We start from the raw sequence: 118,420 nt of genomic DNA on the forward strand, positions 1-118,420 counted from the left end.
CTCTGATACTGCAAGACCAGCTGGCCTCTGAGCTGCAGGGTCTTCCTGTCACTCCTCAGTGTGAGGGCTACAGGTAGGCCCCACTGCAGTGGCCAGGGATCTCACACTTCTCCTCGGTCCAGCTAGATGGTACGTCTGAGAATCCGCTTTGCAGAATCGTTCAGAAGTCTGCTTAGTGGGCTGGAGAGATGGCTCAGCGGTTAAGAGCATTGCCTGCTCTTCCAAAGGTTCTGAGTTCAATTCCCGGCAACCACATGGTGGCTCACAACCATCTGTAATGAGGTCTGGTGGCCTCTTCTGGCCTTCAGGCATACACACAGACTGTTTGTATACAGAATAAACAAATATTAAAAAAAAAAAAAAAGAAGTCTGCTTAGTGCTGGAGGAAAGCGCTGCTAATTCCACGTGGTTCCTTGAGCTCTCATGTGTAAAACGGGGACAGCTTCCTCCGGGTTCTTGGACCAGATCAAATGGGGTGATGCGGAGTAAACAGTCAATTCTGCATCCCACAGAATCAGAGTAATTAGTCTGGGTCACCTGAGACCAGCTTGAGCACCACAGCCGGAAACCCATCCTTCAAGAGAGTGAGGGCTCTATTTTTACGTATGCCTTCATGACAGATCCCACTATAGATGGTTGTCAGCTACCACGTGGTGGCTGGGAGTTGAACCTGGGTCCTCTGGAAGAGCATCCAGTACTTTTAACAGCTGAGCCATCTCCTCAGGCCCCATAAATCTCTCTGTTTTTTGTTTATTTGTTTTTGTTTTTTGAGGCAGGTTTCTCTGGTTGTCCTGGAACTCATGCTGGAGACCAGGCTAGCTTCGAATTCACAGAGATCCACGTGCCTCTGCCTCCAGAGTACTGGGATTTGTGCTCGGTTCAGCAGTCACTCTTATAGTGGACCGAATAATTCTTTAATACCTACGAGGCTAAGGCTCTCAAGACTCGGAAGGTTCACTTAAAGAGGACTAGAGCTGAAGAGACTCGGCCTTCAAAAATAAAACCTGTGGAAAGAGCGCCGGGGTTGCGCGGGCAGAAATCCAGTACTTGGAGGTGGGAGAAGGGAGGGAGGATGAGTGAAGTATTTAGGACCCAGTGGCGGCAAGATTAGGAAACAAGATCGTCTTCAGGTGCCGCACCCGTGCAGCTGTAAGGCGGCTACGGCGGCCGCTAACGTCAGCTCCGCCCCTCCCACTGTGCCGTCAAATAAACTGGGCGTTTCCATCCTGGGCCCCCAAGGCTGTCGCAGTCACCACCCTGCCCGCGGCCGCTGTAGTCCGGGTCGGCTCGCCGGCTCACTCTTCCGGACTCCGCAGGGCTGGGTGGAGCGACCGGCTGCGGTCCTGGCCACCCCCTCTACCTGCACAAAGATCTCCCTGTCCTTCAACGTCCAATCGCCTTCCCTACGCCGCCCCACCTGGCCCCTGGAGCGACCCTACACGTCTCCACCCCTTCTCCTCCTTTCCAACTCCGTCTACAGAGTTTGGTTTGAACTTTCGAACTCGCCAATCATCGCCCTCGGTGCGGCCCGGGGCGGGGTCTGGTGTCCGCCCTCTCGACGCCGGATCTGGGCCAGGGTATATAAGACCTCTCCCGGAGGCGGACCTCTCACTGCTGCTCCCCCGGACTCCTTGGTAGTCGGCTAGTGGGAGGTCCTAATCACCCTCTCCGACTCTGTTTTCGCGGATCACTTCAAGGACTAAATATGGTGAGTGTCGCTGTGGGGCCGGGATGGGAACGTCTAAAGGGACCGCAGGAACTGCGGGCTGCCCGGGGATCTGTGCCTGCGACAGCCCCCCGACGGCCGCCTCCAGTTCGGCTGGTTTCTGACGACCGGGGTGGGAAAGCCTAGTCCACCAGACTGAATCGCTTTGGTCTGGAATCGCGTACTTCCCTCTTGACGGCACTGGGAGGAGAACATCCCGTCTGTTACGCTGGCCGCCCCTGGAAAGGCAGGGAGCTTTCACATTGACCATGAGAGTGGAGAGACTAAAGGGTCTCTTTTTTTCTCAAATGATGTCCCTTTCCCAGCTGGGGTACCCCGGAGGACCTCGTGCGCTCCGGACGGACTGAGCAAACACTTCCGGGCACCGTCCCCACGCCCTGTGACTCGCTGCTGAGTCACCTGTGGCCAATCCCGGGACCTACCAGCTGCAGCTGTGCACCTGGGAAGGCGAGCTCCTCCGTGAAAGGGACCAATCAGCCGTCCAATATCCCCTAATCCAGCCTATTTCTAGCTCAGGGGTATATTAAGCTAAATTAGTTTTTTTTTTATAAAGATAGAGCAAAGTATTTATTTGTTTGGTTTTTCGAGACAGGGTTTCTTTGTAGTTTTGGAGCCTGTCCTGGAAGTAGCTCTTGTAGTTTAGGTTGGCCTCGAACTCAGATCCGCCTGCTTCTGCCTCTCGAGTGCTGAGATTAAAGGCATGCGCCACCACCGTCTGGCTGGAACTAGCTCTTGTAGACCAGGTTGGCCCCGAACTCATAGAGACCTGCCTGCCTCTGCCTCCTGAGTACTGGGTTAAAGGCGTGTGCCACCACCGCCCTGCTCAACAAATAGTTTTTGATTTCTAAACTTAAGAGTTGAGGCAGGAAGATGCTGAATTCAAGACCAGTTTTGGCTAAACAATTATCAAACCACCCATGGGCCGTGTTCAGTTTTAAAGAAACAGGAACTCAGGATGGGGGACTGGTAACCTTTAATCTCTGGGCTCTGGAGGTAGGGGCAGGTGGGTATTAATTAAGTTTAGGTCAGCCAGTGAGACCCTGGGTGGGTAGTTTCTGTTAACACTTGGGGAGCTGAGGCAGGGGGATTGTTCAGTTTGGGGCTTCTCAGGCTCCCTAAGTAGTCCCAGGCTAGTGTGGGCTGCAGTAACTAATCTTGGAAAAGGGAACCTTCCTGCTAGGTAAGTTTAAGTATTTTAGGAGAGCATTTGCCTAGCCTGGAAGCCGCCGAGTTCATATTCAGTACCTCAGAAGAGAAGGGAACGATGTAAAACTCCATACCGGTACTGCTTTTGAAGGGCGCAGTTTCATAATATTCATGATGACAACTCCATTAACCACTTTTTGTCCTAGCTCCTTCCCACGTTTCTCAAAGCTGGTTAAGGTCAAAAATGGTGGCACATGCCTTTAACCCCAGCATTCAGGAGGCAGAGGGAGGCAGATCTCTGGTCTACTTCATTTGCAGGACAAATCCTGTTGAAACAAACCTGTCCAAGGCCGTGCGATGGTGGCACAATGCCTTTAATCCAAGGACAGGCTCCAAAAGCTATGGAAAAACCCTGTCTCGAAAAAACAAACAAAATGTCAAGGGCCCCACCACTCCATCAGGGGCATCAGGTTCTCTTGTTTTCTTTTTGTTTGTTTTTTCGAGTTAGGGTTTCCTGTGTAGCTTTGGAGCATGTCCTGGAACTTGTTCTTGCAAACAAGGCTGGCCTTGAACTCAGGTCTGTCTGTCTCTGCCACTTGAGTGCCGAGATTAAAGGTGTGCCACCACCACCCTGCAAGCATTCCAGGGATAATAAAAATTATAGAAGTGGTTTTTGAAGGTCTATGGAAGTTTTTGGTGGGAGGGAGAGATCACCCTAGGGCTGGAATTACAGGCTTGTGCCACCATGGCAGTCTAGGTTTTGCAGAGCTGGAACAACAGAGGCAAGACCTCTTCCAACTGCGTTAAATCCCAAGCCCAAAAACTTGTGGTTTGTTTCACTTAACTCGCTTGTGTGGCTCTGATTTCAGAATCCTCCGTAAGCTTTTGGGCCAGGAGTGGGCGGCTTTCCCTGGGGTTGAGGTTCCGTTGTAAACACCCTTTACCAAATGAGCCAGCTCCTCTTCACATCCGAAGAATCTTTAAAAATTGTATCCTGAAAGGGGGATTCAGGAAGTAACTGGGTGCTGTAGTCACAAAAGTATGTAACGCCTGGCTTGAATGCTTCTGACCAAGCTAGTCCAAAAGATGCAACTCGGAAAAGCCTGGGGCTCACCTGTTGGGCAAGCACTGAAAGGCGAGCTAGCTGCTCATCCAGTTGAGGCTGGACTAGACCAAGTGACTCATCTGACTTCCTAGTCCAAGTGGCCGGTGACGTTGCCTTTTTAGCTTCAAGGAGACAGGTTTGTTTTCTAAAGATTTTTTTTTTTTAAATTTTTTTCCAGACAATTTCTCTGTAGCTTTGGAGCCTGTCCTGGAACTACCTCTTTTTTTTTTTTTTTTTTTTTTTTTTTTTTTTTTGGTTTTTCGAGACAGGGTTTCTCTGTGGTTTTGGAGCCTGTCCTGGAACTAGCTCTTGTAGACCAGGCTGGTCTCGAACTCACAGAGATCCGCCTGCCTCTGCCTCCCGAGTGCTGGGATTAAAGGCGTGCGCCACCACCGCCCGGCTGGAACTACCTCTTGTAGACCAAGCTGGTCTCAAACTCGCAGAGATCCTCCTGCCTCTGCCTCCCCAGTGCTGGAATTAAAGGCATGTGCCACCACCCACTGTCTGGCTGTTTTCTAAAGATTTTTTGCATTTATCTGTGGATGTATGTGTGCCACAGCTTGCCTGTGGAGTTGATGGACCACATGGGAAAGCTGGTTCCCTTGTTCCACTACTAAGTAGGTCCCAGAGATTGAACTCAGATTGGCAGTTAAACTCCTCCAAGTCATCCTGGCAGCCGAAAGAGGCAGTACAGACTGACTTGGGGACCAAAAGACTCCTGCATTATAGGAACGAGGTGGCTTCCTGGACCTGTAGGCAGTTTCTCTAGCTTCCTGGACCTGTAGGCAGTTCTCTGGCTTCCGGGACTGTTGGAGGTTCCAAAAGTCCAGGTGAAGGTCATTTGAACAAGAGTTGCACCTCCTCCACAGTCCTCAGGGCAGGAGACACTGAACTCACTGTGGTCAGAACCCTTGATTATTTTATGGGAAGCACAGAAGGAAAGGCCAGGTCAAAGGTTGTTGGTCCTGTCTTATTTCACTATCCTGGGCTGTGAAACTTATCGTTTCCTGCCCGGGAGCTGACACAGGTGCTTTGCATGTTTTTTTTATTTAATTTGGAATTTAGCTCTTAGAACAGGGCTACCCACCCAGGGTGGCCTTCCGGAGAGGCCTGGCAGTGGTGGTGCACACCTTTAAATAATCCCAGCATCCGGGGGCAGAGTCCCACGGATCTGAGTTCAAGGGCAGCCTGGCCTACAGAACAAGTTCCAGGACAGGAAAAGCTACACAAGCCCTGTCTCTAAAGAACCAAGATAAATAAATGCAAGCACGAAAGTAGGAACGATGAGGCTTTCTGCCAGATTCTAAGTCTCCTCTGTTGGGAATTATGAACATGGGTTCCTCCTTCTCAGGGCTGCTTCACTAAATCGAACATGGGTTTGGTAGCTTCAGAATTACTGTGATCAGGAAGGAATGAAAAATATTCCCCCAAGCCAGGCGGTGGTGGCGCACGCCTTTAATCCCAGCACTCGGGAGGCAAGAGTGAACTCTGTGAGTTCGAGACCAGCCTGGTCTACAAGAGCTAGTTCCAGGACAGGCTCCAAAACCACAGAGAAACCCTGTCTCGAAAAACCAAAAAAATAAAAATAAAAAAATGAAAGATATTCCCCCACTGTTAAATACTCTCAATTTTTCATAGTGCCAGAAACGTACAATATCATCTCCTGGGGAACGACTAATTTCTCCTTTCCCCACTCTCCAGCCTCATTTCTTAGTGTGGTGAAGTTTCGGGAGCCGTCTGGCCCTTACAACATCCTTTCCTCCCAGCAGATGGGTTGACAGTGGAGGGAAAATGCTTTCCTTACAGATTAGAGTCTTCACTGTTGGAAAGGCTGCCTCTGGCCACACTAGAGTCAACTACTTACCTAGCATTTTCTCTGAGTCATGGGGCTGGCTTAGGCTGGTTTTACAGGGGAGAGGAAGTTTTGTCTCCTAAAGAACTGGATTAAAGAGGAACCACAATGAGCTCAGAGTGACTAGTCAAGTGACTCAGCCCTGGAAGGGAGGATTTTGTCTAGGTTAAGGACTCAGCAGCCTGCTTCAGGAGCTGGGGATTCTAGCATCATCTTGTGTGCCATTTTACAGTAGCGGGAACTGAGCCTGAACTATTAGGGATCCAGTCGGTGGACGGGCCTGGCCTTGCTTAGTAGGTCAATAGCATTAATGCCTACCTGAAAGCATTTTCCCCTGAGTTAGATCTTTTGATTGTGAAATGTTCTATACAGGGGCGATGATGTCTTTGAAGGTTTGTCATTTAGATGTGAGCCATTCCTAATTCCTCACTTGTCCTGTTCTGACATTTTCTTTCCCCTTTCCACAGCGTGAGTGCATCTCCATCCACGTTGGCCAGGCTGGTGTCCAGATCGGCAATGCCTGCTGGGAACTCTACTGCCTGGAACATGGCATCCAGCCTGACGGCCAGATGCCAAGTGACAAGACCATTGGGGGAGGAGACGACTCCTTCAACACCTTCTTCAGTGAGACAGGCGCTGGCAAGCACGTGCCCCGGGCAGTGTTCGTAGACCTGGAGCCCACGGTTATTGGTGAGTGGACCAGGGGCTTCCCTGAGGCATTCTGCTGGGGTCACATCCTCAGACCTCTCTTCAGACGCTGAAGGATGAGTGAGCCAGTGTTGGTGGTGGGTGGCTGACTTGTCCTTCTTTTCCAGATGAAGTTCGCACTGGTACCTACCGCCAGCTCTTCCACCCTGAGCAGCTCATCACAGGCAAGGAAGATGCTGCCAATAACTATGCCCGTGGCCACTACACCATTGGCAAGGAGATCATCGACCTCGTCTTGGACAGAGTTCGCAAGCTGGTAAGTGCAGTGTTATGGGGAAGAAGTTCTATGGATGGTTTTACCAAAATTTTGGGCATTATGGTAATTCAACGAGGACACTCAGCTGTCCAGGTGAAAACCAGCAAGTTTCTCATCCCCCCGACAGTGAAGACTATGTTAAGCTTCTGTTTCCAGCTCAGACGTTCACACCCCTCTTTTGATCCTCTTAGTCACAGTGAGTAGGTGGCTGATACTTCATGTGACTAATTGATAAAGCTCATTTGGAAATCTGTAGGCTCTCATGTTAGCTAGCAGTGAAGGCTCAGCCGTGGCTGCGGCTCTTTCATAGTGTGGTCACCCAGCATTTACAGGGCCCTGGTTTCAGTCCTCATCACAAAAGGAACAAGGTTTCAGGTCCAAGAAGCCCACGTGAGCCACTTAGAAACAGCTGGAGAGATGGCGTAACAGTTAAGCAAAAAGCACTAGCTTGCTTGTCCAGAGGATCTAGGTTTGATTCCCAGCACCCACATAGTGGCTCACAGTTGTCTAACTCGAGTCCGGTGCGCTCTTGTCTCTGTGGGTACCACACACATGAAGTAAAATTAGAGCTTGCAGAAGAGTCTTCCAACAAAGCTCGAGGTGGAGTCAAGAGATTCCTTATTGGGGAAGCAGGTAATTGTTGGAACTTGAAGGTCCAAGATCAGAAATCCCAGAGAAGTAATTGCCTAGCATTCAGGGCAGCCAACTGGCTCCGGCTGAAAGGACCCAAGCAACTCTGGTCCTATCGGGAAAGCTGGTAAATGTGTTTTATTGAGCCACCGAATCAGATGACCACCCTTTGCCAGGCTTGTCAGTGATTAACATGCAGGCCCATAGGCCAGTAAGCTGTTTACTGGGAAAATCACATGCTAAGTCCAACCACAGCTGGTCTCCTAAAGCCAGGGCTTGCCTCATAAACTTCACGCTTTTCTTGACTTCCCTTTGGGATTGGGTTAATTGTTCTAATGCAAATGAAGTTTGAGCTACACTGACTGTTCAGGGGCACAGAAACCTACTAAGCTACTACCCTGCTGAGATGATCACTACTAGCATTGCCTTTGACCTTGGTGCCTCTGTCTGCAGGATGGGCATGATGTTAGACCATAGGATGCGTGAACTCTGGATCAGTAAAGTCTGCAAACTTAGAGTTTCAGTGGCCTGCTCTATCTGCAAGGTCACAGGGAGGGAGCCAAGCACCAGAATACTTGTCTAGTATGTACCAGGTTCTGTCTCCACGACCAGAAAAAAGCACGCGGAGGTCAGATTTGGCCTGCTCTTGTGTAACGATTTGCTAGTAGGTAGACCAGTTGAGTGGAGCGGGGAGCCCTGGTGACCTGAGGTATCTAGTGGAGTGCTGATAGAAAGGGACTCACCTTGCCCGGAATGAATAGACACCCCGACATACTGAGTGTCTACTGTGCCAAGCATTAGTCCAGGTACTCATTTAATTTGCAACCTGAGCTAGGTCACTATTTTAATAAGTGAGATAGAGAAATTAATTTGTCCCACGTGAGGTGGGACCCACCCACCTATGGCCTGACACTACCCTGGGTAGTGAAACTTGGCCGTCCTGTGCTTCAGCTTAGATGTTTCACTCACAGATTTGGCAACACTTGAGAGGTCTGAATCCAGCCCTCTGGAAATTCCAGCTGATTTCAAGGTGCCCTTGTGGTCTGACCCACAGCTTGGTCACCAGAGCCTGGTTTCCCAGCAACTAAAGTCGGCTGTGTGTTAAGATCTGATGTCCTAATGAAGATGGAAGTAGTTGATTTTAAAATCAGTTAGGAAATGTCCTCAGCCCCCAGAAGTCCCTCTGAGTCACTGAGCAGTTCCTTACTGCTCTGGCCGGCTACTCTTGATTCCAGAACTTTATCAGTAGTTAGTCACAGACTCTTAAACACCCATCGCAACTTTCACAAGCTGTCTCTCAACATTAAATGAACTTTTCTCTTTCTTACAGGCCGACCAGTGCACAGGTCTTCAGGGCTTCTTGGTCTTCCACAGCTTTGGCGGGGGAACTGGCTCTGGGTTCACCTCCCTGCTGATGGAGAGGCTCTCTGTTGATTACGGAAAGAAGTCCAAGCTGGAGTTCTCCATCTACCCCGCCCCCCAGGTTTCCACTGCTGTGGTTGAGCCCTACAACTCCATCCTCACCACCCACACCACCCTGGAGCACTCTGATTGTGCCTTCATGGTGGACAACGAGGCCATCTATGACATCTGTCGTAGGAACCTCGACATTGAGCGCCCCACCTACACTAACCTTAACCGCCTCATTAGCCAGATTGTGTCCTCCATCACTGCTTCCCTCAGATTTGATGGAGCCCTGAATGTTGACCTGACAGAATTCCAGACCAACCTGGTGCCCTACCCTCGCATCCACTTCCCTCTGGCCACATATGCCCCTGTCATCTCTGCTGAGAAAGCCTACCATGAGCAGCTTTCTGTAGCAGAGATCACCAATGCCTGCTTCGAGCCAGCCAACCAGATGGTGAAATGTGACCCTCGCCACGGTAAATACATGGCTTGCTGCCTGCTGTACCGTGGTGATGTGGTTCCCAAAGATGTCAATGCTGCCATTGCCACCATCAAGACCAAGCGTACCATCCAGTTTGTGGACTGGTGCCCCACTGGCTTCAAGGTTGGCATTAATTACCAGCCTCCCACTGTGGTACCTGGTGGAGACCTGGCCAAGGTCCAGAGAGCTGTGTGCATGCTGAGCAACACCACAGCCATCGCTGAGGCCTGGGCTCGCCTAGATCACAAGTTTGATCTGATGTATGCCAAGCGTGCCTTTGTGCACTGGTATGTGGGTGAGGGCATGGAGGAGGGGGAGTTCTCTGAGGCCCGTGAAGACATGGCTGCCCTGGAGAAGGATTATGAAGAAGTTGGGGCCGATAGTGCTGAAGGAGATGATGAGGGTGAAGAATATTAGCCCCGTGGTGCATTGTCTACCCTTCATTGTCTTTTCTTTGTTGTTGTCTGTGTGTAACTGTCCTAAATTGTCAATAAAAATGTTTGCAGTGAAAGTGGGAAACTGGCTTTTGCTTCAGTTTCTTCTCCCTCCCCCTTGATAGCATCTTGCTAGATAGTCCAAGTTGGCTTGCTTCTCTGCCTCCACGAGTGACACCTTTAGTGGGTCCATTTGAGGTTAGCAATTCGCCGATTGTTTTTATATTTACCTAGTGTTCTGTGCTTAACATAAATCTGATTTTAGGTAGAAGGTCAGAGTCTCTGCCACTTGAACTCAAGGGCAGCTATAGTATCACAGATATTAATGTGCAGAATGACTGGCTCTGGAGTGGGGCTATGTTTTACTAGTTTGTTTGGTTTTGGGAGTTCAAGACAGGATTTCTCTCTTTAGATAGAGCCTGCTGCCTTTGCTTCACAAGTGCTAAGATTAAAGGCTTGCGCCACCACGATCCATTTTTTTTTTTTGACAGGTTTTTATTCCATGTGCCAGAACCCAGGAGTACAAATGTACTGAGTATAATTGCTGGCTGGGGGAAGTAGGCTTGGCTGAGATCTTTAGGGGTTGGTGGGGTGTGGTGCTTGACCTTCATAATAGATTGTGGATGTTTGAAGGGCATCGGGAATGTTTGTGAAGAGTTATAATTTAAACTCTCTAACTCAAGCCCCTGTAGCAAGAAGAAAAATGTTAGTAGAGGTCAGATGGTGGCACGTGCCTTTAATTCTAGCACCCAACAGGCAGAGGTAGTGTTCTGGACTCCAGGACTACAGGAACCCTGTCTTGGAAAGGTGGTTGCTAGAAACCACACCCTGGACCCAGACAATGTAGGCTCAGCTGGAAGTCCTGCTATACCAGTTAATATGGTTGGGGTCAGACAGTATGCAGAGCCCCAGGTCGGCCTGTAACCCAGCACTGTGGAGGTGGAGGCCGGGCAATAAGTTCAAGGTCATTCGAAGCCAGCTTAGATGCAGGAGATCTTGCCTTAGAAGATGACTAGTCAAAACATTCAATGTGCTGACATTGGGAAGAGGAGCTCAGTGATGGCTGAGCCCCTGGGGTTAGGCTTAAATAGAAGGCATTACTAACTGGTTTACCCATCATAATAATTATGGTGTTTTTCGAGACAGGGTTTCTCTGTAGCTTTGGAGCCTGTCCTGGAACTAGCTCTTGTAGACCAGGCTAGCTTCAAACTCAAAGATCCACCTGCCTCTGCCTCCAGAGTGCTGGGATTAAAAGTGTGTGCCACCACCGCCCTGCCAATAACTGATTGACCCATTATTGACTGGTCAACATTGTTCCAGCTCTCATCTGCTATCAAGGTGGTCCTATAAGTTGTGAGAAATGCATCAGGGCATCAGATTAGCCCTTTTCATAGTATGGCAGGAATTTAATTCTTTGGGGTTCGTTGTTTGAAAAGTCTGATAGTCTAGAAACACATGCCCAGCATGAAGAGGGTATGGGTCCTATGACCTGGTTATAATTCAGGGACCAGTCATGTTGGTATGTTTTGAATTAAGCAATTGTCAAATTCCTTGTTTGTTTGTTTTTTTAAAGCTCTTATTATGTATACGATATTCTGTCTGTGTGTATGCCTGCAGGCCAGAGAGGGCACCAGACCCCATTACAGATGTTATGAGCCACCATGTGGTTGCTGGGAATTGAACTCAAGACCTTTGAAGAACAGGCAATGCTCTTTACCTCTGAGCCATCTCTCTAGCCCTGCCTGAGCTATTTTTTTTGTTTTTTTGTTTGTTTGTTTTTTTCGAGACAGGGTTTCTCTGTGGTTTTTGGAGCCTGTCCTGGAACTAGCTCTTGTAGACCAGGCTGGTTTCGAACTCACAGAGATCCGCCTGCCTCTGCCTCCCAAGTGCTGGGATTAAAGGCGTGCGCCACCACCGCCCGGCTTGCCTGAGCTATTTTTGCAATGACCCTATGAGCAGCATCTGTGGTTTGTGTGCCTGCTGCTGAGCTGAGCATCACCTATCAGACTGAAACTTGGGGCACAGGTGAGTGAGCTAGCTACGATGACAGCCAGTTGTTTGTACTGGAGAGAATGGGAGAGTCAGTAAGAGGAGCAGATAAATCAATTTTAGGGTAGCCCCAGCCTACCTAAAAGGTTCATTATCCAAGTCTGCCTTTCCCATTAAAAGTGCCTGGAGGAAATTCTGAAAGGCCCTTCTGTGGTCCCCTCAGCATTAGGAAGGACCTGGTGGAGCCTGAAGCCCCCACCCTCACCCCCAGCAGTGACCCCTAGCCAGAAGCAGCCTTTGCTAGTTCCCTCAGTAAGCCTTTGGATGAGTTTTATACATGAGCCAAGATGTAAGGACCTGGGAAACTTTTCAGCTGCCAGAGGCCGTGGGGTGAAGAAAGGTGAGGGAAAGATAGCTTTGCTGAGGAAAAAATGTCTCAGAGGAGGGCCTGGGGAATTGAAGAGCAAAGTGCTGTGGTTGGGGAGGATTCTGTCCTTGTAATGATAATTTCCCCCCCTGTGCTGGTGGGAAAGTGCCCAGAAGTTAGCCTGCAGCAAGAACAAATATACCCCAAGGTCTGCCACACTGCTTTGTGGCGAACTGTCACATGATCTGCCCTTGAGCACAAATAGAAAGTCTGGTCTCAGCATTGGAGGTCTGATGGGATAAATGGACAGATGAATGGCTTCTGAGGTGGGCTGTGCTCACATCCTCACTGTCTGGACCAGGGTTTTCATGATGGCTCCAAGGGGCAAGTGGGCCGAGACAAAACTCTGTGAGAAGAAGCAGAGGAAGGGTGGGGAGAGCCTGCCTGTGCACTTGTGCACTCAAGTGTGCGGGAAGCTGCTAGCTAACGTCTGTACACCAATGCAAATCTGTTAAAGACACTTCCTGTTCCTGAAGAGGACCAGGGTTTGGTTCCCTGCACAGTCATGGCAGCTCACAATCATTTCTAAGTCCAGTTCCAGAGGTGGCTCCTGGCCACCGTGGGCTCCAGACACACAAACACTCATACAAGCAAAATTCAAATTAAAAATTCAGCCTGAAGAGTCTAGTCTTCAGACCTCTGCCTTGTTTTCTTAGTCTCTGAATCTTTGTAAATTCTCAGATCTCGGGGAGAGATGGTGTTCTCGAGAGAGGATTCTGACACCCACCTGAACGCCTGCTGCTGAAATAGCGGCAGACACCCTGAGGTGACACTCAGGTCTGGAATATCGCCCTAACCGGGGTCACCAGATGGGGCACGTCCAGGAGACCTGGCAGCGGAAGCTGAAGACCTTGTTTGCTTGTGGGCAGCAAGTGGAGAAGGTTGGTCCCTTTTGCTGGCATCTCAATCTGTCACCACCCCGTTCATTTCGGGAACTTGTGTTCAGAGTTGGTCAATCCTGTGCAGGTTTGGGGAAAATGGTTCATTCCTCCTCCCGTGCTCTGGAAATCTGCAGCTGGAGAGAAGTGTCACAAGCAGAACTGGACAAGTCTCTTTTTGGTGAGGCAGGGAATCTACCATCTTACAGCATCTCTTTAAAGAATTATTTATGTGTATGCGTGTGTGTGTGTGTGGGGGGGGGAGTTTCTGTGTATGCCCATGGGGGCCAGAAAAGGGCGGATGGTCTCCTGGTGCTGGAGTAACAAGTGGTTGTGGACCACCCTGTGTGGGTGCTGGGAACCGAACTCGGATGCTCTAGGAAATCTCGAATGAGTCAATCACTGAGCCATCTCTCTGGCCCTTGGACACATCTCATTAAGACAGACGGAAAGTACTTCGAGAGACTTATTCCACTACCAGTTTCTTTCCTTCCTTCCTCCCCATCCCCACTGCCCTCCTCTCCCCCTTTTTTCTTGTTTTTATAGTGCTGGATGTAGAACTCCAGGTCTCACACACACAACTAGACAATCATTTTAGTACTAACCATACCCCTAGCCCGGCTGTTTCTTTTAATTATGTGTATGGTTGCATGATGTAAGTGTGTGGGCACCTGTGCCGATGGCAAATATGTGGCAGTCAGGACAACTGGTTCCTGGGAGCCACCTCACATGCCTCCAGAAGATTTCTTCTTAAAACTGGGACAGACAGCAAGCAAGGTGGCTCACACACTTGGAAGACTGAAGCAGGAGGATTGCTGTGAACTTCAGGCCAGCCTGGACTAGAATAACATTCTATCTTATAAGAAATTAAATAAACTTGAGGGCCAGAAGTGGTGCCATGGGGGCTGGGGAGGTGACTCCGCAGTTAAGAGCACTGGCTGCTCTTCCAGAGGTCCTGAGTTCAATTCCCAGCGACCACATGACAGCTCACAATAACCTATAATGGGATCTGATGCCCTCTTCTGGCATTTTGCAGACAGTGCACTCATACCTAAAAAAAAAAAAGCACAAATAAGTAAAATTAATTTTATTTTATTTATTTATTTTTATTTATTTATTTTTTCGAGACAGGGTTTCTCTGTGGCTTTTGAGCCTGTCCTGGAACTAGCTCTGTAGACCAGGCTGGTCTCGAACTCACAGAGATCCGCCTGCCTCTGCCTCCCCAGTGCTGGGATTAAAGGCGTGCCCCACCATCGCCCGCCCGGCCGTAAAATTAATTTTAAAAAGTTCAAAAAAGAAGTGGTGCCATATGCCTGCAGCCCAAGCCCTCTGGAAACAGGGCACTGGACTGTTGTACATAGAAAGTCGAGGGCAGCCAGGCCGGGTGGCTCACAGCTTTGATCCCAGCACTTGGGAGGCAGAGGCAGGCGGATCTTGGTGAGTTCGAGGCCAGCCTGGTCTACAGAGGAAGTTCCAGGACATCCAGGACTACACAGAGAAATCCTGTCTCGAAAAGCAATGACAAAGCCCCAAACATTACACACTGTGTAGCGGAATCCACTACAGAAGTGTGAGAACACACACTTGAGTGTGCACACACACAGTTTGGTTTTAGGTTTAGATAGAGTATCACACTAGACTAGGCTGGCCTTGAATTCACAGCAATCCTTCTGCCTCAGTCTCTGGAGTGCCTGGATTATAGACCTGGGCTAACTGGCCCGGCTCCAGGGCATTGCTCTTACTAACACAACTGGTTCTGTTAAGGTTCTATTTGTTTAAACCAATCAAGGTAATTTTAGTCCCGTTGCCAGGGATTGGTTAAGGAACCAGCAAGAGACATCATTATGGAAATGAGAGATGAGGTAATGTCTACTGGTGTGGGGGAGGGGCGGGGGAATCTTGTTCTTGGAAAGGAGCCAGGGGAAGGGTTCTCTTGCGCGCACCTTTGGACAGTGCCTGGGTGTACGATACTTGTGCAAACTGCTTGCTGCTGCTGCAACTATCTTGTGACCAAAAGGGAACAAACGGAAGCTAACATCTTAACCATGACACAGCAGAAAAATAAAAAGGTAATTGATTCCTGGTAGTATTTCGAACCCCTGACTCCCCGGGTCCTGTAACACTTTGCCTCTGATTTCTTGTTGAAGGAGATTCTCTTTCTGGCCAAAGGTATTCCCACATAAAAATCCTATATGACCATTCATAGAAATTTTTACCTTTTTTTAAATACTTATTTATGTGTGAGTTGGTATGAAGGTCAGAGAGAGGTCAACTTGTGGGAGTTGGTTTTCCTCCACCAAATGGGTCTCAGAGATTGAACTCAGGTCAAGTTATCTGCCCAGTTGTGTGTGTGTGTGTGTGTTTTGTGAGACTGGTGCTGGGGCATGTACCAACCACACCCTACCCTCCACTCCAGGGGCTAGAGGCCCTTGCAAACACAAACCCGTCTTGCTTCTAACATGATCCCGTTGTCAGCTTCCCTTCCTCTCGTTTTAGGTGCCTTCAACTATGGTTTCTGGTAAGACAGACTGACCTGTTCCTTCCAGTCTTCCTGTGAGTCTTGGTCCAACTCAAACTATAAATCAAAGAACACAGAGAACATCTGGAATGTGCTACCTTCTTCCTCTTCCCTGATACCAAAGTACATAGCCCAGCTCTAAGACCAAGGTGCATAGTAAACCAAGAAGGCCTGGTCCAAAGGAACTGCTTCCTCTTACCAAAGTGAGCTTGAGCCCAGGGTGGTCCCAAATCTTCCTGAGCTGAGCGTCCCATTTTCTCAGCTCTCAGACTCCGCTGAGTTCTCCTTTAGACTAGAGGTGATGCAGGGGGACTTACAGGCCAGGAGCTGAGAGCCTGGGATAAGAATCCTCAGTGGGAGGGCACTGAGCTGAACAGAGAATTCTCAACAGAAGAAGTTCAAATGGCCAAAAGACACTTAAGGTCATGCTCAACTTCCTTAGCGATCAGGGAAATGCAAATCAAGACAACTTTAAGATACCATCTTACACCTGTCAGAATGGCTAAAATAAAAAACACCAATGATAGCCTTTGCTGGAGAGGTTGTGGAGAAAGGGGTACACTCATCCATTGCTGGTGGGAATGCAAACTTGTGCAACCACTTTGGAAAGCAGTGTGGCGGTTTCTCAGGAAATTCAGGATCAACCTACCCCTGGACCCAGCAATACCACTCTTGGGAATATACCCAAGAGAGGCCTTATCGTACAACAAAAGTATATGCTCTACTATGTTTATAGCAGCATTGTTTGTAATAGCCAGAACCTGGAAACAACCTAGATGCCCTTCAATGGAAGAATGGATGAAGAAAGTATGGAATATATACACATATTAGAGTACTACTCAGCAGTAAAAAACAAGAACTTCTTGAATTTTGCATGCAAATGGATGGAAATAGAAAACACTATCCTGGGGCTGGAGAGATGGCTCAGTGGTTAAGAGCATTGCCTGCTCTTCCAAAGGTCCTGAGTTCAATTCCCAGCAACCACATGGTGGCTCACAACCATCTGTAATGAGGTCTGGTGCCCTCTTCTGGCTGGCCTGCAGACATACACACAGACAGAATATTGTATACATAATAAATAAATATTAAAAAAAAAAAAAAAAGAAAACACTATCCTGAGTGAGGTAAGCCAGACCCAAAAAGTGGAACATGGGATGTACTCACTCATATTTGGTTTCTAGCCATAAACAAAAGACATTGAGCCTATAATTAGTGATCCTAGAGAAGCTAAATAAGGAGAACCCAAAGAAAAACATATAGGCATCCTCCTGAATATTAACCTTCATCAGGCGATGAAAGGAGACAGAGACAGAGACCCACATTGAAGCACCGGACAGAAATCTCAAGGTCCAAATCAGAAGCAGAAGGAGAGAGAGCACGAGCAAGGAACTCAGGACCGTGAGGGGTGCACCCACACACTGAGAGAATGGGGATGTTCTATCGGGAACTCACCCAGGCCAGCTGGTCTGGGTCTGAAAAAGCCTGGGATAAAACTGGACTCGCTGAACATAGCAAACAATGAGGACTACTGAGAACTCAAGATCAATGGCAATGGGTTTTTGATCCTACTGCACATACTGGCTTTGTGGGAGCCTAGGCAGTTTGGATGCTCACCTTACTAGACCTGGATGGAGGTGGGTGGTCCTTGGACTTCCCACAGGGCAGGGAACCCTGATCCCTCTTTGGCCTGAAGAGGGAGGAAAACTTGATTGGGGGAGAGGGAGGGAAATGGGAGGTGGTGGCGGGGAAGAGGCAGAAATCTTTTTTTTTTTTTTTTTTTGCTTTTTTGAGACAGGGTTTCTCTGTAGCTTTGGAGCCTGTCCTGGAACTCTGTAGACCAGGCTGGTCTCGAACTCACAGAGATCCACCTGGCTCTGCCTCCCGAGTGCTGGGATTAAAGGCGTGCGCCACCATTGCCCGGCCAGAAATCTTTAATAAATAAATAAATTTAAAAAAAAAAGAATCCTCAGTGGGGTGTACCTTCATTTGGGGACTGTGGGCTCTTGAGAGGGACAGGCTGGTGTCATCTCACTTGGCACATCTGTTTCCTGTAGTCTGTCTTTACCAACTTCACCTCCTCCCATTCCATTTCTCTCTCCCCTCTCTTCCCCATCCTCCTCTTAGGCTTCTGGAAGTCAAACAATAGAGAGAAGCCTGGGAGCAAGATCTTCCCTCAGATAGGTCTTCAAGTGACCTACTTCCTGGAGACCCTCCACTCCCTCCTCCCTCTTAAAGAGTAAAATACAAATGTGTGTGTGTGTGTGTGGGGGGGGGGATGTGCAACAAGAGTGCGGTGTCCTTGGAGACCAGAGGTGTTGGGTCTCTGGAGCTACATTTACAGACAGCTGCAAGCTCCTCAACATGGGTGCTGGGCATCAAACTCAAATGTTCAATATCAGCACGAGCTATTAACCACTGAGCCATCTCTCTCTAGGCCCTAGGCCTTGCCTCCTAAAGTTCCTCTTGCCTCCAGCTAGAGGCTAAGAGTTCAACACAGGAGACTCTGGAGGACGGTCTTGATCCAAACTTGAACACACTGACAATCAGACCCCTCTACCTGGGAGATGTCAAGATTCCTGAAATGGCCTCCAGCTGTCGGCAGGCTCTGCCGCTGGCAAAGGGCAGGGTGGGGGGACTGGGCTGGGGGGCACGAACTCCTGCCCTGCCTATTCTCAGGCAGGGCCAGTGCAGGGCTTCCATTTCAACGTCCCCTGTAGGGCCCTGGTCTCCCTTATTCCTGTGGTGCATTCATGGGGACAGTTTATGATCAACTAACTAAGCTTCCTGTGTGTTTCTGTGCTATGCCTGCCCCACCTGGTGGTTAGCTGCAGGGCATTTACTCCATTGTTAATATGGTAATTTCCCACCTGCCTGGGCGGAGATCCTTGTGCTGCAGTCAGGTAGATAAGGACTCCCCCAATGCTGAATAAAGTGGCATTCAGCTGATCTCCTTTCGAATGACCCTGGTCTCTCTGTGTCTTCTTTTCAATCTCCAGGCCCTTGCCCGACTCGCGTTCGGTACAGTGGCGCGCGAACTGTACCGAGGGTGTAACACCAAATCGGGTGTTACAATTGGAGGCCCCAGCGAGATGATCATCGGCAACTAGACCCATCTGCGAGATCGGGAAGTAGGGATCCCTGAGAGGTCGCCCTCGGGAAGGCTGGCCAGCAGGTAAGAAATTGTGCGGCGAGGGTGAATTGGTTATGGGTGCAAGTTATTCTGTTCCTGTGTTAAAGGGCCGGTTAACAGGCCAGTTGTTAGGTCTTTTGGAAAATAAAGGCACCGGTATTAAAGTTGAGACAGCACAAGAGATCATTAAGACAGTTTTAGAGTTTAGTCCCTGGTTCCTACATGCAGGGGGTTTTAATATTACTGATTGGGAGCAGGTAAAGGCTGATCTTCAAAATGCACTGAAAGAGCGAGGGCCACAAGAATTCCCCATGGCGATATTTTCACTATGGCGCTTGGTCAGAGATGCTCTTCTCAGTGATGATGTTAAAGTGAAGGAGCAATTAGAGAGTTTAAACAAAACCCTTGAGGAGATTCAGGAAGTAGAATCTGTGAGTTCTATTAAGAGTTTTGAGGAACAGGAAGTTTTAGGAACAGGAAGTAATAGAAAGGATATAGAAGAAGAAATTTTAGAAAAGGAGATCGCACTGATAAGAAAGAAGTTAGAAAAAGAGGAAAGGAAGGAAGCAAACGGAGATGTCTCCATGAGACCTCCTCCGCATAATCCTTGCACTACTGCTTCTGCCCCTATGGACTTAGAGGCAGAGATCCGAGAGATCCGGGACAGATTAAATAATTTAGTTGGAGAGAAGCAGATTTATCCTGTTGTGGAAAAGATTGATCAACAGGGACAGAGGGCCAGGCAACATAACCCTCTGGCCTTTAAGGATATCAAGCAGTTAAAAGAAGCAGTTGTAGACTATGGAGCTCATGCTCCTTTCACTGTAGCTTTATTGGAATCTTTTGCAGAACTCAACCTTATACCCAATGACTGGATGCAGCTTTGCAGGGCTTGTCTTTCAGGGGGAGATTATTTGTTATGCAGAGGTGAAATGCAGGAAAATTGCAAAAAGACTGCAGGCAAAAATGCTGAAGCAGGTTTCCCCCAGAATAACCTCGACATGTTAACTGGTGAAGGACAATATGCTAGCTTAGAAGCACAGATTGCTTATGATCCTGCAATTTATGCTCAGATAGCTGCAGCAGCCGTTAAAGCTTGGAAAACTTTACCTAACAAAGGATCACGAGAACAGCTTTCTAAGATCCTTCAAGGATCTTCAGAACCTTCTGAGTTCATTGACCGCCTTCTACAGGTGGGAAGCCGCATTTTTGGGGATGTGGATTCAGCTATGCCAGTCGTCAAACATTTGGCCTTTGAAAATGCAAACAAGTTCTGTCAGCAAGTTTTATGCCCCCATAGAGATGGAGATTTGAATGACTTTATCTGATTATGCAGAGACATTGATGGCACCCACGTGATGGGCCAGGTCATTGTTTCTGCCCTCAAGGAAGGCCAAGGTGGAGCTAGGCCTAGGAATTGTTTTCAATGCGGAAGGTCAGGACACCTCAAAAGGAACTGCCCTGCTGGTAAAGGAGCTATTAATCAGCCTAGAGGAAATCCAGGCATTTGCCCAAAATGCCAAAAGGGAGTTCACTGGGCCAACGACTGTCACTCTAAGAGGGACAGTAAAGGAAATCTTATCCCCAGGTCAAAAAACGGGGGGAGGGGCCTGCCCCGGGCCCCCAAAACACAAGTGTACGGGGCCATGAGCAGAGCAGCAGCTCCCATCAGATTCATTCCTCAGAGAAATGCCTCACTATCAACGACCTTGTACGAGGCACCTCAGGAAGTGCAGGACTAGATCTCTGTACCTCCGCCCGAGTAGTATTGACCCCACAAATGGGTTTGCAAGCCTTGGGGACTGGAGTATTTGGACCTATCCCAGAGGGTTCAGTAGGTATAGTTTTGGGTAGAAGTAGTTCTGCGCTCAAGGGAATCAAAATTTTACCAGGAATTATAGACTGTAATTTTACTGGAGAAATTAAAATTATGATTGAAGCTGGTATGGGAGTCCTTGTCATCCCTCAAGGAGCAAGAATAGCTCAATTAGTGCTTTTGCCCATGTTTCGCTCTACTAATCCTTTCTTTAAACAAGAACGAGGAGTCAAGGGATTTGGCTCCACAGGATCCCCTGGAGCTTTTTGGGTTTCTAGTTTAGAGAATCGCCCCACCCTTACTTTAACAGTCAATGGGAAAAGGTTCCAAGGCCTTCCTGATACAGGGGCTGATTCTTCAGTGATTGCTAAAAGGCACTGGCCTGTAGCCTGGCCTCTACAGCCAGCCTCTACAACCTTGCAGGGAGTAGGAACGGCCAGTTCTCCAGAGTGCAGTACTCAATATTTAAATTGGGAGGACGAAGAAGGCCATAAGGGCATTTTTAAACCATTTGTCCTGGAACACCTTCCTCTTAATTTGTGGGGAAGAGACGTTTTGCAAGCTATGGGAGCAGTTCTGACCACTGAACCTGTGCAGCGTATGCTATCGAGGCAGGGCTTTGTCCCTGGTCAGGGTTTGGGCAAAAATCTGCAGGGGGATGTGCAGATTTTAGCAGACAAGAAAATTATACAACAGTCACCTGGACAGCGTGCAGGGTTAGGAAATTTTTCCTAGGGGCCATTGCAGAGCAGCCAGAATACATTCCTATAAAATGAAAAACTGAAAAACCTGTTTGGATAGAGCAGTGGCCCCTGAGTAAAGAGAAATTACAGGCTGCTCGTACTCTAGTCCAGAAACAGCTAGAAGCAGGACACATAGTGCCATCCACTTCTCCCTGGAATACCCCTATCTTTGTTATTAAGAAAAAGTCTGGTAAATGGAGGTTATTAGAGCTGTAAATGATTGCATGGAAATTATGGGGACAACTCAACCTGAGTTGCCTCAGCCTGTAGGTATTCCTGCAAGATATCATCTTTTAATTATTGACCTGAAGGATTGTTTTTTCACCATTCCCTTGCATCCAAAAGACTCTGATAAATTTGCTTTCAGTGTACCGTCTGTAAATTTCACAGAACCATACAAGCGCTACCAATGGGTAACATTGCCCCAGGGTATGGCCAATAGTTCTGTAATTTGCCAAATGTTTGTGGCACGGGTCATTGCCCCTATTAGGTATAAATATTCTCAACTGTATATAAGTCATTATTTGGATGACATCCTATTAGCTGGACAGGACCCAGAAATAGTCCTTGAGGCTTTTGCTGACTTGCAAGAATGCCTAGCACATGCTGGGTTAGTTATTGCTTCTGAAAAAGTACAACAACAGTTTCCATATCAATACTTGGGGCATCAGCTGTTGCAGACAGGAGTAAAACCGCAGAAAGTTACTCTTCGCCTAGATAAACTACAAACTTTAAATGATTTTCAAAAGTTGCTTGGAGACCTAAATTGGGTCCGGCCAAGTCTGGGAATTCCTACTGGAGACTTAAAACCACTTTTTGACATTCTGCAGGGGAATCCAGACCCAACCTCCTTTCGTGAGTTAACACCTCAAGCAAGGCAATGTATTACTTTAATTGAAGAAAAGCTTGCCTCTGCTCATATTAATTATATTGACTATAGTCAGCCACTGCTGTTAATAATTTTCCCCTCCAAGCCGGGCGGTGGTGGCGCACGCCTTTAATCCCAGCACTTGGGAGGCAGAGGCAGGTGGATCTCTGTGAGTTCGAGACCAGCCTGGTCTACAAAAGCTAGTTCCAGGACAGGCTCCAAAACCACAGAGAAACCCTGTCTCGAAAAACCAAAAAATAAAAAAAATAAAAAAATAATTTTCCCCTCCAAGCATAGTCCTACTGGAGTTTTTTTGGCAGCAAGGACCCATCCTGTGGGTACATGAACATGTGTCACCTGTAAAAATTGTTATCTCATATCCATCAGCTGTGCTACGTGTTATTCAGAAAGGATATAAGCTTAGTTTACAAACTTTTGGAATGTTACCTGATGAGGTTATTACACCTTATACTCAGGCAGAAATAACTTGGTTACAAAATTTTGCTGAAGATTGGACTTTATTTTTATGCACTAATCCCTGCAAGTTAGACAATCATTATCCTTCTGATAAGTTAGTCACCTTCTTTAAAAATCATCCGATATGTTTCCCTAAAATTATTTGTTTGCAGCCCCTGGCAGGGGCACGAAATGTGTTTACTGATGGATCTTCCACCGGGAGAGCTGTAGTAGCCTCCCCTCCTGATTTTGATATTCAGTCTGTTAATACTAACTCTGCTCAGGTGGCTGAATTGGTTGCTGTCCAGATGGCCCTAGAGAAATATGCTGATATTCCATTTAACCTTTTTACTGACAGTCAGTATATAAGCAAAATTCTTGCACCGTTGGAAACTGCAGCTTATATTGCCTCTGTATCTCGAGTCCAGATGCAGTTATTGGCTATTCAAACTTTGCTTTGGGCCCGATCTGTACCCATTTACGTAGGGCATTTGCGGGCTCATACTGACCTCCCTGGTCCTTTGAGTGAGGGAAATGCTTTGGCTGATCAGCTTACTCGTCAAATTTATGTAGTTAGTCAGGAATCTTATGAAGCTGCAGAAAAAGCTCATAATCGTTTTCATCTCAATGCTGGATCTTTAAGATTTCATTTTAAGATATCTCAAGAGCAAGCCACTAAGATTGTTAAAAAGTGCTCTCTGTGTACAGAACTTTTAACTGTTCCCCATTTGGGAGTTAATCCTCGTGGGCTTGCCCCTAATCATTTATGGCAAATGGATGTCACCCATATTCCTTCTTTTGGGCGCATGCAATATGTTCACGTAACCGTGGATACATATTCTCATCTCATTTTTGCCTCAGCTCACACAGGAGAAAGATTACGAGATGTTAAAAGTCATTGTCTCCAGGCTTTTGCCTACATGGGAGTTCCTAAAACTGTAAAAACTGATAATGGACCAGCCTATACTAGCACTGGCTTTGCTAAATTTTGTTCTGAGTTTTCAATTTCTCACAAAACGGGTATACCTTATAATCCTCAAGGACAAGCTATAGTGGAACGAGCTCATCGTACGCTCAAAGCCTATTTGCATAAAACTAAAAAGGGGGAATATGGTTCCACCCCCAGAGATCATTTATCTTTTATTTTATACATTTTAAATTTTTTGACTGTTGATGCTCAATTTCATACTGCCGCTGACAGACATTGGCGGCCAGATTCTTCCGGGATGCCTCATGTCAAATGGAAGAATCTATCAGATGGCACCTGGCATGGTCCAGATCCTGTACTGGTGTGGGGAAGAGGGGCTGTTTGTGTTTCCCGCAGGATGCTTACAATCCAATATGGGTACCTGAGCGGCTGGTGCGTGCTGTGGATTTTCCTGTCCAGAAGCCTGAAGACAGGACAGAGCCGAGAGATCAAAGAGATTCTGGCTTGTCAACTGAAGAGTTGCGGGATTCCTGAGGAGCTGGCTGCGGTGGTCCAAGTGCCAAGGATTATTCCTCGCCTGTCTACCCATCTACCCATCCCATGATATCGGCAGCCACAGCTGTTGCTGCCACAGCAGCTAAGCTGCTGGATTTTTCATTAGTCAGTCAGTTGCTTCCTGCTAGCACAAAGGATACCTTCTCAGGACAGGTTGCAAATGCCGTAGCCATTCAAATTGAGCTAAATTTACAAATGAATATTGCAGTTAATTTTGCTCTTGGTTGTGGTTAAAGACCACTGCTAGATGTTACAGTGATAAGCTTATTGCTGTTATTCACAGACCCTGAGCTGTACAATTTACAAATTGGCTCTTTAAATTATTCTAGTTAGCTTTGCCAGGGTTATTTTCACCAGCGCTGAGACCTTACTTATAGGGCTCCATTTTGGGCAGAATTATTAAGGATTGAGCAAGCACAGTCTCCTTAAGGGATGCTTACATGTGCTGGAGCATCATCTTCATGGTTATGATGCCAGAGCCAAAGGCAAGCTCAGGTCAATATTGCCACGTGGCAAGTCCTCTTAGCTATTGCCCCAGAGAATCTCAGCACAAATCTGGCTGAACTCGGTGATGGATGACTAGTGAGCCAAAGACGGGAAAGGCTTTTGGGGGGCTGCCTCAACCTAAGACAGGAAATGTGTTTTGACCTGGATACTTTCCCATGATGGGTAAGGGGTATTGCCTGACGTCCAATGCCACCCAAGACAGGCCTAGTCATAATTTATACAAAAGGGGGACCTGTAGGGCCCTGGTCTCCCTTATTCCTGTGGTGCATTCATGGGGACAGTTTATGATCAACTAACTAAGCTTCCTGTGTGTTTCTGTGCTATGCCTGCCCCACCTGGTGGTTAGCTGCAGGGCATTTACTCCATTGTTAATATGGTAATTTCCCACCTGCCTGGGCGGAGATCCTTGTGCTGCAGTCAGGTAGATAAGGACTCCCCCAATGCTGAATAAAGTGGCATTCAGCTGATCTCCTTTCGAATGACCCTGGTCTCTCTGTGTCTTCTTTTCAATCTCCAGGCCCTTGCCCGACTCGCGTTCGGTACAGTGGCGCGCGAACTGTACCGAGGGTGTAACACCAAACTTCAGGAAACAGGCCTGGGTGAGTTCCGAGTCCCCTCCCATTTTAGCCTGGAGTTCTAGGCAGAAGAGCTCAGCGGAGCTGTGTGAGGAAGGGAGGGAGACTGCCAGTGGACACACAGCCTGCACTTCTCGACAGTCCTACTCGACTCTTGAGAGTTAAGAGTGTGGGGCAGAGCCGGGCGGTGGTGGCACACGCCTTGAATCCCAAGCACTCAGGAGGCAGAAACAGGCGGATCTCTGTGAGTTTTCTGGGGTTCAAGGGGGTCGCGCAAAGATGGAGATAAACCACCAAAGTCTAGTAAACCAGAAGAAAACATTATTCCATGAAAAAAATTAAGAAAATAAATCTCCATGGGACACAAAAAGCTTATCAGCTAGCTGAAACCACAGCCAGAGTTGCCTTGCAAGGCTGCAAAGGCCAGTTTCCCAGCTCCTCCTTTTATAGCAAGCGTTAGGCAATAACAAAAGAATTTTTATTTTATTTTCTTCCATAGGATTGTCTGTGGTTTACTTTATTTATATATTTATTTACTTTACATGCTCATTTATTTATTTATTTATTTAGTTTTTCGAGACAGGGTTTCTCTGTGGCTTTGGAGCCTGTCCTGGAACTAGCTCTGTAGACCAGGCTGGTCTCGAACTCACAGAGATCCGCCTGCCTCTGCCTCCCGAGTGCTGGGATTAAAGGCGTGCGCCACCACCGCCCGCCTTATTTATTTATTTATGCACCATTCTACCTCCATGTATGCCTGCAGGCCAGAAGAGGGCACCAGATCTCATTACAGATGGTTGTGAGCCACCATGTGGTTGCTGGGAATTGAACTCATGACCTCTGGAAGAGCAGCTAGTGCTCTTATCCTCTGAGCCATCTTTTCAGCCCCCTCCAAAATTTCTATAATCTCAAGGTAAAACTCAGATACAAATTGCCCTTTCTTTTGCAACTTCCATTAACAGAGTTTTCTAGTTAAACTAGTGTTTGTATTTAGTTGTTTTTATTTAGTGTTTGCATTTAGCCCATTGTTTTCCCCTGGCATTTCTTGATAGAGTTTACCAAGGCTCTGCACCTCCCCTGACACTGCCAGCTTCATATAGCAGGCAAGGGTATGGGAAAATATAAAACAAAAAAGTCAAAAGTCATGCCCATCCCATCGTTTAAAGTTACCTCAGCTCACATCAGTTGCTGGTCATGAGTGGCCAGGGGGTTGTCTAAAAGCTGATCCTCTGTTTGCAGAGTGACCCTAAGTTTGCAGAGGGCAGCTTCAGCCTCCAAACAGAGCTCTGGGTTGTAAAGCAGAGTAACCCACTGTTAATAGTTAACCCTTAAGCTGCTGACAGCCTGCTCTCATTCTCCTAGGCTTACAACTTTATATTTCTTTATTTCTTCATTTTTATTTCTGGAATCTACATTTCTATATTCTTATTTTTGGACTCTTCATTTGAGACCAGCCTGGTCTACAAAGCTAGTTCCAGGACAGGCTCCAAAACCACAGAGAAACCCTGTCTCAAAAAAACCAAAAAAAAAAAACCAAAAAAAAAAAAAAAGAAAAAAGAAAGAAAAGAAGAAAGAAAGAAAAGGGTTTCACTATGTAGCTCTGGCTGTCCCAGAATTCTGAAGCTTTCTATGTAGAGCAGACTTGTCTTGAACTCATTGCTATAGATATACCTCCCAAGTGCTGAGATTAAAGCTCTCACTGCATCTACCCTGCCCTTTGCTTCTTAAGAATAAGTAGTGGCCAGAACCCAGGGAAGAATGGAGCCAGGGCTAAAAGCTCCTAAATCTAATACTGTTATGACTCCGTTTTATACTTCCCTGGGCAATTCTTCTGTGAAAGGAGCTTTTGAAGTAACCTCAATCCCACAATCCCAAAGGATTAACAAACTCAGACTGTAGACATGCCATTCTGACTTCTGACCAGATGGTGGCAGCAACACCTTAATTTTTCAGAACAACCAAACAATTGGGCCGAGAGGAGAGGAAAGGAAAGAGGGGAAGGAGAGAATCTCAAGAACCTTATAGGCATTCTGTTGACCTATAGGTCCGAAGCTAGACAACCCAAACACAAAGGAAAGTCTGACATATGCTCTCAGGATGGATCTCGGCATGAGGGAGTCAGACCTAAAATACACGAGTTTTGTAGCTGCGTGGCATGAGCAAGTCGCTTTATCTGTTTATCTTCATGTTATTTAATTTTTTGAAATTTTATTCATTTTTTACTTTATGTGCTAGTGTTTTGCCCGCATGTTATGTCTGTGGACCACATGCATGCAGTGACCACAGACACCAGAAGAGGGCATTGGATTCTCTTGAGTTAGATGTGAGCCACTGTATGGGTGCTGGGAAGAGAACAGGTCTTCCTGAAGAGCAGCCAGCGCTCTTAACTGCTGAGCCTTCTCATCAGCCCCACCCACATTTTATTCATTTAATCTTTTAAAGATTTATTTATTATGTATGCAGGGTTCTGCCTGCAGACCAGAGAGAGATTCAGACTTCATTACAGATGGCTGGGAGCCACCATGTGGGTGCTGGGAATTGAACTCAGGACGAGCAGCCAGTGCTCTTAACCTCTGAGCCATCTCTCCAGCCCCCTACACACATTTTATTTTGTAACCTGAGAACAATAACTACAGCTATCCGGTAGGATATTGTGATGATAGGATGGGATGGAATGTGTCAAATGCTTGTCAAAGACCAGATGTTAGTGCTAATAAAGCATGCAGAGAGAAGTAGCGGGGGTGGGGGTGGGTGGGAGGATGACTTGGGATATTCCCTAGCTGGAGGGGTGGAGCCCTGGAGCAGAGATACAGAGGGAAGAGTTCAGTCTTGGGGGAACTGTGTAGATGGGAACCCTGTAGTCTGTTTTTTTTTTTTTTTTTTTTTTTTCGAGACAGGGTTTCTCTGTAGCTTTGGAGCCTGTCCTGGAACTAGCTCACTAGCTCTGTAGACCAGGCTGGCCTCGAACTCACAGAGATTCGCCTGCCTCTGCCTCCCGAGTGATGGGATTACAGGCGTGTGCCACCACCGCCCAGTTTGGAACCCTGTAGTCTGACTGGCGGAGACTCCCCTGGAAAGTGGGATCATGGATCCCATTTCTATTTGAGGTCTCTTTGGTCCCAGATGCCAGAGCCCAGAGCACCAGCAGGACCTTGTAAGTCCTGCCTGTGCCCGCCCACACACAGACATGGCTCCTACTACATCTGCAGATTCTTGGTCCGGCTGAGCTTCAGGTCCTACCTAAGCCATGAGGAAAGGACGCCTTTGGAGTCATGTGACCTGAATAGTAAGGGAAGCAGGCACTTGGGGACTTGAGGAGAGGAAGCGTGAAGGCGGGGTACCCACATGTGTAGCCTGACCCTAATTAGGCTTTTTTTAAAAAACTTGTTAAAGATTTAAAAAATTTTTTTTTTAAAAGAAAACGGGCTGGAGAGATGGCTCAGTGGTTAAGAGCACTGGCTGCTCTTCCAGAGGTCCTGAGTTCAATTCCCAGCAACCACATGGTGGCTCACAGCCATCTATAATGAGATCTGGTGCCCTCTTCTGGCCTGCAGGCACACACAGAAGGAATGTTGTATATATAATAAATAAATAAATCTAAAAAAAAAAAAGAAAGAAAACAAACTATCCTTTTCCATTTTACATACCAATCCCAGTTCCCACTCCTTCCCCTCCTCCCATTCCTTCCACCTTCCCTCCCACCCCACCGCCATCCACTCCTCAGAGAGGGTAAGGCTGAGCAAGGTATCCCTCCAAAGAGAATGGGTTCCAAAAAGCTAGTACAAACAGCGGGGACAAATCCTAGTGCCACTGCCAGGGACCCTGCAGTCTGCCCCAGCCATACAACTGTCACCCACAGAGGGTCTAGCTTTGTCGTGTGATGGTTCCTTCCCTGCCCAGCAGGAGTTGGTGAGCTCCCATTAGCTCAGGTAAGCTGTTTCAGTGGGTCTTGACCTTTTTGATCATGTTCTCACTCTTCCCATTCTTCAACCTAGAAACAACCTAGATGCCCCTCAACCAAAGAATGGACAAAGGAAATGTGGTACATTTACACAATGGAGTACTACTCGGTGACAAAAAAAAAAATGACATCTTAAAATTTGCATGCAAATGAATGGAACTAGGAAAAAAATCATCCTGAACTCATGATCTTCCTGCTTCCTCTTCCCAAATGCTAGGGTTAAAGGTATGTGCCACCACTGCCTGGCCTCTATGGTTGCCTAGTGACTAGCTATGCCCTCTGATCTCCAGGCAAGCTTTATTTGTCAGAACACGAGCAAAATATCACACAACCTGCTTTTCCAAGTTGACTTTGAATCTCTAAGATCAACTGTTCCGCCCTCTTCAACTGCTGCTGGGACCTTAGATGTGAGCCAAGGAACCTGACTAGCAGAGGCTCACTAAGGACCCTGGCCTGTCTTGGGGACATGGAATGAAGATGTGCCCCAGCCCTGGATCTGCGCCGGAAAGGCCTCCAGCTAATACTTGGTTACTAGGAATTAGACATATGCCATTGCTCCTGTGTTTCTGTTCATCTGCCCTGTGGCCGAGGAATGTGAGCAACATTGTTGAACACCTGCTCTGGTGCCACCAGAGACTGTCACCAGCTCTGTCCTCCAGAGGAGAGCATGGCAGCTGGTCGATGTCCATGCTGGTGGCCTGAACTCTTCTGCAGGACCACTCCCTTAACCCCACCTTAGCCTCGGCAATTCCTTGGTGCGCCACCTACCGCCTGGTCTCGCCAGGGTCCAGCAGCAGACTCTCCCATCATCTACTTTCCACCTTCACTTGCCTCACACTCCTCCCCTAACCCAGGACAGGGTCCACAGCACAGAGCTGGCTGATACTCTCGTGGGTACGTACGCGTCGATACTCACCTTTTGTGTGATTCTGTGTGTGCATCCAGCCATTTCTCTATAAACCGGCAGGTCAGCCACAGCAGCAGAGAAGGTAATAAAGACACGGGCCAAGCACTAAGTGCTTCGCATTTTATAGCTCACCGAATCCACCCAATGATATGAATTAGCTGCTATTATTAGCATTCCTATTTGTGGAATAAAGAAAATGGGGTGAACCCTTCAAGAAACCCCAAAGCAGACTGCACGTTAGATTGAACAGCCATATACTGAGCCCCAACACACTAAGGAAGGACGTGTTCACCTTCCCCTCCATCCATCGGTTAAGGGGTACTTGGCTCCTTCTTTTGGGGTCCAGCACTGCTCTTAGCCACCAGTAAGGGCAATCCAAAGGCAGCCCAGATCCTTCTGACCCTGGAGGCTGACAACAGGAGAGTAGCAACAAAAACAGTAAAACCAACTTACTTTCTCAGCTTTTACAGTGTACGTGTTAAGTGTGTACGTATATTTATTTATTCATTTAGTCCAGTGGTTGTGTATCAGATATTTATGTTCCAATTTATAACAGTAACAAAATTACAATTAGCCTGGCGGTGGTGGTGCACACCCTTAATCCCAGCACTCGGGAGGCAAAGGCAGGTGGATCTCTGTGAGTTTGAGGCCAGCCTGATCTACAAGAGCTAGTTCCAGGGTAGGCTCCAAAGCTACAGAGAAACCCTGTCTCGAAAAACAAAAACAAACAAAAAACCAAAACAAAACCCCAAAAATTACAGTTATGAAGTGGCCACAAAATCATTTTATGGTTGGGGTCACCACAACACGAGGAGTCCTATCAAAGGGTCGCAGCGTTAGGACGGTTGAGAACCACTGATTTAGTCCTCCAGCGCTTTGAGGCTGTATTTCCCGTTTTACTGAGAGCAAAGGAAGGTCCGCGAGGGGGCTGACTTTCTACGGTAGGGGTGGGAAGGATGGCAGCTAGAGTAATCGTACCTGTGGCTTTTTATCCTCAGTCTTTCTCTTCCAAGAGCGCCCAGGCCTGGCTGCTTGCCACTAGGCATGAATCCTTCTCTGCCTTTTCTTTACTGTGTCCCCCACATGGGCCGGGCATTCCGCACCCTACCGTAGCACAGCCCTTCTGGGAGGTTTTCTGGTCCCTCTCCTCTGAGTAGTGAGCTGGAGATGTACGCAAGGGAGGGGCAGAGCTGAACAAAACTCCATCTGCAGCTCCCTGGGCCCAGCCTCTGCCCAGCCTGCCTCTGCTTTGCTCAGCCTCTACTTCAGGAACTCTAGTCTCAAAGGCACAGGCCTACCATGGGCTCCCAATGCAGACAGGGCAGTTCTGGTCCTCCAGTGGCCTGGCTTGACCTCTCTGTGTCTCCAGGACTCATCATTTGCTATTGGAGTCTGGGTCGGATGGAGCTCCGCACCAATGGCAGCAATTGCTCAGAGCCCAGGACTGCAATAGAAAATGCCAAGGCACCAGGTTCCCACAACTTCATCTCTGACCTGCCAACCCTTTTACCCTAGCCCAGACGGGACCTTACCTCTCTCCACCCCAGGAACTGGGGTGGGCAGGCCCTGGTTTATTCACCCTGCTCATCTTTCCCGACATCCTTTTTCTCATTTCCTTAGCAACCAAACTAGATCCATCAGGGAGCAGGGCCTGGCAGCTGAGCGGAGAGAGACTAATAGCCCGGAAGGAAGGAGGGGCCTGGAGAGAAGAGGATGGCTAGGGATGTAAGCCAGCGCTCAGACTGGGTGTTGGCTCTGGCTCATCTCAGAGGACACACAGAGGGTGGGGGAGTTCTCTGCCCTGCAGTATGAAGGAGCTGGCCAGCAAGGAGCCGCCCTCCTTATCCCAGCCCGGCATCTAGCCTTGAGTCCCAAACCTGCTTCTTCCACCTCACACCTGTTTCGTTCTCAGGGCATCGGAGGTGGACCTGTCCTGCTTGAGAGTCCAGAATCCCTGAGTCCCCAGCAGACACAGGGCTCCAAATAAACCCGAGAGACTTCAGCATCCTTTCTCCTGCAGAGCACCCAGACTGCCGCTGTCCACTCCTGGACAGCCTGTGTCTGCACTCTGCAAGCTGGGTTACACACAAAGGCCAGTTAGATTCCTGCTACCTGGTGTGTGTGTGTGTGTGTGTGTGTGTGTGTGTGTGTGTGTGTGTTAAGGGGTGTAGTTGTGTGTTTGTGTAAAGTCTGTGCACACAGGTATCTGGAGCAGGCTACACAATACATGTTGGAAGGATCTACAAGATGGCTCAGTGGGGAAAAGGCATCTGTCTGTGGACCTGCCCTAGGAGTTGGGTGGGTAGCTTTTCCATCATTTCTCCCTTCTGGGCACCTGCACCTCCTCAGCCCTGGAGATTGGTTCCTGCCAGTCTGTCTGTCTTTCAGCCCTGGCAGCTGCTACCCTTCAGCCCCCTCCCCTTCCTACTTCAAGAAATTCTTCTAGTTCCCGTACGGCTGGTGACTGAGCAGCAGTCAGTGTGGAGGGGGAGAGAATCCAGTAAAGGCCAGACAGTACACTACAGGCCATGGCATACACCTTGGAGTCTGACACCTTCAACCCCCTGTGAAGTGCCCACCTTGCTGAAAGTGTTAAATCCAAATTTGGGGGCTGTGTCTTTAAGGTGGAAACATCAGCAGGCAACTTCTGCCCGACAAGAGCAGGGGGAGGGGAGCTGGTCAGTCAGTCCATTAGCCGCAGAGCTGGCGCCAACCACTAGCCCTTTACCGTGCCCTGGGGAGCAGGAGATAAGCCCTGCCCCAGCCCCCTCGGCCCCAGCCCTTCTGTCCCCTATTTCTCTTGGTTGTAGTGGGGGCAGCTGACAACAGGTGAAAAAAGAACCCTAGCTTCAGGAGGCAGGGGGAGGCGCAAACTCCCCGGTTTAGGCCAAGTTAGCTCTCCCTCCACCTACCTCCCTTCTCATAGTCAAAAGTTTGCCCTTTAACCTCAGTTCCCTCCTATTCCCTAATTCTTACCTCCTCTTCTGAGGGGGCATCCCGGGGCAAATCATGTCCTCCCACCCTAGGCTCCGGCGTTGGAGTCATGCTCAGAAGCTCTGACCCCTAGCCTATCTCCATCCCGCTGTCGCATCCCTGATCTCTGTCAGCAACAAGGGGGAAGCAGGTAGGCAGGGTGCCAGGAACCGGGAGAGGGAAGGGGTGGTGTCCTCGCTCTGCAGGGTGGGGCATCCCCCTCCCCACACAGCCCGTCTGTAGTCAGGCCAGTGGGAGGAGCTGTCGTGCCCCCCTACCCCCGACACCCCTGAGACCGCAGGACTATAAAGCTGCCCCGCATCGGTCTGCAGCTCCTTCCCGCCCGGCCTAGCTCTGCCAAGCGCTGAATGCCATCTTCCGCCACCATGAGCCATCACTCGTCGGGCCTCCGGTCCGGCATCAGCTCCACCTCGTACCGCCGTACCTTCGGACCACCGCCCTCGCTGTCCCCCGGGGCCTATTCCTACTCTTCCAGCTCTCGCTTCTCCAGCAGCCGCCTGCTGGGCTCGGCGTCCCCGAGCTCGTCTGCGCGACTGGGTAGCTTCCGTGCCCCTCGAGCGGGGGCCCTGCGCTTGCCCTCGGAGCGCCTCGACTTCTCCATGGCCGAAGCCCTCAACCAGGAGTTCCTGGCTACAAGGAGCAACGAGAAGCAAGAGCTACAGGAGCTCAACGACCGCTTCGCCAACTTCATCGAGAAGGTGCGCTTCCTGGAGCAGCAGAACGCAGCCCTGCGCGGAGAGCTGAGCCAGGCCCGGGGCCAGGAGCCGGCGCGCGCCGACCAGCTGTGCCAGCAGGAGCTGCGGGAGCTGCGGCGCGAACTGGAGCTGCTGGGCCGGGAGCGCGACCAGGTGCAGGTGGAGCGCAACGCGCTGGCGGAGGACCTGGCGGCGCTCAAGCAGAGGTCAGAGGGCCTGCCAGTTGCTCCCTCCGCTTCTCCCTTTCTTCCCCTCGGATCCAACAGCCCTAGGGCGTGGCTCCGCTGGTCAACCCCAGCCGGTACCTGTAACATCCTGGTCGGCCCCCTCCCAGCACTATGCCTCGAGCACCTAGTGGAACTGGCAGATTATTAAGGGGACTCCCCCCCCACACCCCGCTCTGTTTCCAGCCCGTTAGACGGGCAGGCTGAATTCCTCGCTTTGGACCCAGGACAGATGCAAGAGCAGATGGGGGCGGGGTGCTAGATGTGGCGGGAGGGCTGGGAGGTGACTGGGCAGCTCAGTGTCTCCCCACTCTGCCTGTTAGGTTAGAAGAAGAATCCCGCAAGCGGGAGGATGCGGAGCACAACCTGGTGCTCTTCCGTAAGGTGAGTGGGGGCCACGTCGAGTCCCACCAGCCCGTCTGCACCCCTAGCAGCGTCTTCAGGGTGGCATCGGTGGGTTAGGGGAGGCAACTTCATAGCTCAGAGGCTGAAAGGGAAGGCCTGGCCCTTCCTCTGCCTGAAGAGCTCTCCTTTCTCTTGCACACCCATTCCCGTTCACAAAGGATGTGGACGACGCCACCCTGTCCCGCCTAGAACTAGAGCGCAAGATTGAGTCTCTGATGGATGAAATTGAGTTCCTCAAGAAGCTACACGAAGAGGTGAGTGGTCGGGGTGTCTGGGAAGGCTTGGGAGAAGGCCTCGCTGAAGCTGCGGAGACGACAGGGATGCTGCGTGATGACAACCCCACCCTTTACCCGGGCTACAGGTGGCTTGACTCCCACCCATGCGCCACCTGTTGGCGGTCGAGGTATCTACACCCTGAACCTGACAAGCGGCCTAAGAGCATCCTAGGCTCAGATCTCAGAATCCGGTGCGCGTGCACTCCCTAGCGCCCCTTCTGTTCATGCAAGTGTCTAGTGCCTCCCACCTTCTCCCTCCCTCCCTCCCTCCCTCCCTCCCTCCCTCCCTCTCCCTCTCCCTCTCCCTCTTTCTTTCTCTTTCTTTCCTCTCTCTCTCTCTCTCTCTCTCTCTCTCTCTCTCTCTCTCTCTCTCTTTAGAGACAGGGTTTCAAAGCCCAGACAGGTCTTGAACTAGTGAGTTTTCTGTCTCAACCTCTCAAAAGCTGGGATTACAAGCTAGGCATTCTTTTCTATTCACAACCTTCTTCTTTCCTGGCCTGTAGGAACTTCGGGATCTGCAGGTGAGCATGGAGAGCCAGCAGGTTCAGCAGGTGGAGGTGGAGGCGACAGTGAAGCCAGAGCTGACTGCGGCGCTGAGGGACATCCGTATGCAGTATGAGAACATCGCAGCGAAGAATCTGCAGGAGGCAGAGGAGTGGTATAAGTCCAAAGTGCGAGAGTGGGGGAGGACTCTGGGGGCTCCTGGGGTGGGAGGCTCTGGGAATGGCTCGCATCCCAGCTGGACCCGTCTGCCAATCAGCAGTATGCTGACCTGTCCGACGCCGCCAACCGCAACCACGAGGCCCTACGCCAGGCCAAGCAGGAGATGAACGAGTCCCGACGTCAAATCCAGAGTCTGACATGTGAGGTGGACGGGTTGCGTGGCACGGTGAGTACTCCGCTGCTGCCTGGGCCGGTGGGCGAATGCTGAAGGGCTTCCCGACTATCCCTTTCTTCCTCTCCTACTCCAGAACGAGGCGCTGCTCAGACAGCTGCGGGAGCTGGAGGAGCAGTTCGCCCTGGAGGCTGGAGGCTACCAAGCTGGCGCAGCGCGTCTGGAGGAAGAACTCCGACAACTGAAGGAAGAGATGGCGCGGCATCTGCGAGAATACCAGGAGCTCCTCAATGTCAAGATGGCCCTGGATATCGAGATCGCAACCTACAGGAAGCTGCTGGAAGGGGAGGAGAGCCGGTGAATGGAGAGACTATTGGGATAGGGCAGGGATGGTAGGGTAGGGCATTGGGCCCAGCGAAGGGAATAATCAGGCTGTGTGCCTTGCCCACAGGATCTCAGTGCCAGTTCATTCCTTTGCTTCCCTAAGTTTAAAGACCACTGGTGAGTCCTCCACGTCTGGCTTCCAGCCTGCAACTTCTCTCTACCTTCTGCCCTGATTACCCTGGCCACGCTCATCCTAGACTGACTCCTATTCCTCATGCAGTGAGATTTCTGGCCATCAGGGGTGGGAGTGGGAGCCTGAAAGGGGAGAATCCTAACCATGTCCTCTCTCCTGCTTTCTCCAGTGCCTGAGGTGGAGGCTCCCCAGGACAGCCACAGCCATAAGATGGTTCTGATTAGGACTATTGAGACCCGGGATGGGGAGGTGAGTTAAAACCCTTGATCCGGAACCCCACATTTTTAATGTTTCTGAGCCCTGATCTGGATGGGCTACAGATCTTAGGATGCTGAGAGTACATGGTTCTTGTGAGGGACAGGAGATAGAAGGTGTGCGTGTGTGCGTGTCTGGGTGTGTGTGTGCAGGCACACCTGTGTCATATGCTCATGTGGAGATCAGACGGTGTTTTCAGGAGTTAGTTCTCTCCCTTTACTGTGAGATTTAGGGATCAAACTCAGGTGGTAAGGTTTTCATGCCAAGTTCCTCTATCTGCTGAGTCAGGGAGGGACACCAGACAGAAGATGAGTAGATACCCAGGTGGTGGTGGTGGCACACACATTTGGTCCCAACCCTTGGGAGGCAGAGGGGAGGTAAGCAGATCTCTGAGTTCAAGGGCAGCTTGCTCTACAGAGTGAGTTTTAGGACAGCCAGGGACACACAGAAACCCTGTCTGGAAAAGTCAAGAAGAGGAAGAGGAGGAGGAGGAGGAGGAGATAAACTGTAACCTCAGCAAGCTGATCCCAAGGAAGGTGCTGCTGAATTTCCCCCTTGCATGCTTTGCCCCCAGCAGGTGGTGACAGAGTCCCAGAAGGAACAGCATAGTGAACTGGATAAGTCTTCTGTTCACAGCTACTGAGCCCTTATCCAGAGCGCTGACCCTGACCTAAGTCTACTCTTAAGCTCAAGCCCCAGAACTGGTCCTTATCCAGCCCCTCTCTGCATGTGGCATGTTTCCCTCCTAGCCAAACTGCAGCCTGACACAGTGTCTGGGTTCTCCCTGCCCTGACACACATGATGTGATCCATAGCTTTCTTGTCCTTGTAAGAGGCAGAAGAAGAATCCCACGACAATAGATCTGTTTGAGAATGATCCCATGGCCAGTGAGGTGGGCCAGCGAGTCTCGAAACCAAATAAAATTGCTACCGAGAGAGAAACTTCTTATTGTGTTTGTCTGGGGTCCTTTCTTCTCTGACTCATTTTCTTGGCACTCATGACTCCAGAGGACCCTGTTGGGTTTTCTCAAACCTCTCTGCTTCTTTTCAACTTAAAACAAACAAAACCTTAGTATGTATCCCAGGCTAGCCTTAAACTAACTCTTTCTTTCTTTCTTTCTTTTTTTTTTTTTTTGGTTTTTTGAGACAGGGTTTCTCTGTAGCTTTGGAGCCAGTCCTGGAACTAGCTCTTGTAGACCAGGCTGGCCTTGAACTCAGAGAGCCTCCTGCCTCTGCCTCCGGAGTGCTGGGATTAAAGGCGTGCGCCACCATCACCCGGCTCTGGGTCCTTTTTTTAGAAGGGCAATGCTAAAAAAGTCTGGTGAAAACTGAATGAAAGAGGTTGAGGGCTGGCTGGGCTGCAGCAAGGACTGGATGGGAAACCTTGTCTCAAAAAAAACAAAACAAAACATAAGACAGCTCAGGTGTCCTGTCTCTGGGACCATGAGACATGATTTGTTTAGAGACAGGACTTCTCACTGGCCTGGTCACCAGGGGTGGGTGGGTTGCCACCAAATGCCAGGGGTCTGTTATCTCCACTTCTCCAGCATGGGATTATAAACGTGCCACCATGACCAGCTTTCTGAACACCGGGTTCCCTGAATTGTACTCAGATCCCTGTGGGGTTTTTTGTTTTTGTTTTTTTTTTAATGATTGCTCTCTCTTTTTTTAAAAATATTTATTTATTTGTTTATTTATTATGTATACAGTATTCAGTCTGCATGCTAGAAGAGGGATCCTGATTGAATTACAGATGGTTGTGAGCCACCATATGGTTGCTGTGAGTTGAACTCAGGACCTCTGGAAGAGTAGCCCGTGCTCTTAACCTCTGAGCCATCTCTCCAGCCCCAGATCCCTGTGCTTGTAAGGGAAGCACTTTATGGACTGAGCTCCCAAGATCCCAGCCTTGGTGTTTGTTTTTAATGCTAATAAGATCAGCAATTCTACATAACAATATAAGAAAAAATCCGGGTGGTGGTGGCACAAGCCTTTAATCCCAGCACTTGGAAGGCAGAGACAGGCAGATAGATCTCTGAGATCCAGGCCAGCCTGGTCTATCAAGTGAGTTCTAGGACAGCCAAGGCTACAACAGAGAAACCCAACCTTGAAACCCTCCCCCTAAAAATAATAACATGAGAAAAAAAACCCAACAAAATCAAGTAAAAATATTGGTGGCAATGTTACTGTCAGAGAAGAAGAACACATTTTAGTGAGTATAGTTAACAAAATATTTCTTTTTGCTGTTCTCGAGACAAAGTCTGCTATGTAGATCTGGCTGGCCTGGAACGCACAGAGATCTGCTGGTGCCTCCACAGTGCTGGTGGGGCTCAAGGTGTGCCCCGCTAAGCACTCTTTAGAAACTTTTAATGGCTTCTTTATTTTTTATTTGCATGCATAATTATACACTACCTACATGCCGGGTGCCTGGGAGATGAGCAGAGGACATCAGAGCCCCTGGAACCTGACTTACAGGTGGTTGTGAGTCATCATGACTGCTAGGTCCTCCCACAAAAGCAAAAAGTACTCTTAAGTGCTGAACCACCTCTCTAGCACCATAAAGCATGGAATATGTTAGGACATGTGTAGTACACCCTGAACATCAGCACTCTGGAAGAATAAACAGACAGATGTCTGTGGGTTTCAGGCCAGCCAGAGCTACGAAGTGAGACCTCATTTAAAAAAAAAGGTGTGGGGGGGTGCTGGAGAGATAGCTCAGAGGATAAGAGCACCGGCTGCTCTTCCAGAGGTCCTGAGTTCAATTCCCAGCAACCATATGGTGGCTCTCAACCATCTGTAATGAGATCTGTCATCCTCTTCGGGCCTGCAGGCATACATGTAGGCAGAATGTTGTATACATAATAAATAAATCTTTTTTTTTTTTTTTGTTTTTTCGAGACAGGGTTTCTCTGTGGTTTTGGAGCCTGTCCTGGAACTAGCTCTTGTAGACCAGGCTGGTCTCGAACTCACAGAGATCCGCCTGCCTCTGCCTCCCGAGTGCTGGGATTAAAGGCGTGCGCCACCACCGCCCGGCATAAATAAATCTTTATATATATATATACACATATTTCAAAATGGTTACAAGATTTTGAATGGTCTTATTCCAAATGAATATTTAATGGATATGCTAATTAATTAAATTGCCACACAGTTTATACTCATAAAAAAGCACCAAATATGCCCCATAAATATGTGTAATTATTATGTGTCAATCAAACATAAAATTGGGCCTGTTTTTTACTTTAATTAATTTATATAATTTTTAAAAGATTTATTTATTTATTATGTATACAGTATTCTGCCTACATATATCCTATAGGCCAGTAGAAAACACTAGATCTCATTACAGATGGCTGTGAGCCACCATGTGGTTGCTGGGAATCGAACTCAGGACCTCTGGAAGAGCAGTCAGTGTTCTTATCCTCTGAGCCACCTCTCCAGCCCCAATTTATATAAATGCTTTTACATTTATGTTTGGGGGGGGTCAAGTGACCCGCCCAGCAGGTCCTAAGTTACTCCAGGGTCTTGAAGAGGCACTATCTGAAAGACATGGCTGGGGGGAGAAACGGACGCCAAGCAGTATTCCTTGTCAAGGCATCTCGTTTATTGAAGCAAGTTTTATGTCTTATATACTCCTCAGTGAGGAGCTCAGGGCAGGGGGAACTGAGGAAGGGGGAAGGGGGAAAGGGAAGGAGGGGCTCGGTAGCTAGGCTCCTAAGTGGGGCAGTTTGAAAGCTAAGCAGGGCAGTTGCAAGGTCAGTGGCTAGAACACCTGCTGTTAGTGATAAGCAGCAAGCCTTGAAGATGCTCTGTGGTGCTTTCCAGAGCTTGAGTCTCCACAGTCAGCACGATCAGCACGTAATGTTTTCGCTAACTTTAAGTTTTCTTGTCTCAAGATTTTTACTTCAAGGCCCTGTGAGATGTGAGAAAGGGGAAGCCTGAAATGGGTCCTGACATATGCTCCTTTTTTTTTTTTGTAACTTCTCAGCAAGACCAAGGTAAGCAGGTTTTTGACTTTAGACCACAGGGTCCCTGGCTTAGGATATGTGGAGGGCAATCCTTGTTCACCTGACATCATGCCATGTTGAGCCGGCCTGTACGGCCTCTGTATGATGTGCTGTTCAGGGGAGGGCTCCACAATATTCCCGTCATTGGGCCTCTGCGTGAATCATCAATGAAAAAACTGCGAGGAGCTCTTTTAGGAGGGAGGGCCAGAGAGTCATGAGACATGTTTTAACCTATTTTTTTCTACCAAAGATCCTGCTCCAAGGGTTCCAGGGTTGAGGAAGTGGGTTAGTAAGGTTAGAGAAGGGGTCAAAATCTAAAATTTTTAACATATGCATTAAACCCAAACACTTTACAGGGTGTGTCAAACTTTTTCCAACATCTATAAGCAGTTACAAATATCATTAGGTCGGGGCTGGAGAGATGGCTCAGAGGTTAAGAGCACTGACTGCTCTTCCAGAGGTCCTGAGCTCAATTCCCAGCAACCCACATGGTGGTTCACAGCCATCTATAATGAGATCTGGCGCCCTCTTCTGGCCTGCAGGCATACATGGAGGCTGAACACTGTGTATATAATAAATAAATAGATCTTTAAAACAAAAACAAAAACAAAAAAAACCCAAATATCATTAGGTCAATTCCAATAAGAGTACAATGACAGACATTGTTGTTATCAAACATCACCAGTTCCAGTCTCTGAGCAACAGTTAAAACCCCAATTTTCCCCCTTCTTAAGTGAAGAGGGGTTAATATTTTAATCAAAATGAGTTTTGTGTCCCAAAGATTAAAACAGTCAAATGTTTAGTCTGCATCTTAGCTCCAGAGTGCCTCAGGGCAGGTGGGACTCCTGGGCGAGGCAAGCCGAACCCAGCCACCGGAAGCACTTCTTGGCAACCATCCCAGCAGGGTCTCTTTGGACTCTTTGGAGGCTGAAGGACACCCTCAGAGCGGTGTAGCAGGCCCCGCCAACAGGCATTTCTCTCTGCGGGGACAGGGAAGATGGATCAAGGACTCCTCCCCAACTCGTTTCTGGAACTCCTTTATGGGGTGTTTGCAGCTATGACATCATTCAGGTTTAGCTTTTATTTTCCTTCTGTGAAAGAAAAAAGCACAAACATATCCTCGACCCCAAATATATATAGGTCGGTCTTTTCATTAATGCATTGCAAGGGCTTTTTTACCTTGTCTTAGTAAAGCTTGGTGTCATCATGTCAGATCTGTTTGCATCAGGGTCTGTTTGTAACTTTTATAAGTTGCTTTAAAGGAGCCTTGGTACGCTCCACAAATATATTTTTTAAATTATTATTATTAACCATATATGCAGTTCTTCCATTGGAAGAGCCATTTGTAAAATTTAGCATAAAATCCTTTAAGGGATTTTTAGCTACAACATTAGCAAAATACAGTTGTGTGAATTGTAGCACTGATCATCTGGGAAAAGATTATTGTTTTGGCCTTTGAATTGAGCAAACACAATTGTCCAGGAATCAATCCTAAAATTATCAATGAATTTATTGTTTAGTATAAGAAACATTGATCATAATCAATATTTTGTTAAACCATCTCCCAGATTTTATCCTGCCCTTTTGTACCAGACAGGCTACTGTTTTAAATTAAGAGCTTAAAAAATTTTTTTAAACTTTTATTTATTTATTTATTTAACTTTATTATGTTCGTTGGTGTGAAGGTGTCAGATCTCGTGGAACTACATTTTCAGACAGTTGTGAGCTGCCATGTGGGTGCTGGGAATCGAACCTGGGTCCTCTGGAAGAGCAGTCAGTGCTCTTAACCGCTGAGCCATCATCTCTCCAGCTCCCAAGAGTTTAAAATCTTAATTGGCGAAACTGGGAAGGTTTAGCCATAAACAGCATTTTGCTTTTTCATAAAACTGTTGTAGAATAAGTTTTACATTTAATATATACATTTGCCATAGTTGAATCATAATTAATCTATTATACTTGTTGATTATTGTATACTTTACCTGTGATTTATACTTTACCTGCTTGAGTACCTGTTAAGCAGCTTTTTTAAGCTCTCTATTGGAAATTGGCTCATTGTTTTTTGTAAGAATTTTACCTAGTGGCCCAAGTCTCCCATAAGAATATTATAACTAGGGCTTTAACCATTGTATATTTAATTAAAAGTTTATAAACTATCCTCCTCTTAAGTTCCAAGTCTGCCTTGCAGATAGAAAAATGGGGAAAGGAAGCATTTTAACTAATGATTTAGACCACATTAGACATCAACACGTAGAAGAATAAAAATAGATCCACATCCATCTCCATGTACAAAACTCAAGTTTAAATAAGTCAAAGGCCTCAGCATATAAAAATTACATTGAACCTCACAGATAAAAAATTAGAAGTACACTTTGCCACATCTCAAACATAGCCTCAGTGGCACAAACATTGGGAGAAACAATTAGATCTCCTAAACTGAGAAACTTTTGTATAACAAGACTATAGAGTGGGAAAAAATCTTTATCATAAACCCATTTTAAAAACATATGAAGAACTCAGGAAATTAGTATCAAAAAATTAATCTAATAAAAATATTTGTTACAGACATAAACTGAAAACTCTTATCAGACAAACTCAAAAATGACTGAGAGACATTTTTAAATGTTCAAACATAACATCCTTTAGCCATCAGAGAAATGCAAATCAAAACTCTGAGGTTTTATCTTATCCTTGTAAAAATGACCAAGATTAAAAATTACTATTAACAACTTATGCTTAAAAAAATGTGGGTAAGGGAAAAAACTTCATTGCTGCAAGTGCAAACTGGCACAGCCACTTTTGGATCATAATATGGTCATTTTTTAAAATTAGGCAAATATCTACCTTAAAACTCAGCAATACCCCTTTTGGGCCTAAATACAAAAGTTGTTTAACCATACCATAAGGACCTGTGCTCAGCTATGCTTATAGCAGAATAACTTTATCATAGCCAGATTCTGAAAACAACCCAAATGTGTCTCTTTTACACCTAGGATAAAAGAGACATCCTCCTTTTAAACAGCCATGAATACCACAAAATATCTTGGAGTAACTCTAAGCAAGCAGGACAAAAGTTTGGGTCCTATCATCTTTGCTTATGAAGGGGGAACTGTTTTTTATTTTTAACTATTATCCCTTGTTAGAGTATAACTCTGGCCCTTGATAAATTTAGTAAGAGGTCTGAGTCTCAGCAATCCACCCTGAAGCAACACCTGGCAGCAGGAAAGGAGTTTAAGCTGAGACAACTCGACTCCCACACAGGAGCAGACCATACAAATGGAAAAACTTGTATGATAAGAACTTTAACTCTTTTAAGAAGAAAAAATTTAAGACATTAGAAAATAAAAAGATCTCCTATTTTCTTGGGAAAATAGAAGAAACAAAGCAAAAATGACAATCTCACTGAAAGCAATCTACAGATTCATGGTAAATGTCCATTAAAAATTATAGCAACATTTCTCATAGAACTCGAAAGAACAATCCTCAACTTTATAAGGAAAAGACAAGAACTCAGGATAGCCTAAACAATTTTTAAAATTCTCTGAATGTATTACAATCTTTGATTTTAAAACTTTCCCATAGAACCATAGTATTGAAATTAACCTACCTTGGGTAAAAATTTATATGCCTACAACTAAAGATTTTTTACCAAGAAGCAAAATTTTAAAATGGAAAAGAAGCATATTTACCTTCCTTTTACTGTCTTGAAGCCGTAGTTTTTTTGAGGCTAGTTCCTTTTTGCAAACCTGTCTGGCAGTTACTGCTCCGTATGGCAGGGGGTTGTTCTTTAACTATTATGATTGGCTTATTCAAAAAGGCTATTACCAATAATTATCTGGAGAGTGGATGTCAGATCAGATGAGGTAAAGGAAAACTTCTGAGGGTCACTTTGCCTCTTCCCAGGGACTAAGTCATAACATCAGTAACTGAGTCAACACCTAAGGGCTATCTTGCCCCTATTCAGGGATGGAAAGTTCCCAACATCTCAGTATGTGCATGCATAGCTGTTATGTCCTTGGTTCCCAGGGGAGGAGGGGAAGTACAGAGAGTCGTCAGAAATGGCTTCAGATTTTTCTTAAAGTTCTACATTTCCTCCTCTTATTTGGCCTAATATCCCAATCCTGGGATATTAGTAAATTTGGGGGACTAATTGGATCAGTACACAGAAATTAGCAGTATCATCAGAGATACAGGGGTTAAACCAATGTTGTAGGCTCATCATAGATCAATAGAGGGCACCAGGTACCAGTTTCCTGTCCTCTTGGGATTTGGGAGAGTTAGGTTACACAGGTACCGATATTGAGGGGTTGGAGTCCCCAAACATACTTTTGTTAAGGTTAACTTTTTCTGTTGCCCCCATCTACAGGACGTATGAGTGTTGAAACTGCCAGATGAGGCTATTTTCTCATAATAGGGAGATCCTGCTGACAGGCATAGCCAGCAAGATTGTGTCAAGCTGGGGTCAGTACTATTTAGCAAGAAAAAGGCTCCCTGCACAAGGTTGAATAGTTCTTGGCTGGTGGTGGGAGGTGCCAGCAGAGAAGCAGGGAGAGTAGCTTAGTCCAGCCGGCAGCAGCAGGCTCTGGTCAGATAGTACTTGGTTCTCTACCTTAGCATAATTGTGAAGGTGGCACCTAAATCTTGCTGCTGTATCCTGTTTGGGAAATACCATCGCATGCCCCAAGTCCTTCCTGACACCCATGGAGACAGTCCTGCTGCTTGCCCCTGGGAGACAAGTGTGGGAGATGTCACAGGTTCCTGTGCTCCACATGGAGCTTTGCTTTGGAAGTATAATTTTAGTCCCAAGAAGAACTAGGTTTTCGATAAGCATCCCCAGTAGTTTTACATTTTCAGGCACCACAGTATAAAAATCTATCTATCTAGCTTTCCCAGGTAACGATGTAGGGAACCTGGTCTGGGTGGCCATGTGGGCAGGTTTTTTCCTTGACCTGTAAGATAGTATCCAGGTATCTAAAGGGACAGAGTGGGACAGATATTTATGTCTGCCTTCAGGTCAGGGAAATCATGAAACTGTTGAAGTCGCTGTGTGGTATACAGAAAAGGGCTTTTCAGTTCTCAGGAAGAAAAGAGTATTGATATGTATGTATCCCAGACAAGCTTCAAAGCGGCCATTCTTCTGCCTCTGCTTCTCGAGCACTGCTGTGGTTATAAGCACGCTCCCAAGCCTGGCCTGAAGGCACCTTAAGATGGAAATCTCTATTGTTGACTGTTAGAGGCATGGGATGAAGGGGTCTGTCCACAGAGGGGACAGACAGCAGTGCCGCATGCTTGAGGACTGGGAAGGTGCAGCCTTACAGACTTGTGGGGCTTTTGTTTGTTTTTAGGCAGAGTCTTGCTCCCCATCCAGCCTAGCTTTAAATGTCTGCTGCAGCCTGAACTGGCCTCAGACTCGCCGTCGCTCCTCGGCCTCCCGAATTCTACCATCTCAGGACTGTGCCACCTAACTGGGTTGTTTTGTTGTTTACTTTGCTTCTAGGAATGCTACATTTTTGACTAGTAATCTTTGGAGTTTATATGCACATCCCAGTATAATTCTCCAGGTTCTCAAATATTTTCCTTTAGAAGAAAAATACTATTTTGCTTAGTCACTGTTGTTATTTTTAAACTGATTGAGGAATGGGTGCAGTGACCTGCCTCAGTCTTGGCTCTTGGTCACCACGACCTCTGCCTGTTCTCTGGCACAGGGTGGAAAGAGTGCTCCACAGTTCATTAGGGAATTCCTATGATTCTTCAGTGCAGCCTGAGCAGGGTTTTAAGGGCTGAGCGGAAGTGAATAGGCCTCTCTTGCTGTTGATATTAGCGTCCACGACACACTGTGCTGTCCGTTGCTCAAACTGACAAACAGGAGTTTAATTTCAGTTAAGTACTGTGCTTTTCAAAGCCACACTATGAGGAAGGGCTGGATCTGGGGCCAAGAATACAAAAGGAACAGTTATGCAATATTTGTTCCCCCTTTTAACTCGGAGGACACAGAACATTCGAGAACCTGGGAATAAATATCAGACATTTGAATGTTTGCAGGGCTGTGAATCCAAAACTGCCCACCCTTCAGGCTCTGGCACCTTGCCCAGCTCCACTGTTTTGTTTTGAGCCTCACTATGTAGCCCTGGCTGACGGTATTGCTTCTGCCCCTGAGTGCCGGGATTACAGGTGGTGCCACTATACCGAGATGACCTCGCTTTCTTAGTTCCCTATGTGTGGGCATGCATCTGTTGTGTAGAGGTCAGAGGACAATTTCTGGGAGTTGGCTCTTTCCTTCCACTATGGGCGAAGGGGACCGACTCTTGTTGGGCTCGGCAGCAAGTACCTTTGCCCACTCGGACTCCTTGCCTAGTTTACCTTCACTTTCTTAAGCAAGAGTTTCTTTTTTCGTTCAACTGTGGCCCATGCTGCACATGCCCCTGTTCTCTGGAATTCGGCTAAAGAATCCTTGCTCACCCCTGGGGTGATGGGGTAGCATTCTCTGGCATCTGTGTGTTGTCTTAGAGATGGCTTAGAGGTCCATAGCTTATTCAAGAGTAGAGCACACAGTAGGTACTCAGTATTCTTACTCAGTTAAGTAAGAAATAAGCCAGGAGTATAGCTCAATCAAGAGTGTTTGGCTCATTCACTAGGCTTAGGGTTCAACACCATCACCACAAGAAATAATAAGGGGTGTGTGCATGTGCGTGAGTGCTGGGAAGGATGAGGCAGACCAGGGATCTCACACCCAGATGGTTACAACAAGAAGATCAAGAGTTTCAGGCCAGCCTGTACTACATAGTAAGACCCTGTCTCAAACAAGACCTCAGCATGTATGAAACGTATCATTACTTCATTGTTTTGTTTTTGTTTTTCTTTCGAGAAAGGAAAACTTAATGTAGACTCGGCTGGCCTCAAATACAGAGATCTGCTTCCCAAGCACTGGGATTAAATGTGTGCACCAACCACCCACCTGGCCTTTCCTTGGTCTTTTTGTTCTCTTTCTTTCTTTCTTTCTTTCTTTTTTTTTTTTGAGACAGGGTTTCTCTGTAGCTTTGGAGCCTGTCCTGGAACTAGCTCTTACAGACGAGGCTGACCTCGAACTCACAGAGATCCGCCTGCCTCTGCCTCCTGAGTGCTGGGATTAAAGGCGTGTGCCACCACCTCCTGGCATCATTCTTTTTTTTTCATTTTTTATTACTTTATAAATAATATCAATCAAAATTCCCACTTCGTCCTCTCCTCCCACTTCCCTCCCGAGTTCTTTCATTCTTTCGTTCTTTTTTAATATTGTTTTTTTTGGGTTTTTTTTTTTTTTTGAGACAGGGTTTCTCTGTGGTTTTGGAGCCTGTCCTGGAACTCTTGTAGACCAGGCTGGTCTCGAACTCACAGAGATCCGCCTGCCTCTGCCTCCCGAGTGCTGGGATTAAAGGCGTGCGCCATCACCGCCCGGCTCTTTCGTTCTTTTTTAATATTGGCTTCATGTTAATATTTTGCATAGCCTGCAGTTCTGACAGGGTCTCCACAGATGTGCTGAGGAGCACTGAACATTAAAACATTAGGTAAATACAATATAAATAGACAAAATAGAAGTGAGCGCTGAAGCATATTTTCAAATTTTCCAACAATTTAAGAATGTGTCAGAATTAATGACATGAAGAAAAAATGTTTGAAATTTTTTTTAAGTTAAAAACTTTCCTGGTGTTCTGAGGAGAGGGGACGACGAGGACGTCTCCAGGACTCTGAGGAGAGGGGACAATGAGGTCACACCAGGACTCTGAAGAGAGAGGACCATGAGGATGTCTCCAGGGCTCTGAGGAGAGAAGATACAGACATCTCCAGGGTCCGGAAGAGACAAGACAATGAGGACATCACCAAAGGAGATGTCTGCCCTGATCTTGCTGTCTGGTCTCCACGTGGTGGCACCTGAATCTTGTTCTCCAGGACATGAAGTATCTTCCGCTGTGCTGGACCTGCTTTCAAGGTATCTGAAAATATTACTTTATCAACATGTCAGGTCAACATTCAGGGCTCCATCAAATCTGAGGGAAGCAATGATGGAGGACACAATCTGGCTAATGAAGCGGTTAAGGTTGGTGTAGGTGGGGCGCTCAATGTCGAGGTTCCTACGACAGATGTCATAGATGGCCTCGTTGTCCACCATGAAGGCACAATCAGAGTGCTCCAGGGTGGTGTGGGTGGTGAGGATGGAGTTGTAGGGCTCAACCACAGCAGTGGAAACCTGGGGGACTGGGTAGATGGAGAACTCCAGCTTGGATTCTTTCCGTAATCAACAGAGAGTCTCTCCATCAGCAGGGAGGTGAACCCAGAGCCAGTTCCCCCGCCAAAGCTGTGGAAGACCAAGAAGCCCTGAAGACCTGTGCACTGGTCAGCCCATTTGCAAATGCTGTCCAAGGCAAGGCAATTCCTTGCCAATGGTGTAGTGGCCACGGGCATAGTTATTGCAGCATCTTCCTTGCCTGTGATGAGCTGCTCAGGGTGGAAGAGCTGGCGGTAGGAACCAGTGCGAACTTCATCAATAACTGTGGGTTCCAGGTCTACGAACACTTCATAGATGACAGGATGCCACTGGAAGGGAGACACCTTGATAACATACATGCGGTGTCGCTCCAGAAAATGTCAGTACCAAAACGAATTGATAGTAGGACTCTTCTTCAAGCAACACCACGTCAAGCCACCTGTGGAGTCTGCATGGTCTCTCACAAGCTTCAAGGAAGAGTGCCTGCAGAGAAGGTGTCTACCTGAAGATGGTATTGAAGGAGTCATCTCTTCCCCCAATGGTCTTATCACTTGGTACTGACTGCCGGGCTGAATGCCATGTTCTAGAATTCCCAGCAGGCATTGCTGATCTGGACACCAGCCTGGCCAATGTGGAAGGAGATGCATGGTTGCTGCTTTTCGCGGCTTCCTGGAAGATGGTAGAGGCGAGGAGGAAGTGTTGCTTCTTACAGAGCAATTCTTAGGTGGTTGATGTAAGAGAAACTGCAGTCCAATTTTCTTTTCAGAAGTTTGTTTGGGGCCAGATTGTGTTGCTACGGACCAGCTCAGCTGGAGCACTGGGACCAACAGGACAGGGTCTCAGGGATAGGTGAGTAAGGAGTCGCCGAATGCCAGACACAAGACTCAAAGGAATTGCATCTGAATATATCTTTATTAGGCATGAGACTCATCCTTTATACAGAAAAGATGCTTAATAGCATGTGTTTTTTTTCATGTGGTACAGATTATTCCTAGAATCATATCAGATACATGAGAACAGATTTGCATCAGACATATGTCCCCGGTGTGAGTCTGCAGTTGGTTATGCTAGACATGGATTGACATTAGTTTCTATATAAATCTTTAACTAGGCTATGAGTTCATGGCATTTTGAGCTAAGGGCAAGTGGTTGTGGTTAACATTCACACAATCTACAATCTTATATATGAAGCTGAAGGCCTTGTCCATTCACTTACCTTGTCTGTTTTCCTCTGAGATGACTTCCCTTGAGCAGTGTTGTTTCTAATCATTTCAGTGCGTCAATCTTTCTGACTGACAAAAGGTGATACGGTCATCTCTTCCAGATTCTAGTTTTTCACTGGAGGAGGTCAGGACAGGAATTTAAGCAGGGCAGGAACCAAGAGTCAGGAACCATGGAAGAGTGTTGCTAATGACTTGCTCCCTATACCTTGTTCAGCCTGCTTGCTTTCTTGTCTGTCTGTCTGTCTATCTATCTATCTATCTATCTATCTATCTATCTATCCATCCATCCATTCCAGTTCACCTTCCCTTCTCTCCTCCTGATCTCCCCACCTGCCACCCACCTCACATCTGCTCTTCAGAGATGGTAAGGTCTCCCATGGGAAGTCAAATCTGTCCCATCACCTTTTTGAGGCAGGATCAATGTTTTCCCCCTGTCTCTCACAGTGCCCAGGCTGAGCAAGGTATTCCTCCATAGAAAATGATATCCACAACGTCAGTTCATGCATTAGGGTTAGATCCTGGTTCTACTGCCAGTGGCCCCACTTACTTTCCATCTGTAAGGGGTTATAAGTTGTATAGGGTTGGGGTAGAATATAAAGTTTAGGCTCAGGAATCTTTTTGGGGGAAAAAGGGGGAATGGGTGGTATGGGATAATAGGTAGATTAATGTATCTACTTGTGAATTATTCATTATAGACAATTTACATTGGTATAGATTCTTTGTATATTGATACATATGTAAAATTATCTTTGTATTCCTGTCTCAGACAATTTGTATATTATATAAATTATTTACACTTGTAATAAATTAAATTATATTTGTAATATTGTATGTTATTTATATTTACATTTGTGTACATATTGTAAAGTTATTTTGTTATACTGTGTGTTCCTACCTCTGAGGAGATGGAATAGCATTCTCTGGCATCTGTGTATTGTCTTAGAGGTAGCTTAGAGGTCCACAGCTTATTCAAGAGTAGAACACACAGTAAGTACTCAGTATTCTTACTCAGTTAAGTAAGAAATAAGCCAGGAGTATAGCTCAATCAAAAGTGTTGGCCTCATTCACTAGGCCTGGGTTCAACACCAGCACCACAAGAAATAGCAAGGGTGTGTGCTTAAGATATTTTTGCATATTGGTGTGATTTAGGATATTTTTATCATATTGCACTATACATTTCTACATCTGATAAAGATATTTTTATATTGATACAATTTTGAGGTCATTGGCCTTTTGCTCACATCTGCTTAAAGACTGTTATATGAAGCTTTAGTCTTTCAGCTTTACAGGTTAATAGTCACCCATGTTTGTTATACTAGTACTGTTAGGGTCTTGATGTGTAGAGATGTACTCTGCATAGACAGGTAATCTTCAAACACTTCAAAGACCTGTAGAACATGGCACTTAAATAACTCAGGATTGTGTTAATGAGACATGGTTGCTCCTGGCAGCACAGATTTATTCTTGAGAATGTTGAACACCAAAGACACTCCACTTGGAGCTTGTTTTCTATGCCACTTATTTGCAAAACTGGCCTTTGGGCAAAGAACTGCTCTTGTCTCAACTGCTGACAATATGTGCACTGTTCAAACTGGAAAAAAACAGGATACAATGTTGTAAAAGAAGTGGTGGGCCACTTCCCACTTAGCTCCCAGCCACATGGCTAGCTTATACCTGAAATAATTACACAGAAACTGTTCATTTAAACACTGCCTAGCCCATTAGTTCTAATCTCTTATTGGCTAACTCTCACATATTAGTTTAACCCATCTCCATTAATGTGTATCGCCACTTGACTGTGGCTTACCAGCATGAGTCTAACCAGCATCCATCTCGGAGAGGAGAGCCATGGCATTTGCCACACTGCCTTCTTCCTCCCAGAATTCTGTTCTGTCTTCCCCGCCTACCTGAGTTCACCCTACCAACTAGGCCAAGGCAGTCTCTTTATTTAACTAATGAAAGTAACACCTAGACAGAAGACCCTCCTACACCAATACAAGCAAAAGCGACTGCTGAACTTTGCCAAGACAGGGTAGGACAGTCTTTCAAATCTTGCTGCTTTTAAAAATGGTCTGTCTGATACTCTAGGCCTCAGTGAAAGCTGGTTGCCCCAACACTGCAAATGAGACTTTGGATGACTGCCCAGGTAGCCAGCCAGTTGTTTCTATCATTTTTTTCTGTGCCTTTTGGAATTTGATTGCTTACTCAGGTAACATTATTTTCCTCTTCAAGTCTTTGATGGGGTTGAAAACTAGACAGTCATGGCTAATATCCTCTCATAACATAGCTAAGGCATTTTAGGTACAAGACTCCAGGATAGGACAACTATTGAAATCTGTTATTTGCTAATTACCTTAGATTGGACATTTAGCATGTGTTTCTTGCCTGATGTTTATGATGGTTGTAGCTCTATTTTTGTGTATATTTTTGCCTTTTCTTTTTCCTGAATAATACTTGATCTTTGTTCTTATTGGATATAGTTTTGTATTAGGTTTAGAGCCCTCTTATTTAGACAAAAGGGGGAGGTGTTTGGGGAATTCATTCCACTAATATGTTTTGGGGTGCTGGCCCATTAGGGTGTTGCCTGAGGTACTACATATGGACTGATAAGCCCAGACAGGAAGCATGCTCACTCTCTCGTGTGGTAGTTGGAGATTTGACCACAGCTTCCTGTATCCCTAGGGTAGAAGATCACACCTGCTCTCTACCTTTATTGTGTGAGTGTTCCAAAATAAATATTTATCCTTTATTCCAGTCTATTGTGACTTCCTTACTTACACCTATAATAGGGGTTGAAAATTCTACCTTCATCATCCTACCATCCCAGAGGAGGTGCAGAATTAAACTGAAGTGACATAGAAAAGTATAATTCAGGCTTTATTTGAAATGGAAGGAGCCTACATATATGTTGACCAGGGCTAGAGATGGCTCAGTGTGCAAGAGTGGGGAGCCAAGTTTTCACTTCTAGCATCCGTGTAATGCATCAGGCATGGCTGTGGGCACATGTTAGCCACGGGACTGTGGCGGAGCGGAAGCATGGAAGCATCAGAGACTTGCAGCCTGAGTTCTATGTGGTTGTGAGTCACCCCATATGAGTTCTGGGACCTAAATGCAGGTCCTCTGTTAGAGCAGCCAGTGCTCTTAACTGCTGACCCATCTCTCCAGCCCTGTTCATAGTGGCTTTAAATGTGTTTTCTTTGATGAAGGAGACAATCTGTAATATGCAGACAGGATTGTGCAGTCTGAGGGCTTCTGGAACCACCTCTGTCATGGGTGGCAGCTGTAATAAACTTCTGTGTTAATTTCTCTAGCCCTAGCTTCTATAACAGGAGTGGGGCTGTTGGCCATGCCATTCAGACAAGGACTTAGCTAGTCCTCTGCACTGGGCTGTTACCTTCTGTGGTAGTTTGAATATAATTGGCCCCCATAATCTCATAGGGGGTGGCACTATTAGGTGTGGCTTTATTGGAATGGGTATGGCCTTGTTGGAGGAAGCGGGTCACTGTGGGGTGTGGACTTCAAGGGGAATGTGGTAGTTTAAATGTAATTGCCCCTCATACTCTAATAAGGAGTGACACTATTAGGTGTGACTTTGTTGAAGTGGGTATGGCCTTGTTGGAAGAAGTGTGCCACTTTGAGGCTTTGAGGTTTGCTATGCTTAGGATACTGCCCAGTATATCAGTTGACTTCCTGTTGCCTGCAAGATATAGGACTCTCAGCTCCTTCTCCAGCACCATGTCTGCTGCACGCTGCCATGATCCCTGTCATGATGATAATGGACTGAACCTCTGAAACTAAGCAAACCACCCTCCATTAAATGTTTTCCTTCTAAGAGTTGCCATGGTCACCACGTCTCTTCACAGCCCTGGAAACCCTGCCACACCTTCCAATGCGCTGATGTATACGTGTGCCCTTGCAAACCTCCCAGAACTGAAGAGGGAGCTATCCAGGTCCTGACAACAGAGGTGGAACCATGAGCTGCCTTTCTTCACGCTCTGCTTTCACAAACGGGATCCCTGCACTGAAGCTTTTCAAAACTCATTCAGAGTGGCTGTGGAGGCACGTGGCTTTGATTGGCACTCAGGCAGCAGAGGCAGGTGGATCCTTGAGTCTGAGGCTGGCCAATGATCCATAGTGAGACCCTGTATTAAAACCCCCAACACACAATTCTTATTCTAGGACAGGGACCTGGTTCAATGGTATAGCCTTGTCTAGCATGCCCACAGCCCTTGGTTCAGTCCCTACTACAACACCACAACCAAAAACAAGCAACCACATGCCCACACCAAAATGGCTGAAGGCTAGCTGTGTGTGGTCATTTGAATGCTAAATGTCCCCACAGGCTTTTGGGCCTGAGCACTTGGTCCCCAGTCAGTGGGCTGCTTTGGAAGACTGTGAAACCTTTAGTTGTCTTGCTGAAGAAAATGAATCACTTGAATTTTTACGGTCTGGTCCTAGTTCTCTCCACTCTCAGGTTCCTGACTGTGATACAATGTGAAAAAGCTGCCTATGCTCCTGCCAAGATGCCTCCCCCTCGCCCCTCAGTCACCTCTGGGCTGATCTGGCCCCAGCATCAAGGCCCATCCCTTGTATGTTGTGCATCATACCTGGATGCAGAAAAACACATCTGTGCGTTCAAATGCCTTCCCTGTCTAAGGTGATGTTTCCTTCTCAGACGCTAAGACACAAATGAAGACAAGCCAGCCAAGGATAGACTATTTCCATTTCTTAAAGGAATATGAATTTATTGATTTGATGTTCAAAATAGGACTTCTGCATCTCAGAAAATATATTTGTTTACATACATACAAACTGTAGCTGAGACCCTCGAGTGGCCCACCCAGACTCGTTCTTAGTGCATACACAATGATATCCGTGCTTTCCTTCCAGGACCAGTGGGCTTTTTCCTCCACCGCCTCCCCCAAGATTTTCTTGTGTCTCTCTGGCTGTTCTAGAACTCACTCTGTAGACCAGGCTGGCCCAGAGATCAGAGATCTACTGAAATCTGCCTCTTAGGTGCTGGGATTAAAGGCGTGCACCACCTCGCCCAGTTCAGTGCCAGGGGAATTTGGTCAGAAGAATCCCCCAGGCCCTGCCCACTACATTTACGGGTTGCACTTAGAGTCCCCCGCACGGTGTGCCCATTTTCCCCAATGCAGGGGCCGCCCTTTCGCTGCCTAGAGTCTCTTATGTTCAACAAAGCATGTGCCGGATAATTGACCCCAGAATGCCAGTGGCCGGGTGCAGTCCTGCGGTGACGCCGGAGCATCGGTGCGGTGCACGCATACAAACCGTGTGGTGCAGCAGGATTTGGTGAAACACTGAACCAAAAGACAGAAAGCTGCTGGCCTGAGCACACAGGGCAGCGAAAGCCGGAGCAGAGACACCAGAGCAGCAAGTGGGTTCAGATTTCATTTTCTGTTAGTCAGACGTGGATTTTCAGTTAGCTGGAGTTGATTTGTTCGGTTTGCCAGCTATTGGTTGCCTTATTATCAAAGGCTTAGAGACCATTGGTCGCTTTGAAGGAGGTTCAAAGCCACTTTGATTTGGTTTTGAGAGAGAATGTAGAAAGGGTTAAACAGAATGAAGTGGACTTCGCCTCCCCCAGGTGGAAGTTTGCATCTAAACTGAAGCCTTGAGCTCTGGCAGGAATTCGGCCTTGTGCCCCTCCCACTATTTTACAGCGTACCCGTAGATGTGGGGTCGCACCAAAACCCAGGACAGCGGAGCCTGGATGTGCTGCAGCTTGAGCTTCGAGAAGCTGGCCTGCTCCAGAGTCTTCCAGCTCTCTCTCGTTAGGTTACATCCGTCAAACAGAAGGAACCAGGTAGGATCCAGAACCTGCTGCCAGAAGTAATTCCAGGTGGACCGCTCATCTGCCACGTGCTCCATGAAGTAGAAAGCGCCTCCCTAAGAAAGAACACACACACACACACACACACACACACACACACATTTTAAAGATACTGGTTCTGGGAAAACAGCTTTAAAAGATGCGTGAAGCATAAAATTTCAGTGCCTGAGGCCAACTTTGAGAATTCACCGGTAAATTATAATGGAGTTAGGTAATGGGTAATGTAGTTTGAATTTCGGTCACATTTTATACAGCACTATCTGGGCAAGATAGTCCATGCCTGGAGTCTCCACACAAGAGAGGCTGAGGCGGGATGATCACAGTGGGACCACATCTTCAGGCCTGGAACAGGCAATTTTTCCCAACATTACATCTGGACCACACGTTGTTTATAATCTTTATTTTACTTCTTATCTGTTAGGTTTTTCCCAGTTTTTCACTATAACCAGCATTAATGTCTACCAATCTTGAGAGCACTTGTAATTTCCAAACAGCTACATTGTTTACAAGTGGGGGCTGAGTCCGTGGTGGGTGCCTTTTAAAACACCTTGGTAGTTTTCAAATTGCCCTTTGGGAAAATTCACTCACCTTTACCCTGGAGCTAGCATGCCCATGAAGGGTGTGCCTTAGTGTTTCCACGGCTACAAAGAGAGCCCTGCCTGCTTCCCCCCCTCTCCCTCTAAGCCTGGCACTGCACACAGGAGGCGCCTCCTCCTGCAGCACCTAAAGACCCTTTGTACTGGCCAACCTTGATCCTCCTGCCTCTGCAGGCCCTGGGGCTGGGGCTGTAGGTGTGAGTCAGGCATCTAGCTAATATAATCGCACTGTAATAGAGTGACGGCTCCTTAAGAGAAAAAAGCAGTTGTTTCCATGAGCAAGCAAGGATGGATATCAACAGGCAGACTTAAAAGGAACCCAAGTACACAAGCTTTCTAGTAAAAAGATTTTTCTACCTACTAAGAACCCTAAAGATAAGTGTATTTTTACCTGAGTGTTCATGTGTGAGTGCCCATGTGTAGGGCTTTGTGTGGAGGTCAGAGGACAACTTCCGGTATATGGCTTCTCAGGGGCAGTCCCCACTTTTGACCCAGCATCTCACTGGCTGGATTTCACCACCTTGACTTGGCCTCAGAGAGCTGCCGGTTTCTGACTCCCCTATTCTAGAATTGGTGTGTGGGCGCGTGAATGTGCACACACACACGTGTGTGGACAACAACAGCCGTTAAACTCAGGCAGCTTTCTCAAAAGGAGAGTCTACGCAAGGAAACTTGCCAGGGTTCTCTTATTTTTATATCTGTCGCTGCTCCTTCACAATCTTGCTTTTTACTGTTGTGCTTTGGTGCTCAGGGTTCTGACTCTCTCTCATGTTTGCTACACAAATGCTTCATGAATGCATTAACACCGAGTCCCTCTTTTTGTTTAAAATTTTTATTACATTATTAGTCTGAGTGTAAAAGCACAAGTGCGTGTGTAAGTGTGTGCACACGTGTTCTCTGCTCCCACCACGTGGACCTCAGGGCAGCAGACTTGACCGCAGTGCCTTTGCCGGCTGCGCTCTCTTACTGGCCGCCTCCCCCTTTCTGTCTTTTTGTTGTTGTTGTTCCTTAACTTTCGAAACAGTCTCACTTCACCCAGGTTGGTCTCGAGCTCACTACACAGCAAACTCATCCTGGCACTAGCTGGTCTTGAACTCCCAGTCCTCCTGCCTCAAGCTGGCATTGCAGGTGTGTTCCACCACATCTGACTTCTACTTAAAAACAAAACAAAAAATCTTTCAATTCATTAGCAAAGTGTTCCAAGGCACTGACTGTAAGTGCTGGAAACACAGGAGCTGTCGAAGGAGAGCAGGAACCTACTTACAGGTGCTGTGTAGACTAGACTGTGTTATTTCATTCATAATGCAAATGACAGCCAGGGTGGCATTCCATCCTTCGGTTTTACTCAGCCAGGGATAGTAAGTGATATTGCCTTTAGGGGAGAAACTGTACTTTGATTTTTCACCTGCAGCCCACGTAGGGCATGGACATGCTACCTAAGCAGCCCTGCAGCCCACGTAGGGCATGGACATGCTACCTAAGCAGTCCTGTGCGTTTCCAAGAGGGGAAAGAAACACATCTCCCTTTTGCTGGCCTTTGTTAAGCTACTCTGGTCCTGGACACCCAAAGGCAGAGTTCCAGATAGATTTCAGTTTAGAGATGTAGTTATCCCAAATTATACAGACAAGAAAAAAAAGCATATGTTTAAGAATAGAAAACCGAATTTCCATCTCTGTGAGTTCGAGGCCAGCCTGGTCTACAAGAGCTAGTTTTAGGACAGGAACCAAAAGCTACGGAGAAACCCTGTCTCGAAAAAATCAAAAAAAAAAAAAGAAAAGAAAACCGAATTTCCTAGTAAAAACGAAAAACCAAATATGTCATTTCCTCAGGCTAGGGCAGGAGACAGGAAGGCAAAGCAGAGATGGGCTTTGCTGTGTCTGTGAATGATTGTCCTGGAGCTTAGCAGGGCAGGGCGGGGCGGGGTGGAGCAAACTCTGCACGGGTGTTGAGATTCGGAAATCTGAGCAGGCATGTAGCTGAAAACACTCGGGACACGTGAGACTGTTGGGGAGGGTATATATGTGGAAGGAGAGCTGAGGGAGAGCTTCAGCTGAGGGACAGCAAAGGGGCAGAAATGCCGAAATCCAGAAGATGACAGTGATATTCTCACTGAAGAGCTGGACCTGGGCAGGGTGTAGTGGTGCATGTCTTTAATCCAGTACGTGGGAGGCAGAGCTCTGTGAGTTCACAGCCAGCCTGGTCTACTTACAGAGTTTCAGGCTAGCCTGGTCTAACTACAGAGTTTCAGGCCAGCCTGGTCTACTTAGAGTTTCAGGCCAGCCTGGTCTACTTACAGAGTTTCAGGCCAGCCTGGTCTACTTACAGAGTTTCAGGCCAGCCTAGCACAATTCAGTGAGAACGAGACCTGGATTCACAAGCATTGCTATATAACGTGGGTGTACTCCTTAAACCTCTTTTCTGAAAGGATCAGCATAAGAACCTGCCTCAGAGGGTTATGGTCAGGGTAAACTGAGGCTGTCATGATGATCTGGGCTCGATTAAGCAACCACAGACGCTAAGGAAGACAACCGAGGCCATGTCTGGTGTGTGTCAGGTGTGGCTACCTGCTAGTTTGATCGCTGCGCACCTGTCCTTGTGCCAGAGAGACTATGCTGAGCCCTCAGCCTCCCAGACACTGACTTTTGCCAGGTTTATGTGTGTTCCTGACTATGTGACAATCTCCATCCGCAGACAGGTTTTCTCCCGTTTCCACTAATGCCAATGCTCCGTTAATGACTATCCTTGTGATGGACAAGGTTTCGCACATGAGTAGCTGTAGATAAATTTCTAGTAGATAAAGTTGCTGTATGAGGGCCCCTTCCCAGATCCACCCCAGTACCTAGACTATGCCTCAGACAGTGTCACGGTTAAAAACGGCCTCTAGGTTTTTCTCATACAATGACTACTTTAATTTGTGTTCCTGATCTTGCCCAGTTGCTCATCTTGTTTGTTTTGTTTTGTTTTGTTTTTAACTCTGACCAGTTTTAAGAAACCCGTTGTCCTTAGTGGCTTGCCAATTGTTGTTTGGTTTGTTTTTTGAGACCGGGTTTCAGTGTGTAGCCTTGGCTGGCCTCAAACTCATAGACATCAGCCTGCCTCTGCCTCCTCAGTGTTGGCACTTGTAATGTTTTTTAACTCGGGGGTGGGGGGCATGAACCCTTCAGCTGTTCTGGGAGCTGCTGTTAGCAAGTCCGACATTTGAGCTGTCCTGCAGGCCCTTGCCTCTGCAGCTATTTAGAACTTTTTAAATTTTGATTTGTCAGTACTTACCTTTGCCGTTCTCCGCCACTCTTTAAAAAAAAAAAATCCTTCCCTGATTTTTTTTTTAAAGTGTACCTTTTAGATTAGAATACACCTGAAATTGACAGGACCACCCTTGGGGTTAGGGTCAGGGTTAGTACTCATCTATCACTCACCGGCCTCAGCACTCGGCACACCTCGCGCAGAATCTTCTCCTGGTTCTTCACCGAGCACAGCACGAGGGTGCAGACCACCACGTCCATGGAGCCATCAGCTACCTGGCTCATGTTCTCCCCGGCCGCCACCACGAAGCTCTCGAACTGCAGCTGCCGGTTCTCTGAGACGCTCTTGAACAGGAACTTCTCGAAGCTAGGATTAGGGTCGACACAGGTCACCCTGCACCCGGGGGGATAGAACTTAAAGTTGGCCCCGGTGCCGCAGCCCACCTCCAGCAGCGACAGCTTCCCCGAGGGGCCCGCGAACTCCTGCAGGTTGCTGAAAAGCTCCTTCTTTTTGCTCGCCATCTGCTCGTTGTACGTCACCGTGAACCGCGACAGAAAGTAGGGAAACCACTTTTTGCATATCCAGTTCCACATGCCTAAAAGGTTCAGCAGATACATGGGAAACGCCAGGATGCCGACAACCAGCCGGAGGACCAGGATGGCGAGCGACATCGCGGCGACTGGAGGAGAAAGGGCCACAGCCCGGAGCAGTCCTCTGGAGGAGGAGCAGGGCGCAGGCTCCGGGCCGCGTTCCAGAGCCAACCAGGAAGGAGGTGGCGCCGCTGAGCAGAAAAACAAAACCCAAGATTCCCTCCCCACCCCACCCAGGAGATGAGGCCGAAGTTGGCACAGCTGCGTGCGCAGCGGCCCAGGGCTGTCCCTCGTGGTTCCTCAGGAGAGTTGCAGCCAGAACTGCGATCTGGTCCTGCCTGGCCTTGTTTGGGTCTGGAGGCAGCGGCAAGGTTCTGCTGCGGTTTGTTATAAGCAAGGCCCTTTCACCTCACCCACCCAGCCAGTCGGCAAGTCCGTCCTGAGGAGAGTCCCCGCGTGGATTAGAGCCCCCACGGGATGTTTGACTGAGACCCCTCTCTCATAATTTAGTCCCCTCCTTTCTCCTCTCCCCAGGGCACCCCACCCAGGTCCTTTTTTTTTTCTTTTTCTTTTAAATAAAGAAGTGAAAGGGCTCTCCGCCTAGCCTCAGTCAACAGTTTCCCAAGTTCCTTTCTCAACAGAGGCTTTCATAGGTTAATAATTAATCCGAGGGATTTCTGCTAAGTCACTGTTTGACCCGCCTATGGTTTAAAGTGCAGTCGTCATTCTTCACCTTCATTACACTTGGCTATTGTGTAACAGCCTATGGGGTAAACTAGTGCTCAGGACAGTCACATCTATAAGTCCCCCAGTTTATAGCTGCAAGAATCTGTCTTGATGGGAGTGTTCTGGGTTTTTTTGCCAAAGGCAGGGTCTCACTCCTTAGACCAAGCTGGCCTTGAATTCTTGATCCTGCTTTGACCTCTCAAGTTTTGAGATCACAGACCTCTGTCACAAAGGCCATGCTGCACGGACTTCTTGGATTATTTATTAAATCATTTGCTTCTGTTTCTTCTGAGTGCTCGAACAGGTCTTCATGGAACTAAGTGAACTATCAAAGCGATTCTAAGTGAAGCACGGAGCTTTTGATGTGTGAATGGCAATAGAATCATAGGCACAGCTGGAAGAATTGAGACTCTAATATATTCACGCAGCTCTGCAAGTCTGATCAAGAAGTCATTCCACCGGTTTCCAGGTGAAATGGAGTGAGACAGCTCTAGCCTCTGACAACTGGCAGGGCAGTGTCGGCATCAGAGGAGGGAACAACCACAAGAGTGCGGGGGACCGGCGGAGCCGTGTTCTCTTTTGGATCTTCCTTTTATTTGATGGTGGAGGTGGATGGTACAAAGGACTGAGCCCAGGGCCTCACGCATGACAGGCAACTACCGGATCACTGATCCTAACCCTGGAAGGGGTGTGTAGGGATGATTTAAAGTCCACTCACACTTATATACCCTACACTTATGCAATTACAACAGCAGGACCTGATGGCACACACCTTAATCCCAGCACTGAGGAAGCAAAGGCAAGCAGAGGTGTGTGAAGTCTGTGAGACCAGGCTGACTTACACAGTGACACAGGAAACTCCCCCATCCCAACTGTAGAATAGAGAGGCCTGTCTCAAAAACAAAAAAGAATCAAACAAAAGTATCCTAACAACCAATCCATGAGTGTGTGTGAGCACATGTGTGTGCTAGAGCATATGCAGTTTTTTTTTTCATTTTAAAAATTTTATTTATTTATTTATTTATTTATTTGGTTTTTCAAGACAGGGTTTCTCTGTGTAGCTCTTTCTGTCTTGGAATTTACTCTATAGACCAGACTGGCCCGGAATTCAGAGATCCTCCTGCCTCTGCTCCCCGTCCCCCAAAAGTGCTGGGATTAAAGGCATGTGCCACCCCCACTGCCCAGATTTTTATTTTAATTGCGTGTTCACGTGTGTGCACTTGTCAGTCACCCATGTAGAAGGACAAGTGTCAACAGCGGATTCCCCTCCACCTTGCCGAGGGAGGGCCCCTCGTCTCTACAGCTGTGCTGAGCACCCCAGGCCAGGGCCTACTGGCTTCTAGTAATTCTGTCATTGCTTCCGGGCCACTGTAGGAGTGCTGGAATTGTGGGTGTACAGCACCCATTTACCTGGTCACTGGGTGTACTGCTAGTGCTTTTATGAGCTGGCCAGGCACACTTTTTTTGCACTTTTTAAAAAAACTATAGATAGTTGTGAGCCATGTGGTTGTTGGTAACTGAACTCAAGACCTATGGAAAAGCAGCCGGTGCTCTTAACCACTGAGCCATCATCTCTCCAGCCCCATTTTTGTTTTTGTTTCTGAAAGCGGGCGATGGATTCAGGGCCATTTTCTTGCTTTCCAGTCACACCCTACATCTGTTTATCTCATCACTTGTTGGCATATGACTGGATTGTTTCCAGTTTGGAACTATGGAAAATTAAGCTATTATCAGGCTGGACCTGGTGGTGCTGCCTTTAATCCCAGCAGAGGCAGAGGCAGGGGGATGGCCAGTCTGTTCTACACAGTGAGCTTCATGCCAGTCAAGGAAACACAGTGGGAGAGCCCTTTTCTACCATTGCGTGTGTATGTTTGTGTGTGTGCACATTTGTTGGGGGATGCGGACCCAGACCCTGAACTTCCTGTAAACAACTAGTTATGCTAGCAACTGCTCTGAGCAAAACAACTTGTTTCCCTGTGTTTTCAGCTGCTCCGGGCACAAGACCCTCAGGAGTTCCTGATGGCAGGAGAGTGGTTTCTGGTGGGTTTGTGATGTGGGAGTGATTTCTTATTAATAAAGAAACTGCCTAGACCCATTTGATAGGCCAACCCTTAGGTAGGCGGAGTAAACAGAACTGGAATGCTGGGAGAAAGAAGCTGAGTCAGGGAGTTGCCATGATTCTCCCACTCCAGACAGACGCAGGTTAAGATCATTCCTGGTAAGCCAGCTCTTGGGCTACACAGATTAATAGAAATGGGTTAGATCAATATGTAAAAGCTAGCCAATAAGAAACTGAAACTAATGGGTCAGGCAGTGTTTAAAAGAATACAGTTTCCGTGTAATTATTTCGGGTAAAGCTAGCCGGGTGGCGGGACACAGCCCACTGCTCTTATTTCAACAGAGTGGCACCCAACGTGCTAATGAACTCCGCGTAAAACCTGAGAGGGCTTAAAAAGGAGAGAGAGAGAATTTAAGACAGCTTTTTGCTGTTTGTGGGTTGCGTGCCGCAAAGAAATTGTCCTGACTCAGCAGCAGGAAAAAACTGGCTGTTTTAAAATGCCGGTTTTCTGGGCTGTGCCGCCATTGCGATCTCTGTCTGGATCCTGCGGGAGACAGAGGTTTTAAATGGAGCATTTGGAATAATGTGCTACGGCTTGGTTGATGGCAATGTGGACTGCTGTGTGCCTGGAACTGTATGTGGCTCAGGGGCACCAAATGGCTCTGAGGCAGGAGCGGCTAGGCTCCGACATGATGAACTGTGCTGGTCTCAGGCAGGAACTACCATAATTACCATAAAAATAGCGCAGTTAAGGTTTCGACTGGGCAGGAAACAGGCAGTACCGTATTACCTGTACATGGTGCAACTTAAGTTTTTAAGAAGTGTTTAACATTTTAAGAAATGCTCCTGGATAGTAAAAAAAAAAAATGTTACAGATTCACAATAAAACAGATTCAGACACAAAAGACCACACTGTTGGATGAATGTACGTAGGCTTGAGAGAGAGAAGATAAAGAATATAGAGAATAAAATTAATGGTTAAAAAAAAAGGGTAAAGTCTTTAAAGAGACAGAATACAGATAGTTATAGATTAAGAGAAATGAAAAATAAGCCACGTAAAAATGGAAAATTCACAGAGAGTCTGGATTATGTACATTGTGTTTTCTTTAAAATTTTTGACTGTGAAGGAGCTAAGTACAGAGAGACATTTCATTACATGGGCTGCCAAGCTAAACCAAAATGGATATAAGGGTATTACAATTTCAAAATTTGGGTCTAAGGATATGATGCTTTGGAAAGGGTCTTCTTTTGTTTTCACAGAGGACCAGACCCTGTGGATTGCATCTATCCTGATATGGTATGATAGACCACGCCCTCCTGAAAGGTTGCTGTAACACCCTCAAAAATTTACTTCGCTCAACTGCCAACTGAGATGAAACTAGCACACAGGTTATACCATGAAAGACCTCATTAACGACGCCCCCATTCAGCAGGAAGCAGTTTGGAGAGAAAAAACTGCGCCCATGTTCCCAAAATATTGTTTATAAATGTTCTTTTACATTTAAAGGGGGAAATGATATAGGTATGAATAATTTGAATTGGTGTGGATTTTAAGGTCAATTTTGTTATATGTATATGTATTTCTGATATTGATTAAGGTATTGTGATTGTGTAGTTCTTTTAAAATGTAATGTATAATAGGAAATATAGGTTGCTAATGGATAATCATCGATGATAGTAAAGTTTGTAGTCATGTTACTTAGATTTTCTAGATATATAGAGATATATTTCAGATAGGCATTCTTCATATCTCTCAAAGGCTACAGAATATGGCATTTAAAATATTTTAATAACTTAGGACTTTTCATGACAATGAGACATATCTGTTCCTGGTGGCACCAATCTACTTCGAGAGGAAGATGGGCATCGAAGAGGATCCTTATGGAGTTGGATGGCCATTTGGGCAAGAAACTGCTCTTGCCTGGACTGTTGCATAAAATGGACACAGAGAACCCGCAGAGAGAGGACTGCTGAACTTGCCTAAAGGTGAGACGGTCTTTTGGGGTTCATGACTCATGAAAGAGTCTGTGAGACATTCTGCAGGACACAGCAGATAGTGACTGAACTGTCTTTGAAATTTCCTGCTTCATGAAAATGTCTGCTGGATACTATGGGCCTGAAGGCTGAAGATGGATGCCCCAACCATACAAAAGAACTTTGGGTGACTGTCCAGGCAGCAAGATGTCTCTGTCATTTCTAGAGTTTTCTTATTTCTTGTTTACTTAGGTAGTATTATATCCTTCTGGAGTCTTTGATGGAGTTAAAGAATAAATAGATAGTTATAGTTTTCCTTAGTTATGATAAAAGATAAAATAGATATAAATATTGTAACTGTAATTCTTGCTTGATAACTGTTTTGCTATATGTAATTTTACTATGTTAAAGTTAAAGCCTTTCTTTTTTGTTTAAACAGAAAAAGGGGAAATGATGTGGGAGTGATTTCTTATTAATAAAGAAACTGCCTAGACCCATTTGATAGGCCAACCCTTAGGTAGGCGGAGTAAACAGAACGTAATGCTGGGAGAAAGAAGCTGAATCAGGGAGTCACCATGGTTCTCCCACTCCAGACAGACGCAGGTTAAGATCATTCCTGGTAAGCCAGCTCTTGGGCTACACAGATTAATAGAAATGGGTTAGATCAATATGTAAAAGCTAGCCAATAAGAAACTGAAACTAATGGGTCAGGCAGTGTTTAAAAGAATACAGTTTCCGTGTAATTATTTCGGGTAAAGCTAGCCGTGGGGGCGGCCGGGTGCTGGGGACGCAGCCCACCGCTCCTAATTACAACAGGTTTGGCTGGGGCGTGGCTATCAGTTAAGGATCCAGATATAAGCGGCTCTGGTACACAATAAAAGGGGCATTCTTGTTTCAAGGATGACCCGTGACTCTGTCTGTGTGTCTTTGTGTGTTTAAATCTCCAGGTCCTTGCCCGGCTCACGAGCAGTCTTATAGTGCAGGTGCCCGCGCTACAGGCATAGTACATGTAGTACACGTACTAGTACGGACGGTACATGCGCTTGCTTTTGAGTGCACACCAACACATACCACAACTGTGTTAGTTTCTATTGTTGTGATAAACACCATGAGCAAAGCAACTTATGAAGAAAGCAGTTTGGTTTTTGTTTGTTTGTTTGTTTGTTTGGTTTTTTTTTCTAGACAGGGTTCCTCCGTAGTTTTTTTTTTGTTGTTGTTGGTTTTTTTTGTTTTGTTTTGTTTTGTTTTGTTTTTTTTGGTTCCTGTCCTGGAACTAGCTCTTGTAGACCAGGCTGGCCTCGAACTCACAGAGATCCGCCTGCCTCTGCCTCCTGAGTGCTGGGCTTAGCCGCCGCCACCACCACCCAGCATGAAGAAAGCGTTTAATTGGTTTAGAGTTCCAGAGGGGTGGAGTCCTTGATGGCTGAATAGCAGCCTGGTGAGAATGAAGCTGTCATGGTGGCACGAATAGCCGAGAACTCACATCTCAAACTGTGAGCAGGAGACAGAAAGACCCTTAAATGACGTGCCTGTTTTGAAACCTCAGGGCCCACCCCAGTGACACACTTCCTTCAGTGAGACCACACCTCTCCCCCCAGTATGGTCTCACTATGTAGCCCTGACTGTCCTGAAATTTAGATCAGGCTGTCCTGGAACTTGCTGAGACCTGCCTACTTCTTTCTCCTGAGTGCTGGGATTAAAGGTATAAGGCCACACCTTCTAACCCTCCCTAAACAGACAACCAATGGGGACCAAGTATTCAAATACCCAAGACGTGTGAAGGGCAGGGGACAACTTTTGGGAGTTAGGTCTCTGGCTCTCAGGACTGGCAGCAATGCCTTCCCTGCTAATCCATCTTGCTGTCCCATCCCCAGTTATGTTTTGGTTTTGAGACAGGGTCTCATGTAGCCTAGCTGATCTCAAGCCTCATTATGGAGCTAAGGATGAGCTTGGACCCCCTCCTGTCCCCACCCCCTGAGTGCCGGGTTTGCACTCTGTAACCAGACGACAGTGGTGAGCTAAAGATTTTTAGATAGACTTTAGCAAGGGAGTGGATGTGGAGGGGAGTTGATTTGCAGAAAAAGGCTCAGGAAAAGAACAAGACAAGTCCAAGGAGAGCCAAATTTAAGCGCCTTAGTGGTTGCCTTTTATGTGATTGGGGTAGACTGAACACACCTCTCAAAGTTTGCTAAGAAACTTGGTTGTTGTTTTCCTTCCTTTTCCTCTCTTTTGTAGTTGGCTCCGGAAGTATCATGGAAAGGATTGCAATTTATCTTACTCACTTTTTAGTACTGTGGTAAGACACCAGGACCAGAAAGAATTTACAGTTCTAGAGGGTAAGTTCGTTATCATGGAATGACACTGGAGAAGCAGCTGAGAACTGGGTCCAGTCCACAAACACAAAGGGTAGGAGAGAGAGAGAGAGAGAGAGAGAGAGAGAGAGAGAGAGAGAGCACCAGCTAACTGGTAATGGTGTGGAATTTTGAAACCCCAAAGCCCATCCGCTCCTCCAACAAGGTCACATCTCCTAGTCCTTTGCAAACCGTTCCAGCAGCTGAGGACCAAGCACTCAAACACAGGAGTCTCTGGAGGCCATTCCATTCCATTCTAACCATGGAAACTGATAAGTAAAACCACAGGGGAAACTGGGTGGTGCAGAGACACACCTCTAATCTCAGTACTTGGGAGGCGGGCAGATCTCTGTGTGTTCAAGGCCAGCCTGGTCTACAAGGCTACACAGAGAAACCCTGTCTCAGAAAACCACAGGAGGAGCTAGAGATGTTGGTTTGTTTTTGCATGTTTGTTTGTTTTTGAGAGGTGGGGTGAGAAAGAAGTCTAACGATGTAGCCCCCTGGCTGTCCTGGAACTCACTTGGTAGAGCAGGCTGGCCTCAGACTCACAGAGATCCACCACTGCCTCCCATTGCTGGGATTAAAGGTGTGCGCCACCACGACTGGCTGGTAGCTAAATCTTAAAAAGCCAATGAGTAAATAAAACCATGAGTCACAAGGGCTGTACAAAGGGCTTAAGGCAAAGGCTGGTTTTTTTTCTTTCTTTTTTTTTTTCTTTCTGAAAATAAATTTTCCTGTGAGAGCCCTAACAATTGCAGTTTGATAGCTGGGGAAATAGGGAAACGCCATCTATGCTCAGAACATTAGCATGATTCGTTGCTATGTTATACTATTCTTTTAATTTACATTTTTATCTCTATGTATGTATTTGTGTGACTGTTATATAATGCATATGTGGGTGCCCAAGGAATTCAGAAGAGGGTATCAGATCATCCCAGGCTGGAATTACAGGTGGCTGTGAGCCATCTAATGTGGAAGTTGGCACTCTCCTTCCACTGTGGGAAAGGGGACTGGACGGGGTTGTCCAGCTTGTCCAGCAAGTACTGACCTCCCACCAGCTCCCATCTCACTTTTTTTTTTATTTTTATTTTTCAAGACAGGGTTTCTGTATAGCCTTGGCTGCCCTGGAACTTGCTCTGTATACCAGGATGGACTTGAACTCACAGAGATCCACCTACCTCTGCCTCCCAAGTGCTGGGATTAAAGGTGTGCGTTACCATTACCCGGCTCCCACCTTACTTTCTGAGACAGGGGTTCTCACTAGCCTTGGCCATATAGGCCAGGATTGCGGCTGGTGAAGACCAAGGACCTGTCTGTGTCCACCTCTTGAGTGTTGGAGTTTGCAAGTATATCTATAGCCAGTTTTCTTCTTTTAATGTGGTTTTGGGGGATTAAACTCAGGTCCTCCTGTGTCAAGGCAAGCACCTTCCCATCTGAGCTATCTTGCTAGCCCCTGTCTCAAGATAGCTTTCTCTTAAGTTCCCAGGGAGGCCAGAGGGGGCATTAGATCCTTCACACTTAACCCCAGGGAGGCCAGAGGGGGCGCTAGATCCTACATGTGTACATGTTTCCAGAGAGACCAGAGGGGGCGTTAGATCCTCCATGTGTTTGCATGACCCCAAGGAGGTCAGAGGGGCGAGAGATCCTCCATCAACTGAGCTGTCTCCATAGCCCCTCTCAATACTTTTTTTTTAAGTTCTTGTTTTGAAGATTTTTTTTTTTAATTTGTGTATGTGCATGCCCATGGAGACAGAAGGAAGTGTTGGGTCTCTAGGATTGGAGTTGCAGGCAACTGTGAGCTGCCTGGTGTAGGTGCTTGGATTAAACTACACTCTCTTGAGGGCTGAGCCATCTCTCCTGCTCTTCAAGATCGTAGTCAGGGTTTCTATTGCTGTGAAGAGACACCATGACCATGGCAACTTTTACAAAGGAACACATTTAGCTGGGGCTGGTTTACAGTTCAGAGGCTTAGTCCACTATCTTCACGGCGGTGTGCTGCAGGCAGACATGGGGCTGGAGAAGGAGCAGAGACCTCTACATTTATATCCACAGGTAGTAGGAAGTGAACTCTGCCTCACATTGGGTGTATCTTGAGCATATACGAGACCTCAAAGCCACCCCCACAGTGATACACACCCTCCAACAAAGCCACACCTCCTAATAGTGACAGTCAGTCCACATGGGAGCAATCTTCTTTCAAGCCACAGTTGGCTCACGAATATGTCACTTAATCTCCAGATATGGGGGAAGTGTCTGGGTTTCTTCCCAGTGCTGTGTTCTGGTTCAGTCATTGTAGGAAATCTGCTTGACATTCATCTTCACAATGCTGTAGATTTGTGTGTGATATACCATGTAGTAGGAGCCCTATGGAGTTGAAAAAAAAGAAACCTGTGTGTCTGTTATATGTATATCACTTCCTTTTACTTTGTGGTGCTCTTCAGGTTCCCTGCTCACCTTTGAGCTGTGCCATATTCATTGTTAAGACTGAGATATTTAAGTCCTTATTCTAGGGAGGTGTAGTGACAGGGCACTCGCCTGGGTCTTTAGCACTGCTCACAAGAGTAATAACAGCAGAAACAACCCCTCGCCTTCCAGCTGTTGGCATGTGCTTTGGCTAGTCGATTCTAGGAGCATAAATGCTTATATTTCTTTATCATTAAATAAGGACTGTGTTTTTACTTAAAGTATGTAAAATGTAATTCCACACACTCACTTTTGGTTAAATTTACCTGACATGTTAAAGCTCAGGTACATAGTTGGCTTTCTTTTCTTTTCTTTTCTTTTCTTTTCTCCCCTTTCAAGGCAGGGTTTCTTTGTGTAGCTCTGGCTGTCCTGGAATTTCTTCTGTAAACCAGGTTGCCTCTGCTTCCAAAGTACTGGGATTAAAGGTGTGTGCCACCACTGCCCAGCCAGTTGACTTTCATTTTTTACCCATTTAACTCTTCTTTGCTTTTGGGTGAAGTGATGTGGGATTCCCCTTTGTATGCTGTGATTACCATTGGTTATTAAATAAACTGCCTTGACCTGTTGATAGGGCAGAACTTAGGTAGGTGGGAAAAACTAAACTGAATGCTGGGAGAAAGGAAGCAGAGTCAGGAGAAGCCATGTAGCCCCACTGAAGACAGACAGTGGAACTTTACCCAGTAAGCCACTGCCAAACAAACAAGAACCCTATGGTGTGTTCATGAAGCATTTTATAGCTATAACTTGTAACTTAACACTTTTGTATACAAAAATCACTATATTTTTAATCCTGGCCTCTACTCATATGTTAGGGCATTAATATGATGATTTATATCTTTAAGAAATGCCTGAGGCCAGCTGGCCTAGGTCTGAAAAAGCATGGGATAAATCCGGACTAGCTGAACATAGCGGACAATGAGGAATACTGAGAACTCAAGAACAATCGCAGTTGGTTTTTGATCCTACTGCACGTACTGGCTTTGGGGGAGCCTAGGCAGTTTGGATGCTCACCTTACTAGACCTGGATAGAGGTGGGCGGTCCTTGGGCTTCCCACAGGTCAGGGAACCCTGATTGCTCTTCGAGCAGATGAGGGAGGGGGACTTGATCGGGGGGAGGGGGAGGGAAATGGGAAGCGGTTGCGGGGAGGAGGCAGAAATCCTTAATAAATAAATAAATTTAAAAAAAAAGAAATGCCTGGTGGCCAGGCGGTGGTGGCTCACGCCTTTAATCCCAGCACTCGGGAGGCAGAGACAGGTGGATCTCTGTGAGTTCGAGGCCAGCCTGGTCTACAAGAGCTAGTTCCAGGACAGGAACCAAAAAGCTACAGAGAAACCCTGTCTCGAAAATAAAAAAAAAAAAAAGAAAAGAAAAGAAATGTCTGGTGTAGTGGCTCATGCCCAGTGATCCCAGCAGTCGGAAGGCTGAGCTGGAGGATCAGTTCAAGGCCAGCCTGGGCTATATAAGGCCCTGTCTCAACAATGACAACACATTGCAATGCATTATTGTAGGTAATTAGCCCTAGTTGTTTGCTTATTTCTGAGATAGATTTGTCTTATATCCCAATCCTCCTGCCTCAGCCTCTCAAGTGCTGGGATTATAGACATGGGCCGCCATGGCCAACTGCAGTAATTTTATAGCAATTGAAATTGGTTCATATGTGACCGCTGTGAAATTACATGATCCTGAATGTGTCTATGTACTTACCTTTTCCAGTGGGTTTATGTTGGGAGCCGTGCAGCCTAGTCTTGGATCAGCAATGGCCTTCCATGGGCCCCCATGGGATCGGAGTCTCTCTTAGCAAGGACCAAAATTCATGCAGCTTGCAGGCTCTTTTCTCTCTCATTGTACTGGTGATTCTTTGGACAGTTTTTAGTTTTACTTTGTCAGTCACACATGCAACAGCTGTAATTTTCTCTGGATGTTCTGTTCTTTCTTGAAAATTTTCACCATAAGATTCAACAGTGTGCTAATGTTTCTCAAATCTCTTATCTGGAATCACTAACTACAACTCCCAATCCTGGGAACTTTTCTGACTCAGTGGAGATCGTCAGGAGCCGTGAGAAAACAACACTTGGAACACTGGCCTTGTCCCATAGGTCTGCAAAGGAGAGCAAGGCACGCAGACACAGAGAGGGGAAAGGCCTCAGGAATCCACAGTGCCAACTGTAGAGAGAAAGTTCCCTGGGCACCCAACATAGAATTGTTGGTAGGATCTGGAATGCTCCAGATGAAAAGCCACTGCGTAGGCCCATCTTTACCCCACACAGGAGCGTGCAGTGTGGGGTGGGGAAAGCATGCCTTACAGAGAGATGCAGACATGGGACCCTCTTGTAGAAAAGGGAGCCATATAAGAGCATAACTTGCAGACATGAAAGAACTGTCTGCGTTTGAATATTGCTATCCTTAAAGCATTGCGACCATGTCTATTACTTTTTTAGCTTCGTAACCACAAGTAGCTGCCAGCTGACATAAAGTGTTGCTGGAGCAGGATGTGTCCAGCTTGATATTTAGTTAAGCCTGAAAAAATGCTGAACTCCATGTCTAGAATAAGGCTATGCAGGGGTGGGAAGGTGTATTTGAGGAAGCAGAAAGGGGAACAATGGGGCTTTTCATAATGATCAGGGTGTATTCCTTAAATTACGATGTATCCCCTAAAATCAAAAATAGAAGCCAATAGTAAAGCTGTTCTTGTTACCCTGGTTAAAAAACAAAACAAAATTCTGTTTAAGTATAAATAAAGATGCCCGGGGCTATTTGGGGTCACTTGAGTTTTCCTTGCGCCCTGCCTCAGTACCTGAACCCAAGCCAAGGCTGGAGCCCGGCAAGTTTATCATCCATGTAATTTGTATAACAGTCACTCCTTCCTAAGCTTGATCCCTTAGAGCATGTCTCTAAGGCAAGGACAGCCGTGAACTCAGCTTGTGTTCATTCAGAAAGGTCCACATTGTGTCTTGGTTTCTTTTTTTTTTTCTTCTCCACCACCTTCCCTCTCCCCTCTCCTTCTCCTCCTTTTGGGTTCTCTTCCCCCCCCCACCTTCCCTCTCCCTTCCCCTCCTCCTCTTGGGTTCTCTCCCTCCCACCTTCCCTCTCCCCTCTCCTCCTCCTCTTGGGCTCTCCCCCCTCCACATTCCCTCTCCCCTCTCCTCCTCTTGGGCTCTCCCCCCCACCTTCCTTCTCCCCTCTCCTCCTCCTCTTGGGTTCTCCCCCCTCCACATTCCCTCTCCCCTCTCCTCCTCTTAGGCTCTTCCTCCCCACCTTCCCTCTCCCCTCTCCTCCTCCTCTTGGGTTCTCCCCCCTCCACCTTCCCTCTCCCTTCCCCTCCTCCTCTTGGGTTCTCTCCCCCTACCCCATCTTTCCTCTCCCCTCCCCTGCTCCTCTTGGGTTCTCTCCCCCTACCCCACCTTCCCTCTCTTCTCCCCCTTCCAGGGCCACACATGCTGAGTAAGCAGTTCCACTGACCTGCTCTCCAGCCCTGTTGTTCTGAAGCTCAGCTTTGCAGGGTCTAGGGATCTTGCGTTTCTGCTGCTGTTATGGCTTAGTTTTCTTTTTTCAAGATTTTTAAAACGCTCCATTCTTTCCTTCCCTTCAAGATGGCTGCTGAGGAACATGCTGATAGTTGAACAGAGACTTTTTCCCCTTGTAGTTCTTGGAACTTTTTCTTTGACTTTAGACAAATTATAATATGTCTTGGTGTCCTTTGGGTTCAACTTTTTGGGGACCTATGGGCTTCATGAACTTGGCAGCCATTTTTCTTCCCAAGTTTGGGAAGTGCTTAGTTATTTATTTAATAGCTTATTTACAGGTGTGTGTGTGTGTGTGTGTGTGTGTGCGCATATGGGCGCATGTGCATGTAGAAGGAGAGTCTAAGAACATGATGTTAGAATGAGGGAATAAAGTATGGATGGATAATTGTGGTACTATTTTTATACCTATTGTATATATGGAAGCTTTCAGAATAGCTGGCATAAAAAATTAAATGAAAAGATAGGATTTCGTGGTAGGCATCTTAGGACTATAGAAGTTTTTCTTTCTATTGTTATGTACTTTACAAATACTTAGCTACACACAGTGGCTCACACCTATAATCCTTGTACTCAGGAGGCTGAGGCAGGAGAATCTCAAACTTGAGGCTAGCCTGGGCTACATAGTGAAGCCTCATCTCAAAATACATACAGAAATGATTTTAAGATGCCTGCGCTTCGTGACTACATAGCCTTAGCCCGTCTGCTTCTGGCTGTCATGAGCGAGCTACTTGGCTTAACCTGTCTCCCACCATCACTGCCTCAGCCCAGGCCCAGAAACAGCAGAGCCAAGTGACCGCCATGAACTCTCTGCCACCACACCCAAACTGAAAAGGAAGTCAAATAAAATTTAACTTAAAATGTGTTTTGATGAGTTTAACAAAAGATTTTTCAGCTGTGTTATGAACTGTTTATTGGCATTTATACACATAAAGTACAGAGTGAACCGAACAATTTATACAAACTCTAAGAGAGTATTCCAAATACAAAATTACGATTAAACAACAAAACAATCAGGCTCTAAGGAGGCACGTGATTTGGTGCCAAAAGTCACAACTGTGTATCTGTCACAGTCCTTTGTGACATTGTTCAAGAAACAATGCTGACGTGAGAACACTACAGTGAGCTCGGAAGAACAATCTCCTTGTGTAGAACACAGCAGGGACAGACTGACAGTCTGCAGTGTCTCTTTATGTCACTCCTAGAAGGATGACAGGGCCTAAAGCCACGAGGATCTGGCCCAGCCCCACGTCTGCATGGAACACTCGCATAGTACTGCCCCGTGAGAAATGCTCTGTGAGCCACGGCTGGAAGAAGGCAGGGCCACTGTAGACACCGGGGAAACGTCTCCGGCCACAGCCATGGCCGTAACTGGTGATGCCCATCACAAAGTATCTCCTGTATTCCGGTAAATAGCACATGAGTGGGCCACCGCTGTCGCCCTGTAGAAATCCAAGGTGGTTTTGTCATTTCTTATGCTGAGACAACTCAGTTACACCACACCTGTTTCTGTGAATATCCTGCTCGTTACACTCCAGGATAGCATGGGGTTTCTGGGTTTCTGGTTCTCTTTCTGGCAGCAGCTCGCTACACTTCACACAAGAATGAAGGGCAGGGAGCCGGTGCTTTGCTGAGACAGCCCCAACCACACACATTTCTAAGGTGCCCTCACATATTAACACAATGCTCCAGGGAACCGGGACTCTCTCAGTCTAATGTTCAACTTACACGAGAGGGGTGCCTCACTGGAGATCAAGTCATCCGCATGGTTAGGATGAAATTGTTTGGATTTTAAAGCATAGTTCTCAGGAGAAATATAATTTAGAAAGTATACAAAAGACTGAAAAAAAAGAGTTTTTAGAATTTTTGCTTTCTTTACCATTGTGTGGGAAAGGCCCCTTTTCAAAAGTGAGACACGTGTGTGCCGTTAGCTACCTAGGAAGCACACACTGTTGTCCACAGGGACGGCATGTCCTCAAGAGCTGAGATCGGCTACTGCAAGATGGGAGTCAGTGCTGCTGTGACCAACCAGACCTTCAGTGTTTAGACAAAACCACCAGAGGACCCAAAAGTGCCTGTGGTAATTGCTAGTCCTCAAAGCAGGGAGGATGCGGAGGTCAGTATTCCAGCGCCTACAGGGGAAGGCCTGGTTTTGAGTGTTGACAGTTCTTTATATTGGCAGGCATTGAATGATTATTGAAATCATTGTTTTTGATGATTTGTTAGGGAATGCAATTCATTTAAACCAAATGTTTCATTGTTTCATTCACAGAGATTTTTTAGGAAAAGAACAGAGGAAACACGAAGCTGAGATGACTGAATTAGGACTGGATAAGAGCATGTGAGAGCAGAACATCGCTGTGCATGTCCAGGGCTGGTGCCTCTGGCAGCAGTAACGAGCATAAGAAGCCAACCACATGCCTCTCAGGGCACAGCGGGCCCTCAGCACTTGAGAGGTTCAGTTTCCAAGACGAAAAGAAAAAAGGTTGGGAAAGAAAAGGTGAGAAGGAAATCAGATTTCGTAAAAATTGGAAACTTATGCTTCAAATAATATCCTTCACAAACACAGACAAATAGCGGGGTGTAGGGGCTGCACGCCTCTAATCCCAGCACTCAGAAGGCAGAAGCAGACAGATCTGTATGAGTTCTAGGCCAGCCAAAGCTACACAGTGGGATCCTCCTTTAAAAAATCAAGACAGTAACAACAAACGAGAAATATAGATCAGGGGTAGAACAGGGTCTAACATCCCCAGTGTAAAATAACAATGACCAGACATGTGTATGGAGGTCAGAGGTCAATGTCAGGTGTGTTCTTCAAATATCATTGCAAGTGTGTAGATGTCAGAGGGCAACCTCAGCTCAGTCTTCCCTCCCCCTGGCCTGAGGCAGGGTCTCTTGTTGTACTACTGTCTACAAGGCCTGCAGGCTTCTGGGGACTCCCTTGTCTGTTTCCCATCTCCTTGAAGGAGCATTGGGTTTACACGCCTGTAACATGTCCGGCTATTTTTTTCACAGCAAGCACTTTGCTGAGCTGTGTCTCCAGCCCTGACACAAAGTTCTTTTTTTTTTTTTTTTTTTTTTTTTTTTTTCCGAGACAGGGTTTCTCTGTTGCTTTGGAGCCTGTCTTGGAACTAGCTCTTGTAGACCAGGCTGGGCTCGAACTCACAGAGATCCGCCTGCCTCTGCCTCCCGAGTGCTGGGATTAAAGGTGTGCGCCACCACCGCCCGGCCCTGACACAAGGTTCTTAATGGGGAAGGTTTCTTCAGTCCTAGAGCTGGACCTGAGGGGATGCTCACCTCTAAAAACCCACTCACTTATATAATGTAAATGGGCGTGTGGGTGCTTCTGGGTGACAATAAAAAAGCAAGAAAAAGAAGGCTGGGAGAGGAGGCTCAGTGGTTAAGAGCACTGGCTGCTCTTACAGAGGAGCAGGGTTCAATTCCCAGCACCCCTATGGCAGCTCACAACTGTCTGTAACTCCAGTTCCAGGGAATCTGATGCTATCTTCTGGCCTCTTCAGGCACTAGGCACTACAAACACAAACAGAAAACTTCAGGCAAGGCACTGAAACACATAAAATAAGACAAGAGTTTAAACCAGGGAGAAGAGGAGCAGGAGGAGGGTGGAGTCAAGGGGGTGTGGCCTGCACTTGAGTCTGATAGGAATAAGAACCAGTAAATCCCATCCAAGGTTTGGATTGTTGGAGGAAGGAGAAAAGAGAGGAATTTTTCCATTAGCCTAATAGTTAAGAGCTCTGTTCAGGTCCCCCTGGCTTTAGAAGAGCCCTCAGAGGGTATCTGGTCTTACCCTGCATGTGTCAAAGGTCCCATTCTCGTGACCTGCACAGAACGAGGTGCTAGGGATCACTCCTCCATAGCTCCTCTCAGAATTACAGACCTCTCGAGAAATGAAGTGCACTTTCGCTTCTTGTAGGATGCTTGTACCATTGCCTGCCAGCAGAAGAATGAGCAGAACTCTTTATGTCTTAATAATTGCAGGCACTTTTACAGTGATTCAGATGTCCATGTGTAGTCCAAGGGTGGTGACTCACACGTGTAGACGGAGGCAGGAAGATTGCTACTGGGTCAAGGTTAGCCTGGGCCACAGAGGGAGACTCAGACTCAAAAACTAAGTATGAACAGCGGCCAGTGGTGTGTAGCTCACTCGGTTGAGAGCTTGCCAAGCCCGCACAGAGCCCTGGGTTTGGTCCCCAGCACTGCATAAGCCATGAGTGGTGGTGATACAGGCCTGCGATTCCAGCACAAAGGAGGGAGAAGCAGGATCCTAAGTTCAAGGCCATCCTCAGCTAGTGAGTTTTAGGCTCGCCTGGGCTACAGGAGAATTTGTCTTAAAAAACAAGACGTGGGAAAAATTGAATTACGAGTGTTTAATGAGGCCTCACTGGTCTCCTTATAAAGGAACGGATTGAACGGCCACATTAAATGTTATCTTTGCATTATCGAATCAAAGTCTGTTTTCCCTCATGCCCCGGGCGCTCATAATCGCTCACTCGTCTGCTTTGTTTATGGTTTGCCCATTTGAAGCCTTTCACTATATAAGTAGAGCTGTAGACTACACTGCATTTTCTGTCTGGCTTATTTCATTTAGGATAATGTTGATTTATGTGCCAGGATTCTATCCCTTTGTGTAGTTTAATAACTTTACATTACTAAAAAAATAAGAAGTTTAGAGAGATGGCTCAGGGTTAAGAGCACTTACTGCTCTGGCAGAGGCCCCAAGTTTGATTCCCACACCCATATTAGGTGGCTCCCAATCTCCTGTAACGCCAGCCCCAGGGGATTTGAGACTTTCTTTTGTACTCCTGGGACAGTGCTAACACATGCACACCCCCACACACACATTATTAAAATAATAAAACAAATAAATGCTGGGCACAGTGGTACATACTTTAATCCTGGTACTCAGAAGGCAGACCTCTGTAAGTTCCAAGCCAACCTGGTCTGCATGGTAGGTTCCAGAACGCTAGGGCTATGTAGAGAGACATAGTCTCCAAACAAAATAAAAATAACCAAAAGTTGGGCATGGTGGTGCATGCCGTTTAAAAAAAGTAAATACCATACTTTAATCCCAGCATTTGGGAGGCAGAGGCAGGCAGATCTGAGTTCAAGGCCAGCCTGATTTACAGACTATATTGTGAGACTATCTCAAAAACAAAATAAAATCAATGACTGTCCTGTGTTTGGTTTACTCAGTCATGAGCTGGTGAGCCTCTGTGGTGTCTCCCATCTTCCTGCTATTCTGAAATCACTATGTTTACTGACAGGTTCTTTTTATTTTATTATTATTATTATTATTATTTTTTTTTTTTGGTTTTTCGAGACAGGGTTTCTCTGTGGCTTTGGAGCCTGTCCTGGAACTAGCTCTGTAGACCAGGTTGGTCTCGAACTCACAGAGATCCGCCTGCCTCTGCCTCCCGAGTGCTGGGATTAAAGGTGTGTGCCACCATCACCCGGCTACCGACAGGTTCTTGTGTGGGCATACACATTCATTTTTAGGGTACATCTTGAAGTTGGATCACTTTTTGAGGAACTCCCAAACTGTATTCCAAAGCAACCTCCCCATTTTCTAGTCCCAGCGGCAATGCAGCAGGACTCCGATTGCTTCTGTTCCTCTCTGGTGTTTATTTTCCAACATTTTGCTATCAATCCATGTGTGTCTTTGAATTCACTTTTGCTTACATTTGTTTTTTGTAGCGCTAGGGAGCTAGGCCAGGCCTGACTTATGCTAAGGACAGGCCCTCTCACTGGGATACATGCCCAGCTCCCAAGTTTTAAAATTGAATTCTCTTCATTTTTGCTAGTACTGAAACATATTTTTGGATATATATATAGCAGCTCCTTGCTGGTGTTTGCACTGTTTCCATTGTGGTTTGCTGATGCTGTGATGAGAATTGATTCCTGTGGCAGTTTCTCCTCTGAGAGATGCCCAAGAATGGCTCATACAGTAATGTGCTCAACATGATAGGCACATGTTCAGATTTGGAAGAAACTGCCGAAACTTGATGTGATAGTACACTTCTGTAATCTCAGTACTTGAGAAGCTGGGGCAGGGGGATCATGGTGAATTTGTAATCCCAGTACTCGAGAAGCTGGGGCAGGGGGATCATGGTGAATTTGAAGCCAGTTTGGTCTACATAGCAAGTGTCACTCTAGCCTGGGAGACTCTTATTTCACTGCTTACATCTTTCCACCTTTTTACACCCCCCTGCCACCGTGGCTTAGCAATGTGCGGCTGGCCCAGTTTCTCCAGATCTGTGCTAAGACGTGGTTGAGATCATTTTAGCAGATGGGTGGTGACTTCTCATTGTGGTAGCAGTTATGTTGATATCTTCTCCTAGCCCTGGCCATCTTCATGCCTACTTTGATAAGGCATATTTTCATATTATTGTAGGCCCATATTTCTTATGGTATGGCAGCCAGGCTCTCAAGCCATAGGCCACACTTGAGGTGGTCACGTAGCCTTCCAGACTGGCTGTTGCTACCCTAACAAAGGATCAGGATGTTGTTTTGCTCTCTTTGTAATTTGGAGGATGCCTGAAAAGAGGTGCTAATTCAGCCTACGTGACAGAGCTAGCATACTGAGCAGGAAGACCAGGGAGACATGACAAAATGGGCATAGAAAGGTGTGGTCAAAGAGGTAGATGTGACAAGAGACATTCACCTGGTTACCTAGGAAACAGAATGCTAATGTATCTCCCCCTCAGTTTACATTTGGGTATAAAGGCTGTTTGGAGAATAAATGAGGGGAATTTTTAGGATGTAAACTCAGGATTTCATGAGGGACCACTGAGAATCTCCCTCTGGATAAAGCCATGTGAGTTGTGTCTTTATTCCCGCGCCTCCACGCCGGCCCAGAGAAATAATTTATGGTCCCGGCTGCCACCAGACCCTGACAAATTATCAGTAAATTCACAACTCAGTTATTATCAGTTTTGGCTTTTGTTGTTTTGTTTTGTGTAATCCTGGCTGTCCTGGAACTCACTCTGTAGATCAGGCCGGCCTTGAACTCAGAGATCTGCCTGCCTCTGTCTCCTGAGTGCTGGGATTAAAGGTGTGCACCACCACTGCCCAGCTCAGTTACACAAGTTCTTCATAGCTCTCAGGATTTTTCTATCAGATGTTTTTCTCTCTTAGTTGAAAGCTGATCTTTTCCATTCTCTTAGATGTGTCTTTGGAAGAACATGTATTTTAAGGACTTATTTTTACATGTATAGATGTTTGCCTGTATGTATGTATGAATGTGCCCTACATGTGTGCCTGATGAGGACAATGGATCCTCTGGAACGAAGTTGTGATCCAACATGTGTGTTCCAGAAATTGAACCAGGTCCTCTGCAAGAGCAACAAATACTCTTATCTCTGAGTCATCTAAGAGCACACATTTTAAATTTTGACAATTTTTTTTTTTTGATTTTTCGAGACAGGGTTTCTCCGTAGCTTTTGGTTCCTGTCCTGGAACTAGCTCTTGTAGACCAGGCTGGCCTCGAACTCACAGAGATCCGCCTGCCTCTGCCTCCCGAGTGCTGGGATTAAAGGCGTGCGCCACCACCGCCCGGCTAAATTTTGACAAATTTATATATCACATTTACTCTAAAAAAAAAAAAACACCAAAATCATAAAAAACCAAGCCAGAGTTAAGACGGGGGCAGTGCACATGCTCATCTGTGTGCTGTGGCAGAGTAGGACATTGGGTGTCCTGCTCTATTGCTCTCTACCTTACTCCTTTGAGACTCACACAGCACTGGGGTTACAGGCATCGGACGTGTGTGTGTGTATATCTGTGTGTGTGTGCGTACGCACGCATGCACAGGAGAGACAGATATAGAGGAATCAAACCATTAGATTCAGAGGCTTTTTAAAGCAGGGAGGGGCCGTAGATATCCCCTTCCGTGGAGCTCTCCCAGGCTGTTAGGTTGTCACATGGGTGCTTGCTGTACAGCAAGTGCTCTTACACAGAGTCATTTTCTCAGCCCTAGATTTTTTTCTAAGTGCTTTTATTCATTTACATTCTACCACCACCCATTTTAAAGACAAGAACTCATTCACAAACTGTGTAACTGAGACCAGCCTTGTTCTCTTTTCTTACCTTCCTGCCCTCACCTCTGAGTGCTGGGATGGCAGACATGGGGTTATGCCCTGTTTGCATCCTAGTCGTCTTCCCCTGCAGCCTGTTCCATATTCCTCCTGCTGATGCCCTGGCAGGTCCTTCAGTCAGATCTTCTGCATCAAACCTTCCTTCTTCAGCTGTGCTGACACTGTACTCATCCAGTGAGTGCCAAATAGAGTAGTTATAGTTTTCATTTTTAAAGATTTTATTTGGCTGCCTTTGAAACAAGCCTTGTCAATTTAATCATCTATTAAATTACAACTGTTTTTTATTCCTTCAAAGAACTAAAATGTTTACTTGATATTCTATATGTAAACAATAATATATGAAGTTCATGAAGATGTAATCTATTATTTGCTATTTGTTGGTTTCATTATGAAGTGATTATTTATGTACCTGGTGATCTGTGTGCCTGCCCATCCTCTCCTTCCTTACAGCACCGTGGCTCACACTGAAGGACTGTGCACGCTAGCACCCTGCCACTGAGCTATATCCCTTGCTCCTTTTTTCTTTTCTTTTTCTTTTTTTGGAAGGGAGGCATGAAAATTATTATTTCGTATGACATTTTTATTCCAATTATTTATGTGTGCATGTGTGGATCAGAGTGAGAGGCCAGCTGTGGAGTCAGGTCATGGTAAACACTTTACTAGAAGCCATCTGACCAGCCTAGTTAATTAAGAGTTAATTTCATGTATTAAAATCAATAGTGGGTACTTGCTTCAGCAGCACATATACTAAAATTGGAATGATACAGAGATTAGCATGGCCCCTGCGCAAGGATGACATGCAAATTCATGAAGCATTCCGTATTTTAAAAAAAATGAATTGTGACATGTCATACATGTATATGATCTATTTTGATCATGCTCACCCCATCACCTTGTTTTGTCTCCTTCTCCCCATCCCCTTCCCAATTATCCCCCACATTCACTCTTATGTCCCTTTCTTTTGTGACCTAATGAGTTTGTTAGGGTTGCTTACGTGGGCACCTGACCAGTGGCTACACCACTGAAGAAGTTTCTTCCTCCCTCAGCTCTGGTATTGTGTCCTCCAGGGTTCCTTTCTCATCTCTTGAATGTTTCCTGAAGACTGTGGTATCTGAATGCTTTAAGGTCTTTTTCTTATGTCTCTTACTCATGGCACCTGATTTCCCTAAGTTTTAATGATTTAAAACAAAACAAAACAGTGATCCATTCATTGTCATTAACCTCTATGAAGCAATCCTTCGAAGTCTTAGATAGAACTGGAGTTTTATAAATATGACTTGTACTTGATCTGCTGCCTAGGGATAGACAGCGCCATGCTGTTTAAATTCTCAGCTGGAATCTAGGTCTTGGTAGACTTGATATGGTTCAGATTGCAAATCCAGGATAGTGATTGTCGTCATTACACATTTTTGAAGAAATGTCCCCCTCCTCATCCCATTTGGCAGGTTTTCTAACTATTTCAGGGCTTGGAATACAAATAGATAATTCTTTGGTTATATTCAACTCATTTCCCAATAGTTTTGTGGCTAATTATAGCCACAGCATGTTGAATATTATATACACAGGCAGTTATAGCGCAGATTCTAGTTGATCTTAATAATAAAAATCTGGAGTCAGATATTGGGGCAAAAGCTAAAAGATCAGAGAAGAAGCCAGACCCAACAGAGACTTCTTTACCTCTACTGAATCTTCAGATGGAAGGGATAAGATCCTGTCTCCACCTTCCTAGTGCTGGGAATAAAGGTGTGTGCCACTGCCTGGCCTCTATGGTTAACTAGTGGCTAGCTCCATCCACTGATCTTCAGGCAAGCTTTATTTGTTAGAGCACAAATAAAATATCACTACATTTCCCCCTTTTTGTCTAAAATAAAAAATGTTATAACTAATATAAGAAAAACTATATACAATAAGTACAATAACTATGTATAATATATACAAGCAATAAAAACTTCAACAATGTCAAGCCCATAAATATGTGACAAATTCAGAGAAAATACTCTATTATCTACCCTATTTTGGTGAGTCCAAAAGGTTGTACCTAATTCACTTTGTTTTTTTTGTTTTGTTTTTCAAGACAGAATTTCTCTGTGTAGTCCTGGCTGTCCTGTAACTCATTCTGTAGACCAGGCTGGCCTTGAACTCACTGAGATCTGCCTCCCAAGAGCTGGAATTAAAGGCATGCGCCACCACTTCCCAGCCCCTAATTCACTTTCTATTCTAATTTGCATTACAAAATCTTTCAATGTCTCTCAACTCTATACACTTTAACCTCTTTAGTGAATTTCTTTTCTGAATCTGGTAACAAGGAAACTATCTAGTCTTTAACTCCATCAGAGACCTGAGAAGGAAATAATATTAACTAAGCAGGAGTGCAAGCAAGTGACTTCCAAAAAATGCGAGAAATGACAGAAACAGCTGTCAGTCTGGACAGTTACCCCAAGTTCCTCTGCAACGTTGGGGCATCTATCTTCAGCCTACAGGCTTAGCATATCTGACATACTTTTCTGTGAAGCAGGATATTCTGAATGGCTGTCTCTCCTTGTCTTGACAATGTTTGGCGGTCACTTTCTCCTGTGTCCTGCTTGTCCAATTTGGACAGCATACTGTCAGCAGTCAAGGCAAGAGCACTTTCTTGCCCAGTAGCTTACTTCTTTTTTTTTTTTGATTTCTTTATTATGTATTCAGTGTTCTGCCTGCATGTATCCCTGCAGGCCAGAAGAAGGCATCAAATCTCATTACAGATGGTTGTGAGCACATGTGGTTGCCGGGAATTGAACTCGACCTCTGGAAGAGCAGGCAAAGCTCTTAACCACTGAGCCATCTCTCCAGCCCCAGTATTTTACTTCTGCCACAAAAAAAGTAAATTCCATGTGGAATTTCTTCGATGCCCATCATCTTCTCTGATGATGCTTCCAGGAACAGACATGTCTCATATTCACAAAAAAACAAAACAAAACAAAATAAAAAACCTTATGTTATTTTTTTTTGTTTGTTTTTTTTGGTTTTGTTTTTCAAGGCAGGGCTTCTCTGAAGCTATGAAACCCGTCCTGGAACTAGCTCTTGTAGACCAGGCTGGCCTCAAACTCACAGAGATCAGCCTTACAAGTGCTGGGATTTTATTTATTTATTTATTTTTTTTTGATTTTTTGAGACAGGGTTTCTCCGTAGCTTTTGGTTCCTGTCCTGGAACTAGCTCTTGTAGACCAGGCTGGCCTCGAACTCCCAGAGATCCGCCTGCCTCTGCCTCCCGAGTGCTGGGATTAAAGGCGTGCACCACTACCGCCCGGCTAAGTGCTGGGATTTTAAAGGCATGCACCACCACCACCCGACCAAGAACTTATGTTATTAAAATATCTTAAATGCCAAGTGTTTGAAGACCACCTATATCTATATCTTTTTGACCTTGAAAACATACCTAATATGACTACAAGTTCAATTGTAATAGGTTATATATTAATATATCTATTATATATGTAATAGATATAATAATTACTAACTTGCATTTCCTTCTTATCCTAAATAGTTGGTAATAATAACTTTCAAGCATTAGAAACTTGCTTTATATTGTTAAATGAGCTGCATAGGTACAATACCTTAACAAGTTTAGAAATGTATATACAGTATGTTCCAACAAAAATAATCTTAAATTTGTATCAATATACCAAAATCTATACCAATGTAAAATATTTAAGATGATTAGTTGCTCTTTTGGTTTAAAAGTAGATTCAATAACTTACCTTTTACCTTATCTCTATATTCCCCCTTTTTCTTTTCAGAGTAGATTCAATAATCTACCCTTACATCCTACATCCTAATATATTTTCTTTTCAAAACAAGAACTCTAAATCTAATCTCCTTTTAACTTTTTTTTCTGACCATTACCAATAACAACTTGTAACCAACCACTCTAAAGGATGACAAATATCCATAACCATGGAATGACCACAAGCCACCCACCTCACTTGGGAATGTCAGGGTTGTGTTCTTAAATTTACTTCCTGATGTCTGGTGATGGCATCTTTAGGGTCAACTGACAAGTCCTGGGAGAGGTAGGCATATCGTTTGTTGTTCAGTCTCTGAATAATGGGGAGGTGCAGGGCTCGTCTCAAATCCTGGCTTGAGTAGTGTGTGAGGCTGGATCATCTCAGCTAGTCACCTTCAAAAGCTCCTGAGCAGTTTTTAGTCCAAAGTCGGTCTTTAGATGGTGGTTTTCAGCTAAATGGTGTTATCAAAGTCCCAGTGGAATCGTCATTGTGTAATCTCATCATCTTTTTGAGTCTTGAAAGATTATTAGGTCAGATTATCCTTTTCCTTGGTAATTTTTTTCCTTTCTTCTTTGAATGCTTATTTGTCTAAAAGTCTTAAAATTCCTCAAGATGGCTGTTTTTATTTTTCTTGAAAGACAAAAACAAAACCCTCCCCAACTCTGACTTTGGGGAGTTTCCTTTTTGGTAAGTTATATTTAATCAAATGAAAAACATTTATTAGTCTTATAAATTAGTTTAGATTGGTGACACTGGTTAATGAACTCACCTCTTCTAATCAAGAGGTCTCTTTTGTTCTGGTTTCTCCTGAAATTTTTTTTTAATATTTATTTATTTATTTATTATGTATACAATATTCTGTCTGTGTGTATGTCTGCAGGCCAGAAGAGGGCACCAGACCTCATTACAGATGGTTGTGAGTCACCATGTGGTTGCCGGGAATTGAACTCAGAACCTTTGGAAGAGCAGGCAATGCTCTTAACCACTGAGCCATCTCTCCAGCCCCTCTCCTGAAATTTTTGTTCCATCTTCTAAACTGTTCTATTATCCAGAGCAGTATGGTTTCTTAGAATAGGCATTAAGTCCTTTAATTGCTCTGAGAAGGAGTTTCCTCCATGATGACAGGAAATGACTGAACCAAATTTGGCGTGAGGGCCTGTGAGAGCCCCCCCCCCAGTTGTTTCCCAATGACAAAGGGTTACCTTGACTGTCCCTTGTTGATCTACATTCACTAGTCCAATGCCTACCCTTGCCACACCTTCTGCATACTCCAGAAGGGAGGTGTTCTATTTGGATTATGCTTAGAAAAAAAACACTGTTTCTAGGAACACCCTGTTTACAATCCCTTTTTAGGTGACTTTGTTTACTACAATTGAAACACCTGATATTTCAGTTTTTCTTCAAACCTCTGGAAATCACCTGTCCTATCCAAGTATCACCACAGTCATGAGATTCAATATTGACTGCATCTCAGGCTCATTCCTCCAAGAGTGCTAATCTTGCTTTTAATGGCCTAATTACCCTTTTTCATTGAGAATTAGCATTTTCAAAAGCCGGAAATTCAATTATTTGTCTATCTAGCTTCTGAGTTTGGTATCATTCTATTTACTGTTGAAGTCAATCTTTGTAAGAAATCAGTCAAGGTTTCTTTTGGGCCCTGTATAACTTTAGTAAATGACTCAGTTTTCTTTCCTACTTCTTCAATTCTATCTCAAGCATTCAAAGCTGATTACATGCAACTAAAACACAACATCAGAACTGTCGCTGTGTGTGTATGTGCACATGTGCTTACATATGGAGTCAGTCTTCTCCACCACCGAGTGGATCCCAAAGACCAAACTCAGACCATCAGGCGTGAGGGCAAGCACCCTTTCCCACTAAACCATCTTACTGACCCCATAAATAAAACTTTAATCCTTTTTTTTTTTTTTTGATTTTTCGAGACAGGGTTTCTCCGTAGCTTTTGGTTCCTGTCCTGGAACTAGCTCTTGTAGACCAGGCTGGCCTCGAACTCACAGAGATCCGCCTGCCTCTGCCTCCCGAGTGCTGGGATTAAAGGCGTGCGCCACCACCGCCCGGCAAATAAAACTTTATTGAACCTCAACAGGGCAGTGGTGGTGCATGCCAGCACTTGGGAGGTAGAGGCAGGCAGATCTCTGTGAGTTCGAGGCCAGCCTTGTCTACAAGAGCTAGCTCCAGGACAGGCTCAAAAGCTACAGAGAAACTCTGTCTCAAAAAAACCAAAAACCCCCCAAAGAAACCAAAACTTTACTGAACCCCTTTGAGTATAACACTGTGGGTATTTGTGTCTTTCTTCATTTCTCTCTTTTTTTGGTTCTTGTTTTTGCTTTTTTTTTGTTTGTTTGTTTTTAAGACATGGTTTCTGTCTGGACCTCGCTCTTTAGACCAGGCTAGCCTGGTCTCACAGAGATCCACCTGCTTCTGCCCAGATACATATGTAAAATATCTTTGTACTCCTAAGATAATTTGTATATTGATAGAAATTCAAATTATATTTGTTATATTGAATATGCTCCTATTTCTGTCTACAATATTTGTGCACCTATTCAAAATTATTTTGCCATATTGTATGCATGCATGTTTCTACCTCTGCTTAAAATATTTTGTATATTGATGCAATTTTAGGATATGTTTATCATAGTGCACTATATATTTCTATCTCTGATCAATATACTTATATATATTGTTTACATTTTGTGGTCATTGTCCTCTTTTGATGTACATCTGTTTAAAGATTGTTTATTTTTATAATGGAAAGCCTTAGCTTTTGAGATATATAGGTATTAAGAATTATAGGTCAGTAGTCACCCATGTTTGTCATACTTATAGTTAGACTATATAAGTTAAAGTATTCAGGTTTTCTAGATGCACAGAGATTGTATTCCACATAGATAGGTTATCTTCAAACACTTCAAAGAACTGTAGAATATGGCATTTAAGTAACTCAGGATTCTACTGACATGAGACATGATTGCTCCTAGCAGCACTGATCTATTCCCCAGAGAATGTTGAACACCGAAGACACTCCACTTGGAACTTGTTTTCTTCTTGATGAAACTGGCCTTTGGGCAAAAGAACTGCCCTTGCCTTGATTACTGTCCAAACTGGACAAGCAGGATACAAGCAAAAATGACAGTCAAACCTTGCCAAGACAGGGTAGAACAGTCTTTTGAATTTTCCTGCCTCTGAAAATGGTCTGTCAGATACTCTAAGACAAAGTTAGTTGTCCCAACCTTACAAATGAGATTTTGGGTGATTGCCCAGGTAGCCAGCTATCTCTGTCATTTCTTACCCCTTTTGGAAATTGTTTGTTTGCACTTCCTGCTTACTCAGGTAACATTATTTTCCTTCTCAAGTCTTTGATGGGGTTGAAGACTAGACAGTCATAGCTACTTTCCTCTCATAACTGAGCCAAGATATTTTACTACAAGACTCCTCAGGATAGTACAACTATTGAAATAATCTCTGTTATTTGCTAATTAGCTTAGACTGGACATTTAGTATGTGTTTCTTGCTTGATGTTGTTCATGTTGGTTATAATTCTGTTTTTATATGCTTCTGCCTTTTCTTTCTCTTGAACAATACTTGATATTTGTTCTTATAGTATATAGTTTTGCTGTAGGTTTAGAATCCTCTTATTTAGACAAAAGGGAGAGGTGTTGTAAAAATTCATCCAGCCAATGGCCTTCTGGATACCAGTCCATGATGGTGTGGTCTGATGTACTATAAGCACAGACAGGAAGTACACTAGTCCTTTTCCCTCTCACTTGGTTGGTCAGAGTTCAGTTTGTAGTTGCCAGTACCCACAGAGCAGAGAAGGCAGCAGCTTTCTTACTGAGTGCTCTCCAATAAACGTTTGGTATCCTTTATTACAGGCTCTCGTGGACCTCCTTAATGATGCTACATTTTGACTGGGTTTAAAGCCATGTGCCAGCACTACCCAGCTCATTTTGTTTACAGGACAGGGTTGTGCTCTGCTGCACAAGTTGTGACCTCAGCAAGGAGGGGCTGGGCTAGGAGGATGGAGTACTGGCTGGCTTGGGCTTCATAGTGAGACCTGTCACAGTATCGAGACCTTCCCTATTTGGTCCTGTGTATTTACAGTTACTACCTCTTCTAGTGGATTGAACCTTTTATTATTATAAAATATTCCTCAAAATTATTCCTCAGCATTCTGATCGTTTTATTTGACCTGGTCTAATTTATAATATTAATGAAACCATTCCTGCCTGCTTTTCCATTCTAGATTTTATTTTTATTACTATTTTACACGTATGGGTGTTTTGCCTGCATATATGTTTGTATACTATGTGCATAAAGTTCTCATGGAGGCTAGAGAGGGCATCAGATTCCCGAGAAACTGGAGTTACAGACAGTTGTGAGCTGCCATGTGGGTGGTGGGACTTGAGCCTGGGTCCTCTGAAAAACCAGCCAGTGCTCTTAACTACTAGGCTATCTCCCTGGGTCCCAGATTTTTTAGGTTACTATCGTCTTGAATCTCCCCCACTGTCTCTCACATAGCTATATAGTTTCTGGGGCTATAAGATAGAGTGCTGTTCATTACAGAGTTTCTCTGAGGATACGTTTCTGCAACATGGTGGACTGCATGTGTAGCAAAGCAGCCCAAAGAACACCATGTAACATGAACCGAGTGTAACGATGCTTCCAGTCTCCCTGTCATATCTGAACTGTGCTGTGGCTGTGGAAACTCCATGCCATTATGAGTCATGGGGCTCCAGCTTTATGGGCATCTCTCCCCGATCAGGTCGGCTCTTTGCTTTCCCTGGAGTCCATAAAACCATAGAATCAGTGCTCCATTCGGCTTGGCAAACACTCTGAATCTTAGCATTACCTCTGTGCTCCAGTTTCCCTCCCAAGTTCCTATCTCCACTGGGCTCCATCCATTTAAGATTTCTTGTTATTGTGGGCTGGGTATGTGCACACCATGGTGCAGGTGTCCAGGGCAGAGGTCAGCTTTATGCAGTCGGTTCTCTCCCGAAACTCGGCCTGTCAGTCTTGCCTGAAAAGTCCCTTCACCCACTGGAGCTATCTTGCCTGTCCCGTATGCGCCATTCCTGCCCTATGTGTCCTTCCTGCTGGGTGGGAAGGCTCAGGTGTGTTTGTGGTTTCCATGTTGGACCACCAGCTTTATCTGAACTGTCTGATGGTGTCACTGCTCTCACCTTGAAGATCATGAAGCTATGTGGCCCTGTGATGGGTCACACAATAGAGAGGAGACAAGGTAAGACTGACGCTGACTTGAAGCCAAATGGCATGTGCTTGGCTGACTGCCTGTAGTAGTTAGCTGTGTAACTCGGGTGTGAATGTAAGCTCCTTAATCTTCACCATATTCGTTCGTGTTATGGTGCATTTCAGAGTATGGCTGTCCTGGAACTCACTTTGTAGACCACGCTGGCCTAGAACTCACAGAGATCCCCCTGCCTCTGCCTCCCAAGTGCTGGGATTAAAGGCGCATGCCATCACTGCCTGGCAAGTGTTGAGTATTTTATTAAGCACCTAGTCATGAATGAATGGGAACTACTCTTATATTGTTATTTTATAATAACTGTTAAAAATTCATTTGGATGATCATGTTCTTTTTTGGTTAGTTTTGTTCGTTTATTTTCGAGAAAGGGTTCTCTATATAGTCCTGGCTAACCTGGCATTTGCTAAGTAGACCAGTCTAGCCCTGAACTCACAGAGATCTCCATGCTTCTGTCTCTCAAGTGCTGGGATTAAAAATGTATGCTATCAGGTCAATGCCCATGCTCTGTGAGTTGGAACACGGTAAGGCTGGAATTTAAGACTACGACTCTATTGTGCATGTTTTTTTCCTATACTACATTACTTTCCTTAGCTTCCTTCAAAAGTGCTCAAGAAAAACAGTAATTTACAAAGTCTTTCCCAAAACCATCTCTTTACTGTCTAAATAATCACAAATAAAAACGGTGGTGCACATCTTTACAGGTCTGGGTCATCTTATTTCGGTGACTGTTTTTGAGAGACAGTCTCACGAAGGACATGGCTGTTCTGGAACTCACTACATAGTCCAGGGTGGTCTTGAACTCCCAGAGATCCACTTGCCCCTACCTTCTAGCTGCGGGGATTAAAGACATTTGCCACCACTGCCCAGCCTCAAAGCTATCTTTGACAGCAGGGTAAGTTCAAGGCCAGTCTGCACTATTTGAGTCCCTGTCTTTAAAAAAATAAAAGATAAAATCCACACTTGCTGGGCTCACATGCAATGGAAAACAAATCTCAGTGCTTGATCTCATATGCTCCAAACTGGTCTTTAATGCTCTCAAGAACAGGTTGTTTGCTAGTTAAAGGCAGAATAAGGCCCAAGAATCACAAAGACAAATTTGAGTCCTAGCTACTGCTTGATAAAGGAGCATGAATGAAGTGGTAGGGGAGAATGGGGGCAGGAAGGTATTGAGACAGGAGTTCACATAGCCTAGGCAAGCCTTGAGCTCATACTTTTTTTAAAAAAAATTTATTTATTATACATACAATATTTTGTCTGTGTGTATGCCTGCAGGCCAGAAGAGGGCACCAGACCTCATTACAGATGGTTGTGAGCCACCATGTGGTTGCTGGGAATTGAACTCAGGACCTTTGGAAGAGCAGGCAATGGTCTTAACTGCTGAGCCATCTCTACAGCCCAAGTTCAATCTTATATAGTTGAGGATGACCTGGAACTTCTGATCCTCTTGCCTCCAATCACATGGACTCTGGGATCACACGTGTGGGCCACTGTTTCCATGAAGTCTCAGTTCTTGACATCTGTGCTCTCTGTGCTGGGTTTATCAATGTGACACACACCTGACCCACCTGGGAAGAACTCCCAGTTAAAGAGCTCCCTGTAGCAGGCTGGCCTGTGGCAAGACTGGATGTTTTCCTGATTAGTGATTGATGTGGGAGGGCCTGCCCACTGTGGATGGTGCCACCTTTTGGCACTGGCCCTGAGTGGAATAAGAAAGCAAACTGAAGTAGATATGGTGGTCCACACCTCTAATCTCAGCACTTAGGAGGCTGATGCAGGTGGATTTCTGTGAGTTCAAAGCCAGCCTGACCTACATAGAGAGCTCCAGGACAGCCAGAGCTCTGTAGAAAGACTCTGCCCCAAACAAACAAAGAAAAAAAATCAAGCAAACAAGAAAGCAGGTTTGGGAAGCCATGGACACAAGTCAGCGTGCAGCCTTCCTTCATGGTTGCCGCCTGCCTGATTTCAGCTCACAGCAGACTGTGATGGGGCTATGTAAGCCAAATAAGCCCTTCCTCCTCCCACACTGCTTTGATCGTGGGGCTTAGCACAGCATCAGAAACTGAACTAGGACAACCTTAAACTACTGGCCTGTCAAACAGAATGGCGGCAGCGGGATATGAGGGGGCAGGAGCCTGACACACACACATGCTGTGTCTCCGCAAGCATGCTGCTCTCACAAAGACAGGACTTTCCTGTTTTCCGCCAGGGAGAACAGTTGGTGACTCCATGGGTGAGACGACCCCAAGCAGCCTCCTGCTTAATCCTGCACAGGGCATTAAGTGAAAAGGGAACTATCAGTCCCAGGGAGTCCCAACTTCGAATTCAAGGGGGGCATTTCTGTCACAGATCTCTCATCAACTCTGAGTCCTGGGCTGCAGAAACGCTGACTGTCACCCTAATGTCTGCAATTAGTTCAAGTATCTTTGGTATTTATGACCAGGCTCCTCTATATTTCTGCTTATGCAGGAAATTTCTCTCTCCATAAGGAATAAAAAAGTAAAAATTTTCTTTTTCATGGATTTTAAAACTCAGTTTTTTAGCTTTTTGGGTAAAAAGGTAAAAATAAAGAAATAAACACATAAAATGGGGCAAGAATAAAACTTAATGCTGGACTGCTTCCTAAGTGCATGTAAAGCACTAAATTTGATCCCTAGCACAATCAGTCAACTACTCAATCACCTGAAAGAAATATACACAAGGACATTAATACGTAAGCGGATTCCCTCCCTCTGCCAATAACCAGGAAGGTGTGTATGTATCAACTGAGTTCAGACTATAATTACCTTCTTCTTTGGTTCTTCCCCAGCCACTTATAAAACACTCTGTGTTTTGGTCCAGTTTTTGGAAAACACCAAAAGGTAGGCAAATAGGCTGAATATAGTCATTATACCTCACAGCTTTCCTTAGACGGAACAGTGCAATATCATTTACGAACGTTTCCAGAATGAAGTCTGGTCGGGTGATGATTGCTACTACTTGAATATTCTTGATGTGGGAGCGGCGCCGGGAGAGGTCATTGGTTCCGATCACTGCTCTCCACTTGAGAGGGTCGCTGAAAGAAAGCAGATGTCCTTATTACAGACAGGCTCACTGCAACTCTTTCCCTTGATTTTCCACTAGATTGGGGTTCTTTATATTGGCCTGATAACTAAGTTTTAAGTGTTTTTCCACGTGACTTAAGTATAAGATAAAAGCACAAATGTCACGATGCAACACAGGGGAGAAAGCTAAGTGGGATCAGAACACAAGAACTCCGTGGCTGACCAGAACAGAGTCTCTTACTAGCAGACAGATGCCTGGATTATTCAACATACCGTTTTGAGACAGTAAGCCGTTTGGAAAGAAAACGAAATCCCTGAAACAGCACAAACCACCAAAATCAACTCCAAATGGATTAAAAACTTAAAACTCTATTAAATCAAGAGTTGCTGTCTTCAAGAGACAGGCAGGTGGCAGAGCTGGGATTTGCCTTCAAATAACCGTACAGCAAGGCGAGCTCTGCTCTGCAGAGTTCAGGCTCAGTACACATAAGGTACAGGTGGGAGGGGCACGAGAGGGCACAGAAGTGAATACATGATATACATGTATGAGAATGTCATCATTAAGTTATGTATAATTAATACATGCCAATAAAAATCATTAAAAAGGTAAGTTTAAAACTTGAACTGTGGGAGCTGGTGAGATGGCTCAGAGGTTAAGAGCACTGGTTGCTCTTCCAGAGGTCCCGAGTTCAATTCCCAGCAACCACATGGTGGCTCACCTGGTGCCTTCCTTGCCAGCAGTACATTGTATGCTTAATAAATAAATAAATCTTTTAAAAAAAACTTGAACTGTGTGATAAGCACATGGAAAAAACATTTCCTCTGCTTTTATACTTTCTTAAAGATTTATTTTTATTTTATGTGTTATGGGTGTTTTGCCTGTATATATGTTTGTGCACCACATATGTGCCCAATGCCCAAGAATGCCAGAAGAAGCTGGGCAGAGGCTGCACAAGCCTTCAATCCCAGCCCTTGGGAGGCAGAGGCAGGCAGATCTCTGAGTTCAAGGCCAGCATGGTCTACAGAATGAGTTCCAGGACAGCCAGGGCTACACAGGAAAACCCTGTCTCAAAAAAAAAAAAAAAGCCGCCGGGCGGTGGTGGCGCACGCCTTTAATCCCAGCACTTGGGAGGCAGAGGCAGGCGGATCTCTGTGAGTTCGAGGCCAGCCTGGTCTACAAGAGCTAGTTCCAGGACAGGAACCAAAAGCTACGGAGAAACCCTGTCTCGAAAAATCAAAAAAAAAAAAAAGCCAAAAAAGGAAATAAGATTCCCTGAATGGGGAATTAGAGGTGGTTGTAGGTTGTATTGTTGTTAGGGGCCGGGTGGGCGCTAGGAATCAAATCCAGGTCCTCTGGAAGAGCAGACAGTGATTTTAACCACCGAGCCATTTCTTGAACCCCTAATTTTTAAAAATATACTAATACTAGAATAAAGCACTTGGATTTTAGCATTAGAATTGAGAAAATTAAACCAAAAAGAAAACAGGTGAATACACAGCACTGCCATAAGAAAGGTTTTGTATATTAGTTACTTGTCTCACTGCAGGGATAAAATACTCCAATAAAAGCAGCAGAGTGGAGAAGGCTTGCCCCTGCTCACAGTCCTAGGACACAGTCCATCATGGTAGGACGGCAGGGAGGCGGGGCTTCGGGTGGCCACACACTGTATCAGGAAGCAGAGGGCGATAAACACTGGTACCTAGCTCCTATTCTCCTTTTGATTCAGTCTAAGAAAGGAATGGTGCCTCCTTCAGTTACGGAGGGTACCACCTAAACTAATCTATTGTGGATAATTTCTGACACGCATGCCCAGAGGCTAAGTATAAAAGAAAATAATTAGAAAAATGAGAAATGAGAGAAAAGAAAACTAAATCCTAATGGTCTCTGTACACTGTAAATATACATTATTCTCATTAGTTAATAAAGAAGCTAATTGTCCTATAGCAAGGCAGGATAAAGTTAGGCAGGACAATCAACCTGAGGGTACTGGAATGAAGAGGGGTGGAGAGAGAGAGTCGCCGCTGGGAGATGCAGACAGAGCAAGATGGGCATGTCACACTGGAAAAAGGTACCAAGTCACATGATAAAGCATAGATAAGAAATATGGGTTGATTTAAGAATAGCTAGTAACAAATCTGAGTTATTGGCTGAGCATTGTAATTAATATTGAGTCACCATGTTGGTTATTTGAGAAACAGCTGCAGCACAAGAAAACTCTGCCTACAAAGGTCATTTCTGCCAGGGTGAAAGCTGGTATCACGGGAAAAGCTGTGGTTCTGCCCTGTGACAGACACCAAAACCATCCAACCACACATGGCTGGAGACTGTGGCTCAGAACTGGAACACTCACCTGGCATGTGTAAGCCTTAGATTCGGCCCCCAGTATCAGAAAACAGCGACCCTCTGCCTTCTGCTAGAAGTGCCCATCTATTTGCTTGTACAAGGAAACGTGATTTACCCACTTTGTCCTCCAGGGGTCCTGATCCAATGCATGACCCAAACCCCTTATCCACAGTTCTGTCTGACAAAGGACAGCTCATTAATAAACCCGAGTGCTGGCCTCCTTCTGTACAGCAACTGCAACCCCACCGCCAGCAGAGGCTAGGCCACCAAAGCCGCAGCCCGAGGAAATAAATTCTGTTCCCACAGGCACCGACTCTTTCAAAGCTGCTCATAGAATTTATCTAAATCTCTGTCCTTCTAAAGAACTCAAGATTCAAAGGTTGAGGTAGAATCCTGCTTCCCAAAGAGGCTGAAGAGCAAGCAGCTGACCTAGCTCACGGTGTCCTTGCCTCTCCCAAGTTCTTATCCCTCCTTATAAACCCTTCTCCACCTGGTTCCTCTCTACAACTTCCTGTCAGCTAGTTGCTGACTCAGCCTCTGGACTGCAGATAAATTTTATTTAATCAACTCATCTTTGCATCATTAAACAAATGTTCCAGAGAATAAACAAAAGTAGCACACCTTCAAATAACATTCTGCAACACTGGGGAGTATTGCTTCATCTAAAACGAAGAGCTAGGCAGTGCTAATCAGATAATTCATTATACAAGTTGATAAGAAAGCTACCTAGCAATAGGAGCTAAAACTGAAAGATTAGTACGTAGAATGAAGGGCTCTAAAGGATCATGGAAAGCTGGTGTTATGAGGAATTTAGCAGAAAGAGGAAAAGGGCAAAAAAAATAAAATAAAACAGCAGCACTGTTGTACACACACACACACACACACACCCGCCAGCTCACTGGTGTCTTGGAAGAGATGCTGCTGAGCTAGGGAGATGGCTCAGGGGCTAAGAGCATCATCCTCATGCTGGCTCACAACCATCTATAATTCCAGTTTCAGGGGAACTGATGCCCTCTCTGGCCTCTTTGGGCACCAGGGACACACACTACAAAAAAGTACATATACACAAAACATTCATAGGCATAAAAATAGTTTTAGGAAAAGAAAAGAGGCACTTTCACGGAAAGTCTGTCATAATTGTCCTATTCCATAGGGCCACTGGGTTTGGCATGGAATTAGCCTTTAAACTATGTTTGGGTCACAGAAATCATAGGAAAACAGAATTTTATGACTTGGTGCAAATGAGGCCCAAGAATCTCTTCCAGAGTTCAAATAATAAAAGATTAAGTCTGACCTGACTTGTTTTTATGCAAGACATGAACAGAGTATGTTTTACAGATACACATATATATGTATGGTTTTACAGGACCACAGCCACAGTCATTAATTATGCATTTTCCACTTACCTATGCTTACTTTCATGCTAAGTAATGTAACAAACTATATGGCCTGCAAACCCTATGAGGTATCCATGGAAAAAGTTGCCAATGTGTGACTTAGTCATTTCTTATGAGTTCGAGGCCAGCCTGGTCTACAGAGCCAGAAAGGCTCCAAAGCTACACAGAGAAACCCTGTCTCGAAACGCAAAAAACAAACAGCAGCAACGAAAAGAATTCATCTCAACAAATGCATCATCTACACAATTCTATGTAACGACGGGTAGATATGCTAGTCCGCCATTTCAGACTGTCCCTAGGAGAGAACAGGAGCGGCGCTCGGGATACATACCTAGCCTCTTTAGTGCAGTGGGCTGCAGTGAGGACCCACCTTTCTCTCACCAAGGCACCACCACATATATGCACAAGAAAATCGCCGTCCTGAACCTGCAGGCTGACTAGCCACGGCCAGGCGCCAGCAGCAGCTCGGGTACCTCCTATGATCCGAGACCCTTCCAGTGCACCCCTTAGTGGTGCTATTCCACAACCTAAAAACAAAGCAATACATTATTTGGAGTAAACACCCACATTTTGTGTTATTCCCTAACGTGAATACATTAACACAATCCCTTTTCTCTTTAGACACTGATAAAGCAAGCCAAATCCGAGGCAAGCTAAACTTTTCAGTGGCAAATGCATTAAGACAAACAAGCCATACTTGACTACTTTAGTAACATAGAAACAAGTTTCTCTGGCCCAGCTCTTTCCTTTGTGGGGCAGTGATGGAGAGAGCGCCTCAGACCCCGCAGGACTGCAGCGTTGCCTTGGTTTCTCCGTGTAGCCCTGGCGGACTTGGAACCTTGTAGAGCAGTGGTGGTACACGCTTGTGATCCCGTTCAACAGGATCAGACAGTAAGAAACCTGTCTCAAGAGTGAGTGAGTGTGTGTGTGTGTGTGTGTGTGTGTGTGTGTGTACGTGAAGCTTCAGGCTTAGTGGCTGGGGATGTGTAGCTCAGTGGTAAGCGTGTGTAGGGAGCACGTTTATAAATACGCCCCTGGCTCAATCTCTGACATAAAACAAAAGTTGTGATTAAGAGACACAGCTATGCATTTCTTGCCACTTAACCGGTTGAACAATTCTCAGCTGCATTCTCAACAGGCCACCTAACAGCCCTTTGGGCCACGAACACGCAGACATTTGTTTATCAATTAAGCGCCGAACGTTTTCGGCGCCGGCAACGCTGCCGAGGGTCTGGGAGCAGCTGAGTTCTGGCTCTGGGGTGAGGCGGTGAGGACCGCGGGCGAGCCTCCGCCCGTGACCAGATACTGCCCTTCGTGAAGGGCTCTTCCTCTTCCGGGGCGGCCTCCGGCCCTGGCTTGCTGGCCTCTTCCTGCGCCGGGGTGGGGCCATCCCTGTGGGGCGTGTGGAGCTCGGAGAACACGAGGGCGCTACCCAGGCACAGCAGCGCGGCCCTCAGCGCCCACGGACCCATGGCGCCCGCAGGCCCCAAGATGGCGGCGGCGCCCGACGCCCGCGCGCGCGGTGCCTGCCGGTCATCGCCCCACGCAGGCAAGGCCGCCCGGGCCCTGCCGCCAACCGGAGGCCGTCGTGGACTTCCGGAGAGCTGCGGGCTCGGGAGGCCACGGGGGGCGCCTGAAGGAAGCTGGCGAAGGAGCAGCCGAGCAGAGCACGTGGGGTTGACTCGGAGACGGTAAAGCCCGGGGCGGGTTCGCAGTCATCGCGGCTTTGAAGCAGTTTGCCGCCAGCACCTCAGGAGAGACCGGCAGGGGCGCGGGAGGAAGGGAGGGCTCCCCACGGTGAAGTCCCTCGGCCGCGGCGGAGACCACAGCTGTGGCTGGGAGGCCGAAGGCCCTGGCCGGTCCACCATTCCTGAAGGCAGACAAGCCGACTTCCTCAGCACAGCCAATCCACTCCCACTCACGACTGGAGCACTCTCACGCACCACGCCCACTCACGGCCAGAGCACTCTCACACACCACGCCCACTCACGGCCAAAGCACTCTCACGCACCATGCCCACTCACGGCCAGAGCACTCCCACTCACGCCTTGGAGTACTCCCACTCCATGGGGCCTGGAGCACACCTACACATGGTCACACGCTTCATACAGCCACAGATGCCCACAATAAGTCGAAATTTAATATTAAAAAACTTAGACCAGCCTGGTCTACAAGAGCTAGTTCCAGGACAGGCTCCAAAACCACAGAGAAACCCTGTCTCGAAAAACCAAAAATAATAATAAAAAAAAAACAAAAAAAACTTAGATGTGAAGGTTGCCTACGTATATTTAATAAATAATATTAATAATTAATATTAATACGCTTTTAATCCCAGCACTCGGGAGGCAGAGGCAGGCGGATCTCTGTGAGTTCGAGACCAGCCTGGTCTACAGAGCTAGTTCCAGGACAGGCTCCAAAGCCACAGAGAAACCCTGTCTCGAAAAACAAAAACAAACAAAAAAAAATAATATTCCTTTTAAGTGGGAGTATTTAAAATAAAAACATTAAAATGGCCGTGAATCATGCTTATGGCCTAAGCCTTTTTGTGTTTCTCAACTACAAACCTAGAAGTTCCTAGGAATCTCAAAAGAAACCCATTTACAGTGAAAGACATGTCTTAACCCCGTTGTGCAGCCCTTGTGGTCTATGGTTTCATTTTCATTTTGTGTGTATATATAAGTAGAACTGGACTTATGGATGGCCATGAGCCACCATGTGGGTGCTGGGAACTGAACCTAGATCTTCCAGAGAGCAGTCAGTGATCTGAGCCATCTCTGCAGCCCCATGCTTATCTTTAAAAAAAGAAAGAAATTACATTTTATTTTGTGTGTGCATGAGTGAACACGTGCATGTCTCTGTACACGTGTGAAGGCCAGAGGATAGCTGTCAGGGAGTGGCTCTCTCCGCCATATGGGTCCTGGAGACTAAACTCAGTCAGGCCTGGTACCAAGTGCCTTCTCTCACTGAACCATGCTGGGGACCCAGCTGTTGTGGAATATTACTTTGACTAGGCAAATACGTGTTACATTTGTTTATGCTGCATTTATGTAAAGATGCGCTGCTGTTTCACCTGGCCTGCCTAAGGCACCTGATGGGTCTAATAAAAAGCTGAACCGCCAGTAGCTAGGCAGTAGATGGGTGGGGCTGGCAGACAGAGAGAATAAATAAGAGAGAAGAGAAAGAGGGCGAAAGAAAGGGAGACACTTGAAACCAACCGGCCAAACCACTAGCCAGACTTGGAAGAAGCAGGAAAAAGTAGGTCATACTGAAAGAAAGAAAAGTAAAAAGCCTCAAGCCAAAACATGAAGAGAAACAAGTTAATTTAAGTTATAAGAGCTAGTGAGACAAGTATAAGATAAGGCTGAGCATCTATAACTAATATGAAGTTCTGTGTCGTGATTTGGGGGCTGGGAGTTCTAGAAAGCCTGCTACACCCAGCCACAGTTTTATCAGATTACATCCTAACCAAGGTACCTTTGGAGCCACGCTCTAACTTCACTCTTGGCGACCCTTTGAGATGTGGTGAGAGTGGAATTACCCACTGCCGTGGTGCTGACAGGGCTCTCTTTGAAGAGCACCTCTTCCCCCAGTGTCTCCTACCTCCTGTGGCTTAATTTTGCTTTTTCTTTTTTTCAAGACATGGTTTCTCTGTGTAGTCCTAACTGTCCTGGAACTCGCTCTGTAGACCAGGCTGGTCTTGAACTCATAGAGATCTGTCTGCTGCTGCCTCCCAAGTGCTGGGATTAATGGCGTGCACCACCATACCTGGCAGTTTATTTATATATGTATATGTGATGTGCTTGTCTGTGTGTGTGTGCCAGGTTCATGTAGTGACCATAGAAGCCTTAAGAAGGTGCCAGACTCTCTGGATTAAGAGAAGTGCTCTTAATCACTGAACCATCTCTCTCATGCTTAAATTTATGTTAGAAATCTATTTTTACTTGATTTTATTGAGACACAGTCTCACTATGTCTTAAGGTTGGCCTTGAACTTGGCGTGTAGATCAGGATGGCCTTGATGCACCTGCTTCCCAAGTGCACCATTGTACCCAGCAGAAATCTCTTTTTAATAAATTCCAGGCCTCCTTGATACTGGCTGAGCTCAAAGTTCTTGCCTGGGGCAAATTCAAGGAAGCAGCTTTCTGTTAGTAGAGGCCCCTGAAGGATGGTGATCTCAGTCGGCCAGCTGCATGCTGGGCTGTGTCCCCTGAAGGATAGGGACCTCAGCTGGCCCACTTGTACTGAGTCTTTGTCTCCTGCTGTGTTGCTGGTGAGAAGGCTGAACTGATAGAATCACGGTTAAGGGCCTCTCTCCCCACAAGCCTCTCTGAGAGGCTTTGGACACATTCCTCGACATTCCAGTCACCTTAGGGAAGGCCTTTAAATAGCCCTGGCTAACCCACTCAACAAGTTAGTACTACCTTATCAATATAAGCGGGCTTTCTTTTCTTTTCCTTCCTTTCCTCTTTCTTTCTCTTCCTTCCTTTTTTGTTAAAACGGAGTCTCATGTGCCCACCAGGCTGGCTTTGAGTTCCTCCACCAATTTCAGGCATGAGAGCTACTATGCCTATCTGTGCTGGTGATGCAGCCGAGGGCTTTGCACATACAAGGGAAGCCAGTGCTATGCCAACTGAGTCACAGCCCCAGGACTCATGCACCTAGCTTAGTTCTTAAATTTTTGTTTTATTTCCATGTGCACAGATATTTTGCCTGCATGTGTATCTATGTACTGCTTTCATGTCTATGGCCCATGGAGGCCAGAAGAGGGCGTCAGATCCCATGGAACGGGGAATAGACAGTTGTAAGCTACCATTTAAGTGCTGGGAATCGAACCCAGGTCCTCTGGAAGTGCTGTCATTGCTCTTAACTGCTGAGCTACCTCTCCAGCCTCTCATGCTCCTAACTTAACTTGAGTGGGGGCTGAGGAGATAATTCAGTGGTTAAGAACACTGGCTGCTCTTTCAGAGGACTTGGGTTCAATTCCCAGCACCCACATGGCAGCTCACTACTGTCTGTAACTCCAGTTCTAGGGAATCTGACACAGACACACTAGTGCACATAAAACAGAGTTGAAGTTTTTTAAAAGATTGGTTTAATTTGCGGGCAAATGGATGGTTCTAGGAAAAAAAAAAAGTGAAGTAACCGAGACCAGAAAGACAAATATCATATGTACTCACTCATAAGTGGTTTTTAGACATAAAGCAAAGAAAAACCAGCCTACAGTTCACAGCCCCAGAGAACCTAGAGAACAATGATGACCCTAAGAGGGACACACATAGATCTACCTAGGAAGGAGAAAAAGACAAGATCTCCTGAGCAAAATGGGAGTTACAGGAGAGCATAGGAGGGGAGAGGGGAGTGGAGAAAAATATATAGCTCAATAAAAACAAAAAAAAAAAAATCAGTTAAAAAAAAAACAGTCTTGCGTGAAGACAGCCTTGCCCCGCCTTAGTAAACATCGCTGACTAGTTCCCAGCGTTTTAACCATCGGTGTCTGACATTCAGTTTTCCAGGATTTTGTCATTCCTGTCTTGAACTATGCTGAGCCCTGCCATGTTCGCCCCGTGGGGTCAGGAATAAAGGAGTGCTGTGGGCGGTGATAGTCTGAGGGCGTGGCCTTTTGGCAGAGAGATGGGAGGGGCCAGTGCAAGGAAGCATCCTATCCAGGCAGAGATGGGTGGCGCAGCGGATAAAGGGAGCAAATCCTTTGGGTTAGGTGCTAAGCTTGAGTCAGTGAGTGGGAAGTAGGCACTTGTATAAGCAATCCAAGTGGTTCCTGCCTTGACAGTGGCAAGGGGCAGTCCCTCCTCACTCAGCATCATCAGAAAGGTGGAAGAGAAACAGCTGGGACAGGCATGTTTCTGTGGGAGGTCTGTGTACAATTGAATTGGATATGGTTTTGGAATCAGGGCAAAATAAGGAGTCTAGCTATGACAGAGAATAAGGGTTCAAAAGTGGGGGCATGCTTTCAAGCTAAGAAACAGCACAATAGGGGGCTGGTGAGTGTCTGGCTTCCCTCTGCCCTTCCTTCCTATCTGCATTATCCCTTCTCCGTGGGACCACACTCATCCACAGACAGACACTGATGCTACAGCATCTTCTTTCTGGCAGGGTGCTCCTCTGAGTTCTAGACGCCGAGGTTTGAATGTGTCCTCCAAAGGCTCATGGACTGGAGGCTTGGCCTCTAGTGGATGACACGGATGTGTGGGAAATTAAAGGAGGGCCTAAGTTGGGCTTGGGGGACATCAGATTCTGAACCTTTAGACCGAGACTGAGTTTGTTTTATTGTCTGGAGACAAGGTCTCAGGTTGATCAGGCTGTCCAGATCTCCCTATGTAGCCAAATGTAGGCGTGTGCCAGATTCAGCTAAGTCAGAGCTTGTAAATCTCTTCTTTACAAAGTGCCTTCTATCTGGTATTGTGTTGTAGCACGGTGGATTAGTGCAGGAGGTCAGCACTGTGAGATTAAAGTTGTAAGAGATTGTGACTTCTGTTTGGGGCATTGCCCACAGCTGTTCCTCCGACATCAGCTGGCTTCCACGGTGTGAGCTGCCCTGTGACCTTTTGGAGAGGCTTCTAAAAAACAAGGGAACACTGGGTGAGTGGGGTTAGAAGCAGAACAGCAATTGTACCTGACACCGGGGGCCAAGCACAGGGACTTGGGGTGGTGGCAGGTGGCTCTGCACTGGGAGCCACTTTTCCATCTCAAATTCCTTACTTTCAATCCTGTGTGTTCTTTAAGGGTTTTCGTCTGCTTTGTTTGTTTTTAGGGACCAGAGCAGGACTTGGGTCATCACCTTGTTTGTCCAGAGCTAGCCTACTGTTAGCCATGGTCTTTCGGGTGTTTCTGGATCCCACAGCTCACACAGATTTGCAGGATAGCTTTGTTCAACTGAAAGGGTAGTGCAGGCTGGGGAGGCCCCGCTGTTCAGACAGGGGCCACATGAATGGCAGCACGCCAATGCTGGGCTTCTTTCCTGGAGTTCAGGAGGAGGAAGGGCTGATTACTATTTTCATGGATAGATTAGATCACACATGCGCTTTCCTGCTGCTCCTCCCTCTTCCCGTAACATGTCTGATCTTAATTATATCATGTCCAATTTCACATAGGCTAAGATGGTGTCCAGTTTCAAAAAACCAGAGGGCCAGGTGCACGCTTTTAATCCCAGCACTAGGGAGGCAGAGGCAGGTGGGATCTCTGTGAGTTCGAGGCCAGCCTGGTCTACAGAGTGAGTTTCAGGACAGGCTCCAAAGCTACACAGGACACAATTTTGTCTTACTGCATATGTATGCAGAACAAGTTCATACAGGATTGGCCTTGTAGTCTTCATATCAGGATACATTGGTTTACATTGAACAGAAAATGTCTTGTGCAGCTGTTACCAGGAGCAGGGAAACGGACCATTGTTTGCAGGTGAAGGGGGGGGTTAGAGGTTCCGAGGTTGCTAGATGCTCCGTTTGGAGAGGGGTGTGTGTGAATAGTACATGCCAGTGAAGGAACTCAGATGCCAAGTGCATTAACTGTGTGGGAGGATGCCTGGCCAAAACCAAATGAACACCCAGATAAAATTATCTCTTAGGCCTGTCTGTTAAAATTCCCCAAACAGCCGGGCGGTGGTGGTGGCGCACGTCTTTAATCCCAGCACTTGGAAGGCAGAGGCAGACAGATCTCTGTGAGTTCAAGGCCAACCTGGTCAAAAGAGCTAGTTCCAGGACAGGCTCCAAAGCTACAGAGAAATCCTAACTCAAAAAAAAAAAAAAAAGTACAACCAACATAAACAATATCAAGCAAGAAACATGTGATAATTGTTTCAATAATTATTCTATCCTAAGGAGTCTAAGGTCTTGTATTATAAATAACTTGGCCAAGTCATGAGAGGAAAGTAACTATGACTATCTAGTCTTCAACCCATCAATGACCCAAGAAGGGAAAATAATATTACATGAGTAAGCAGGAAGTACAATCAAACAACTTCCAAAATGTGCAACAAATGACAGAGACAACTGGCTACCTCAGCAGTCACCCAAAGTCTCATTTGCAACATTGAAACAACCAACTTTGGCTAAGGCCTCGAGTAACTGACAGACCATTTTCAGAGGCAGGGAATTTTTCAAAACCATCTTACCCTGCCTTGGCAAGGTTTGACAGTCTTTTTTCTTGTATCCTGCTTGTCCTGTCTGGACATCATGCATTTTGTCAGTGGTCAATGCATGGGCAGTTCCTTGCCCAAAGGCCAGTTTTACCAAGAATAAAACAAGCTCCAAGTGGAGTGTCTTCTGTGCTCAACATTCTTTCAGAAATAGATCCATGCTGCCAGGAGCAATCGTGTCTCATGTCAACAGAACCCTAAATTATTTAAATGCCATATTCTACAGCTCTTTGAAGTAGTTGAAGATTGCCTATTTATGCAGAATACAATCTCTATATATCTAAAGAACCTGATTAGTCTAGCTATAAGTATGACAAACTTGGATGACTATTGACCTATAATTCTTAATACCTATATAACTTAAAGACTAAGACTTCATATTAGAATATTAAACAATATTCAACAATCTTTAAACAACTGTGCAACAAACGAGGGCAATTGTTGGGGACTGCAGACCCTCAGACCCTGAATTTTCTGTGACTCCTTGCCTGCCAGAGTAAACAACTTGTTTTCCTTTTTTTTTTTTTAAAAAAAAGAGTTTGTTTATTTATTATGTATACAACATTCTGCCTCCAAATATGCCCACATGCCAGAAAAGGGCGCCAAATCTCATTACAGATGGTTGTGAGCCACCATGTAGTTGCTGGGAATTGAACTCAGGACCTCTGGAAGAGCTGCCGGTGCTCTTAACCACTGAGCCATCTCTCCAGCCCCTTGCCCAACTCGCAACCTGTTATGTGGTAGACAGGTGGTACGACACAAGTGGTCTGTAGACACTGACCTCAGAATGTAAACAGTGTACAAGTATCTTGATCAGAGGTAGAAATGTATATTGCAATATGATAAATATATCCTAAAATTGTATCAGTATACAAAATGTCTTAAGCAGAGGTAGAAGCATGCATGCATACAATATGACAAAATAACTTTGCCTAGGTATACAAACATTGTAGACAAAAATAGGAGCATATTCAATATAATTTAAGTTTGTATCACTATAAAAGAACATATACCAATGTAAATTGCCTATAAATAATAGCTCACAAGTATTCACTCCATTACTCACTTTTTTTTTTTTAATGAGCTTTTTTAACTTTGCAGGAAATCCCAAATCCTCTCCTTGGTACTTAGAGAACACCAGTCTTTTTTTTTTTTTTTAATATACAACATTCTGCCTCTGCATATGCCTGTACGCCAGAAGAGGGTGCCAGATCTCATTACAGATGGTTGTGAGCCACCGTGTGGTTGCTGGGAATTGAACTCAGGACCTCTGGAAGAGCAGGCAGTGCTCTTAATCACTGAGCCATTTCTCCAGCCCCCATTACTAACTATTATTATTAGTGTGAGTAAGCTCACACTAATCTATTATCCCATCCAATTTCCCCCCTTTTTTTCCCAAAGAGATCCCTTAGCTTACATAATTTCCCCCAGCTCTACACCAATTATAATCAACTCTGAGGACAAACTTTGTTGGCAGAGTGGACATTGTCTTCTAGAATTACTTCCAGCTGTCATGGGGGCAATATTCTTTCTGTGGGATCCTGTAAAAGTAAAATGATGGTTAAGTTTCATGATTGCTGTCTAGTATTGCAAATAGTATCTGAGTATTCAGTAGGGTTTTTCTGAGGTTCCTATTTGGAGTTTGTCCAGAAGCTTGTAAAAAGGTGCACCACCATTTCAGCTAACCAAGTTGGAACCGTCTTGAGCAGCTGGTACCCAAAACAGGTCTTATAGTAGTGCTATCAGCATCATGACACCATGGCCCCACGTTGGATGCCATGGGGATTGGGAAAATGTGCACAAGCTTGAGATATTTCCAAGTTGCCGCAACTTAGCTCCGCTGTGGCAGGGGTTTACCAAAAAAACCCAAAAACCAGTAGGTGAAAGCAAGCCAGGTGGGCAGGGGTGGGAGACCTTCTGGGTTGTGGACCGTTTGGGGCTTTTAGACCGGTCTACCTGGTAGGTGTGGAGTTGGGCCCCATGTTGGGTGCCAGATGAAGATATACACCAAAAGGAAATCCCACACTAGCTCAGAATTGAGTATAATAAAGGTTTATTTAGGGTTAGACTCACAGATCCCAGTCCTCTGCTCATATGGGGAACAGCAACTGAATCCCACAGCCAGAAGAGAGAGCGCGTACATCAGCATTTATAGTCTAAGGCCATGCCCACACGGGCGAGTAACTTAAAGGCTACTGGCTGAAGAATTTCCTACATCAACATAGCATCTCTCTGACTCCTCCTTCTTCTCCCTGCATTCAGTTTAGTTTCCCCACCCACCTATAGAGCTGGGCATCAGCATCCATCCATCTCTCTGCGTCCTCATTGTGACCCTGTATGTGACCCTGCTTCAGGTCCCTGCCAGCTTGATTTCCCTGTCATGGCGGAGTGTGAACCTGGTCCCCTTGAGTAGCAATTTTTTTCATCCATAAAAAATAATGAAGTTATGTTGTTGGCAGGAAAATGAGTGTAACTGGAAATAATCATATTAAATGAATTGAGCTGTTCTCAGAAAAATATCATGTTTTCTCTCATTTGTAGTTCCCAGACTACAAAATTATTTATGTATCCGTGGTTCCCCAAATCTGTCAGGGGCCTGCTAGCCAGAGGGGGAAGCCCCACTGCTTCTCCAGAGGTCTCCCCCCTCCCCAGAGCCGCCTTGGAGCGCTCTTCGGTTTTACCTCAGTCTTGAGGGCTCTCCAGTGATGTGCGGACTTGTGAAAATTCCTGCATCTGTGTCTGAAAAGAGTCACACAGCCTGACATGAGGGCTCTGCTGCAACAAGCTAAAGGAAAGAATTTCAGAATTTTACACAGACTAGCACAAAGAGGACGTAAGATGTGCTGGGGCTACAGAGACGCACACTCAGCCAGGTGGTGGCCCATCCTGTAAGCCCAGTCTTAAGGAGGCAAGCCTAGGGCTCCGGGTCAGTGAGACACCCTGACTCAGAGGACAGGACAGCCACTAGATTGACTCCTGGCCCCACATGCGTGTGCATACATGTGCATCTACACACGTGTCCACCTACACAAACATTCCCCTATATACATAATAGAGAGAAAACGCACTGTTGAGAGAGTCATCAAACATAATCTCAAAGGAAGAGACAATTGTGTCCTAGGAGGGCTGGGCTTCCTTGGAAACAGTTAAGGGGAAGTGGTCTGGTCTACTCCATGTGCCACCTGTGTGGGACAGCAGGCTGCTCACTGCGCCAAGCACTCGTGCTTTGCTGTGGCCACCGGGGCTCAGGCTCAGCAAGTGGTTCTGAGCGCGGCTCCAGTGCCTGTGTCAGGTTACACCAGTGTGGCTCGGCAGCTGAAGGAGCTTCTGAACCCCAGAAAAGGCAGGAGGGAACCACCTCGATTCAGAGTCGTCCTCTGACTTCTACGTACACAGTAAACAGGATAAAAAGATACCACAGCCCCTAGACTCAGCGCTGTGCAGTCAGGGTCCAGTGGCTGAAGTGTGGAGATCTACTTGTCTTTGGCAGGTACTCACGCTGTCAGTGCTGATAACTCATCTTATACCAGTTGGTTTGTTTGGGTTTCTGAGACAGGGTCTCAGGGTCTAGCTCTGGAACTTGCTATGTCGCCCAAGCTGGCCAGAAATACACCTGCTTCTGCCTCAGTTGTTGGGATTAAAGGCATGCATCACCATGCATGTCTCTTGTGGCAGTTGTTAACTGTCCCCCATTGCTGGAATGTGGCTTTTTCTAGTTGGTCTGACCCAATCAGGGATCTTACTTTGTGCTGGGAGGGACAGGCAGAAAGGGAGACCGAGGCCAACTGTGAGCAACTGAGAGGGGTAGAGGGAAGATGGGCTGGAGCCTTAGATTCTAACACTTAAAGTCTCAGGAGGAGAGAGTTCCTTTGATCTCTGAATTTGGTAGGAATCCTTTGTCCTGGATCCACTTGCTCCTTTTCTTTGACAGGTTGTAGGGTGGTGGAAGCTTTTTCTCTTTTCTTTCTCTGAAGGTCAGCATTAAGTTTAGCCCCTGTGGTGCCTGTTAAACAACAGACTTCTTAATTGAAAAAAAGGTCTGTAACAAAATGTCAAGAGATCCAACCTCACCTTTAAAAATTTATTTTCGTTATTTTTAATGTAGAGTATGCATGGGCATACGTAGGCGTATGTGCCTGCATTCGAGTGTGTGCACTTAAGTGTGGTGTTCTGGGGGCCAGAGGCATTGAATCCCCTGGAACTGGAGCTAGAGGCAGTCCGGAGTCACCCAATGTGAATGCTAGGAGCTGAACTTGGATCCTCTGCAGAAGCTGTATGTGTTCTTAACCACTGAGCCATCTCTTCAGCCCTTCCCTGCTGTTGTGAGACAGGGTCTTATGTAGCCCAGGTTACTCTTGAAAACTGTGAAGTAAATGCGGATGATCTTGAACTTCTGATCCTCCTGCCTCCATATCCCATGTGCTAGGATTGCAGATGTGTGCCACCAAATCTATTCTTTTTTTTTGGTTTTTCGAGACAGGGTTTCTCTGTGGCTTTGGAGCCTGTCCTGAAACTAGCTCTGTAGACCAGGCTGGTCTCGAACTCACAGAGATCCGCCTGCCTCTGCCTCCCAAGTGCTGGGATTAAAGGCGTGTGCCACCACCACCCGGCCCACCAAGTCTATTCTGTACTGGGCATGGAGCACAGGGCTAGAACAACCAAGCAAACACTATGCCAACTGAGCCACAACCCCAACCCCCAGATTTGTTTATTTAACTTACTGTTTTTATTTATTTATTTAACTTACTGTATTTATTTATTTATTTAACTTACTGTATTTATTTATTTATTTAACTTACTGTCATGGTGTTTCATTGCAGCAATAGAAAACTAAGACTATTTACTCATGAGCGATGGCTCAGCAGTTAAGAGCGTGTACTGCTCTTGCAGAGGGCTCAGTTTGGTTCCTAGGACTCCTGTCAGGGCTCACGCCAACTTAATTCCAGCTCCTTGGGATCTGCTGCCCTCTTGTGGCTTCTGGTGGCATTGTCATGTGCAAACTCGTGCATATGGGGCCCTTTATATACATAATCTAAAGTAAAATCTTTAAAGTTAGCCTTTTAAAAAACTTTACTTGAAGTAGACCAATATTTTATTTTTAAAAATTCATTTGAATATAAAGCACTAGAAAACAATATAAGTATATTTTATTGTATCCACCCAATTACGTATGAATCTTTTCGTGTAAGATATTTTTTCTACGCTTCTTGTAACATATCTTGATGACAAAACACCGCTGTGCCTCCTGAGTGCTGGGATTAAAGGTGGTGTTCCCATGGTACCGCATTTGTCAGAGACCGATACAGCACTAGGAAATGTTCTTAGCTGATGGCTATGTCACATACCACAGGATGTGAACTTACCCTAAACCCAGTGTTGTCTTTTTGAGAGCAATACTGGTTTGACTGCCATATCTTCGCACACACATTCCAATACCTAATTTCATGCACTGAATAAAACAGAATTTTATTTTATTTTATTTTATTTATTTATTTATTAAAGATTTCTGCCTCTTCCCCGCCACCGCCTCCCATTTCCCTCCCCCTCCCCCCGATCAAATCCCCCTCCGTTGTCAGCCTGAAGAGCAATCAGGGTTCCCTGCCCTGTGGGGAGTCCAAGGACCTCCCCACTCCATCCAGGTCTAGTAAGGTGAGCATCCAAACTGCCTAGGCTCCCACAAAGCCAGTACGTGCAGGAGGATCAAAAACCCATTGCCATTGTTCTTGAGTTCTCAGTAGTCCTCATTGTCTGCTATGATCAGCAAGTCTGGTAAAACAGAATTTATTATCTGCTAACCCTGAGCCAATGCTGTGTGAAAATCTCACCATCCTGGTAGCAGCAATACCTCAGCATCACAAAATGCATGCTTGTGTTATCTGGGTTAGAAGAGGACTATGCATCAGGGCTGGTACTTTCAGTTCTGTTTATCCTTTCTTCACTTCTTAAAACCATGCCCTGGTGGCACAAGCCTTTGATTCCAGCACTTTTGAGGCAGAGACAGGCGGATCTCTGGAAGTTCCAGGCCATCCAGGGCTACAGAGTGAGACCTTGTCTCAAATAAAAAACAGTTCATTCACACTCTCATTTTGCCTGGGAACAGAAACAGTTTAGAAATGTTTGAGCATTAAGATACGCTCTAAGTGCAAGGCACCCTCTCAAGGTTTCTCTTGACAAGATGTAATGACCTGGTTCCGTACCTACTACAGCTGAGTAACATCAGCTTGCCCAGACCCTGGGCATTACCCTTTGTAGGGTCTGGCATGTCCTGAAACCCCAACTTAAATGTTTACTTACTATGTGTGAGAGAGTATGAAGGTGTGAATATGGACTCCTGCTTAGTACTGTGTGTGTGTGTGTGTGTGTGTGTGTGTGTGTGTGTGTGTAGATGAGAGAACAACTCTAGGAGTCAGCTCTCTCCTGGCACCTTGTTTGGGAACTGAACTCAGGTCTCAGGCCAGCATGCAAACGCCTACACCTGTTGAGCCGCCTCAGCAGCCTCTTTTACTTGTTTACTTTCGGTTAGTTGAAACCCTCGAGGGGTATGGCATCACATGGATTCTGTGTCCAGTCACGTTGGCAGGAAGGCTACTTCAGAACTTCTCAGGGGCTCGTGGTGGCACGTGCCCTTAGTTCCAGCACTCCCAGCACTGGAGAAGCAGAGACAGGTGGATCTCTGTGAATTCCACCTTGCCATTATGGTAAAACCCAATCCATGGCTTTAGTACAAAGACTTTCAGGACTAGTCAGTGGTTTATGCTATAAGCCCAGGATTTGGAAGACTGAGGCAGGAGGATTGATAATGCATTCAAAGTTGGTGTCTAGGTTAGTTTTCTTTATCAGCCTGACACAAGGTAGAGTCGTTTGGGGAAGAGGTAACCCAAACTGAGAAAATGCCCCCACCAGACTGGCCAGCGGACAGACATGTGGAGCATTTTTTTGATTAATGACTGACGTGAGAGGACCCTGCCCACTGTGGTTGGTGCCACTCCTAGGCAAGTGGTCCTGGATGGTCCTGAGCAAGCCCTGGAGAGCAAGCCCTGGAGAGCAAGCCAGCAGGCAGCATTCATCCATGGTCTGTGTGTCTCCTGTCCTGACTTTCTGTGACCCGAGACTTGTGAACTGAAATCACCCTTTCCTCGCCGAGTGTCTTATCACAGCAACAGAAACCCTAAGGCACGTGTAGTACAGAATAAAGAAAGGCCTAAATTAAGGCACTTTAAAAATATATTGGTGGAAACATTAGGCAAGCGGGTTCCAGTGAGGAGAAATCTCTGCTATGGATCTCAGACTCTGCCCATTGCTTTCCATTAATTAGGTAGAAGCTAATTAATATAACAATGCATGCATCACAAAGGCTCTCCCTGTTGGTCACAGGGTGTTAGCTCAGACAGAGGTGGCCATGGGATGGCAAAAGAGCACAAGTGTCATCAGGCCCTGAACCTGTGACATTCCAGCATCTGCACAGTGGAGGTGGCTGGAAGGGGGAGTTCTCTTCAGGACTCTTGTTCTCCCCCTCGCCAGACTGGCTGAGGCCTTCCTGCAGGACTGGAGTAGGACCGACTCAGACGCCCTCTTCTGAAAATTCCCCCACAGATAGCACTTGTAAAAGTTCCGACAGTGTCTAACTTTAATCTGGAAACAGTGTAGTATTTATTCGAAAAACAAAAGACCTTTTTGTAAGACTGTAATGCTAGAATCTAGACTGGCTGCTGCTGAGGCCGCAGTCCCTGCAGCAGCCTACCCCGCTCCCTGACGGGTCCTAACCGGTGTTGTGCTAAGCATATCCCCTGTGAGTACCATGATTTCCAGGTGCGAGGTCTCTCACTTGGGCATGGGAGTTGATATCAAAGCGGGTACTGGCGGCCACATGTCCCGGCTTCCCACTGCGTCCCTGCCTCCTGCCCAGAAATCAGAGAGCCCTACTGCAGTTTGTGCTACGCAACCCTCCCTTTCCAGAGCTGTTAAGAGCAGACCCCACTTCCGCCACCACATAGACCCGATGCCCTTCTTCAGCCCTCCCCCACATGCTGTCTGTCCTGGTGCTGGGCCCTGAACTCATGTTCAGTCTCCAGCACCCACGTGGCAGCTCAGACCTGTCTCTAACTGCAGTTCTAGGGGATCTGACACGCTCTTCTGACTCTGTGAGTACCAGGTACACATATGATACAGACACGTGAGCAAAACACCCATACACATCAAAACAATTAAAACATACATGTGAGAAAACAATTAAAACATACATGTGAGCAAAACACCATACACATCAAAAACAATTAAAACAGGACTAGAAGGCACCTCCTCCAGACTGCCGAAGAGCTAAGGGAAACTAACTACAGCGAACTGTATACTCACTGGTAAAAGACTGTGTGACTAGGATAACTATGAAATTCTATTCTCAACAATCCTATTTAACACCATAGTGAGGTCGTGGTCTCGTGGTCAGGACAGGAAGGGCAAGGACAGCCAGGCACAGCGGTAGAGCTGTCAGTGTTGCTAGTGTTATATAATCTCCTTAGCAAAATCCCCAGCAAGCATTCACGGGGCTACTGAGTGACTTGGCGTGGTCACAGGACACAGTGCCGCACACTCACCAATAAGGAGCAGGCAGAGCTGAAATGTAAGCAAACATCACTGCTCTGTCCATCCTGGCAGGAGGATCTAAAGATACTTGTGTCCTTTTCTTTGGCTACTAGACCTTTAAACTGTTCTCCAGGAAATCTGAATTTTCTCAGGAGTCACAGCTGGGGAAGAAGAAAGCTGAGTGAGGCCTGGTTCAGTCAGGAGGGAGCTTGTCTCCCAAGAAGGGATTTCACATGATTCCAACCTGTCAGATCCACGGCAGGAGAGACCCTTGACACCCAGGTTGTCTTTGTCCTGATTCAGTGGGGATAATAAGCCAGGGCTGCTTACCCTCACATCAGGGACACACGACAACCAAGGCTGCTTAGCCGGTTCCTCTTCCTAATGTGACCACATTTAATATGATAACCCCCATGACTTTATCTGTTAACTGGCCAAGTTTGCTGTGACCTGTGACACAAGCCTGCCTGCCTGTGCTAGCTAGAGGCTGACCCTGGGACCCCAACCATTGGGTCTGTTTGGCTACTCATCTTAGGAGTATGAGGGAAATGAGATTAATCCATTCAACCAACCCAGGAAGATGACTAGTCTTCCTTCCTGAAGCCACAGGAACCCGGCAGAGCAGAACCTGAGGGTCTGATCTCTGAGTCCTTTGGAAATCTTGGCACTGGGCAGTGTCTGCTCCTGGCATGTGACCACTTGCAGGAGGCTGGAACTGAAGGAGAATTAAAAAGCCTTTTTTTTTCTTCAAGGAATTAAAGGTGTATGCCGCCAACACCACCACCCGACTTCAGTAAAATAAGTAAAGTGTCTAAGAAAAACAGAAGGTGGCAGTTAGATGGCCTGTGCCTTACTAACAGTAGGAAAGAAGGCAGCTGGTGCCATCTGTACGCCCCGGACTGGATGGACAAATCTACTGCACTCATGGGCTGGAAAAGTCACCATTGCTGAGGTGTGTGGCTTCTGCAGCTCACCTACCCAGAGATTTAAAACAATCCCAGTTGAAACCTTAGCACTTTGCAGGAGGGGTTGATTTACAATCTGATTCTGGAATGTCAGTCCACAGCTGGTTCCTATGACTGCTCTCCTTGAAGACAGGCTCCGATTTCTCATGGGGTCACTGCCCCCATGTGGAGGTGGTTTCATCATGGGGTACTCTGTGTCGTACAGTTCACTGTTCTGGACTTCGAGGTGACTGAGCTTTTGGGGAAATAACTGGAGACTTTTAGGGGTCTGGGGCAGGGTGGAGAATGCCTTAGTTGGCTCTCATCTTCATGTCAGGCCTGAAGGGGTGTGAGGCAGGTCAGGCCCGACCCTCAGGCTTTGGAGGACCCTAAGAAATTAGCATGCTTCTGGGCAGAGCAAAGCAGGGAGTTGATCCAAAGCAAAGGGGGGCGGAGTCCAGACTTCCATCAGTCTGTGCTTCTTACCAGAAAGCAGTTTCTAAACTCCTGTTCTAGTGTGTTGTTCTCTAGTCTTCTAGAGCAGTGGCCAGCGAGCGCTCGAGTCCTGATGAGAGGGTAGATGCACATAGGCCAAAGAAACAGTCCTTCTGAATCAGTTCTCAAAACGTGTTGAGCCTGACTTCATTACCCCATGCGCAGGAGCTGTGTGTTGTGTGTTCTGCATTGAATCGCAGTTGGTGTCTGAGGCTGGCACACATCCTGTTTGCCTGGCATGCTAACTTCACCCTGGCTTTTCTTTTTCGGATGTAAGATGAGGTTGCCCATTCTAGCTCCATTCTGCTGCTGTACAAATACCACGACCACAACCCATTTAAAGGAAAAGGCTTATCTCATCTCAGTAGTTTACAGTCCATCACTGAGGCATCAGGGCAGGAAGTCAAAGGCCAGTCTGCTGGTCTATTTGACGCTACCTCTCAGCACAGAGGGCAGCAGAAACCGTGCAAGAATGCTGCTTGCTGCTGGCTCACTTGCAGACCTAGGCCTTGCTAGCTTTGTTATTAGACTATACCTACCTGCCCAGGAAATGGTGTTGCCCACAAAGGGCTGTGTTCTGCATCAACTGGGATTGTTAATTCTTCAAATCTGTTTTGCTATTTTCCTGCTTTTGTCTCTAGAATTTTTCCTTTTTTTCTTATCACATTTCTTCGTTTTAGTATCCTCACCCTGTTCTAGTGAACTCAAGGTCAGAGGTGGGCCGAGCGTGGTAGCACGAGCTACCCCGTCCTCAAGAAGGCGGGAAGGTGAGAAAAAGCATTAACCGTATTTGATCTAGACTAGCAGTTCTCACGCTGTGGTTGCGACCCCTTTGGGAGGCGAATAACCCTTTCACGGGAGTCAGCTGAGCATCAGAAAACACAGATGTCTTCATTATGATTCATCACGGCAGCAAGAGTGCAGTTGTGAACCAAGGATGATGTCCAGTCTATTTTCTTCAACACACATATACAGCCACTCCAGCTTTCTGGGGCTGGAATTTGACTGGCTTTTGGAATGCTCCATCTCAGTCTTGCCGTTTCCTTACATTTTAAATTTAGCATTTATAAACATGTAGTAGAATTTTGCTTCCCACTTCAACCTGATAGTCTTTATGATTTGGTCCGGTCTATGTTTTTAATTTTTTTTAAAGGTAGCCATAATTGTCCTGGAACTTGTTATGTAGACCAGTGATGTGTGATTAATAAAACTGAGAGAAATTGGGGTTCAACCTGAAGGTCAGAAAAGCAAGCCAGCCAGCCACTGGCTCTTACCTCTACCTCAGTCTGAAATGGCGATCCTGCCTCCAGGAATCTCAGAATGAGACTGTGTCTGAGAGCTGTCTCCTGTTTTATAATCCTAAGGCTGGGATTAAAGGTGTGTGTTACCACTGCCTGGTCTGAAAGGCTGACCAGTGGGGCTGCTTTACTCTCTGATCTTCAGGCAATCTTTATTTATTAAAATACAAATGAAATGCCACCACAGACCAGCCTAGCTTTAAAGTCACAGGTCTGTCTGTCTCTGCCTCCAAGCGCTGGGATTAAAGGCGTGCACTCCTCCACCTGTTTCTCCTGTTTGTGTCTGTGCAGCACACCTAGGCCCGTTGGTCATGGAGTTTAGAGTTCTGGGGATGTTATGAACTGCCATGTGGGCGCCTAGAACGGAAGAAGGGTCCTTTGCAAGCGCAAATGCTGTCAACTACTGAGCCTACTCTGCAGCCTGATTTCAATTCAGAAACAGTCACGTGTGCGTGATGTAAGTGCGGGGAGCTGTGTATGCGCCAGGAGGATTGTGGGAACTGGTTATTGGGTCAAGCACTTCTGCCCACTGAATCGTTTGCAAGCCTGATGTTCAATTTTAGTCCAAAACACGAATTGCACTGCTTTAGTTTTAGTGCTGCGAACCGCACCCTAGGCCTTGTGCATGCTGGGCAAGTGCTCTAGCTGGGGCTCGGCTCCTGGCTTCCACTGCACTTTGTCATATTTGTCTTTTTATTTTTAGACTGGTAGAATGTTGAAAAACATTTATGAACTAAAAAATCCACTAAATCATGCTTTTTGTTTTTCAATGTTTACTTTTAAAGATTTTCTTTAAAAATAAAGATGTTTACTTTTAAAGATTTTCTTTAAAAATAAAGATGTTTACTTTTAAAGATGTGTGTGTGCACTTGAGTATAGGTGCCTTCAGAGGGCCAGGTGTGAGCTCCCCTGGAGTTAGGAGCTGAATGTGGGTACAAACTTGTACAAAGCCACCATCTTGGCTCATTGGTGCTGGCAATTGAACCCCGAGCACTGTACCTCCTAGACCAGCATAGCTGAGCTTCATTTTCAGCCTTTCCCCCCCCAAGACTGGGTTTTCTGGCTATCCTGGAACTCACTTTGTAGACCAGGTTGGGATTAAAGGCATGAGTAACCACCACCTGCCTTCATTCTCAACCTCCTGTATGTTTTTCAGACAGGACCTTGTTCTTACTGAACCCACAGGACTCTCGTCTCAGCCTGAATACCTATGAATCCATGTAGTGACCACACACTGAATTCAAGCAGCTGCCTCCCTGTAGGGAAACCAGGAGTGGACAGGAATCGTGGGGGGGGGCCCGTGTGCATTCTCCCTTCAGATCTCAAGACAACCAAGTTATTTGTCCTGGATGTTGTACAAAAGTTTGCTGTTTTATGACATTTCCATGTGTGTTCCTGTGTGTACATGCATGCCACAGTGCATTGTGAAGCCGTTTTCTTCTTTCACTACATGGGGACTGAGCATCAGGCCTGGCAGCAAGTGCCTTCACCAGCTGAGTTATCTTGTTAGCCCTTTGCCAGACTTTTCTACAAACTTGTGTTTAAAGGAGGTTGCCCTCTAGTGGACAGTTTAAACAGGGCTTTAAACTATTTTTAAGCCAAAGGAGGGGGAAAACTTCTTTGCCTCAAAAAAAAAAAAAAAAAAAAAAATCCATAAGGGACACATTCTCATGACCAATACCATACATTTTAGTGTTGACTAGACCTAAAATTTAACATTAATTTTCTTATTTACTGTGTGATTCTGGGCAGAATATCAAATTTTTCTGTGCCTGCTTGAACTCAATTCATCAAATATTTTGTATGAGGCACCCTCATGATGGAGCTACAAGACAGTGTTTCCAGATTGCTATTTTTTTTTAATAAATGTATTACTACCTGTGTAAAAGATGTGTGGATACAAGTGAATGCCATATCGCCCAGGCGGTCACTGGACAACTTTTGGAGTTAGTTTTCTCCTTTGAC

At 46.1% G+C, this 118,420-nt stretch overlaps 4 protein-coding genes, 1 non-coding gene and 1 pseudogene across 5 annotated transcripts; 3 read left to right on the forward strand and 3 right to left on the reverse strand.

The window, feature by feature from the left end:
• Positions 1-1,570: 1,570 nt before the first annotated feature.
• Positions 1,571-9,826, forward strand: LOC121441457 (tubulin alpha-1C chain). Its single transcript, XM_041642647.1, has 4 exons — positions 1,571-1,708; positions 6,297-6,519; positions 6,645-6,793; positions 8,754-9,826. The coding sequence occupies exons 1-4, from the start codon at positions 1,706-1,708 to the stop codon at positions 9,726-9,728; spliced, it is 1,350 nt and encodes a 449-aa protein (XP_041498581.1). The 5' UTR covers positions 1,571-1,705; the 3' UTR covers positions 9,729-9,826.
• Positions 9,827-33,275: 23,449 nt separating this feature from the next.
• Positions 33,276-37,128, forward strand: Prph (peripherin). The gene is given in 9 exon segments (XM_041642644.1): positions 33,276-33,895; positions 34,237-34,297; positions 34,477-34,572; positions 35,097-35,279; positions 35,282-35,482; positions 35,565-35,785; positions 35,880-35,929; positions 36,115-36,194; positions 36,775-37,128. Coding segments are annotated over 9 exon segments (1,515 nt in total). The 5' UTR covers positions 33,276-33,341; the 3' UTR covers positions 36,844-37,128.
• Positions 37,129-48,187: 11,059 nt separating this feature from the next.
• Positions 48,188-54,934, reverse strand: LOC121441408 (annotated as a pseudogene).
• Positions 54,377-60,144, reverse strand: Mettl7a (methyltransferase like 7A). Its single transcript, XM_041642757.1, has 2 exons — positions 59,532-60,144; positions 54,377-55,575 (listed from the first exon to the last, which is right to left on the reverse strand). The coding sequence occupies exons 1-2, from the start codon at positions 60,027-60,029 to the stop codon at positions 55,339-55,341; spliced, it is 735 nt and encodes a 244-aa protein (XP_041498691.1). The 5' UTR covers positions 60,030-60,144; the 3' UTR covers positions 54,377-55,338.
• Positions 60,145-74,211: 14,067 nt separating this feature from the next.
• Positions 74,212-98,462, reverse strand: Tmprss12 (transmembrane serine protease 12). The gene is made up of 5 exons (XM_041642606.1): positions 98,300-98,462; positions 97,322-97,517; positions 92,992-93,260; positions 76,852-76,994; positions 74,212-74,485 (listed from the first exon to the last, which is right to left on the reverse strand). Exons 1-5 carry the CDS (start codon positions 98,460-98,462, stop codon positions 74,234-74,236), a joined length of 1,023 nt encoding a protein of 340 aa, XP_041498540.1. The 3' UTR covers positions 74,212-74,233.
• Positions 81,881-81,984, forward strand: LOC121441532. Its single transcript, XR_005973472.1, has one exon. It is a non-coding gene; the product is annotated as a U6 spliceosomal RNA (small nuclear RNA).
• Positions 98,463-118,420: the final 19,958 nt, after the last annotated feature.

The sequence above is a fragment of the Microtus oregoni genome, unplaced genomic scaffold (genome assembly GCF_018167655.1).
Source record: "Microtus oregoni isolate MIOR12 unplaced genomic scaffold, Mior012 000077F_ref0000221, whole genome shotgun sequence".
In the NCBI taxonomy this organism is placed as follows: Eukaryota; Metazoa; Chordata; class Mammalia; order Rodentia; family Cricetidae; genus Microtus; species Microtus oregoni.

Bases quoted from the DNA above. Each gene is read 5' to 3' on its own strand.
- Mettl7a (XM_041642757.1), bottom strand. From the start codon at position 60,029: ATGTCGCTCGCCATCCTGGTCCTCCGGCTGGTTGTCGGCATCCTGGCG. The intron at 55,576-59,531 runs GTGAGTGATAGA...GTTCTTTCTTAG, and splicing joins TGTGCCGAGTGCTGAGGCCG to GGAGGCGCTTTCTACTTCAT.
- Tmprss12 (XM_041642606.1), bottom strand. From the start codon at position 98,462: ATGGGTCCGTGGGCGCTGAGGGCCGCGCTGCTGTGCCTGGGTAGCGCC. The intron at 97,518-98,299 runs GCAGTATCTGGT...CTTTGTTTTTAG, and splicing joins GGAAGAGCCCTTCACGAAGG to GTTGTGGAATAGCACCACTA. The intron at 76,995-92,991 runs GTAATTATAGTC...TTCTGCTGGCAG, and splicing joins GGGAAGAACCAAAGAAGAAG to GCAATGGTACAAGCATCCTA.
- LOC121441457 (XM_041642647.1), top strand. The intron at 6,520-6,644 runs GTGAGTGGACCA...CTTCTTTTCCAG, and splicing joins CCTGGAGCCCACGGTTATTG to ATGAAGTTCGCACTGGTACC. The intron at 6,794-8,753 runs GTAAGTGCAGTG...TCTTTCTTACAG, and splicing joins TGGACAGAGTTCGCAAGCTG to GCCGACCAGTGCACAGGTCT.